Below are 113,087 nucleotides of genomic sequence, written 5' to 3' on the forward strand. Positions count from 1 at the left end.
TAAAGGAGATAATTTGAGCACAATCTGTCTGACTCCAGTATCCATTTACTCACCATTATATTACAGTCTTCTGGTCCTGTACTCCCCAGAGCCTAATTACTTTTGTTTTCACTATAACTCTTAACAAAATTGGTTATCTGTTTTCCCATTTTAACACAAATAAGTGGCAAAATGAAAGGTTAAAGAAGAAACCAAAGTGAAGTACACTGATAGCAAGGGATAGAACTGAACACAAAAATTCAAAAACCATGGATCATATAGTCTTATATACTCATCCTTAACTATGCAACAGCACTTAATGTGCATAATGATGACCCAATTACAAAAAAAGGTTGTGTAGTCACTATAGTCTATGAGATAAGTAACTGATGCTTAAAAGGGCAAATTTCAGGTATATAGAAAATAAATTCCTTTCTGGTAACTCTAGATAAATGAATTTTAATGATTATTGTGAAAGTGTTTGTAAGAAGAAATATCACAAGACAGTAAAGAGTCTTCATTTTATGAACATGATTGTTTTTCTATTGCTTTAAACTAAATTCAAGCCAGAATAGAAAAACTGTCAATCTTGAATTCCATATTTACCTAATTATAAATTTTAAAAACTACTCACACTGTGACTTTAAACAACACATGTGGATTGAGTAATTTGGACTGACAAGTATAGAGGATTACTGAGCATTCTTAATATCTAAAAACAACCTCTCTTTTTTTTAAGAAAAAGAACACTTTTAATAAATCTAATAAAGTAGGATAAATTGATTATGTACAAAACAGGAGGAAAACTATAACATGTTTAACCTGTTGCATTCACAATTTAAATAGGTATGCATGTGAAAATGAAAAGAAACAATTTAAGCAAACACAGAGAAAGTTGGTTGAGTAATTTACCATACAAGTGTTTCTACCATACACTCCATCTGGGCCCAAATTTTAAATCTGAAGATGTCAGCTTTGATAACATAAAGCTTTTATTACTTTGTGTCTTTTTTTAAAAAAAAAAAATAAAGGTTACGTTTAGAGAACAAACCCTGGATTTTCTATTTTGTTTTTAGGAACAAGTGAAAATTGCTCTACCGATTATCTTGAACAAGCTGACGAGGAAACATTTGATATCCTTTACCATTTTGGAGACTTTCAAAGGTGAAAAGGTTCCACACAGAACAGTTTGTAACAATGTGAAAAGCATACTGGCTACACTTTCCAACAACATGTAAAAATGAATATAAGGAAAAGCGAGTCTTTACTTGCAATCAAGTGTAATTTTCATGTGCTTTTTCCAGGAGGAATGCAGTTTCTGCTACAACTCTCTAGAAAGATAATACTTGTTTACTCATATTTGAAAAATTTCTTTTACTGTAGCTCATCTTGTGCAATTTTGGTCCCACATTCAATATTTTACAGCACACTCTAAATTTAAGATATAGAATGAATTCATAATAGGAGTTCATATAACCTATTAGAAGTAAATACAAAGTGAATTTAAGTGCAAGTAAAATTTCACTACACTTTATAAACGATTGTAATAATAATGGTCTTCCTTACCTGGACGCTCTTCAAAATAAATTCACTTTTCTCTCTTACATCTTTAAAGGGACACCTTTTAGAGAGCATCAGCAGATGAGCAAGAAGCTTATTCAACCCATCCAAAGAAACGGCATTGGAAAGCCCGTCCGATGGACGATAAGGTGTCTCTTTCACCGAACGAAGATACTCAGTTTTTCTCAAAATGATTTGCCTAATGTTTTCCAGTGCTGTCTCTCTAGTAGTTGAATCCCTACTGCACAGTCCATCCCATCTCACTTCATTCTCTCCTTCAGCCATGACAACTGGAGAATTTTCTTTGCAGTCTTCAGTTGCCTTTTAGCATGTCCCCAAAAGCACTTTGTATTTTTAATACGAGAAATGTAAGAATAAAATCAGAGAAATCGAATCTTCATGAGAACACACGTCTGGGTGGCACTTGGAACCAGTGTCTTTTATATTGATGTCTTTGAAACGATCTACAAGGTAGAACTCACCCTCTCCCACACGAAGGGGCGGGCTTCTGATCAGACTGAAAAAAAAGTTGGAAAGTTGAAACCTTACAATGTTGGCTTTGCAGGACAGGGAAGTGTTTGCCTCCGTCTTGCAGGATCAGCGGATATCCTCACGTTCTAGAGCTGTCAAATCTGAGCTCTGCCCCAAAACGTTGGTAACAGTTGAATGCCCTGCAGCCATTCGGGTTTTTGGTTGTTTTTTTTTTTTTTTTTTGTCTTGCAGCCACCCAGTTCTCCCTTGCGTTCCCACCCCGCCCCGCCCCTCCCCGGCACCAGTCCCCGCCCTCCGCAGCTCCTCCCTGCGCCTAGGCGGCGGGTTGGACGCTGACTGGGAAAGCTCGCCCAATCCTGGTTCACTGGCCGCCGCAGCCGAAGATCGAGGCGCTCCCGAGGGCGGCAGCTTCTAGCAGTCGATGTCTCCGCAGCTACGTGTAAGGAAAGCGTCACCTGCCCGGTCGGTTCCAGATCCTGGAGCAGATACTATTTCTTTTCCGAGCTCTGCGTCCTTGTCCACCGCCCACTAAACCAGAAGACCGTCGGGCTGCCCCGCAATCCTCGAGTGTGGGGTTGGGCCTCCGCGCAGGGAAAGCCGCTGGGCCCGAGGCGCGTAGAGCCCGCCCCTTCGCCCAGCCCCGACAGTGGGGCTCGTCCCACAGGGCGGGGGCAGGGAGGGGTGATGGGGTCCTCACCCCCAGCCCCTCCCCTTTCCCCGCCCGGCACTACTAGGAGCCGTCGCTGCCCTAGCGCCCTCTTCCCCGCCCAGGCAGACGCGACCCGCTGAGGCAAAGCCATTAGAAAAAACCCCGCCCTCCGCAAGCTACCTCTGGACCCCGTCCGCGCACTACCGCCAACGGTTGCCGGGTACTACGCATGCGTGATGGTGAGCAGGGCGCATGCGCTTTAAAAGACAGCCTGCGCCGTGGGGCGTTTTCTATACCTTGACGTTTGGATTCTGTAGACTGGAGGAGAAAGAAAAGTAAGGATGAGTTGAAGTACTGTAACTTTCCCAGATAAGGCAATCACAGCAAAGAGGGCAAAGACACATTCCCGGAAGAAACTTAACCTAATTTTAAGATTAGCCTAGAAATACTGACAGTCTCTTTATTAACCGAAACCCCTAATTTAAGAAGGTAGGGCGTCATCTCATTGACTTCTGGGAAATGTAGTTTTGAGGCTGCTGGCGCGTTCTGTTTGCGAAAGAAACCACAGGCACCAGGAGCTCCAGCAACGTTTTCAGTGACAGCCTGCTAGTCAACGGTTAACGCACACCGAAATTGAGAGCGTCGGCTGGGTGAGAGAACTGTAGGCTTGGCTGCCACTCTTCCCTTGATAGGATTTTCCCTTCCTCCATTCCCTCTGGGATTTTGGAAACGAAGCCATCTAGGGCTGTCCTCCTTAGTCCAGGAACTTTTTCCAGTAATTTGCGTGGGAAGGACTGGTCCGGGTACCCAAGCCCGAGGGCTTGTAAGGCGCAAATGTAGAAAAGGTGGCTATCTGCAGGTTCAAGGGAAGCAGCAAGGGCCAGGCCAGCGGGATGCTGCCTCCGCTTCTGCACTTTCTGGTGGACTCGTGCCGCGTGAATGAGGGCACCCTAGTGCAATTGCACTTTGACATTGCATGAGGGGTGTTCTGTGTTTGATTTGCTCAGTGAAATGACATCCCAAGAAGGGCTTGGAAAGTGAGTTGTCAAATCCTTTGTGTATAACACCCAGCATTCCCTGGCGTGAATTTTCCCAGGGTTTAAGGTTACTTTGTGAAAAGAAGATCAGTAAAAATCTATTTTATTTAAAGGATTCAACCATTTGTCTACAAAGTAGTTGGTTTTTTCAATCACTCCTTTTAAGAAATTTGTGTTTGTGAAAGATCATCAGTAAACTGATAACCAAATTAGATTTTAATTCTTCATGTTGCAGGACAGATGTGTTTAAAAAAATTAGATTCGTTGGGTACTGAGTATACAACAGTGAAAAAGACACTACCCCACCTATCTGAGAGAAACGAATGGTTAAACATATAATTACAGTACTGCATGATATCATTGGGATGGCTAAAAAGATCGCTTAGCCCAGTATTGGAAAGTCAGGGAAATTCTCATGTCTTAATTCTCAAGCGAGGGCACAAAGAACAGCATATAGTGAGACCCAGAAATGAGAGAGAGGTGGTGTTTTCAGGAAACTATAGCCCAATCATGTATATTTTGGGAGGGGTACCTTTCAGTGTATTGGTGTACTTTGAAGCTGCAAAGAGACAGGCACTATGAATTTTCCAGATGGATGCTGAAAGTGACCTATTGATGCAGACACCAGCCCACAGTGTCCATGTCATTATGGATGAAATGAGACATTCACACGGACTACTGAGTCCGGTGGAGGAAAAGGGACAGCATGGATTCTCTCTCAAGGGGAGCAAAAGCCTCAGCCCTTGTTCCAATGAGCTTTTATTGTCTTACTGGGCACATTACAGGAAGATCCTCATTAACTATGCACAGGTTTGATTTAGGTGGTTACCTTTTACAGAAAACAAAAGAGCCAATCCACTAATCACATCACAGAAAAGAGATATTTGCAAATGAAAAGGCAAAAGTAGTTGAACGCATTACACTCATCCTTGGAAGGTTTAGCATGGATTTTAGGAAGTTACTTTGCAGTAAATGTCCTCAATTCAGGGTGAGGGAGTTTTAGCAAAAAGCAAGACTCATAGTGGCCTAGGTACATTGCAGGCCTGATTCCCCACAGGAGAATCTATCCATGTGTGTGGGTCCTGTGCATCTCTGAGTGGGAGCTGGGCCCACACCATGCAGAACGGTCTACTACAACCTATCCTTTTTTTTTCTTTTTTAAAATTTTATTTGTTTTTAAAGAGATGGGAAGAGAAGGAGAAAGAGACAGAGAGAAACATTAACGTGTGGTTGCTTCTTGCGTGCCCCCCACTGGGGACCTGGCCCACTACCCAGACATGTGCCGTGACTGGGAATCAATTCGTGACTGGTTTGCAGGCCAGCATTCAATTCACTGAGCCACACCAGCCAGGGCCAAAGTGACCTATCCTTGAACAGATTTATAATTTCAAAGAATTGGTCTTATTTGGAAAGCCTTGCTACATTCTAATGGTACTAGTTTAAAATAGAATTTAAAAATGAAAACTTCTTACGATTTCATAAAACAGATAAGCATAAAAGCCATTCCATTCTTGTTGTGGGTTCATCATCTTTTGCCCAACCCACAAAAGGTAGGGTAGCTTTTTGAGCCTAAGTCTGTTTTTCACTGTGTAGTTGAATCTGATCTCATCTATACCCATGCTTTCACCACCATCCATGACAATTAACTGTATAGTTCCATCCAGCTTCCCTTTCTGCCTTCAAATATCTATCTACTTGATATTTCTTCTTAAATATCTCAAAAAGCCTGCAAATGCAAATGCCTAAAACCAAATGCAAGCATCTCCTATGACTCTGATACCTTTTTGTGTTTCAGTTAAGGACACTTCCATCCATTTGTGATCATTTGAAACCTAAGCCTTATTGATTTCTTCCTGTCCTTCATCTATAGCCAAATTAATTTTGTAGTCAAATTATTATTATGCCCTATCAAATCTTACCTCCCAAATACCCCTCAAATTCATCCCTATCCCTCCATCTACGTGAGCTCTGAGAACTGCTGCAGTAGAGCTTTACTTGCCTGAGTTGTTTTTTGCCTAAGTTGTTTTTTTCTCTTTTTTCATTCCTGACAAATCTTTTTGATGAAAATATTCTTTCTTTAAATATGTTAAAACATGTATATTATAGCCTAGTTTGTGGTCTGAGCCATTCTATGTCTATAAGCTAATTTTGCATATATCTGATCTGGGCCATTATATGAGTATACTGCTTTATAGTTTAGTTCTCAGAGGATAATCTTATTTCCAAGTTTTTCTAGGTCCCACATCATATGGAGTACATTGATCTTGAGCTCAGCAATGAAGTCTGAACAAGAGATATATCTTTGGAAACAGCCTATTGGAATATTTTGTTTTGTTTTGCTTTCATGTTACTATGTCTAAGTGCTTACTGTGTTTCAGGTACTTTGTTAAATGCTTTGCATATACTTTTATCCTTACCTAGCTTAAAAAAAAAAGGTAGAATTGATCCAAAGCTAACTCTTAACCTCTGTTGGCTATGGAGAGAATAAGAAAAAACCCAGGGTAGTCTGAAATTAACCAGAGAAGGACAGTAACCAGGAGATGGGCAACCAAAGGATTTGAAAACTTCAAGAAGGAATGGCTAGTAAATACACCGAATGCCACCAGCATGTCTGGAAAGCTGAAGTTTCTAGATGGTTTGATATTAGTAGTCTCTATTGCAGTGTAGTATATATGCATCTGGCATATATTCCCATATAAACATTGAATTGCTATGCTATATTGAGATAAAGATTGATTGGTTTGGGGTGGCCTGTAGGGTAAAACCATGATGATGCCTGAAGATTGGAGAGTCTTTCCTAATGGCCAGGCGTTTCTCTTGTTCAACCTTTACCAAGAAAAGTAGGTTCCAGGTCAGGAAGCTATGACTTGGATAAACAGATTTAAGTGGGGATGGATAGATGTCAGGATCTCTCTGAGCTTCTCTTTCCTAGTCTTAGTCTCTAATGAGGGAATGAGATGGGAGCTTAAGTAGTGCTCAGCAGTTAAAAGTAGATCAGGAGCTGGGATAGAATGGGGTCTAAACACCCCAGAGACAAAATCCTGACTTTTCAGATTCACTGCCTGGTTTCCTTTTGGTGTCTTCTCTTTTCTTATCCTCTAGCCTTGCTAAAGTCTTATTTAAGTATTATAGCTTTATCTTTGCTGTATCAAGACATAAAGGAAAGAGTCATATAATTATAAGGCAAGAGCATTTTAAACTAATGGATTTAACTTGTAAGTTCTGCATGTGGATATTCTTCCATTGTCAACCTCAGAGAATCTGAGTTTTAATAGTGAAAGCAATGCAATTTTCCTATTAGAAATTCATCAAGGACCTTTTTCATGGCACTTGCAGGGGAATGGAGGGATGGGAGCTAGATATTTGCATTCCTTGTATGCAGTATTGGAAAGCTATTATGGACAAGTTCTGTGATTGACACTAAGTATACATACATAAGAAGCTGCCCTTGAGAACTACCCTTAAGGAGAATACAGTGTGGATTATTGGCCATTTTTTAAAAAAATTTAGCTTAACAGTAAGGGATAGAGATAGCATAGTAGCTAAAGGTCTATATGAGAGATAATGAGAGAAGGAGGTAGAATCAACAGGATTCAGTGACTATTTGGATGTGGGAGATAAAAAATGAAAATGCCTGGGGTGAGTACTTATCAGATGAAGAGTAACTCCTTCCATTAATCAGAATAGGAACTATACTGAGTATACCAGGCTGGGGATGGAAAGATACTAAGTCCAGGTTTCAACATGTTCATCATGTTTAATACTGCTGGACAGCTTCTGTACATGAAACCCCAGCTGTTGTGAAATGTTGCTAGAGGTTCAAATTATGAGAAGACTATGGATCTCTGAGTCAGAAACTTGGGTTTGAATTCCAACTGCATCCATACTAGCAGTGTGAATTCGGTCAGTTGTTTCAACTCACTAATTTTGGATGTGGGAGATGAGATAGTCTTAGTTTTCTTACCTGTAAAAGGGGGATAGTACTTGCCTTCCCAGGACTGGTGTGAAGATTTAATCAGATAATATTTGTAAAGATTTTAGATTAGCATTTGGCATAAATTGGCTCTCAGGAAATAGTATTTTTTTAAAATGAGCATCTTTATATAAGGTAGTATGTCCTTCAATTTGATTGAGATTAAAGAAATATTTATAAAATGCTTTATAGTTGAACAGAAAAATGCTATTGTTGTTAGCATTCACTAAGGTTTGATAATAAGATTCTTTTAGTTTTCGCCCTGGCTGGTGTAGCTCAGTGGGTTGAGCGCGGGCTGCAAACCAAAGCATTGCAGGTTCGACTCCCAGTCAGGGCACATGCCTGGGTTGCAGGCCACGGCCCCCAGCAACCACACATTGATGTTTCTCTCTCTCTCTCTTTCTTCCTTCCTTCCCTCTCTAAAAAAATAAATAAATAAAATCTTAAAAAAAAAGATTCTTTTAGTTTTCTCAAGCTTGCACTTAGCTTTAACAATGTTTTGCATTTTAAGGTTTAATTGGGGAAAAGCTACTATAAATAAAAATATGACAATTAGGATTTTTCTCCTAAAACAGCAGCATAAGAGATTATATTTCTGAGCAAGGACTCTGTACTCAGCTTTGTTATAGAAATTATTAAAAACACCATAAATCATCCCTAGCATACCTATATGATATTAAAAGAATGTGTAGTTTAGGGACATTTAATTAACCAATCACATAACATTTTGTTTACTGTAATATAGTGTTACACTTTTGGACTTAGAGTTCTTATTTTTTTTAAGATTTTATTTATTTTATTTTATCTTTTAGAGAGAGGAAGGGAGGGAAAAAGAGAGAGGGAGAGAAACATCAATGTGTGGGTACCTCTTGCATGCCCCCCCATCAGGTACCTGACCTCCAACCCAGGCAAGTGCCTTAGAATTGGAGTTGAACCAGTGACCCTCTGGTTTATAGGCCAGCACTCAATCCACTGAGCCACACCAGCCAGGGCTAGAGTTCTGATTTTAATAATGTCTGCCTTACTTTTGCTGCAACAAATAAAGTAATAGATGTTACAGAATTTTGAAGAACTTCTTTAGGTTGGTAAATTTTCATAAGTACATTTATTTCATTATTTGCAATCTTGAGGAGAAATATATAAGGAAGTAGAACAGTTGTAACTATGATTTTTTAAATTTTTAACTTATTTTTCAATTACAGTTGACATACAATATTATATTAGTTTCAGGTGTACAACATTGCAATTAGACATTTATCATAAGTACATTTGGAAAACAGGATTTTTCCATGGCTGAGAACAGGTTAAGATGTTTTGCTAACTTTGAGGAGAAGCAACATAGCATTTCCATTAGACCATTGACTTCGGAGTTAGACCTTCAAATCTGTGCCTCTGCCATTTACCTTATAGATTGCTAACCTTTCTAAAACCCCATTTTCTTCATTTTATTCCTTTCCTTTTTCTTTTCCTTTTCCTTTTCCTTTTCCTCACCCCAGGGCATGCTTATTGATTTGAGAGAAAGAGAAAGAGGGAGAGAGAGAAACATCAGTGTAAGAGAGCAACATAGATCAGTTGCCTCCGTATGTGCTCCAGCCACAGATCAAATGGGCAACCTTTTGGAGTCTGGAATGATGCTCACAACAGAGCTCTTCAGCTTTAAATTACAGTATATATTATTATCCATTGTTATATCTGTGATCTTTGAGTGTACCAAATTTAAGATCTTTGCATGTGCTGAGCTCTTTTTTTCTACTCAACAGTAGTGTTGCCTAAGATTTTCATGTGATTATCTTCCTCACTGTTTTGGATTCATCTCAAAATCCCTATCCTCAGAGATGTCTTACCTGACCATTCTAGCTAAAATAGAACACCTATTACACTTTATAATCTTTTCAAAGCAATTCAGTTATCCACTTAAGTGTATTTATATGTTCCATGTTTATTATGCGTTCTTCCACATGAGGATATAAGCTGCTTGAGAGCAAGGACTTTGTCTTTTTTTTAACAACTAGATTCCCAAGGCCTCAGTGATTCACACATAGCAGATGTTCCCCAAATACTTAACTCACTGGCTGACTATCTCATAAAATAATGTATTTTTTAAGAAGACTCCATAAAATAATGTATATAATGCACTTAAGTGGTTGGCACCATGTCTTCTGTTTGTGTGTTTGTTCCTTTGTTTTCCTATGTCCTATCTGATTTGAAAGTTTTGGGACCTCTGTTTAACACACACACACAATCTAATAGTTATTATTACTAATGATTAATATGCACAGTGTGTTTACTCTGTGCCTGTATTATGCCATGATCTATGTGGATTTTTTAAAAGCCTCATAATAACCCTATGAAGTAGATATTTTTATCCCCATTTTCACAAGTAAGGAAATTGAGGGCCAGAGAGTTTAAACGACTTTCACCAAAACACATAGCTGCTTAAATGGAAGAACCGGGATGGGAAAACATCCCTCCTGACAAAGGTTGTGTTCATTCCTTATTTGCTCTATCAGTTTTTCAGAAACAGGGTGGGTATGCAGTAAATGGGGGATATTAGTGTAGTAGTTTTTTTCTCATTACAGGTTTTTTTTGTACCAAGTGTAGAGCTGCAATACCAAGTTATAGAGTTCAAATGTTCATTCTTTTGCCTTCCCTGAAGACAGGCTTTCTGCTTCTTGTGGTGCCATTTCATCAGTTCCAGTTGCCTAGCTTCTTCTTTACGTTTGTTTTTAAAATGAAGAATCAACTTAAGCTGAATTCTTTAGTATTATACCTTTATTGTGTTTAATGTGTCCTAGTATCAGAAAATCTCAACAGTCTTAACTTTTAATGGTAGTCCACCTCAAGCATTAACAAGGCTAACGTAACTCCTGACATCCATCACAGCCCTATTTTCAAACTTGATCCATAATAACTCGTTGCTTATACTCTGAGCTCGTCTTCTTCTGTGTAACTTTTGGCAAATCTCTTGATCTTTCTGTGGCTCAGAGTTTTCATCTATGAAATAAGGTGAATTGGACTAGATTTTTTTCTTTTTCCTAACTAAAGTCCATAATTTGTATTAGGGGTCACCCTCGTGTTGTACATTCTATATGTTTTGACAAATGCATGCCATGTATCCACCATTGCATTGCGGTATTATGCAAAGTTGTTTTACCGCCCTCAAGTCCCCTGTGTTTCATGTATTCATGTGCTTCTCCCTTTTCCTGAATCCCTGGGATACACTGATCTTTTTAATGTCTCCATAGTTTTGCCTTTTCCATAATGTCATATGGTTGCAGTCATACAGTATATAGACTTTCAGACTGTCTTCTTTCATTTCACAATACACATTTAAGGTTCATCCATGTTTGTTCATGGCTTGATAGCTTATTTCTTTTTTATCACTGAGTAATATTCCATTGTATGCATGTAGCACAGTTTATTCACTTTTTGCAGCATATCTTGGTTACTTTCAGTTTTGGGGCATTTATAAATAAAGTTGCCATAAACATTTATGTCCCAGTTTTGCATGGACCTAAAATTTCAACTTATTTGGATAAATAAATAGGTGCACAATTGCTAGATCATATGGTGATCATATGTTTAGCCTTCTAAGAAGTTCCCAGCTGTCTTCCAAAGTGGCTGTACTATTTTGAATTCCCACCAGCAATGAATGAGAGTTCCTGTTGCTCCACAACTTCATCAGCATTTGGCGTTGTCAGTGTTTTGGATTTTAGTCATTGTAGTAGGTAAATAATGGTGTTTTATTTTAATTTGCAATTCCCTAATGACATATAATGTTGAACATTTTTTCATATGCCTATTTGGTGAGGTATCTGTTCAGATATTTTGCTCATTTTAAAATTGGTTCATTTTCTTATTGTTGAATTTTAAGAGTTCTTTGTATATTTCAGACACAAGTTCTTTATCAGATATATGTGTTTTGCAAATATTTTTCTTTGAGTGTATGGCTTACTTTGTCATTCTCTTGACCAAGCTTTCACAAAGCAGTTTTTTTATTTTAATGAAGGCAAACTTATCAGTTTTACTTTCATGAATTGTGCTTTTGGTCTTATATCTAAAAAGTCATTACCAAGCCCAAGGTCACCTAGATCTTTTCCTATGTTACTGTCTAGAAGTTTTATGGTTTGCATTATAAGTTTATGATTCCTTTTGAATTATTTTTATGAAAAATATAAGGTTTGTGCCTAGATTTATTTATATTTGATTAAAGTTTCAGCTGAACCTGAAATTATTATTTTGATCAATAATACTGAAAGGTTAAAAAAAAACAGTTTATCGAATCTTTACAACTATTTAAGAATTGTTCTTCAAAACTATTCCTTGGAAAAGAGGCCTGAAATCAGCCAAAGATGGGGCCAAGGTGAGCTTTATCTGGAACACATCAGGCCCCTGTCAGCAGTGCTTTACATATTGTTAACATAGACATGCAAATTGTTAGGGAGACTTCCTACAATTAGGAATATTTTCTGCAATTGAAACACCCTGTTATTTATCCACATTGCCTTTTCTTTGCTACTTTTCTGCCTAGTCATACAGGTTTGCAAAAATCTACCTTTGGCTTCTTTCCAATAGTTTTACCCTTTTACACTATGAAACACTGAAGCCAGTGTTATATAATGCCTGGCTTCAATTTAGTTTTTAAAGGAAAATTTCCTAATTGTCTACCATTTAGTAACATTGACTGATTGCCTCCAAATGCTTACTACTTGGTTTCTCTTATTTTGGCTTGTTTTTCTAACAGCTTGTCAACCAAGTATTGGGTTGGCCAAAAAAGTTTGTATGTTTTTTCCAGAAAATAAAAGATGTTTTTCATTTTCAACAATAACTTTTTTGATTTGGATATTTTTGAGTATGTCAGCTATCTCCCTCATAGTATAATGTTGATTATTCTTAATTAATGTCTCTGTTCGATTGCTCTCAACTTCAGCTGTTCTACCCAACCAAGAAGCATTGTCCAGCAAGAAATCGCAAGCACAAAACTTCAGAAACCACTTTCCATACACTGCACAAATCTTTTGTTGCATATCAGGTGTATTTTTACATTTCTTGAAATAATGAAGGATAATATGCTGAAAATGTGTACTTTCTTCCGTCTTCATTATCAAAATGGTTACACAAAAATTCACCCATTTTGGTCAGTTTTTTTTTTAAACGCAGGCTGCTATGACAGCTATTACAATACAGTGTAACAAAATTGTTTCTAATGAAGTTAAAAACAACTAAGTGCTACTAGAGCCATCTTACAGAAAAAATGAAAAACCCAAACTTTTTGGCCAATCCAATATTGTGTGTGTGCCTTAGTGTGCATGTATGTATTGCCCAGATGAATCATAAAGGCTTTTAAATTTGATTCTTTACATTTTATTTTAAGATGTTCTTAACAAAATTGATTTGAATTCATCCTCTCACAAAATTGATTTCAATTATGTTCTTTTCAGCCTTTAAGAGATCTACTTTCTAAAACACCATCATACATTCTATTCACAGAATACAGTCTTTCTCCTTTTTTCATGTTATTTGCTCTGTCTTTCATGAAAACACCACTTAAATCAAGTTTATTCATAATATTCTCTCCAGTTCTTCCATCTTTGGTGTATCCATATTTACTGGAATGTGCTTAGAATGTCTAAACCAACAGTATTTCTTCATATTTCTCAATATTTTTTAAAACAATAAAATTAGTTAATCTAGTTTCCCCTTATTGATAGATTTGTGAGCCAGCTCTAGCATATGTACACAATTTATGCCATAAATGTTATTAGCCAGTCTCACTGCTATCTTCATTCTTATTTTCCTTTTCTTGTTTTCCTTATCCACATTATTTATATGAATATATATAGAAGATAGTAAAATTTTGTGTAATTTTTTAAAAAATGTTAAATATTTTAAGCAGAAAGAAAAATAGGGATATAAAAAACAGCCTTTTACCTACCCCTGGAATGAACAAATGTTAACATTTTGCCTCATTTGGTATGTTTTTAATGGGATAAAAAAGTACGTGTGTGGAAGTGCCCTTGGTACCATAATATAGTCTTCGTGTTTTAAAAGAATTTTATATAAAAGACATCTATGATACTTATCATTCTATAATTTGTTTTTTTTACTTGACAGTATAATTTCAAAGCTTATCTATGTTGCTAAATGTAAGTTTTCTTTATTTTAGCTGGCATATGGTGTTTCATTTTATGAATATGACACAATTTATGCATTCCCCTGTTAAGTTACCTTTTCTTTATTTTTTTTGGTTGCACAAAGCAAGGCCTACAATGAAGATCACTGTACAAGGGGAGATTATCTTTCAGAGGGCGGGCCCCTTGTAGTACAGGCTTCCCCCACTGGGTGAGTGTTCTAGGAATTCATCTGTACCAGTGTACCAGCTGGCATTGTTGTGAGAGGCTGCATTCTGCTTCAGTGAATTACTTTTGAAGACTATTTACCTGTGTTTGCCCGGTTCTTGATGATTATTTACAAGCACACCTGCCCACCTTGTTGAGTGTTGAGCAGTTTTTGACCAAAAATGGCATGATCCCCATGCTCCACCCATTATATTCACCAGATCTGGCCCTAACAACTTTGTTTTTGTTTCCCTGGATGCAAAAAGTCCTCAAAGGGAAGCATTTTGCTGATGTGGAAGAGGTGAAACAAAAATAGCAGAAGCAATAAAAGTTACCAAAATCGATGAGTTAAAAAACTGTTTTGAGCAGTGGAAAAAATGTCTCAGGTGTATTGCATCAAATGGAGAGTATTTTGAAGGTTATGGAAGTTTAAATATGTAAGAATAAATACATAATTTTCAATAAATTCTGGGTTTGGGGGGTCCCTAAATTAACATGTGCCATGTTCTCTAGGGTTCATTCATAAATACTAAAAAGTGGAATTTCTGAGTTACAGGGTATATACAGCATCACAGTTTTAAAGTTGTCTTCCAAAATTTTTCACAAGTTTACACTCCCACCATCAGTTAATGAAAATTTTTATCTCCCCACATTCTCACAAAATATTGACAGGTTTTTTAAAAAGTTTTTGTCAACTAGTAGGTGTGAGACGGTTTTCCATTGTTGTTTTAACTTGCATTTTCCTGATTACTTTGCATCTCCTGAAGTTGCATATCTTTTCGGTTTTTGGTTATTTATATTTTCTCATCTGTTAGCTACTGTTCATATCTTTTGCTCCTTTACTAATTGAGCTGTTTGTCTTTTTCTTAATGATTTGTAGAATAGGAGTTGTTTCTGTAACTTGCATACTAAGCTTTTGTTACATATGTTGATTTTTAAAATGAACTTTGTCAATGGTGTCTTTTATTGTATATAATTTTAATTTTAAGATAGTTTGTTTTATCACTTTCCCTTTTCCTATTTTTACCATTGTCTTGTTTAGTACAAAACCTTACCCAATACTTTACATTTTCTTCTAGAACAGTTAAATATTTGCTGTTTATATGTAGGTATTCATTTATTTTTGTGTTTGGCATGGGGTAGAGATATATGTTGTTGTTGTTGTTGTTTTTCAGTATAAATTGTGAATAGTTTATCCTTTCCCCATGAAAATGCCCTCCTTTTCATTCACCAAATTCCCATTTATATCAGTGTCAATTTCTAGACTCATCTGGTCCGTTAGTCCCTTTGTCTTATCTTGTGCCAGTACCTCTATTTTAATTACTACATCGGTATAATAAATCTTAGTAGCTGGAAGAGCAGTCCCTCCCCCTTGTTCTTTTCACAAAGATCTTCCAAATTTTTATTTGAGATTATCACCATGGTTCTTTTGGCTTCTGATTATTGTGTGAATATGTTTTAAAATTACATTTTTTAGATAGATTACCAGATTATCTTGGATTTTCTGTGTAGATAATCATACTCCCTACAAATAACAATTTATTTCTTCCTTTTAAATTCTTATCCATTTTTTTTGTTTTATTGCTTTGACAAGATTTCCAGTTCAGTATTGAGTAGTACTGTAACAGGGTGCAGCCAAGAGGGAGGACCCCAAATAGGGATTTGGAATGGAGTCCAGAACTCAAGGTGTTCAGAAAATATTAGGATGTCCTCACGGCCCGCCCCCCCACTCCTGCCCACAGCTGGGTTGGGGGAAGGGACAAATGGAGCAGGGCCTTTGAGAGCTGTTTTGCATAGCAACAGCTTTGCAACTAACTTTGACATGGTCATTTACCATATCTATAACCTTTAACTGGTTACATAGATATGTTAAATAGCTGTGGCCATGCTCTGAGCCAGGGGAGTGGAAAAACTTCCCCACCAAGACATAACTGAGGGGGCAGGTCCCCTGAGTTACAGCGCCTGTGTGGGAGCTTGGAGAAGACTGGCTCCATGACATGGGGCCACACCTGCCCAGACTTACGATGGCAGCCCAGTAAAGCTGAAGGCTTTGAGAGTACTGGCAGGTGTAACTGATTGTAGGAGGAGTTGGAAATGGGGCTGCAGAGGAAGATTGGTGTAGGGATTTAAACCCAGATGTGGGAGCCATTGCCAGGAGAACCACGCTGCTTTGGCAGAGTGGAGACTCCTGCAGCCCTATGAGAGAGAATCACCATGTGGCTTTAGCAGAGCATTGCCACTCAGCTTTGGCAGAGTGGTGACCCCCCTCTTCGCAGCCATTGAGGAGGGAGAACCATGTGGCTTTGGCAGAGTGGAGACTCCTGCAGCCATTGTGCAGAGAGGACCATGCAGCTGGGGCAGTAGAGGGAGAACCTCGCAGCTTTAGAAGGGGGAACCACCACCCAGCTTTAGCAGAGATCCCGGCAACACAGCTGATGGTGCCGGGGAACCGAGGGATGCCTACCAGCCGAGGCAGATTACTGGGAAGAACTGGGGGCTGCCTCAGCCACGGACTTCTATTTCTTTCCCTGAGATACGGTACCCCAGAGTGGGCAAAGGGGGAAGGAAGGACTGTGTTTGTGGGTGTTTTAAGGGACTCTGGAATTTTGATGAAGACATTAGGTCACTACTTTAAGTTGGTATAGCATTAAATAAACATTTCCTTTCCTTTTTACGAATCTCTGGCATTGAGAGATGTCTTTCCTATAGGCAGCGGACATAACGAACCTGGGCGGGGGTTCCTTTTGACTAATAGTATATCGCCCTTAGGCCCCCCTTGGCCCCCCCTTTGTTCTGTAACAGTACTGACAATAAGCATCTTTGTTTCAAATGGTATTTTTGGTATCTCAGGTGGACTTTTTTTTTTGAAAAATAATACTTTGAGTTTGTTTTAATTAATGTTCTATTAAAGCTCTAATTTTGTAAGTTTAGTGTTTCCTAAACCTTTGAGTTTAACTTAAAATTTTTACTAGATTAGTTCCTAGATCTAGTAGTTTTGGCATGGAAATAAGGTCTTTGATTTTTTTCTTTGATTAGTATTAGGTTAATTAGTTAAGTGTAGCAGATTAACTTTTTTAAACATGTAATAGCTTTTATAAATTTTAATTATTTCTGCATTCCAAACTACATTTTTCAATTTAACCTATCATGTTTTCTGAAATACTTTAAACAGCTATGAAGACAGACCTTCAATTCTAATAAGTAACATCTTCCTAAGTGATTATGCAGCTTTTCTAAATCTAATAAATTAGACTTATACATTTAATAAATCTTATTTCTAAAATTAAAAACCCAGCTCCCATTTACCACTGTGGCTTCAGTGTTGTCCTTTTTATTTTTATTTTTTTTGCATCTGGATATTTCCTTTTTTTGCTTGAGCTTGGCTATATATTTTTTTAATGTTGTGTATCAGTCAGTATTTTTGTATTTAGGTTGGAGGGGAAGTTTTCTATTTTACATTAATTAAATATTTTGACCAGAATTTTTATATTTTATTTTACCTTTTATTGTACTATTATTTAATAAGTTACTTAAGTCTTTTTAGTATAAGACTGTTGTGAATAAGTAACTGCTGAAATAATTAAAAACATGTGTTCTTTCAATTTCTAAAATCTTCACTGAGGCTGTCTAAGTAAGATCAAGGTATTCATAAGAGTATGTATTCACTGTAAAGACAGAACTACTGTTATTATCCAAAGTTTATAACTCAAGAGTTATGGCAGAAGCTTCAGTAAAATTTCTTGTTTCCCTTTCTTTTAGTAGAATTTTAGAAATAGATGAAAACTTGAAGATTACTTAAGTCAACCCTTTTACTTTATATAGAGAGAAAGTTATGGAGATGTTAAGGCACCAATTAGAATAACTTTGCAGAACTAATTAGAGCTCACGTATCACCACTACACCAGTGAATTCAAATGTAATGCCCCACCAATAAGCAGTAGTGCTTGGGAGGATTCTCTGACACCAGGCGTTATTTGATGGTCCTCACTTATTTTGGTTCAGCTTAGTTGCATTTTCTTAAATTCCTGTGTTCAGGGAGGGACAGATGATGGCTGTGAGAACTTCTGTTGTGGTATGTTTTATCTTTAGACTTGATTCATTTAAAACACATGAGACAAATTCTATTTCTTGCTCCAAAATAATTTTATGCCAGTTGTTTGAATTCTGTTGCTCAATTTTACTCTTTAATGAACCATCTTTATTTCATATGTTAATGAGAAACTATTACAGTATCTACTGAATAACGTGGCTATATTTTATAGATTCTATTAGGCACTTTTGAAGATATACTATAATTCTTTTGTGCCATTTAGTCAGATTTACCAGAGTGGTTATCTGTAACACTAAATCAAGTGAGTTTATTTTCTGCTTTTCCATGCTGTTTAAGTTTTGTTGCCTGTCCACGTGTTAATAGGAGTTTCTGAATAATGGGATTATTAGGCACTTTTAAAATATTTTAGTTAAGTATTATATAGTACACAAACTGAACTAACAAATTTCATTCCAAGAGTTACTGAGTAGATTGACACTGACATTCAGATTTTTCCACACATCCACACAGAAACCATATTTTTATAACATGGTTAGAATAGCAGTGGCACTATAAAACCATTATTTCCTTGTTTCTATGGGAAAGTGAATATGAAATTATAGGTATGTGGGAAACTTCACTTTCTATAGTCTTAGAAAATCCCTATATTCGCATACATACATACATGCATACATACATGTATACGTTCGCTCCTGGGATGGGAAGAATCTTCCCTGAGTGAAAGAAGTGCTCTGCCAGGGAGTGGCAAGAGTGGGAATCAGGTTGAGTTCTTATATCAATTGCTCTAGATGGGACAATGCTGTGAGAGGGACTTGAAGACACTTACCCACTCCTAGCAGGGAGAAGCTAGCAGCGGTTGGTTGTATAACTGGTTTATTTCTAAATTTGAATTATGGAACTCTCCACAATGATCAGTTGGTGCTTATTTTCACTCTAAAGCCATTTTAGGCCTCTAATGATCTATTTGGATGATGTGATTACTATATAATGATACTGCAGTTTTACATGATCCTAGAACAGCTGTGGTGTGTGATTTGTGCAGTGTTTGTATTATTAATCTTGGAAAAGATGGAAAATGCATGTCTGAACTAGGAATACATTGCCTTACTGGAAAATTATGAAAGTGCTAAAATAATTTTTTCATGGTGGAATTGTTGAAAAAGTGTTAAGTTTACTCACAAAGAAACAATACTCTAAATATCATAAAAACATTAAGTTAGTATGTTTGTGGCCTGTGAGTGAAAGAAGGAGCACCAAGTATTGGTCTGGGATTGTACATCATCATCCTGAAAAGGAGCCAAGTTTGCTCTTCCCCTGATGTGTCTGGATAGTTACCAGGGCCTGTGTTCAATTTTGCAATCTACTTTGCTAAATCCCAGAGAATATTGAAGTATTTACATAAACTCTGGGGTACAAGTGGTCTGATCTCAATTTGGCAGGTTATTTTTGTTTTGTGTTTTTATCAGTGACACTTTTTATATTTAGAAGAATTATTAAACAATAGATGTGATGGGAAGGAAAAGTGTTTTTAATAATCTGCCTTTAATTCATAGTTATTTTAAAAAACAAATCAACATCTATATGAGATTATGTGTGAATACATTTTAGAACCAGAAAATGGCCTCCCCACCCCAAGTTTCTAGGCATTCAGAATTGCTTGGTGTACCTTCAGTTTACTGTATTTCACTGATTCTAAGACTTTTTTTTTCCACATTTAAAAAATTTTTCTAAAGTAGGGATACATTTTGTAATCTTTATTGGCCTGGATTGAAGTCAGATTACCTCAGGATTTGCATTGGCCTCTACCAGTCATTTGCACTACTAGCAACCTGAGACCATTTTCAGTGGGAGGGTTGTTTTTTGTTTTTGTGTTCACTCCACTGGTAGTGTGAATTCAGATTACGAAGCTATGTAAGAACTGTCTTCTAGATAAAATTCACTCTACCCAGTGCCCAGCACTTGAAAGATACTTTCATGTTTTCTCATTTCCTTCTACATGGTGGTTTTATTTTCCATTGATCCTCCAGTGCATGTTGTTCCAGCTTTATGTGAGAGGTCTCCTATTTTTTTTCTTGTGATACATAAAAGAATAATTCAACTTGTAGTAGTGGCTTAGATTTGCTAAAAGACCCACCAGACACTTCCTTAGGCTCTTACCATCCTTCTTCAGAACTTGTTTACTCTTGTTGTAGAAACATTTCCAATAAACTCAAAGTCATTGTTACACATTTTCTCGCTCCTTCCTTATCAGTGATTAGTCTTTAATTTTCATAAGAATCAATTGGGGAGTTAAACTCTGTATTTCTGGGACTTATCTCCAAAGATTCTATTTCTGTGGACCTGGGTAATGCCCAAAAATATACACTTTTAATAAATACACTCAAGGTATTGGTACCTAAGTGATTGAAGAACCATACTTAGAGAATAACTGCACAGTCTGTGTCTAAGTGAATACTCATGGCTTCAGCAGCCAGCTCTGTATACTGGTGACTTCCAAATCCTTGTCTTTATTCTTCTTGGATGCCAAACTCATCTGCACAACTGCCATGCCTCTGTTAAAGGCAGAATACACTCACCATACATATGCTGCCATGAATAAGGAGTACATATATCCTTAAGAATAAACATTTTGAAGTATTTTGGGTAGATACCCAGAAGAGGGTTGCTGAATCATATGGCAACCTTATTCTTTTTTGTTTTTTTCCTGGTCCTGCATGTTCATTTATTTTGTTTTTTAGATTCAGTTGCTGACAAATATGTACTTATTACATTTTGTTGTTCACATTTTTTATCTTTTTTTCTTATTAAAGAAGAACTTTTTAATATTTTATGTAATAGTTTGGTAGTGATGAACTTTTTTAGCTTTTTCTTGTCTGAGAAGTTCTTTATCTGTCTTTGGATTCTAAATAGCTCTGCTGGGAAAGCGGAGCAAGAGGCATCGTTCCCTCTCGGACCTTGGCCCCACGTACAGCGTCACAACCCAGTGACTGGGCTGACCCGCCTTGGTGAACACCTAAAACTCCTCCCCTCATACGTAACAGGTGAGACATGACCAAAAAAAAAAAAAAATGGCCCAAATGGAAGAACAGATCAAAGCCCCAGAGCAAATACTTTTAAGCAACGAAGAGATAGCCAACCTATCAGATGCACAGTTCAAAGCACTGGTGATCAGGATGCTCACAGAATTGGTTGATTTTGGTTGCAAATTAGATGAAAAAATGAAGGCTACGCTAAGTGAAATGAAGGAAAATGCACAGGGAACCAACAGTGATGGGAAGAAAACTGGGACTCAAAGCAATAGAGTGGACCAGAAAGAAGAAAGAAACAACCAAACAGAAAAGAATGAAACAAGAATTCAAAAAGAGGAGAGGCTGAGGAACCTCCAGGACATCTTTAAACGTTCCAACATCCGAATTATAGGGGTACCAGAAGAGGAAGAGCAACAAGTGGAAAAGTTATTTGAACAAATAATAAAGGAGAACTTCCCCAATCTGGCAAAGGAAATAGACTTCCAGGAAGTCCAGCAAGCTCAGAGAGTCCCAAAGAAGTTGGACTCAAGGAGGAACACACCAAGGCACATCAAAATGACATTACCCAAGATAAAAATGAAGGAGAGAATTCTAGAAGCAGCAAGAGATAAAGGGACAGTCACCTACAAAGAAGTTCCCATCAGACTGTCGGCTGATTTCTCAAGAAAGACCTTACAGGCAAGAAGGGGCTGGAAAGAAGTATTCCAAGTCATGAAAGGCAAGGACCTACATCCCAGATTGCTCTATCCAGCAAAGCTTTCATTTAGAATGGAAGGGCAGATAAAGTGCTTCTCAGATAAGGTCAAGTTAAAGGAGTACATCATCACCAATCCTTTATTATATAAAATGTTAAAGGGATTTATCTAAGAAAAAGAAGATAAAAAACATGTATAATAAAATGACAGCAAACTCACAATTATTAACAACCACACCTAAAGCAAAACCAAAAACAAACTAAGCAAACAACTGGAACAGGAGCAAAACCACAGAAATGGAGGGTTAGCAACAGGGAAGTGGGAGGAGGAGAGAGGGGAGAAAAGGTACAGAGAATAAGTAGCATAAATGGTAGGTAGGAAATAGACAGGGGGAGGGCAAGAATAGTATGGGAAACGTAGAAGCTAAAGAGCTTGTAAGTATGACACCTAGACATGAACTAAAGCAGGGGAATGTGGGTTGGAGGGGGTGTGCAGGGTGGAGGGGAATGAAGTGGGAAAAATGGGACAACTGTAACAGCATAATCAATAAAATAAAAAATAATTACAAAATAAAATTAAAAAAGAAAAAAAAAGCTCTTCTGGGTAGAGTAATCTTGGTTGTAGGTCCTTGCTTTTCATCACTTTGAATATTTCTTGCCACTCCCTTCTGGTCTGCAAAGTTCCTATTGAGAAATCATCTGACAGTCTTATGAGAGTTCCCTTGTAGGAACTAAGTGCTTTTCTCTTGCTACTTTTAAGGTTCTCTCTTTGTCTCTAACCTTTGGCAGTTTAATTATGATTTGTCTTGGTTTGGGCCTCTTTGGGGTCATCTTGTTTGGAGCTCTCTATGCTTCCTGGACTTAGATATCTGTCTACTTCCTTCACCAGGTTAGGGAAGTTTGGTCATTTTTTTCAAATAGGTTTTCAATTTTTTGCTCTCTTCTCCTTCTTGCACCTCCCTGATACAAATGTTGTTATGCTTGAAACTGTCCCAGAGGCTTCTTACACTATCCTCATTTTCTTTTTTCTTCTTGTTGTTCAATTGGGTGGGTTTTGCTTCCTTATGTTCTGACTCACTGATTTGATCCTTGGCTTCATCCACTCTACTGTTGATTCCCTGTAAATTTTTCTTTGTTTCAGCTAGTGTGTCCTTCATTTCTGACTGGTTCTTTTTTTGGTTTCCGTGTCCTTTTTTATGCTGTTGAAGTTCACTCTGAGTTCATCTCCTCCTCCCCTGAATTCATCAAGCATCCTTATTACCAGTGTTTTGAACTCTGCATCTAGTAGATTGTTTGCTTCCATTTTGTTTAGTTCCTTTCCTGGAGTTTTGTTTTGTTTAATTTGGAACATGTTTCTTTATCTCATCTTGGTAGCCTCACTGTGTTTGTTTCCATGTATTAGGTAGAGCTGCTTTGACTCCGTGTCTTGGTAGTGTGGTCTAATGTAGTGGGTGTTCTGTAGGGCCCAGTGGCACAGCCTTCCTGGGCACTCACTTGGGCATCACCCAAGCTGGGCATTCCAAATGCACCCTCTACACCAATTCTGTGTGAGCTATGTATACCCTCCTATTGTAGTTGAGCTGTTTTTGCTGTTGGCTCATCAATAGGAGGGATTTACCCCCAGGCTGATCAGCTGCAAGGACTGGCTGTGACTACTGTGGAAGATCAACCCACAAAGCAGGACTTACTTTGGCCAGGCTCTGGCATACTCGGTGGTTGAGTGGTGGACTGGAGCTGTCCACTGGGTGCGCTAGCTCTGGGGCCGTTCAGGAGGTGCAGGCCAAGGTCAGCTGCCTCCTCAGTTCTGCCTGGGGCCACCTGGCATGAGTTACAAAGCTATTTCCAGATGGCTGCTACTTGTGCTGGGCTTGGAGGAGCCTAGGCCAGGCCAAGCTGCAAACCAAGGCCAGCTGCCACTAATGCCAAGTCTGGGGCCACTTAGCGAGAGGTACAGGGCATGCCAGAACCAGATGCTGCTTGTTCGAGAGACTTTGAGAAAGTCTGAAACATGAGCCAAGGCAGGCCATTTGTATGGATAAGCCACTGGAAACAGCCTGCATGGGCCTGCAGGCTGTGTGAGGTAGTATCTCAGGGACTTACCAGAGCAGGGCAAACAGTGATAGCCAAGTTAATGGAGACTCAGATACGGCACCCAACTGCTGGCTCTGTGTGGAGAGGGCTCAGAAAAGGAACAATGGCTTCTGCCAGCACTTTTGTCTGGCAGAATGCTGCCCTTCCAGCTCTCACCCTACTACCAGGCAGTTCAATTCCTTCCCATATGTCCCTGGTTCCTTTCAAGATGCTGCCCCAGCACTGGAACTCAGAAGGAGTGAATCTGAGTAAGTCCATGCACGAGCCCTTTTAGAGGAACTGGCTGAGACTCCAGAATCCCTGTCTCCCTCAGCCACACTCTTCACTGGTCTTTATAGCCAGAAGCTATAGACACTTCTCTTCCTGGCACTAGAACCCTCAGCTAGGGGGGCCTGGTGTGGGGCTGGAACTCCTGTCTTTTAGGGGGGGACCTCCACAGCAGAAATATCCCTCCCAATTTGTATCATCTACAGAGGAATGTGGGGACCTGCCCATTCCATGTCTCCACCAGTCTCAGTGTAACAACTTCTTTATCTCGTTAGTAATAGGGCCTCAGTTCAGATAGATTTCAGGTGGTTTGGAATGATAATTGTCCTATAATTCAGTTGTAATTTTGATGTGGCCGTGGGAGGATTCAAGTACTGCATTTACCTACGTTGCCATCTTGACCAGAAGACTTTATTCCCACTTCTGTTGCTTTGGTTCAGGTCTTTATTGCCTCTCACATAGAGTTCTGGAATAGCCTCCTACCTGGACTTCTAGCCTCTAGTTGTTTTTCTCCTTTCTAATATCACAGACATCTTTATCAAAGGTAATGTGATCCTGCTGCTTTTCAGCTGGATGGCTCTTATTGCCTATGGGATAAAATCCAAACACCTGTGCCTGGCAGACAAGGTTCCTCAGATCTGGTTTCTGCCTCCTCTTCTGCAATACTCATGCACACTTGCAATCTTTCTGCTTTATACATTACTTGTAGTAACTTGCCTAAAACACCAGATCTTCTCTTGCTTTCATAACTTTGTATAAATGAGCAATATAGCATAGTGGTTAAAAGTGTGAGCTTTAGAGCAGGGGTCCTCAACCTCTGGGCCACAGGTCGGCACTGGTCTGGGCCTGTTAGGAACTGGGCCACATGACAGGAGGTGAGCTTGAATGTAATGCACTTGAATCATCCTCAAAGCACCCCCCACTCCCTCCGTGGAAAAATTGTCTTCCACGAAACCAGTCCCTAATGCCAAAAAGGTTGAGGACCACTGCTTTAGAGCATACTGCCTGAGTTCAAATCTAACTTTGCCAGTTAACTAGTGTGTCCTTGGGCAAAATATGAATTCTCTGTGCCTCAGTTTCCTCATTTCTAAAATGGGAATAATTGTGTTTCATAGAGTTGTCATGGGGACTTTAATATGTTAATTCACATAATAAGTGTCCAGTAAATGTGAAGTATCATTATTACCATGCTATTTCTTTTGCTGTACACTTGATCTACTTCTCTACCCATTCTTGCACTTTCTTCGGCCTGTATTTTTCATCTCTGAATGGCTAATGAGTGAAACTTGATTGTTTTTGTTGTTTCTTATTTGCTATAAATTGGGAAACCAATTAGAAAGGGGAGGGATGTTCTACTGTAGACAAGTAAACAGACAGCTCAGTTAGCAGCCTGGAAGGGAAGAGAGCAAGAGGTGAAAAGACAGAAAACAAAGTCTGTAACAGCCTGGAACTTAACAGTGAAGGAGCAAACAATCCAAGTATCAGTGTGGCTCTCTAAGTATCATTCATTGTACCTGATTAAAATACTGTGATGGAATCCTTAAGTCATCCCAAAGGTTAAATTGTGTTGAGTGTATACTGCCTAAAAGGAAGGAGAGTAGGTTAAATATTACAGAAATATTTCTCTTAAAACTAGTTGAAATACATTTTGTCAGTTAAACAGGTAAACGTCAGTTATTTGTCATTGTCCAACAGCCCATTCCCTTTGCGCTGCCTGAATGATCAGTACACTCCCCTCGTGAATTCTAGCTATTAAGTGTACTCAGTCTGTGGGTGAAGAACAGGTAAAGGCCAGGGAAGAGGATTTGTAGCAACTGTTAATTTTAACTGTTAACTGTTAACAGTTAGCTGTTAATCTGAGCACTGTTAACTTTAATTCATTATTTGATAAATTTCTGAATCCTTTCTATATTTAATGTCTGCCATCAGCCATTCTAAAGAGAAATGGTTAGAAGCAGAATGAAAGACTCTGCTCAGAGTCCTGAACTCAGTTAAGTACAACAGGTAAATGTAGTCAACATTAGAAGAATGTTGAAACCCTTTCAAAATCACAGGAAGTTAGATCTTTCTGATGACAGAAAGTTACCAGTACCAGTAGTACCAGTAATATTTAAATATTTTAATAACTAGTATTTACTTAAATAATACATTGAATCACAACACTGTATGCAAAGATATAGACCAAGGTATAATATGTGATATTTTTAAAACTTAGGACAGTATTTATAAAATTGTTGGGTTTAACCATAACAAACATTAGCATAGGGGAGGGAGGAAGAGAAAAGTTGTTCACCTAAGATACTGGTTTCAGGGGATTCATTTTACAATTTTGGTTTTTATTTTTTTGGATTAGGCCCAGAGGATACAATACCTCTTTGCCGAGCATAGCAGCGTGGACTGTAAGCACTTATTGAAGAAATGAACACAGTTGCCCCCCCCTGAGTTTATATCAATATAGGAGGCATAAAGCCCTTAAAAATGAAAAGATATAAGTGCCCCAACAAATATCCATATAAATATTTGATACCATACATCTTTAGCTGTTTTCTACCTCTGCAGAAACCTAGATAAGAGGAAACTAGTTTAGTACATTTTTGTTCCATATTATAAAACTAATATATTTATTATAGAGAATGGTTAAGAAGTAGAAATAAGAAAATGAAAATCTGTTCTTCATCAATTAACATTTTAATACCTTTAGTCTTTTGTCTAGGCTTATCTTTGTCCTTTTCTAAAGTTGGGCTATAATTATGTACCTTTATATTCTTCTGTATTCACTTCGTGTTAAACCAGGAGAATTTTCTCATGAACTGTAGTTTATTCAAGATAAACTATAGTCAAAGATGATGGGGAGTCTAATAATTTAAGTAATATCAGATATTTTGAAGTTTTAAACTTACTGGGTTCAAGTTCAATAAGAAAAATTCAACTTCCTAATTATTAGATATAATGTTTATAAGTCTATTCAGGATGATTTTTCTTTAATTTAGTTGTAATTCCAGTTTGGTCCTGGGAGGAGGTCAGTGTAGCCATCTTGGGTCCAGTGTTTATAAGTCTAGTTACTTTAAATTCAGCATTTGATAAGCTTGCTTGGAAATTAGCTTGGTAGCATGCACTGAGTTGAATTAACTGTACACATAATATGCTATATTATAATTTATACAACATTAGTTAAAAAATGGCTTTACTTTGTATTGTTGAAAAACTAGGTATTGTACTCATGTAATCACATTCTATTCAGACTCATTTAAGATAATGAGTTTGAAGGATGCTCAATAAAAATTTAGTAATTATGAAATAAGATAACCAGTTTTATTGGATATACTGTTGAGTCACCCTCTATGTCCTTTTCTCCCCTCTCATTGCCTCCTTTTAGTCGCTTTTCAGTTGAGATTGCAAACTACATGATAGCAGAAGCCAGACCCTGTGTGTTTCTTATTTCTAAAAGGCATAGCATATAGGTTGTAGATATTAAATAATTACTTCTTGTTCTCACTTTGACTCTTTTGTTACTGCCTTCTGTTTTTTTCCTCCCAGTTCTCTGATCATTCTTTTTGATATCTATTGAGGGTTTTTATTCCTTCATTTGCCTTGTAAATGCTAGTGGTATGGTCTTTAGCATTCTGCGTTCAACCCTCTTTTCTCCTAAATCTGTAATTCTGAACCTTTTAAAACCTTGCCTTAACAGGTCTAAGGGGCATCATGATGACTGGACAAAATGTAGCTAGCTCTCTAATGGTCAAAGGCATTGAATGTCAGCACCCTGAAAATTCTGATCTTTCCAGAGGTGTCCAGCCTTTTGGCATCTCTGGGCCACAGTGGAAGAAGAAAAGTTGTCTTGGGCCACACATTAAATACATTGGGACATGTAATCACAAAAAACATCTCACAATATTTTAAGTAAATTTATGGTTTTGTGTTGGGCTGCATTCATAGCCATCCTGGGCTGAATTTAACATTCATGCTTCCTGCCCACATCAGTCTTTATAATGATAGCTGCAAAGTGATTATTTTTTTGAATCTAGCAAGAACTGTATTTAAAAGCAATTATGAATTATGTTAAATAGGTCAGTTTGAATGTCAAATGACAATATATTAAATGCAAATTTTGCTTCTAGTATTAATACATTATGCATGATCAGTCACTGAAGCATAATGATTAAACTGCTTATGAATTTCTTGAATTTAATTATGGTACTCCTATAAAGTCATTGCATAGTTTTAAAAGTTGACTGTATAGTATGCTATTGCAGTTTCAAGCAATATGGCATATTGAACGTTCAAAGAAATCTTTTCTAGTAAAGAACACAACAGTGCTCTATAAAATGCTTGCAACATCTTTTTTAAAGCATGGCTGAGGTAGCAGCAAAGTAAGGGGCAAATATTGAGACTGTACATGAGAAAGCCCAATTTCATAGGGATAAATGAACCAGAGAATCTCTTTTATCCCAGAGAGCCCTTGCTGTTTCCTCCAGGCCTCCTGACCTGGGCCTTTAAGATGGCATTCCTGATTGCGTGGGGCAAGAGACAAAATCTGTGCCTAGACATGGTGAGTGATAAGCTTAGACACTGCAATGTAAAGTTGGGATCCCCAAAAGGTTCAACCTTGTATGAATGACAAGAAAATAACCTGCCCTTCAGAATGACCCTGCCTGTCTGGATAGCAACATTGGAACCTAGAAGACATAATACCATCATATGCTAAAGGAAAACAATTGGTGATCCAGCACTACACATCCAGCAAAATTATCTTGTAAGAAAAAGAGTGAAAAGAGAGACATTTTAATAAGGCAAACAAAACTAAGAAAACTTACTACAAACATACTCATTGAAAGAGCCTGTAAAATATAATTGCAGAATGAAAGCCTTATGAAAAAAGGTTTGGTAGTAATTATTGCAGGTTCAGCTAATTCTGAGGCAGAGATTAGCATACACATTTATTAGAGAGTATTCTTGGGATCAGTACCTGTGGAAGGGAGAGGAAAGAGAGCAGTGTTAGGCAGAGAGAGAGGCTAAGCTGAAATGAAGACACAACAATGGTTTCACTGGTGCCACAGATGTTTAGGAGGTGGGCAATCCTTTAGAGTTGTCTTGAGTTGGGGGAAGAGGGTCAGGCCTTTAACCCCCATTGGATGTGGGCTGCCCTGTGAAGGAGTCTTGACCTTGGATGAGGTAATGTTCTTTAGGCAAAGCAATCCCAAAGAGAGCTGGTAGCCAAGGGCTTCCTTCTGGCTGCACTCCTAGCAGCTGTCGGAAAAGTCCACATTCCTGAAAGGAAATCCTAGCAGTCCATCATATTGTCCACAATGAGCAAAGAATACTTGTAGGTGGACATAAACATTAACCTTATAAATTAAAACAATATTGTCTAATTTGTGTGGTTAAAATAAAAATAGAGCCAACAATCCTAGACATCCATAGCTTCATGAGTCTGGAAAAGACTGATTGGAATTAATGCATTCTAAGATCTGTGTTATATAGTAGAATAATATACAGCAATGAAAATGAATACCATACAACTTCATGTACCAACATAAATGCCAATTCATACTTTGAATGAAAAATATGATTTTGTTTATATAAAGTTTAAAAACCACCAACAGTAAACAATATTTTGTTAAGGATACATAGATGTAGGGTAAAACTTAACAGGCATTAGAATGAACAGCACAAAGTTTAAAGCAAGAGATAGGAAAAGGCACACAGAAGGTTTGCACAGAACAGGGTAGCACTCTCTTAAGTTAGGTGTGGATACACGGAAATTATTTTATAATTCCTTAAACTATACATGTGTGTACTATATATATGGTAAGTTATTTAAAAAACAAATTCTTAAGGTATTAAGAGGGAAGAAATCTACTGGTATCTGTGATTAGTAAGTAGACACATGCTGAAGCTATCTGCTAATTAGTATTCAGCTGTCCTGATCTGGATCTGCTCAAGTCCACTGAGGTTTAATAAGAAACTAACTATCATTGATTTTATGATTGAGTCATTTCTGTTTGATTTCTCCCTTTTGCCCTTAATCGGGGGATGGGATTTCATAAGTCTTTTACATGCATTTCAGATGCTGTGAATGATGAAATTTGAAGTTTGAAAATGATTCTAAATTTTGCAGCAAGATTTTACTAGATAATCCAATATGTAGAGTAAATATTTAATTCAGCATCTACATCAGTAAGTATAGAAGTTATTTTTATTTCCTTCCAAATCTGTTAAATTCATAAAAATCATAGAAGGAAGCTTTGGATTCAGCCTGAAGACAGTGAGCTCTGTCTTTCTGGAGAGGAGGACCAGCAGAGCTTAGGTGACTGTGCAGGAGCGCGTGAGGGCGAGTCGATGTTGAAAGGAAGGGTGAGAACAGATGGCCTCTAAGAGCCTCCTAGACTTTAGTAAGATTACATGATTCTGGGTTTTAATTCAGTGTATCTTACCTCCCTTTTCTCTGACCATGAGGACAATTGGGTAAAAATTTACCTGCTAAAATGATTAAAAAAGCTCTCTTACAAACAAACAACCAAATAAGATTCCCCCCAAAAGCCCGGAATGACCAAAAAAAAAAAAGCTATTTTAGAGTCTTCAGATTTGAAAACTTCCTAAACTAGATGATTGGAATGCTAATGCATTAAACGGGTTAGATTTACAGATTGATGTATCCAAAATTCTCTCAGAAATCCCTTCGGAAGCCAGTACATTGAAGCTCAATCATAGAGAATTAAATTATGTGGGTGGCTTGTTTTAAAAGCTGTGTTGTATTTTAGAATATATACTTTCTCTTGGAACCCTAGAGTCACTCTTTTTATAGAGAGGTGCTCAGACAATGAGACATATATGGACTAATGATACACTGAGAAACCAGAAAATTCATACCACCCATGCAGTGCTCACTCCAGGGCATATGCTCATTGCAAATCAGGCAGAATTGTTCACACTGAATCATTTTTTTTTGTTAAGCTTATATTATTATAGTTGAATTTGTGACAATTGAGTTCATAAAGATACTTCACAGTATATGATTTTGTATTTATGTTGAAGTTTCACCTGGATATTTGTCTAATGTTTTTATGATCCAAATAAGAATGAATGATGCTATACTATATAATTTCTTTATTCTGTACAGATAATGGATTCCGAATTAATGCACAGTATAGTAGGAAGCTATCTTAAACCTCCAGAAAGAGCGTTTGTCCCACCGTTCACCCAGAATGATGAATTATCTCAGAATTACCACTCTGGGAACTTTGAAGCTGCCTCTTCTAAAATGCTTCGTAGCCCAAATAGCCAAGGTAATAGTAATACAAAAATATTACTTAAAATTAGGGGAATGGTACAGAGTATGTTATATAAATCTTTTCATTTTTATGTGAAAAGAATATAATTGCATTTTTAACTAAATCTTAAACTAATTTTGAATCTGTTATTAAAAGTTTCAGTAAACTTAGACCAGTTATTTAACATTTTTATTCTGGTTTCAGCTGTAAGGTGACATATATTATAAAATATGACATTCATTATAAAAAATGTCATAAGAAAACAGAAAAATTCTATGAAGAATAAAAGGTCAGATTTCGAGTCCTTCTAACTAGATTATTACAATGCTAGTGAATTAAGTAGAGTTGTGTCTTATTCAAGGATTAAATTCAGAAATTGCGTATATCCAAAATTACCTTGAAAACCCTCATGAAGCCAATATGTTAGAGTAACTATAAAATATAAATATTGTCACTTTTAAAGTGTAAATTTAGAAGGATCTTAAAACTGAATTAGGAAAATATTTATGACTTAGTCATACCTTGTACCATACAAATTACTTCCTAAGATGCTGAATATTACTTTGATTTTTAATATTCTCTGATAGTGGTTGCTAATAATAAATAGACTAGCCTTATGGAGTAAAGCAACTGCAAGAAATAATCCAAACCAGTGAGCCAGCCACAGATACTATATAAAGAGAAATAAATATAATTTCTTTATCTCATTTGTTAAAAAAAAGTCTCTAGCTAACGCCTTTCTAATTGAATATATAGAATGTATATATTCTAAAAGACAACAAAGCTTTATGAAATATAACATTTATTTGTATTCTATTCATCTCTAGTTTTATAGTTTGAAGTAACAGCTGAATAGAAAGTATAAGATAATATAAATCTGAACTTATCTGAATTATGAAAATATTAACGTAGCTAAAAAAAATGTTAGTGGTTCAGGTGTACTACTTATAATCTTTCAAGCCTGATAACAGGTAAACCACTAGGTTATAATTTTTTTCCAGTGGGGAAACTGTGTTCTCCCTCCTATGTCCCAATTATTAACACTATATCTTGGACAAAGGAATAATAAATGTTTGTGGTTTGATTGAACCTGAACACATCAATAACTGAGAAAAACCCTTACCTTTAAACCTAAATTTCCACATTAGTGGATACTGTATTTTAATTTTCTTTATTCGGACTCAGATTCTCATGCCTCCTAGACTGTATGTTATCTTTAAGTCTGATCATTAGCTTTCTCAAACCTAGAAAATCACTAAGAACAATCATAAATATATTGTTTTTATAAGATATGTTAGAGAAAATTTGTTCCTTTTTTTAGCTATTTTTTTTCCATTTTTATGAGAAATATATATTACACATTTTTCTGGTTCACTAACAAAAATATACTGCTGTCTTCCATATGATTATAAGTATTCAAAAATTCTCATTTATACTATCAAGCAAATTTTTTTTCGACAGCTCTTATTTTAGCCCTAAAAACTCTTCAGGAAAAGATTCATCGTTTAGAGTTAGAGAGAACACAAGCTGAAGATAACCTCAACATTCTTTCCAGAGAAGCAGCAGAGTATAAAAAGGCCTTGGAAAATGAAACTAATGAGAGAAATCTGGTACACCAGGAACTGATAAAGCAGAAAAAAGGTAAGAGTTTCAATAGTTCTCAGAAACAAAAAGTTACTAAAGTTTACAGTTTGAAAATAAGCCCAGTCTAAGCAGATTTACTCAAATATATTTGTTCTTATATATACATTTAAACTCCTAAGCATTTTTCTCAAACATTTTGATATTTGCAGGAAATGGATGTAACTTTGAACTTATTTTTATTATATCTGTTTTATCCCAGTTCATATGTTTTTGAGATTAAAAGAAAAATTAAGTTTTTAGATAAATTATATTTAGAAATTAGAATATCTTCAGAATTCCAACAAAATCCAGTTTAACCTATATATAATTGGAATACTTCACAGTTTCAGATATCATGGTTTTAAAATTTTTAAATGCAACACTAGTAATTAAATAATATAAACACCATAAAATGAATAAAAAGGAATTTTATTTAACTTGGGAGGTTAATTAGATGAAATTGATACATAGGTGGAAGTTCTGTGGAAATTATGAAAAAGATACCTAGACACAGGTTTTAGAGATTTAGAACATAGGTACTTTATATAATTTCACATCAAAACATATGGCTTTGTTTTGATCCTCACCCTCACCCTTAAAAACAGTTTCAAGTTTGTATTTCAACTTATAAATAGGATGAAGAAATGGGGAGGAATACAATATTTTTTCTGAAGTAATTGGACAAAGGTGGAAGAAAGAGCTTGAGGAAAGTAAGAAATTAAAGGTTTAGAAAAAAGTTGTTTACACATTAGAAGTTGAACTGGGCTGCCATAGACAAGAGCAGAGGAAAATGGAAATGGTAGAATGCATATATCTGAGTTTCTCGAAAGAGAAGAAATGCATTGATGGAGGACTTTGGGTCCTCCGTTTTCCAGTTAGTGCCATTTCCCAGGGACAGCTGGGATTTTTATCATCCCACAAGTCACTGATATCTTCCCCTTTCAGATGTATGCCTTCTGGGTCTCTAGGGGGAGATCATGTTAAGCCAGTTATATATCATTAATGAAATATTCACAAAATGGGTATTTATAACTGGGAGAGTAAATACATTGGAATAAAGAAGGCTTGAACTTTTAATTCTTGATTGAATTCATATAATGTATTTCTTCTGATAACCAAATGTCTGGTCTTGTGATAAATCAACTAATTTACTTTTCATTACTTTTTCTTTTTCATAGATATAAGTATACAATTAAGCTCAGCTCAGTCTCGCTGTATTCTCTTAGAGAAGCAACTAGAATATACAAAGAGAATGGTGCTCAATGTAGAACGAGAGAAGAATATGATCCTAGAACAACAGGTGAATATATTTTTCTGTAATTTAATATGTTTTTGAAGAATATTTAATGTTTGGTGACACGGTACTAGACTTATTGAGGTGATTGTTTCACAGTGTGTATACAAAGATGGAATGACTATATTGTATACCTGGAACTAATAAAACATTGTATGTTAATTATACCTCAGTAAAAAAAAATAAGATGTAAACTAGATGACACAAATTAAATATTACAATAACAGCTGGTAAATTTGCCCCAGGAAAAAAGAATATTTAATGTCATGGGAAGATTGTTATAATCTTAAGGAAAAATTAAGATATAAAGCTGTATATACGTTTTCACTTAGAGTGATGCGGACTAGGTCATTTGGGCCAACCTTTCTGTAGAGGAAAACAAAGGAAACTGTACAGAATATTAAAAAGAGAGACAGAATAAAAGAGGAAAAAGAAAAAATACACAATGGCATTGGAGAATTAACTAGTTGATTAAAAATCACCAGTTCAAAATCTGTGTTGTAGACTTAATTCCAGAGAAGTAGGCCAGATATTTCAGGCTCCTTCTGAGGGCTGATTCCAGAACCGTCCATTGAGAGGCTAAATAATGCTTTTAACAGCCATCCTTTTGGGGCCAAGGAAATTAAAGTTAGAATCCAGGGCCTATCAAGAATAGGAATGCTAGTAAATCCTCTGGGCAGAGTACTTTGAAAGGGTAGGCTGTAGGGGGAAAAAAAACAGATTACAACTCTGCTCTGGGTTATCAAAGTAACTCAGAAAATCTTAGTCCCTGAAATTGAATTAAAGTGATTCTGGACTGCTAATATTCTCAGATACTCCAAATTATTTCTACAAACATTTGTTTGACACAGCGAGAAACTTTCAATCAAAGTAAGTGGGCAGAAGGAGGTAAGACACTAGGAACAAGATACAGCATACTTAATAGACTATATATATAAATATTTTCACAAGTTAGCTCCAGCTATGTACTGGCCCTAACAAACACAGACTGTAAAATTATTATGCTTGCTATAATCAAGGAGGTAAAAGGAAGGATTGAAATTTTCAGCAGAACATTGGAGAGCATAAAAATGTCAACACATCTAAAAAAAGAACCATATAAAAATTATAGAACTGAAAAATATAATAACTGGAATTTAGAACTCAGTGGATGGATCTAATAGCAGATATGAAGAGATAATTAGTGAATTGGAAGGTGAAACCATCTAGATCAATGAAGAAACAAAATAAAAGTAGTTTCAAAAAAGAGTGAGAGAAATAAGTTTAGAGTGAAAATGTCAAAATTTATGTGGAAAAGCAAGGGTCCAAGAATAGCCAAACCATTCTCAAGAAGAATAAGGTGAGACTTTGCTCTCCCATTGGTAATTGGAGGCCCGAAAGGAAAGGAGAGGGAGAATGGGATGGAAGGAATATAAAGAGATAATGGCATAGATTTTTCCAAAACTGATTAGAAAAACATTGCACCACAGATTCAAGAAGCCCCATAAAACCAAAACAGGATAAATAAAGAATCTAGACACCTTGGAATAAAATAAATAATGGAGCATGGAAAAAATCTTAAAAGCTTCCTGGCATGGGGGTGGGGCAGTGGGCTGCTTTCAAAGGGACAATAAAATGATAGCTGCTTTCTCAACTAAAATTACTGAGTCCAGAAGACAATAGATTAATACACTTATGATATAAAAGAAAATAACTGCCAATTGAGAATCATGACTGGGAATAATATCCTTTGGAAATAAAGGTGTAATAATGACATTTAAAAGTAACAAAGACTGGAATAATTTACTAGGAAATTCATCCTGTAGGAAATACTAAAGGATATTATTCAAATAGAAGGAAAATTATTTCAGATGGATGGTCAGAGATTCAGGAAGGAATGAAGAACAAAAAAGGTGGTAAATATATGGGTAAAGAATATTTATTGTATTAGACAACAATAATAATGTTCTGCCTGGTCTAAATGTTACAGAACAGACTGGGGGGGGGCAATTATTGGCCCACCCAGGGACAGCAAAAACTGTTAACCAAACAAAGGGGCCGAGGGGGATGAGGACAATATACTATCACTGAAAGAAACCCCCCAGGTTCGTTATGTCCATTGCCTTATAGGAAAAACAGCTCTCAATGCCAGAGATTTATGAAAAGGAAAGGAAATGTTTATTTAATGCTATACAGACTTAAAGTAGTGACCTAATGTCTTCATTTAAACATCAAAGTTCTTTAGGATACCCACAGATGCCCACAGTCCTTCCTTCTCCCCCTGCCCTAATTCGGGGTACCGTAACTCCAGATTCAGGCCACTGGCACCATCAGCTATGTTGCCATACAGGCAGGATCTCCAATTAATCCAAAGCCATGTGGCACCTTCTCATGGCCTACTGGCAAGAGTTCTTTCACCCTTCTTCCAGGCAAAGTCTCTCCTGCTTCCCAGACCACGTGGCCAAAGGGAGCACCCCAAAGCTGCGCGGTCCTCTTCTACCAAAGCTGCAGGGGTCTGCACTCAGGCAAAACCGCGTGGATCTTTCCACAAAGCTTCGGGGAGTGGGGGTTGCCACTCTGGCCAAAGCCAAGTGGCGATTCTCTGCTAAAGCTGCAAGGTGGTTCCCCCTACTAAAGCTGCAGGGGTCCCCAATCTGGCAAAACCACATGGCTTTCTCTGCACTGCCATAGCCACGTGGTTCTCTCTCCAATGGCTGCCGTGTCTGGGTTTAAATCCTCATGCCAGTCTTCCTCTGCAGCCCCATTTCTGACTCCTCCCACAATCAGCTACACTTGCCAGCACTCCCATATCCTTCCAGCTTTACTTGATTGCCATAGTAGGTCTGGGCAGGCGTGGCCCCATGGTGTGGAGCCAGTCGTCTCCAAGCTCTCACATAGGCGCTGTAACTAGGGGGAGCTGCCTCCCAGTTACATCTTGGGAGCCAGAGTTACTTCCATCCCCCTGGCTCAGAGCATGGCCACAGCTATTTAACATATCTATGCAACCAGTTAAAGGTTAGAGATATGCTAAATGGCCATGCCATGGATTAGCTGCAAAGCTGTTACTATACAAAACAGCTCTCAATGGCCCTGGTCCATGTGTCCCTTCCCCCAACTCACACCTGTGGGGGGAAGAGACTAGGACATACTAGTATTTCCTGGACACTTTGAGTTCTGGGCCCCATTCCAAATCCCTATTTGGGGCCCACTTCTTGGCTGCACACTGTTTCATAAATATAGATAAAGGGTTAAAATTAGTGAAAGTAATAGCTTATAAGTTAGGAAGGGATAAATGTAGTTTAAAGTGTTCTAGGGTCTCTACATTGTCTTGGAAATGGGAAAAAGTACTATAAATATTGGATTTTAATCAGTTAAGTATTTAGTAGATTTCTCAGGGAACTAGAAAGGTTGAGTCTAAAATTTATGTGGAGGACTTACGGCCAAGATGGAGGCATAGGTAGATACACTTTGCCTCTTCACACAACCAAAAGAAGAACAACAACAAATTTAAAAACAAAAAACAGCCAGAACTACTGGAAAGTTAAACTGTATGGAAGTCTGACAACCAAGGAATTAAAGAAGAAACATTCATCCAGATGGGTAGGAGGGGCAGAGACAGGCAGCCAGGGCAGAGAGGACACGTGGCAAGGCAGAGGCTGAAGGACTGGGAGAGCAAGGCAACTGGGTAGTGAAACAGACTACATAACCTAGGGTTCCAGAGCAGGGAAATAAAGCTTTGAAACCTCTGGCTTTAAAAACCTGTGGGGATTGTCACAGCAGGAGAAACTCCCAGCCTCACAGGAGTTTGTTGGAGGGACCCACAGGCCCCTAAAATGTACACAAACCCACCCGCCTGGGAATCAGCACCAGAAGAGCCCAATTTGCTTGTGAGTAGCCAGGGAAGTGACTGAATGCCTGTTGAAAGCGGAGCAAGCAGTTTGTTCCCTCTCAGACCCCTCTCCCTCATACGGTGCTACAGCTCAGCAATGTGGGTTGCCCCACCCTGATGCACCAGGGTAACATCTGGAACAACACAAATGGTACATGGGGAGAAGGGGAGAAAGTAAAATGACTGACAAAAGAGTGAGAACTGGGAGACAGCTTCTTCCTGGGCATCTCCAGAGGCCAGACAGTAGCATTGCCCCCTTCCTGAGCTTTCCCGAACAAAGAACCACAGAGTGGTGAAACAAGTTGTCCCACCCTGGTGATTACCTAAGGCTCCACCCCACACAATTTACAGGTGACTTTTCTACAATAGGCCATGCTGCTAAGACACAGAGTCAAAGCAGCTCTACCTAGTACACAGAAACAAACACAAGGGAGGCTGCCAAATCAAGGAGACAAATATGGCCCAAATGAAAGAACAGTTCAAAGCTCCAGAAAAGATATAACTATGCAACAAAGAGATAGCCAATCTATCAGACGCACAGTTCAAAACACTGGTAATCAGGATAATCACAGAAATGGTTGAGTGTGGTTGCAAAATAGAGGAAGAAGTAAAGGCTATGCAAAGTGAAATAAAGAAAAACATACAGGGAACTAACAGTGACGGGAAAGCAACCGGGACTCAAATCAACAGTTTGAAGCAGAAGGAAAAAATAGACATTTAACCAGAACAGAATGAAGAAACAAGAATTCAGAAAAAAATGAGGCTTAGGAACCTCCAGGACATCTTTAAATGTTCTGACATCTGGATCATAGGGGTGCCAGAAGGAGAAGAGGAAGAGCAAGAAATGGACAACTTATTTAAAAGAATAATGGAGAACTTTCCGAATCTGGCAAAGGAAATAGACTTCCAGGAAGTCCAGGAAGCTCAGAGAGTCCCAAAGAAATTGGACCCAAGGAAGCACACACCGAGGCACATCTTACCCAAGATGAAAGATGAAAGAATCTTAAAAGCAGCAAGAGAAAAGAAGACAGTTACCTACGAAGTTGTTCCCATAAGACCATAAGCTGATTTCTCATAAGAAATCTTACAGGAAAGAAGAGGCTGGGAAGAAGCATTCAAAGTCATGAAAGGCAAGGACCTACATTCAAAATTGCTCTGCAGCAAAGCTATCATTTAGAATCAAAGGGCAGATAAAGTGCTTCCCAAATAAGGTCAAGTTCAAGGAGTTCATCATCACCAAGCCCTTATTATATGCAATGTTAAAGGGACTTATCTAAGAAAAAGAAGAAGATCGAAACTATGAACAGTAAAATGACAACAAACTCACAACTATCAACAACTGAACGTAAAACAAAAATAAACTAAGCAAACAACTAGAACAGGAACAGAATCAGAGAAATGGAGAGCACATGAAGGGTTATCAGTGGGGAGAGGGAGGATGGGGAAAAAGGTACAGGGATTAAGAAGCATAAATGGTAAGTACAAAATAGACAGGGGGAGGTTAAGAATAGTATAGGAAATGGAGAAGCCAGTGAACTCATATATACAACCCATGGACATGAACTAAGTAGGGGGCAGAATGCTGGTGGGGATGGTGCAGGGCAGAGGGGAATAAAGGAGAGGAAAAAATGGGACAACTATAATGGCATAATAAAATATACTTTTTTTAAAATTTTTTTTTAATATGCAACTTTTTTTTTAAGATTTTATTTTTTTTTATTTATTTTTTTTTAGAGAGGGAAGGGAGGGCGATAGAGAGAGAAACATCGATGTGCGGTCGCTGGGGGTCATGGCCTGCAACCCAGGAATGTACCCTGGCTGGGAATCGAACCTGGGACACTTTGGTTCCCAGCCCGCGCTCAATCCACTGAGCTACACCAGCCAGGGCCAATAAAATATACTTTAAAAAAATAAATAAGATTTACATAGAAAAGCAAGGGTCCGAGAATAACCAAACTATTTTGAAGAAGAATAAGGTGAGGCCTTGCTCTACTATATATTGAGAGAAACTATAATGTTATCAAAATTAACATGGTATTTGTATGGATGGACGACAGAATAAAGGAGTAGAATGTAGTCAGAAACAGACCCACTTATATGGAAATTCAATATATGACAAGGTTACCATTGCAGATCATTGGGGAAAAGATAGATTTCAATAAATGTTCTTGGAAAAATTTATTATCCATATGAGGGGAAAAAATGAAATTGGATCCCCACCTCATACCATATACAAAAATCAGTTTCGGAGGGATTAAAGATGGAAACATAAAAGGCAAAACTTTGAAATTTTTAGAAGCAAATGCAGAACAATGTCTATATGATCCTGGGGTAGAGAGGAATAAACACAACAAAGTGACAAAGACAAAAGGACAGAGTTGTAATGAAACATTTTTCAGAAAAAAAGGAATCACAAATGGACACACATCTGTAGAAAAAATAATCAACCTCATTAGTAACCTGGGAAATACAAATTAAAAACACAGTAAGATACTACTTTACATCTACCTGATTGGAAAAAATTTAAAAGTCTGACAGTTCTATGAGTAAAGGAGGACACAACCCGAGGAGAGCAACCACTTTATCTTGCAAAGTTCAGCATGCACATTCCCAATAACCTAGAAATTCCTATGCTAGCTAAATATTGTAGACCAGTGACTTATAACAGTTTTTTAAATGTTTTATTGACATATAATTTATATGTAGTGAAATGTATATACAGTTCAGTGATTACAGATAAATATTTATTCTTGTGTAACCACAGCCCTATCAAATAATGGAACATTTTCATCAGAAATCATTTTATATTTCTTCCAAGTTACTCTCTGGTCTTTCCCCACCTCCAAACAAGACGACTGCTACTCTGACTTATTTTACCTTAGATTAATTTTGCCAATCCTAGGACTTTTATATAAATCGAATCATAGAAAATGTACTCTCTTGTATCTGGTTCTTTTTTTTAGCATAAAGTTTTTGAGATCCATGCTGTTGTGTGTATCAGTAGTTCATTCCTTTTTATTGCTTTGTAGAAGTCATTATATAGAGATGCCACAATTTCATTATCTACCTTCCTGTTGATGGACATTTGCCTTGTTTCCCAAGTTTGTGGGTATTATAAATAAAACTATTATGACCATGCCTATACAAATCTTATTTGTGGACATATGCTTTCATTTGTCTTGGTTAAATAATGTAGCGGTAGAATTGCTGAGCCGCAGGGTAGGTATATGTTTGACTTTAAGAGCAACAACAAAACTGTTTGCTAGAATATTTTCTTTTAGAAGCTTTTTATCTTCATTTTTCTATTTAGGCCTGTGATCCACCTAGAATTAATTTTTGTGTGGTAAGATAAAATGTTCATGATTAAAATTTTTGTCATGTGGATTTCCATTTGTCCCAGCACTATTTTGTTAAAGACTTCCCTTTCACCAATTGAATTGTTTGGTACCTTTGTCAACAATCAATTGACTGTATAGATAAGATCTATTTCTGAGACTCTGTCTTATCTATTGTGATTGTTATAGATCCCTTGCACTTCTACTTAAATTTTATAATCAATGTGGCATTTTCTACCAAAAGTCTTCAGGGATTTTGACTGGCATCTTGTTAAATTTATACAGAGTGGGGGAAAAGTAGGTTTACAGTTGTGAGTACACAAAACATAGAGTTTATTCTTGTATTATTATTCATTCATTATTGTGTTATTTTCCAGGTGAACAGCTGCAAACCTACATCTCAGTCTTCTTTACTTTCTCTTCCCAGTGGTTTGTAATTTTAATGAGAAATCTTGCACATCTCATGTTAAATGTATCTCTTAAGAATTTTATGTTTTCTAGTGAGCGGTATTGGATTTTTCCACTTTTCTGATACTAGTACATAAAATATATTGGTTTTGTGTGACTGTGTCTTTTGGCTTTGATAAGTTTATTACTTCTAGTAGTTTTCATATTTTCTAAGGATTTTTCTGATGTATTTTTGTGACTTTTCATGAGGGATCTTGGTTAGTAATTTTCTTTTAATGTCTTGTTTTGGTGTCATTGTTTTACTGGCCTCATAAAATTAGGTGGAGAAGATTTCCTCCTCCTTCTGTTTTCTGAGAGACCTTGTACAGTACTAGTGTTATTTCCTTCTTACACGTTTGCTAGCTTCTATCAAATTTAAATTCTGAGACTGGGGTTTTCTTTGTGGAATGTTTTTAAATTGTGAATTCAGTTTATTTAACAGATATAAGGCTACTCGGATTTTCAGTTTCTTGTGGCTCTGGTCCCTCTTTTATTCCTGATATTAATAATTTTGCATTTTTACTTTTTAAAATTACTAATTTGCAATATCACTATATCAATTTTATTGATCTTTTTACAAAGAAGTTTTTATTTTTTTAATTTTGTTTCATTAATTTCCACTTTATTATTTCCTTTCTTCTACTTACATAGAATTTAATTTGCTCTTTTTTTCCCTAGCTTTATATGTTGGAAGCTTAGATTATTGATTTCAAAACTTTTTTGTTTCTCTTTATATAATATATTTTCTCGGGAAAGCTACCAGTTTCCCCCTAAACAGTGTTCTACCAGAATCCCAAAACTTTTGATGTTTTGTATTTTTATTGTCATTCAGTTAAAAATATTTTCTAACTTCTCTATAGAGATTTCTTTTAAAATTGTATTGACTTCTATTCCTTTTCCTGGCCTCCCTTCTCCTTCTCCTTCATTTTAGTAGCTGTTCTAGGGTTAAAATATATATTCTTAACCACAGTCTACCATGAATTACTGTTAAAACATTTCACATGTAATGTAAGATCCTTGAGATAGTGTACTTCCACTTATCCCCCTTGGCTTTACAATTTTCGTACATTTATTTCTATATATGTTAGAAACCACATGTTATTATTTCTGCTTTAAATGGTGGTTACATTCGGTTCCCGGACCCAGTTTCCATGTGTGTGGGTGGGAGGGTTAAAAGGGTGTCCAGAATTCAGCTCAGTTTTAACACTACCCAGAGGTAGCATCAGATTCCACAGGTCAAAGGTTCAGCCCTGCAAGACGTGCTGCCCCCATTCGTCAAACTTCATACTCCCATCACAAATTCAGACTGTTACACGAACTTCTGACTGACTCACTGTGAATCAGAGGTTCGCTCGACCCCCCACACAGGTTCAATTAATTTGCCGGAACGAATCTCGGAACTCAGAAAAACATTTTACTTACTAGATTACTAGTTTATTACAAAAGGATATAACTCAGGAACAGCCAGATGGAAGAGATGCATAGGGAGAGGCATAGAGTTTCCATGCCCTGTCCAGGCACCACCCCTCTATCTGGATGTGGATCTGTCCTTCAGCCTGGAAGTTCTTTAAGCCCCACCCTTTTTAGGTTTTGTGGAGGTATCATTACACAGGTATGGCTGATTAAATCTTTTGCCACTGGCATTTGATTCAACTTCCAGCCTCTCTCTCTTGCCTGGAAAGGAGAGGGTTGGGACTGAAAGTTCCCACCCTGTAATCACTTGATTGGATCTTCTGGTGACCAGTCCCCATCCTTAGGTGTTTTCCAAAAGTCCTCCTAGTAACAAAACAAAAGATACCTTTACTGCTCTCAACACTGGAAATTCCAAGAGTTTTGGGAGCTGTGATTTGGGAACTGGATGAAAACCAAATATCTTACAAATCTCATTATCATAACGATCAATTATTCTTTAAAGGAAGTTAAGAAACAAGAAAATATGTATTTACCTATATTTTTACCTTTTGCAGTGCTTTTTATTTATATAGATTTGATTTCTATCTGGTATCATTTTTGTTTAGTCTGAAATACTTCCTTTATAACAAGTATGCTGGAAATTCTTTCAGTATACATTTGTCAGAAAAAAAGTCTTTATTTTTCCATCATTGGTGAAAGATATTTTCACTGGATGTAGAATTCTAGGTGACAGCTTTTTTTGAATCAGTTCGTTAAAGATGCTGTCTGTTGTCTTCTGGCTTTCATGGTCTTTACTGAGAATTATCTTTATTCCTCTATGCATAATTCCTCTATGCACATTCTCAGATTCTTTTAAGATTTTCTGTTTACCAGTGGCTTTCAACAGTTTGATAATGATGTACTCAAATATGGTGTTCTGTTTATTCTGCTTGAGTTTGTTTTGGGATTCTTTAATCTGTCAATATTTTCATCAAATTTGGAATATTTGGGCCATTATTCAAATAATTAACTCTTGTTTGACCTCACTCTCCTGTGACTCCAACTGAATGTTAGACTATAGGTCACCAAGACTGTTGATTGATTGTTTCAGTTTTTTAAAATATTTTATTGTTGATGCTATTACAGTTATCCCAATTTTTCTCCCTTTGCCCCCCTCCATTCAGCCCACCTCCCCATTTCCATAGGCAAACCCTACGACATTGTCCATGTCCACGGGTCCTTCATATATTCCCCAACTAGTCTCTTCACCTCCTTTCAATCAGCCCTGGCCTCTCCTCTCCCCTCTTATAGCTGTCAGTCTGTTCCATGATTTCATGCCTCTGGTTCTATTTTCCTTATTAGTTTATTTTGTTCATTAGATTCCTCTTAAAAGTGAGATCAAATGGTACTTGTCTTTCACAAACCTGCTTATTTCACTTAGCATAATGGTCTCCAGTTCCATCCATGCTGTTGCAAAAGGTAGGAATACCTTCTTTCTTTCTGCTGCGTAGTATTCCATTGTGTAAATGCACCACAGTTTTTTATCCACTCATCTACTGATGGGTACTTAGGTTGTTTCCAACACTTGGTTATTATAAATTGTGCTGCTATGAACATGGGGGTGCATAATTTCTTTTGAATTGGTGTTTCAGGATTCTTTGGGTACATTCCCAGTAGTGGAATTGCTGGGTCAAAAGGCAGTTCCATTTTTAGTTTTTTGAGGAAATTCCATACTGTTTTCCACAGTGGCTGCAGCAGTCTACATTCCCACCAGCAGCACACTAGAGTTCCCTTTCCTCCACAACCTCACCAGCACTTGTTTTTTTACTTATTAATGATACTCATTTTGGTGAGGTAATATCTCATTGTGGTTTTAATTTTCATCTCTCTGATAGCTAGTGAGATTGAGCATTTTTTCATATGTCTATTGGCCATCTGTATGTCCTCTTTGGAGAAATGTCTATTCAGGTCCTTTGCTCATTTTTTTAATTGTATTGTTTGTCTTCCTGGTGTTGAGTTTTATAAGCTCTTTATATATTTTGGAGATTAAACCCTTATCTGATGAAAGAAATTGAGGAAAATACAAATAAGTGGAAACATATACCATGTTTATGAATTGGAAGAATAACATTAAAATGTCCATACTGTCCAAAGCAATCTATAGATTCAATGCAATTCCTATCAAGACACCAATGGCATATTTTACAGAATTAGAACAAATATCCAAAAATTTATATGGAACCTAAAAAGACCCCAACTATCCTCAGCAATCTTGAGAAAAAAAGAACAAAGTTGAAGGGATCACAGTACTTGGTATCAAACTATACTACAGGCCATTGTAATCAAAACAGCCTGGTACTGGCACAGACAGTGGCAATAGACACATAGATCAATGGAACAGAATAGAGAGCCCAGAAATAAACCCACATTTTAATGGTCAATTAATATTTAACAAAGGGGGCAAGAGTGTACAATGGAATAATGACAGTCTCTTCAATAAATGATGTTGGGAGAACTAGACTGGTACATGCAAAAAATGAAACTAGACTACCCACTTACACCATAAACCAGAATAAACTCAAAATGGATAAAAGATTTAAATACAGGTTGTGATACCATAAAAATGCTAGTGGAAAACATAGGAAGTAACATTTCAGATAACTTGCATTGCAGTGTTCTTGCTGATATTATCCCCTAGGACAAGGGAGAAAAGAAAAAAAAATAAACAGATGGGACTACATCAAATTAAAAGCTTCTGCATAGCTAAAGAAACCATCTCAACTGCATGGGAAAACACCTTTGCCAACAATACATTGGACAAGAGTTTTATGTTTTTTAATAGACTTTATTTTTCAGAGCAGTTTTAAGTTTCTAGAAAATTGAGTGGATAGTACAGAGAGTCTTCATATACCCCTTGCCCCTCACAGTTGCCTTTATTATTACCATCTTGCCTTAGTGTGGTAATAAATACCATTATAAAACAGTACCCTGTACCTAGGTTTGCATATGTATGTGTAACTTTCCTTTTCTCTATGTTCTCTGTATGCTATTCCTCTGATAGCTGCTTTTCTTTTTTGTAGAGAGAGGGTAAGTCAATGAGTAGGCTCAGTCACCCTGTGTACAACACTGTATTGAATACAGGTTTCACTGATGGTGGTTTCCTTAGTTGAAATGTTATATAAAGATGCAAAGAAGCATTTGTTCCATTGGTATTGATATAGCAGAACTTTTTGCACATTTTAGTTCTTTAAAAATATTTTATTTTCTTGGCTTTTGCTCATAAGCACCTAAAGTAGGTGCATGTATGTACATGCTTCTTATGACAGATTTATATTGTGCTTTGAATCCTCTGAAATTGTATTATTCTTGAGCCACTGGCAGCACTTACCAAATTCAGGCTTGTTTTTATCCTTTCCAGGCCCAGCTTCAAAGGGAAAAAGAACAAGATCAGATGAAACTTCAAGCAAAACTTGAAAAGCTTGATGTCTTAGAAAAAGAATGTTTTAAACTTACAACAACTCAGAAAACTGCTGAGGTAAGCTCCCATTTATTTTTTGAAGTGGTGATGCCAGGAATGAATCTTTAGTGTTAGGCATAATTGGCTCTGTATGTGAATATACAGCAAATCTTAGATTTATAAAACTACTTTAACAACCTTTAGTAATCCAGACATGAATTTCTGCCTATGGAGGTGAAAAGTTAATATATTCTGTCACAGCATGAATGAGCTCGCCTGTTGATGTGAAATTGTAATTTTGGCTGCTTCTGAGGTGGCAGAACATTTTCATTTCAGATGATTTACCTAAAGGGTATTAAGAATATTGTCTTTCACCACTTGCAGTTCATTTAAGCCTATCCTAGATCCTGTCCTGAAATGCTCTCTCCTTCTTCCAGCCAAATCCTATTCATTCCATACGACTTTCTCCAGATCCTGCTACCTTGATGAAGCTGTCCTTGAGTTCTCTGACACTCAGGAAACTCTTCCTTTGAAATAGCACTGTCCTCCTAGTCTGAACCACACCAAGGATATAAGATGAAATACTTACATGTATAAGTGTATACATGGTCTGGGCCAAATCACGTTCAATTCTCTATCGTTTGTTCCGTGTTTATTACTTTTTATTTCCTAAATGTAAGATAAGCTCTTAAATAACAAGGACCATATCTTAACACTTCTAATGTCTTCCTATCCCTTCCCTGCTCCAACTGTTCACATGATGGACATTTATTGTGATTTGTCTGTGTTTTTAATGAAACATTGATACCCAAAACTATAATTGCTTGACCTTCTAGACCTTTAACACATACCCCGTCCCACAAAGTTTTGTTCCTGAAAGTGAATAATGCCTGTGCATGTACATTCTTTGCTTTCCCTTTGTTCTTATGTGTAATAGCAGGGAAAGGAGCATAGGTAGACAGCCAAGAAAAACCTTAGCGTCTTTTGCCATTCCTTCTCCTTACTTTCTGCTTTAATTTGCTACACCATTAATAACCCAGGCTCCAAAGACTCTGTTTGGAAAAGGAACAAAGGATATTTGGCTCTAGTGGTTTTATTCTTTTGCAGGACAAGATTAAACATTTAGAGGAAAAACTTAAGGAAGAAGAACATCAGCGTAAGCTATTTCAAGACAAAGCTTCTGAGGTAAGTAGAGCACTATGTCATGTATCACAGTAAAACACATATGTTTTATTCTACTTCAGTTTCTTAACTGAAGTTTATATTCTAAACTCTAGTTTCTGCCTCCTAGCTTGTTAGTTTGGTCTTTTTATGCTATAAAAATGGACTTCTCAGTAAGTCATCCAGTACATTCATATACTTGAATGCATTGCCAAGAGGTTTTCTGGTGTTTTGAAAGTTTAACATAATAAGTACACACACACATATATATAAAAACTCCTGCTTATAGATTATTTTCAGTTTGGTTGATATATATATATATATTGAATTATTCATTCTCTTATAAACAGAAAATGACTGTAATTACCAATAGATTTAGTGACTTTCACACACATAAAAATAGTATTTTGGGTTTCCTTTGTTTTTTTCAAAAAGTATTTTTATCTTTATAAACCGAGACTTGATCTTTCATTATAAAAATCAATGTTATAAAGTTTTATCTTAAATATTGTAGCTTCAAACTGGACTTGAAGTCAATAGAATTTTAATGTCTTCAGTATCAAATCCAAAACAATCTAAGGAAAAGAAGAAATCTTCAAAGGTATGCAAACACTTTATTTTTATTTGCTAATATTTACCTATTCACTCTTAACATTTATACCTATCCATTTCCAAAAATAATTTGAAGTGATTTATAGTAAAAGACATGCAATGCTGCTTATGAAATGAAGATAAAAATATGAATCAAGTGATGATGGGTTGAGGTGTAAGGACAGAAAATTTCGTAAATTTTCTCCACAAAACATCCACAGCATTTGAGCGCACAACTTAGTGGAATTTGCCTGACAAGGAAAGCAAATAGAGCATATAATGGGCAGTGTGTGTATCTTTGTGAAATAACAATAAGCATTCTGTTTTTTCTAGAAAGATAAACATTTTCCTAGTACTCAACTCTCAAAGTAATGTATTTTGTGACACTTTATATTATAAAAGAGTAACTTAAGCAACACAATAGATGCAAACAACACAGTAAATCCTGGCAGCAGTTTTATAGAATAGATGCACAATAAAAACAGTAAGCCATATAGTATTAAATTACAGACCTGTGAAGTAATTTCTCTAGAGAATTTATTATTATGTTCTTTTTACGCTTGTATTCTTTGGTGTTGCCTAAAAATAAGAAGTGGGAAGTTAGTTTATAGATTGACCAATATTTTATTTAGATTAGTTGGTGTTTTGGATAAATTGTATTAAACCTTCTTTAATATCTGTAATGGTAAGAAATTATAATCCCTTTTAATCTTACAAGTCTGAAATTATAGTTTTGATGACCATTATTACTGTTTGTTCAATATGCATGTAATGAGTATTTCTGTGTGCCATTTGCTTTGGGAGCAGAGACACTTTCTGAGAATTCTGGCCACCGCCATAGGCTCCCCTATGGATACAGTAATGGAGAGAACTTTATACTTAACTTTGACTGCTCTTCTATCACATAAATAAGAGTTACTGTGCAATAATAGTCTGGTTGTGTTTTTCATAATTTTTTCTTTCAGAGAATTTGCAAACTATAATAATGAAAAACAATTTTCCTAGTGAAACTTTACTTTGATTTTTTTCATTTCACTTTTTCTTTTGCTTATTTTCTTCCTTAAATATTTGATCTGTATCTTGTTTGTAAAATGAGATTAGAAGCTGCAAAGCCAAAATCACTCTAAGTAATTTGCCAGTGGAAAAATAATGAAATATTTTTATATTTGTTTTATGGCATCCTTTGATGAATTAGTGGAAATGTTTAAACATTTTTCTATTCAGTGTAAAAGTAACAAAAGTAGAGGGAGAAAAAAGGTAAAAGAAATGAAGGAAAGAAAAGGTAGCTCCTAGAAAAGAAAAAAAATACTAATTAACAGCAAAATCACTTTATAAAAGTAGTTAGTTCCAATCCCAAATTCATAGGGCCCATGAGAATTAATGCTTCCCTTTAATAGAACAGCAGGAGCAACATTGTTGAAGGTGGGATCGTATCTTAGGAGACCTGTGTGTGAGTCCTGCTTATCTCACTGGCACTTTTTCCATATCCTGCATGGAGTTCATTCAACCCATGCATCTTGATTTGCATAGACTGCTGTCTCTAGGTGGTAAAGATAAATAAGACAGGAATTTATAGAAGCAGATAAATATACAAATATTAGAGTAAAATAAAAACAACAGTGGTGTAAACACAGTGTTGTGATTCTGCACAAGGAATATGTGAAGGGATCATACAAGAAGCAGCATTAAAGGCAGCCTTGGAGAATTAATAGGTATTGATAGAGATGATAAGTGTATTATGGTCTGAGGACATAGTTGGTTTTTCCTCAAACTCATAGATAATTGTCCAATACTGAGGATGAGGTGGTGTCATGGTGAGAATTAAAATGGAAAATATAGCTTGAGATGAAATTATGGCTGACCTTCAGTGCCATATTAATAATTATAACTTTTATTCTGTAAGCAGTTGGGAAACATTAAAGGCTTTTGGGATGAGTAAAAACATGGTCAGAGCTGTACTTCTAGATGGTAACTGCAGCAATGTGAAGGTGAGCATGGAAGCAGTCAGTCTGAATATTATAAGCAATGATGGAAAACTTTCCTATGAAGTTTTCATTCTTCTCTTAAAAGGTTAGCTTGTAATCAACCAGAGATCTCATTCAGTGTGGTGACTAGAAGAATTAACCTAAAATTCTTTTGCTCTTAATTATAAGTGCTTGAAATAGCCTTAGACGAGGCCATTATTTCTCATTACTTGAAATTCCTATTACTAAGATACAGAGCTTGAATGATTGATTGCCCAAGGTCATCAAGCAACTCTTAAGTGAATAAGAACTGACTCAAAACTGTTGTGATTTATCTACCTCTAAGGCATTTTTATTTCTTTAATTCTCTTTTAAAAAAAAACGTGAATGCTTATAATATTTATGATGTCTAAATTTCCACCTAGAATTGGGAATTTTTTTTTTTTCATTATGGAATATGGTCATTTTGTTGATTATAGTCTCTTGCTGAAGTGCTAACTAAAGTTGGCTAATTCACCCCAGTTTTCCTTAGACTTTCCTTGTGTTCTATGAGCTCCCTCATCATGGACAAATCGAGAAGAATGGTCACCCTAGTTCAATCCCTCCAACAAAAATAGTGAAATAATGTAGATTATTCCTAAGAATTTACAAATTAGTTTAGCAGTATGTTTTTTGAATGTTTTATGAAAGAGTATATGTAACAAAAAAATGCTTAAAAGATAACAGTAAAATTAATGCTGGTATACTCATCACCTAGCTTAAGAAATAAAACATTATCAGCACTATTAGAGCTGTAAACCAAAATTAATTTTAGATTGTAATAAAGGATAAAAAGGATTTATTTGAAGCAAGAAGGAGCTGCAGCCTGGGAGACACAGATTCAGGTAGCAACCTAAACTGTGTGCCCACAGAAACAAAGGAGAGGCTGTCTTTTATAGTAGAAATTCCTGCCCATATTCACAATTGGGTTCATTTTATGTAAATAAGGTATCCAAATCATGTAGTTCTGATTGGACAGGGCAAGTATCAGCAGAAAGATGAAACCAGTGTTTCCATGCAGCGACTGAATTATCAGCATTCCCCAAGCTTTCTGTTGCTCACCTCCTGCTGTGGAGGGGGCAACGGGGTGAGGAGGGTGGAGATGGGAGGTGGAGCTCAGGCTAGCTTTGCTCTGCCCCTTAATACAGGCGAAGGTAGCCGAGACCAGAGGGTTGGGATAGATGGCATAAACAAGAAGGTTGTAGTATGGAAAATGAGAGTTCAGGCTACGGTTCTTTTTTTTCTTTCTTTTTTAATTTATTTTTAGAAAGAGGTGAAGGGAGGGGGAAAGAGGAGAGAAACATTGCTATGTGAGAGATACATTGATTAGTTGCCTCTTACACACCCCCAGCTGGGGACCCAGCATGTGCCCTGACTGGGAATGGAACCAGTGACCTTTCAGGTCACAGGCTGGCATTGAGTCCAGTGAGTCACACCAGACAGGGAAGTCTACGGATCTTTCTGGCATACAAAGTATGTGAGAAGCCCATCAGCAAATGGCTGCTAGACTTTTATTATTTATCAAATTTCGGCCCTCAGTTAACTGTATGGAGTCTCTTTCAGCAGATGAATTTCTTCTTAGGGTTCACGTCAGGTGAATCTTTACGGGGTCCACAAAGCCCAGCATATTCCCCTCCTAAATTGTATCCTCTCTCCCCCTTCCCAGGGCTAACCACAGTTCTGATTTTATGTTTATCATTCACTGGCATTTATTAAGATAAATCACTTTGTAAAATAGGTATTTCCAAAAGATATAGTTTTATTTTTTATTTTTAATTATATTTTATTGATTATGCTATTACAGTTGTCCTGACTTTTCCCACTTTGTCCCCCTTTACCCAGCACCCCTCACTCCCTCAGGCAATCCCTCCACCTTTGTTCATGTCCATGAGTCATGTGTATAAGTTCTTGGGCTACTCCATTTCCTATCAGGTACTTCATATCCCATGGCTATTCTGTAACTACCTAGTTGTACTTCTTGATCCTCTCACCTCTTCTCCCATTCTCCCACACCCCGCTCCCATGTCTTTTTCTTTAACCTTTGGCATTTTAATTTTGACATGTCTTGTGTGGGACTCTTTGTGCTTCCTCAGCTTACATGTCTATTTCCTTCACCAAATTAAGGAAGTTTTCTTTCATTATAAAAAATACAATGTTGAGAGTTCGGCCAAGATGGAGGCGTAGGTAGAGACCCTTTGCTTCCTTGCACAACCAAAAGGAGGATAACAACCAATCTGAAATCAATAAATAATCAAAAGTGCCATAAAATCAAACTGCATGAAACTCTGACAACAAAGGAATTAAAGAAAAAGTCAACCAAAACAACCAGACCAGTAACACAGCGAACCACATAGGCCAACTCAGAAAAACTGGAGCTACCTGGGGACCTTGGGGGCAGGCTGGCTGCCAAGCTCCACGGACTGAGTGGGAGGGGCTGACTTAAGGGGACTCAGAGATGGCTGTGGGCTATGCCAGGGGGTGCCATGGTGAGAGAAACTCCCAGTCTCACACGAGAGTCTGAGAGACTGTTGAAAAGTGCACTGGAGATGAGCAGGCTATCCACACTGTTCCCTCTCTGGCCCTTCCCCCCAGGCAGCACCGCAGCCCTAGTGAATACCTAAGGCCCTGCCCCCTTACAACCTATCAGCTGCACCAAGACAAAGAAATATGGCCCAAATGAAAGAACAGAGCATAACCTCAGAAAGACAGCTAAGGGAGGAGGAGATCGCCAACCTATCTGATGTGGAATTTAAAGCCCTAGTAATCAAAATGCTGACCGATCTGACTGAGCTTGGACGAAAAATGAAAAAACAAATGAAGGATACCCAAAGTGAAATAAAACAAAATGTTCAGGGAATAACAGTGACAGGAAGGAAACCAAGAGTCAAAGCAACTATTTGGAACAAAAGGGAAAAATAAACATCCATTCAGATCAAAATGAAGAAACAAGAATTCAAAAGAGTGAAGAGACTCTTGCAAACCTCTGGGACAACCTGAAATGTTCCAATATCCAAATTATAGGCGTGCCAGTAGGAGAAGAGGAAGACCAAGAAATGGAAAACTTATTTAAAGGAATAATGAAGGAGAACTTCCCCAATCTGGCAAGGGAAGTAGACTTCTAGGAAGTCCAGGAAGCCCAGAGAGTCCCAAGAAAGTTTGGACCCAAAGAGGAACTCACCAAGGCACATCATCATTAAGTTACCCAAGATTAAAAATAAGGAGAAAATCTTAAAATCTGCAAGAGAAAAAGAAAGAGTTACCTACAAAGGAATTCCCATTAGACTATCAGCTGATTTCTCAAAAGAAACCTTGCAGGCAAGAAGGAGCTGGAAGAAGTATTTGAAGTCATGAAAGGTAAGGATTTATATCCAAGATTATTCTATCCGGCAAAGCTTTCATTTAGAATGGAAGGTCAGATAAAGTGCTTCCCAGACAAGGTCAAGTTAAAGGAGTTCATCATCACCAAGCCATTATTAGTTGAAATATAAAGGGATTTATCTAAGAAAAAGAAGATCAAAAATATGAACAGTAAAATGACAACAAACCTACAACTATCAACAAATGAACCTAAAAGAAAAGAAAAACAACAAAAACAAAAACTAAGCAAACAACCAGAACAGGAACAGAATCAGAGAAATGGACATCACATGAAAGGATTTCAGGGAGTGGGGAGAGTTACAGGGAAGAAGCATGGTTAGTAAGCATAGGGTAGACAGGGAGAGATAATAAATGATATAGGAAACAGAGGACTCAAAGAACTTATATGTACAACCCATGGACATAGACTAAGGAGGGGTAATGCTGGAGGGTTGGAGGGTCAGGGCAGAGGGGGGTGGAGGGGGGAAAATTGGGAAAACTGTAATAGCATAATCAATAAAAATATTAAAATATATATAATAATAGGTTTACATAACTTCAAACTTTATATAAATAGTCTTAATTTTGTTTCTGTTCTTCAGCAATTTGCTCTTTGCACTCAGCATTAAGTTTATGAGATCCATCCAATTGATTCATATACCTATGATTCATTGCATTTTATGACTCTAAAAGCTTTATTCTTCCTCCTTTCATTGATCATGTGGATTATTTCTCATTTTTTATTATTATAAATAACACTGTCATGAACATTTTGTCCGCCTCCTGGTACATATTTATAGGAGTTTCTCTTAGATGCTGGGCCATAAGAGTCGTGCATCATTAACTTTACAAGATAATATCCAAAGTGATTGGACCAATTTGCATTTTCACCAACGTTTATTATTGTTCTATATCCTTATCATGTACTTTTTCTTTCCTTTGTTTTTACTTTTTACTTTGAAATAGTTATAGAATCACAGGAGATTACAAAAATACATGTAGGGAGCTCCCCTCTATCTTTAACCAGTTTTTCACAATGGTAATATCTGGCATAAATATAGTATAGTATAGTATAGTATAGTACCCAGGGAATTGACATTGGTGCAGTACACAGAACTTATTCAGATTTCACCAGTTTTATATTCACTTATTTGTGTATGCAGATGTATGTGTGTGTGAGTTTGTATAGTTTCATCACATGTGTAGATTCATGTAACCATCACCACAACTGATAACAGAACTATTCCACCACCATAAGGCTCTTTCCACAATCCTTTTACAGCTATACATGCCCCTCCCTAATCCTTGGCAACTTCTGATCTGTTCACCATCTCTATAATTTTATTACAAGGATGTTATATAAAGGGAATCATACAGCATGTAACCTTTTGAGATTAGCTTTTTCACTCAGCCAATTCCCTTGATAGCCATCCAAGTATTAACACAGTCTTTTTATTTCTTTGTGGTAGCCCATGTCATCGATGTAACACAGTTGAATCATTTACCTATTGAAGGAGAATTGGGTTGTTTTCAGTTTGGGGCTATCACAAATAAAGCTGTTATGAACATTTGTGTGCAGTTTTGTATGAAAATAAGTATTTTTCTGGGAGAAATGTTGAGGAGTGCAATTGCTGGGTCATAATGATAAGTATATATTTAGTTTTACAAGAAGCTCCCAAAGTTGCCGTATTATTTTGTATTCCCACCAACTCTGTGTGAGCAATTCAGTTCCTTCACATCCTTGCCAGCATTTGGTGTCGTCAGTAGTTTTTATTTTGGTCACTCTGGTAGGTGTATAGTGCAATTTCCCAATGACTAATGATAATGCATCTGTTTATCTGTTTATTTGCCATCTTTATGTTATCTTCAGAGAAATCTCTGCTTTTTGCCTATTTTCAGATTATTTACTATTTGAGACTTCTATTTGAGGTTTGAGACTACTTCATGTCCTAAATGTCTTTTAAAATATTTTTGTTTACTTTTTCTCTTCTCAATATTTAGAAAACTAAGTGTTTAAAAAGAGAACCACCTCAGCAAATTTATTCGAAGTTTGGATCACTGCCTATTGTGGCTGAGAAGGTGAGGGGGGGTGGGAATGAAGATACTCATTCAAAAAAAATTCCTGCTTTTACGTTGTATTTAAATGCCATCAGTCACTTAAAATTGTTCTCAGCTATTTGTTTTCCCCTAAAGTCTGCTGGTGCCCGCCATTCTGTAAATGCAAGTATGCAAAACCTCCTGCGGATGATGCAACATTACGCGCCACGTATTCTTCAGAAACCTGCTGAAGTCACTGAGCCTAGCTGTCTCTGCAGGCCCACAAGGACAACTTCCCAGTGTAAAGCGGTACCTCTTGACTCAGAAAAATCTGTTTCCATTTGCGACAATTTGTCTGAACTTTTGATGGCAATGCAAGATGAACTGGACCAAATGAGTATGTAAGTATTTTTATTCTTTATCCAAAGAAGCAGCAAAATATTTTGGAACTTTTTTCCTTCTTAGTCTTAAGAACAGTGCCACTTATAAATTCTTAGTGGCCTTACTTAGCCATTTGGACTTATTTCAATCTGCCCATATTTTGTCACTGATTTTTCATTGTATTTATTGATACCACTGGATTTAAATTTTCATGTCTGTGTAATTATACCTGTTTCAGTCTAAGGAGTCTCTGTATTCCCAAGATCTGAATATATACACCAATATTACCGACAGTCAAAAAAATGGGGTCTGGTGATCTTAAATTATAACTCATAAAAGCTTTCATGAGAAAGATTTTGTTTTTTATAATCTTTTAGTTAAGTAAATGATTTCATTTGATAAGTAGGAATGCAATTTCTTCTTTTTAGACTCTGTCTGGTCTGCATTACAAGTTGAAGCATCCGTAGTAAACAAGATTCTGAATGGGATATGTATTCTAAGTCCCAGGTTTAAATGTATATTTAACAAATTTCAGAAAATATGTGATTTGACTAGCCAGCTAATTGAACTAAGAGCAATGTAGAATCTGTAACTAGTTCTGTTGACACTATTTTCCTGAGTAGGCTATCACCTAATTTATAGATTTATCTGGCAAATATTTCCATGGCTGGAATTCTTCCAAAGATCCTACATTAATAATTCCAAAGTTAGAACTAACGAGAGTACTCTAATGCCTCTTGCTAAGGACATCAGAATATTTTACTACATTTAGCTATAAATGTCAAGAATTCAGACTTTTTTTTTTAAGGTTAAGACCCTGAGTCTAAGATATTTCTAAATGTATCTAATCTCACATCCCAGGAACCTGTTTGTATTTACCATAGATTTAATTAGATAGCTCTAATTATAGAAAGAGACCATCTTTGAAGATTAATATTTAACTGACTAAAATTTATCATGGAATTTTATTGTTTAATTATGGCAAAGACATATACCATAAACTATAACAGGACCTAATACTGGTTTTTCTTTCACAGAGAGCACCAAGAACTACTGAATCAAATGAAGGAAACTGAAAGCCAGTCAGTCTGTGAAGACATAGAATGTGAACTGGAGCATTTAATTAAAAAAATGGAAATTAAAGGAGAACAGATTTCCAAACTGATGAAGCATCAAGACAGTGTAAGAAGGCTCTAGTAAAAGATTTTAATAAAACTGTAATATTCCTGGATGCAGTGTTATATCTCTGTATGACCTTCCAAATTTGAGGTCTGTGTGTATGACTGAGCGAAAAGATAGTAAACAGGAGTCATTCAGGCCTATTATAGAATAGATCCATCTGACCTATTAGAATAACATATTCTCCTGAACACAACTCTCCAAGACAAGATAGCAAAAAGGGAGAAAGAAAGTTAGTTATGTATCCAGAATGTCTTCGGGAAAATTGTGAGGTATGCTGGAAATTCTTTGCAGGCGTCCCAGTTACCCTTGTAGCATTTCCCCCTTCTCCTTCCCTCCCCTCCTGCCTTAGTGAAGCCCCTTATGGTGACAGGTCTCCAACTCAGTCCCACACACAAACCTGGCTCCTTAAGCAGTGGCCAATTCTAAAGCCACCATTTTTCCTTTCCCAGAGGAAGCTCTGCTGTGTTGCATTCCCTGAGGACCTGTGCTCAGCTAGCTGTAGTGAGGCGGTGAGGGGGACCCTACCCATCCTTGCATGTGAACTCTTAATAACTAAGAGTGGCATAACAATTTTAACAGAGGAATCATGGAATATTAGAATATTTTATGCCAAGACAATGACTTCATAGGTTGGATTATTAGCACCATTACACTTTTGGAGCAGAAGGCAGACGGAATCTTTCCAGGAGCCCTAAAGGCACATTGTGTAGCCATCTGCCTATGTAATAATCAGCATTCGTACAAGTTGGTGATGTATTAACTCCACAGTTGAGCCTCCTTCACTTTATGGGACAGTAATAAAGGATGCAGAATTTTACTGCTTTTATTCTTTTATAGTCATTAAAGAAAGGAAGAGGGAAATGAATGTTTTTGAAACAAATGTTTTCACTTTAGTAGCTTTTAAGGCTACAGTAAGTAAAAGATTTTGTGTGGTTTGTGCTAGGGTGAAAATTATATTACTTAGAGGAAACTTGAATGGGATAGGAAAGTAGTCAACTTTTAAAATTTAGGCAGTCTGTTCATAAATTATATTTTGAAAATACTATGTTTTCAAGTATTTTATCATGATAAATTTAATGGCTGTAATTAAAATGTTCTATTTGTCTAAGGCAATCAAAATGACCTTAGACAAACAGAACATCAGATACTTCACCTGCGCCTGGATCAGCTCCACAAATTAAGCCTATGTGTAAGTGAAATAGACTGAGTAATAGACTGGACTTGGAAGAAATGGGTTTTGACTGGTTGAAAGGTTTTGTCTTGTATAATTCTGTCGACCCAGCCATTACCAGATACTCCTCAGTGAGATAAGGTTTATTCCCTTGACAGTGTTGTTGTTGTTGTTGCTGGCATTCAGGGCTGCTTTAAATTCAGGAATACTTTTATGTAATATACATATATTTGACTCTATAAACTTGACACTCATTCCTAGCACTGTGCTGCTATATCACTTGAAAGGTCCTCTCTCCTCTGTTTGATATTTTTTACCCACTTCATATCCTCATAAACCTTCCTCTCAGCTTCTCCGCTCCACATTGATTTTGTCCCACTTTGTCCTTCTCAGATACACAGTTTCTGTCCTACTCCAAGTTACCCCAGTGTGAATTATCCTCTAGCTGTCATGTATATGCTTTTCTTTCACTAATAAGAATAGTAAGCTTCTTGAGAGCAAGGATTGTTTTATTTATTACATTTCTACCTGACTAGCACAGTACTTGGTATAAAATAGGTATTCGATAAATAAAAGCTTAATGAGCTTTTTAATTTTATGTAATTTTTAAACCATCAATCCAATCCATCTATTATAGGGTATATTTTTAATGTTTTTGACTAAAATGTTAGATTTTTTTCTCTCCAGGTTTGTAAACTTCAGCAAAAAATTCAAAACTCAAAGATGAATGAATCTTCAAGTATTCAACGAGAAGACAGAAACCCTAAAGGATCAAAGAACATAAAAAATAGCCCCAGAAAATGTTTGCTAAATAACTCTCTTCAGAAGAACAGCAGCTTTCATCCAATACAAGTCCATAATCTTCAAATGAAATTGAGGAGAGATGATATCATGTGGGAACAGTAGCACTAGCAAAACTATCACCTTAAGTGAACTCTGTCAATGAGATCTTAAATTGTCTAAAGTGGTTGTAATTTAATATAACTTTATGAAATTTTGAATTATGTTTCTAGCCTCTATAAAGTGTCAAGTTGTAGTATTTTTTTAATTAATGCCCAATGACCTCCTAAGAATCCCAAATAATAATAAATGATTGGGTTTTTTTTATTGACTGAAATACTAATCTCACCATATTTTAGAACAGTGTTCACTTTTCAGATATCTCAAGCTAAATCTAAGAAATTATACTAGATCGATGCTACTTAGTTAAATTTGAAATACCATGTCAGGTACTATTCCTCCTTTTCACTGGGTGGGCCTGTGACCCTAAGAAGTAATATAAAATGAACAGAGTATGGAAAGGTCTTGTAACTCTCCTAGTGCCTCCTCCCTATCTTGTTTTAGAGCTGTGAAATGTTTTTCTTTTTTTGGAAATAAAAAAGCTTTGTGAAGAGGCCGTTAGCCCAAGTTTCTAGGACAATAACAAATAAGAACCCATAGTTACTTCATTTTTAGATGACAACTCAACTGCAGAAGCTTTCCTCTGCCATTCTCATTCTCTTTTACAAATCTAGTTTTATAACTACAACTTTTGATGACTTTTAGTTTTGCATTATATATAATATTCACCAATATAAATCAAGAATGTGAATTTCCAGGACCCACAAAACTGGCAAATTTTTAATTTTTTTATGGGAAAGTATAGGAAGAAGTTGTACATTTCATTACTTCACTAGCAAAAATTGGGGGAAATATACTACATTCTTATTTTTTATATTTTTAAATCAGTGCTATAAAGAGATTTCTGTGTATACTTTAGCCTATGGAAACTAGTATGACTCTTCTGAATTTTTTTTGGTTTCTTATTGAAATCCTTTGGGACAACAGGAGAATCAAAGACATTAATTGAAATAAGACTGAAGCCTGACAGAAAAGGCATACTGGAAGGGAGGAACTCAGAAAGCTGGCCAACAGCTTAAAGAGTGGGGACTCCAAAGGGACAGAGTTGGAGGTACATCCGTACTGAATCCATAGCTGGGAAATGTTCAAGCCGTGGGTAGAATTTTTGGTCAGGATGTCAGGGAGCTAGGAAAACTGATTTCAAAAGACAGTCTTTACTTCCTCCTAGGAAATTCCCAGAAGTGCGTGTAAGTGAAGGGGATACTTCTAGGCTTCCCGGGGAGAACTAGGATTCATTCTCCGTGAGAGGAGATGTACAATACTATGTTAGAAGGCCTTTCCATACCTAAAGTGGGGAGATGACTGAAAATGGGCAGATACCTGGAATGGTCCTTGAAAATAATTAATGGCAGAGATAAATGTTTCTCTCCCTCTGGTTTAAATAGGCACATGTGTCCCCCGTTTTCATTCCCTCTCCATCAGCTCCTTCAGCCCAAGAGATGTTCCACAGAGCACATCATCTAAACTCAGTTTTGTCACCTTACCTGTTTTTCTACTTTGCCTTTCATCCTCAATAATGTGATTTCTGTAATTTAGACTTAGCAAAAAAAAAAAAAAAAACCACCGCCAGCAACAACAAAAAAACCCTCACCGGGACCACAGTGGAGCCCTCCCTTTCTGTGCCTTTGTTTTCTATGCACTTAGGAAGGTGGCTGGATATATTTCATTTATCAGTAATCATTACTTATAAAAATTTATTTCTAAAACAAAATACCATAAAAAATTTTAAGTCATTTTAAGGAATGCTTGAATATTTAAATTTAGAATTTTCTTACAAAATTAGTGAAGTGTGGTAGAACAAAACAGGATTTCAGAATTAGGAGATGGGTTCAAATTGTGACTCCAACATCTAGTAGCTCGGACATCAAATACATTTTTGGACCCTCATTTCTCATTTGTAAAGTGGGGATCGTATTGTGAAGAGCAGATGAAGAAACATGTTAAAGCACCCAGCAAAAGGGTTGGCACTGAGTACGAACTCAATAAATGTTAAATCTGAGTGGAGGAAAAAATGTCAAGAACCTAAGTGTGTATGGCTTAAATCCTGAAAGCAAGGGCCAAAAGGCATTCTTCATAAAAATGGGAATATTCTAATTTACTGGAGGTTTTTGTTGGGGGGGGGGGCGGTGTGCATAAAGGGAGGTCTTTGTTTTTCGTGTTTGTTTTTTAATTTTTCTATGTGCCTGGGAGGACATTGCTTTGGCTTGTACCCTAGGTCAGGTTTCTAGTAGGAGGGGGTAAAGAATACAGAAATAAAGAATCACACACAGCAATTTGGTCTGGAGTCTGTTCTGGTTGTTGGGGTGACATTTCTTACTGAGAGACAATAAAGAATGGCCTCCTGTTCCTCCATCACACCTGCTGGACTGAAAGTGTGCCTCCACTCACTGCTGCTTGCCAGAGCCTTTGACTCCTCAGGGGGTGGAGCAAAGATTTCCTTCCTGGACGGGGCAAGCTGTGGTCTGTGTACAAGAGTTGCGATAGCAACCCTGCAGCTGTGCTCTCTGCTCAGCAGAAACTTGGTAAGATATCACCAATTGTGTTCACTTAAGTGAAAAACAGGCTTGTTTGTTTTTTACTTATCAGAAATTAAAAAAGTAAAATTGGAACTTTCTAGCCCAGGCAGGTCTCAACTTTGAAACTGCGAAACTAAAAAGTTTGAATGTTTAAAGCAGCAGGTATTGTGACTGTTTTAATCCTGGAAATAGGGATTGGAATCTTGAACTAACTGTTCTTATTTGGGTCATTGGCAACCCCACCATTTTTATTAAGTTGTAGCTAAAGATGCAAGAGTCAAAGGGAAATGCTCGATTTTCAGCAGAAGATTAAAAGGGTAATATAGTGGGGTAGCTGGCTGGGATGATGGACTCCAAAATTATTTTTGAGCTTTTTGTATATCCTTTAAAAATACGATTTTAGCTGTAAAGTGTTATTCTTAGCTTTTGATGAAAGAAAAATTAAAATTTGACTTGTGAGAAATCAAACTAAGGAAAAAGCTATGTGTAGGTCATGCACAATCCGAGGAGCGCACACCGTGCCCCAGCTGCCGTTGTTGGTGTGAACAGTCGAACTCCTGTAGGGGCGTCCTAGAACGCCACTGAGCCATCACAAAAGCTGTACCGACCGAGAACATTTAACTGCATGTGAGGTTTATTTTAGATAAGTTGGAGCTGACTCCCATAGATACAAGAAAAACTCTCCAAGACGTAACAGCACCTGCAAGGTTTTAAAAAAAATCTCTATGGATGCCATGGCACCTTTTAATTAAAGCACAGTGACGGAAACAAAAACAGTATTGACTGTCACTGATCTGAAAATAAATTTCCTTCTTGGTGATTCCGTAGGCCTTGCCCAGGCCTCCGCTGTTATCTTTGTTAACCTACGCACTTGTTTTCATGTACCTTTCCTCCTCTGATTCGTCTTTAGTGTTTTCTTGTGTAAGGAAAATTAGGTATAATCAAATTATAAAATTACAGTTTTCAAATACTGTCTAGGCCAGAATTCGTTTTTATTGTAGCCACAGGTGAATTATTTAAAGGATTAGGTGGACTTGGTTTTCCTGGTGCATGTTTATTATATACATCCATGTTCCACTGTATACCCATGTGTTCAGCAATTGTAGCAGAAAAATAGCAATCAAATTGCTCTCTTGTTACTTCATGCTCTGAAGCAGTTTTGTCCAGTGTAAGGCTTGTTCATGACCAGTTCAACAGTCTGTGATGTTGGGAGGCCAGATCCGGGTTGGTAGTTGGAGGAGGAGTGTTGGGCATTATGAATTAGCAAAGGAAGGTAAAAGTTCTGTGAAGAATATAATGAGCTTTCCAGATTCTTTTAAAATAAGAGTGAAGTTACCCACCGTATTTTCTGCCTAGATTTTCCTGCCTAGATCTTGCTCATCTAGCTTTCCCTCATTGTTCAGATCTCAATGTATTGCTTCCTCTAAGAACCCTTCTTTAAGCCTCCCCCTCACATCCTTGCCTTATCCAAAATCTGGCTTAGCTGCCTCTTCGAGGTAGTCTTCCTGTCTCTGCACTTACCATGCTTTCTTGTTATTGTTTGTCTTCCCTGTAGACTGAAAGCTCCCTGAGAACTCTTGCCCACCACTGTAGCCCAGCACCTAGCACAATCCCGGGCCCATAAGTAGCCTCTCAATAAGTATTTGACAATTGGTATCATGAAGTTACATTAACCTTATTTGGTGGTCTCATCTAAGTGAGCAGACTGGGTCAGGTGGTGCTGTTTCGGGCCCCAGTTCAGCTGTTCAGCTGTTTCCCCTTTCAAGGATAGGTGATTATATTTTACATAACCCCTGGTTAAGATTATTCCAATATTTTATTTGTTTGGGGCCACAAACAGTGGGCACTCAAAATGATGCTTTTTCTTTGATATTACAATGCTAAGAGGAAGAAGTTTGAGAGCCAAGGTAGTTCTTTATTTGTATATTGCTATGTTTGACCTGTTCATTTGACAAGTATTTATCTCTAATCAACTATTAATCTCAAGATACTGTGCTAGATGCTACAGGAGATTCAAAGAAATTGTGCATGGATTCTGTCTTCCAGTGGCTTGTAATTTAATGTGGGAGGTAAGACATACTTAAGTATAACCCAAGGAAGAAAATAATATGTGACATAGAGTAGGTGTACAACAAATATTTGTCTACTAAATCTTTGTTCTCGTTTATTGATAAAGTTAGCTTGATGCTATTTCTTCTCTATTTTAACATAAAAGTTCTTATCTGCTTTTTTATCTGGTGGCAGTATTGATCTAGGATTCTTAATCTTCTATAGGGTTGTTAGTTGAAGATACCAGTTCACCTGGTGAGTTTAATACAGTCCATGTAAGCAGTATCAAATTCAAAGGCATGAGTAGAAAAACTGGGTATGAAATATTAAAGTGAACCGTAAGGATGTGAAGAGAAAGGGGAGCAGAAATCAAGCAAGAATGAGCTAGACCAGGGGTCCTCAACCCCCGGGCCACAGACCAGTAGCGGTCTGTGGGCTGTTAAGGAACCCGGCCACACAGCAGAAGGTGAGCAGTGGGCCAGTGAGTGAAGCTTCATCTGTGTTTACAGTCGTGTTACTGCCTGAGCTCTGCCTCCTGTCAGATCAGTGGCAGCGTTAGATTCTCACAGGAGCATGAACCCTACTGTCAAGTGTGTTTGTGGCGTTTGCAAAGAATGTGGGCTGTGTGCTCCTTTTGAAAATCTAATGCCTGATGATCTGAGGTGGAGCTGAGGCAGTGATACTAGCACTGGGGAGCAGCTGCACATTAACAGGGAGGTTTGACTGCAGAGACCATAATAAATCAATTGCTTACAGACTCATATCAAAACCCTATCAGTGAGTGGCAAGTAATAATTAAGCAGCATCTGGTGGCAGGCTTTAAGTCAGAATCTGACACTTCTTTTAGTCTGCATGTGGCCTGCCCATTTTTTATTTACCACTTCCGTCCGTGCCTCTTTCCCACACTGCTCACTTGTCTCAGTCACAGTTTTGGTAAGCCCACACGCTAACCCTAGTATATGGTGAGTTGTATAATTATTTCATTATATATTACAATGTAATATAATAGAAATAAAGTGCACAATAAATGTAATGCACTTGAATCATCCTATAACCATTTCTCCTGCCTCCCCACCCCTGCTGGTGCCAAAAAGATTGGGGACTGCTAAATTAGACTAATGTAAATAATCTACAGAAAAGTTACATTCTGGAGGCCAATTATTGACTTGCACAGAATATGCAAATGATTACTACTCATTTTTCTTATGAATTTAAGCCCCTCAGTTTCCTCATACTTCCGTCTTTTTCATCTGTTGGACCAAGTCAGTGTCTTTCCAACTTCAGGTCATATCCTATTAAAGGTTGTGAAATCAATTAAGTGGGTCACCACCAACATTTTTAAATGATGTAGAATAGCATTAAAAATATCAGAGTGCATCACACATAGAGAAGGTAGTCAGTGTTTTGTGAAACTCCATGAGTACTGAGTTATAATTTAAAATGTAGTACTAAATGTTATTTGGAAAAAGTCAGCTCTTAATAAATGTTCAAAGGGAATGAATTCAAAAGATGTTGTGGAAGAAAGTGAAGTAGTCAATTTAAAATAGGAATAGTGCCAAATCTCCTACTATGGTTTGTGGCAATCCTTTTAATCCAGAAATACTAGTCCAAATCTGTTTTGTAAGTTTTACAGACAGAAGTCCTATTCTAACAAATACCATTGCATATCCTTGTCTATATAGAATACTCTTTTCAACCACTAGCCAACCTACATTAGAAAAACTTTGCCTTTCGAATGTGAACACAATATGTTCACTGTGAATCCTTTAACAAATGACCTCACTGTTCCTCAGCCATTTTTGCAGTTTGGCCGCTGCCTCTGTGCAGAGTCTAACCAAGTACAGGCCTAAGGGTTAGGCCAATTGTGCAGGTGCTTGAGACAGTTTTAAAATTTGTAAATATTTGAGATTTTGGGGGGAAACTGCATGGCTTGAATCTGAAATGAACAAAGCTGTGTCCCTTTACAAACCCTATATATCTGAGCATCAACAGTCAACAGCACTAAAAAAAAATCAGAAACCTGATAGACCACCAATGTGGCACTCTTTAAAAGCATGTCATTGTACTGAGCAATGATCTGATTGAATATTTTTTAATGAGTGGAAAATGTAAATATCTTACCTAAAAATAAAATAACTACTAGCTTACAGGCTGTGTTTCTGTTACTTCAGATATCTTGTTCTACATACATTTTTGTGCCCGTGTCAGCCCTGACCTACAGTCAGAATACAGGAAGAAATGCCTTAGGGGAGCAAGCATTACAAGGATGATACTAATGGAATTCTTCCCACCTATAAAAGTTTTCACCATTGCAAATAGTTCAAGTTGTTTAAATAGTTAAAGAAATTTTAGTCTTTATAAAAAGAGGATTGTGAAGTGAGCCAGACCTTCTAGTCATATCTAAAATAATATACTTTTGAACAAATTTTGCTAATTGCAAAATTTGCATAATATGCAATATTTGCATAATATGCAAAATTTGCTCATCAAAATTAAGTAAATTTTAGGATAACTTCTGGAAAACCTTGCAAGGTATTTTTGTTAGTTCTCAAAATTAAATGCATATTGACTTTTGTAGGGTATTTCTTAGAAAAATTTATTACTGAACTAGTACAGAATGTGAAACATTTCTTGCCTGAAATATATGATTAATGTTTAGAGGGCAGTCATCCAGAATCTCCTTGCTGAATTGGAAAGTATTTCACTTCTCATCACTGTAGGTTCTTTTAACTTTGCAAATGTGTTATTTAAAACATAAATCACATTGTATACAGGAAACCCATTTAAAATTAAATTTAAAGATTCTCCTGAGCATTCTGTGGAACACTAATGATTTTATAGCTCATACTTTCTAGCAAAAGTACCCTTAGTACCTTAAAAATAATTTTTCAGAGATAGCTAAATCCAAAATATGTAATACATGTGAAAGAATACTATTAATATCTTAAATATTGAATGCTTGAATGCAGCATAAAAGGCATTGTTACCTCCATTTTTCCAAAAATAAGCTATAAATTTAAAGCTCAGAAATTCGGCACCAGAGTTGAAAGAATTCATTTCCAAGTTATGAATTGTGTGCCTTTCATATTTGGGTAGGATATTTGCCTGTAATTTCTAATTCTCAGAGCTACTTCTGAGCATTCCTATGGATATGCTACAAAAGTAGAGTTTGATTCTCTTAACCAGTCTACTAAAATACTATTGATTCAAACTATTCAAACTATCACCTGCTGAACTAAAACTGAATCCACTCAGAGACTAAAGCGTTTGGAAAAGGAAAGGTGTTTATAAGCAAAGGTAATTTACAAGAGAATCCTAGCTTTAGAAGAACAGCCTTATCAAGTTACTTCCAGGTAGAAGACAGCAGTTTTTGCATGTAATTGTCATATCTGAAGAAGTCATTATATATCTTTAGATACCAACATTTCCAATTCAGAGAAACAGTTGTTTTCTTTTTTTAGAAAAGACTCTAAGGTTTCATTTACTTGGCAGGAACAAGAACTAGCTAGACAGGGCAACTTTTCACTGTTACTTTATCTCAGGGTTGTAAAGTGTGTTTTCAGGGGTCCCCTTTGGGTTCAAAGATTCATTAAAGGGACACAAAGAATTCAGAAAAGCTGATATATGCATGGTCATAGTGTTTACTGTGAAAGGATGCAAATTGAAATCAGCACCTGAGAAAGGGACATAGGGCAAAATTCAGTAGACACCAGGCATGAGCTTCCAATTGTCCTCTTCCAGTGAGGTCACACAGACAGCACTAAATTCTCATTGCATTGATTGATATGTGATGACATGCTTGGAGTATTGCCTGCCGTCCAGGGAAGCTCCCTCAAGCCATGGTGTCCAACTGAAGGCTGGTCACACAGGCATGGCCCCTGGCCGACCTTTAGTCTCCAGCCCCTCTACAGTTCAAGCTGGTACCTCATGGCCCAAGAGCTCCCCCCGCAAAGCCTGTCGTTAGCACAGACTGGCAAGGCCTAGGTTCCCCAGGTAAACAAAAACATCCTTATTGGGCAGGATATTCCAGGGGCATAGCAGTTATCTCCAGGAGCTGAGCAAGGGCCAAACCTTTCTTTGGAATAGGAAAGGTTTATACAACCCGAACATGCTGGGTTAACCCTTCACTGCACAGTGTGCTTTTGTGTTCTGACTCTGGAGTGTGATGGGCATTGTTGACCCTTCTGGTTAAGGTGTCAATTTTGCCTCCAAATTTCCTCCTGAGGCATGGCATTGACCACATATATTTGCTTCGTGATTTTTCTGATGCAGTATCACTATTTTGATGTTTTGTTTTATCTGGTCTAGTTTTATTTTATGTAAATGTGATAAAAGGTGTTGCTTAGTGCACAAAGACTTTTTTTTTAAGATTTTATTTATTTATTTTTAGAGAGGAAAGGGAGGGAGAAAGAGAGAGAGAGAAACATCAATGTGCGGTTGCTGAGGGCTGTGGCCTGCAACCTAGGCATGTGCCCTGACTGGGAATCGAACCTGCAATGTTTTGGTTCGCAGCCCGCGCTCAATCCACTGAGCTATGCCAGCCAGGGCTTACAAAGACTTTCTTATAATCTGGTTAATAAAACTAGAGCCATGTGATACTAAAATTAAAGAGTTAACATTGGAAGCTTTGTAAAGTTCATAAGGTTGTCATTACTTTTATATGTAAGATATGGCTCTTATCAGCCCATATACTGAACCATCTAATTCATTTTGACCAAGTTGTTTGGACCTTGTTTAACAATGGGCTTGCCAGGCCTACTTTAATGAGATTTGAGGCAGGTCCATGGTCACATAAGCCATTTTTTAATTACTGCCTGGTAGAAAGGAGAACAGATTTTATTGAACCTATGCAAAATAGCTACATGGCTATGAAAAGTAAAGGAATTTTGTATAATATTTGACCTTTTTTTGTTAGCATTTGTGGGTACTTTTGTATTTTTATCAACTTTTCCAGAATTACTATTTTTATGTTTATCTGACAATGTGTTTCTCTAAGCTATATTAAGAATTTTCAGAATTCATGTGAAGAATGTGATGTGGAAGAGCAATGTTGGGGTGGGGTGTGGGGTCAATATATGGCTTGCCCACCACTCATGTCAGGGCGGTTACAGATGTGATTCATGTTAATGGCCATGATGTTGTCCTGGCAGCCTTTTCCACATCTTATAAAGCATCCCTGGGCTTGCAGTTTGTGTCTGTGACACGCTTGTCATTGCCAGTGTTTCCACTGGGAGACTCTAAGAGCAGAAGTCTCTGGATTCCACTTGGACACCAGTTTCTGATGGATGAGTGCCTAAGCCCAGGCCAGGTTGCTGTGCTGGCTCATCCTCCTTAGAAAAATATGCCACCTCTAGTGAGTTTCCTGAAGATACAGTTCATCAAACTTCATCAAAACACACCTGCTCACAGATGAGGCCGTGCCTTTCATCCACAGGCTGCGGTTCCTGAGGATGATGGTCGGATACCGCCTCACCAAAATTGCCATGGACACTGCTGCTGGGCCGTGTCAGAATCACACTGTAGTTTTTCCTGGAATCAGGGAAGGGAATCATCTGGAAGTTCTTGGCCAGAATAGGAAACAGTAGTTTCCTAAACAACAGCCTTTTCCTGGAGGTGATGAGTGTTTACAACCCTGAAAAGTGCAGCTACGATGGAGTAGGAGACAAGAGGATTATGGGTTGCAACTGGACAAAGCAGGCAACTCTCTGTATGTTGCATTCTGCACCTGTGTGATAAAGGTTCCCCTTAGCCAGTACGAACAGCATGGGAAGTGTTAAAAAAAAAACCTGTATTGCCTTCAGGGACCCATATTGCAGGTGGTAAAGGAAGGTGATTCCTGCGCCCATCTTGTCACCCAGTAGCAGGCTTAACTTTTGAACAGGACACAGAGCATGGCAATACAGAGGGCTTTGGAGACTCACAGTTCCTTCATGGCATTGAATGACATTTCAACTCTACCAGACCATGAAATGTCTTAGAACACAGTTTATGGTCATTTATGGAGATCTATGTTTGAACAAGCCCTTTAAGTGCTTCTGGGGCACACTAAAGTTTAAGGACCACTGTTTTAGGTAACTACCAAAAGAAAAACAGACTTAATTAAAAACCTAATAGAAGAAGCAAAATATTGACTAACCCAAACTAATAAAGGAAAGGGAGAATAAAGGAACAAATAATAGAACAAATAGAAAATCAAAAAATATGAATAAAAGGCACAGTAAGATTGTGCACTTAAATCCAACTATAACAGTAATACCATTAAATGTAAATGAACTAAAAGACTTTCAGACTGGATTCAAGAGACAGGAAGACACAGACAACTTAAAAGGGTTAAAAAGATACACCATGTAAACACTAGCACCAAAAACAAAAACACTGTGTGACTATAATACAAACACGTAAATTTGACTTTAAAGAGTATTATTTTAAATGAAGAGAGACGTGTCATGATGATAAAAAGTTCAATTCAACAAAAATCCACTTAACAATCCTGTTATCCTGTTTGTATATAGCTAATAATATAGCTTCAAATATATAAAACTAAAGTGTCAGAGCTAAATGGAGAAATAAACAGATCCATAATAATTGTCAAAGATTTTAATATACCTATCTCAATATCTCATGAAAATCAGAAAAATCAGTAAAAATGTAAAAGATTTGAACATTACAAACCAACTCCATCTAACTGACCTATATAGAACACTATTTCCAACAACTACAGAATATATGTTCTCATCAAGTATATATGGAATGTTTACCAAATAGACCATATGTTGACCCATAAAGCAACCTTTAAATGTTTTTAAGAAGTAAAAGTATGCAGAGTATGCTCTTATGCCACAGTGGAATCATACTAGAAACTAAGAACAGAAAACTAGAACCACTTGTAATTAGCTTATTGGTTAAATATAAGTCGAAGAAGTAATCACAATGGAGCCTTTTCCCTAAGGCCTCTGCCAGGACTGGAGGGGACTACCTGAGCTCCCATCACTTGCAGGATTACTTGAAAGTAGGGCATCCTTGGCCCTCCTGAAGAGAGGAAATTAGTGACAGGGAGACAATCTATGGGGTTTTCAGATCCTTTCACCTAAGTGAGAAACCTGCCTCCTTTAGGACCTCAGATGTCTGACAGGTAGCCCTGTGTGGCACCAAGATAAGTAATCTCAAGACCCATAAATACTACTCCTGATATTAAAAGTTTATGCCAGGACTTCCAGTTAAGATGGAGACATAAGCAAATATGGCTCACCTCCTCACACAGCCATAGCAAAAATTACAACTAAAATACCAAACAACTATCACCCAGGATTATCAGAAAATCAAGCTGTATGGAAGTCCAACAACCAGGGAATTAAAGAAGTCACATTCATCCAGATGGGTAGGAGGGGTAGAGACGCAGAGACACAAGATACAGAATGTGTGGTCCCACACCCATGTGTGGTGGATAAAAATCAGGAGGATACCTTGGAAGCTAGGGATTCCAGCCCCACAGCAGACCACTGAGCCTAGGGTTCCAGTGCCAGGAAGATAAGTCCCCATAACTTTTGGTTGTAAATACCAGTGGGGGTTGGGGTGGAGGAAGAGACTGCAGGATTCTCAGGAATCTCCTCTTAAAGGACCCAAATGGATTTAGGATTACACAGACTCCCTCTGGGCTCTAGCACCAGGGCAGCAGCTGGAGGGGCACCAGTAGCACACAGGGAGAAACTGCAGTATCTGGCATCAGGGCACATGCCAGGGGACAGCTTCCTCCTGGACAAAACCCTATAGGCCAGGCAGTGACCATGGTCACTTTTCTGAGCCCTCCTCCACACAGAACCATAGAGCAGCAACACCATATCTGAGACTCCATCAACCTGGTTCACACAGGTTTCCCTGCCCAGGTAATTACCTAAGGCTCCACGCCACTCAGCTTACAGGTGTACTTTTTTACATTAGGCCATGCTAATAAGATAGGGAGTCAAAGCAGCTCTACTTAATACATAGAAGCAAACACAGGGAGGCTGCCAAAATGAGGAGATGAAGAAATATGGCCTAAATGTACAAAACTCCAGAAAAAGAAATAAACAAAATGGAGATAAGCAATCTATCAGATGCAGAGTTCAAAACACAGGTTATTAGAATTCTCAAGGAACTCATTGGGCACTTCAACAATATAAAAAATACCCAGGCAGAAATGAAGTTTACATTAAGTGGAATAAAGAAAAATTTGCAGGGAATAAACAATGGAGTAAAGGAAGCCAATAATAAAATCAGTGATTTGGAACACAAGGAAGAAAAAAAGTGAAGTAAAAAAAAAGAGGATAGGCTAAGGATCTTCTGGGACAACTTCAAATGTATCAACATTCAAATCATAAGGTTGCTGGGAGGAGAAGAGAAAGAGCAAGAAATTGAAAACTTGTTTGAAAAAATAATGAAAGAATTATTTTTTGGTGAAGGAAATAGACATACAAATCCAGGAAGCACAGAGAATCCCAAACAAGATGTACCCAAAGAGAACCACACCAAGACTAGTTACAGATAGTTACCTACAAAGGAGTTCCCATAAGATTGTCAGCTGATTTCTCAAAAGAAACCTTATAGGCTAGAAGGGACTGGCAAGAAGGATTCAAACTTATGAAAAGCCAGGACCTACAACCTAGATTACTCTGTCCAGCAAAGTTATCATTTAGAATGGAAAGGCAGATAAAGTGCTTACCAGACAAGGTAAAGCCAAAGGAGTTCGTCACCAAGCCATTATTATATAAAATGTCAGAGGGACTTATTTAAGAAAAAGAAGATCAAAACTATGAACATTAAAATGGCAAGAAATTCACAACTACCAACAATTGAGTCCAAATAACAAACTAAGCAAACAAGCAGAACAGAAACAGAATCATAGATTTAGGGATCATTTGGAGGGTTATTGGTTGGGAGGGGAAAGGGGGATAATGGGGAGAAAGGTTCAGAGATTAAGAAGCATAATTGGTAGATTCAGAGTAGAAAGGGGGATGCTAAGAACAGTATAGGAAATGGAGTAGCCAAAGAACTTCCATACATGACACACTGACATGAACTAAGTGAGGGGCATTGCCAGAGGGAATGGGGGGTATCAGTTGGAGGGGGGCAAAGGGGGATAAAGCAGAAAACTGCAATAACATAATTAATAAAATATATATGTAAAAGAAAAATTGATGCCAGACTCAAAAAAAGAAAGCCCAGAAAGAATCACAATGGAAATTAGAAAATGTTTAAATGAGAAGTAACAAACATACAACACCCAAAATGGCGATGCAGCTAAAACACTGCATAGAAGGAAATTTATAGCTTCACATGCATGCATTAGAAAAGGTTAAAATTATTGATCCAAACTTTCTTCTCAAAAGCTAGAAATATAGAGCAAATTAAATCCAAACTAATAAAAGGAATGGTATAATATATAATAAATATGTAAATAATAAATTATAATAAGTGACTAGTAATTCTATACATTTGGTATAATTGAATTAATTGATATAATAAGTGAATAAGTGAGCAGAAATCAGTAACAGAGAAGACAGACAAATTAGAATAAATACAATAAAACTAAATATGGGCCATTTGAAAAGGTTACCATATTTTGAGGACTATAAGACACACTGTCCCCCCCAGATTTGGGAGGAATAATGGTTGTTAATGCTGCTGTTGAGTTCTATTTACATTTACATTGGTGAAATATTATGTTATCCATCTTATTAAATATTTTACCATATTTTTTTGCTTCAAAAATTTTTTCCCTATTTTTCTCTTCTAAAACCTAGGTGCATCTTATGGTCCAAAAAATACACTAATAAAATTGTTACATTCCTAATAAAACTGAATAAGATAAAATAGCAAGTACAGCCTTGGCTAGTATGGCTCAGTAGATTGAGTGTTGTCCAGTGAACTGAAAAGTCACTGGTTTGATTCCCAGTCAGGGCATATGCCTGGGTTCAGGTCCCCAGTTTGGGGCATGTGAGAGGCAACCAATCCATCTGTCTCTTACACATCGAAGTTTCTCTCCCTCTCTTTTTCCCTCCCTTCCCCTCTCTCTAAAGGTAAATAAATAAAATATTTTTTAAAAATAGCAAGTATACAAATTACCAATATCAGGAATGTAAAAGGAGACAGCACAACACATTCTATAGACATTAAAAAGATAAAAGATTTCAAAGTACAACATGAAGAAAGTGAAAAGACCCACAGAATGGAAGAAAATATTTGCAAATCATATGTCTGATAAAGGACATGTATCCAGATTATATATTAAAAACTCTTACAATTCATCATTTTAAAAAACCAATTAAAAACTGGTCAAATAACCTGAATAAAGGTTTTCCCAATGAATGTATACAAATGACCAATAAGTGCATGAAAAGATGCTCAACATCATTAGCCATTAGGAAAATGCAAGTCAAAACCACAGTGAGATACCACTTTATATCCACTAAGATAGCTAAAATTAAAAAGAATAGATAAGTGCTGACAAAGATGTGGAGAAACCGAAATTCTCATACATTGCTGGTGGGAATGTAAAATGGTACAGCTGTTTGGGAAAACAGGCCGGCAAAACTTTACATGAATGTTCATAGCAGCATTATTCATAATAACCAAAAATGGAAACAACCCAAATTTTCATTAAATGATGAATAAATAAACAAAAGCCATACAATGAAATACTATTTGACCATAAAAATGAATGATATATTGATACATGCTAAAACATGGATGGACCTTGAAAACATGCGAAATGAAGGCAATCACAAAAGACCACATATTATATGATTCCATTTATATAAAATTTCTGGGACGGGCAAATCTACAGAGGTAGAGAGCAGATTAGTGGTTGCCTATTGCTGAGGGCGGGGAGGGGCTTAGAGAAAGGTGAGAAGTGGCTGCTGTAGGAAATGGGATTTTTTTGGTTGTACAGTCTGTGAATACAGTAAAATCACTGAGTTGTACGCTCTAAGTGGGTTAATTGTATCTCAACAAAGCTGTTAAAATATTAAAGGATATTGTGAATAAAACCTTACATCAAAAATATTCTCTACTTAGATGAAATGTTCTTTTACATGATTTTAATTAAGTGAACACAAAAAGAAATAGAAGATATGAATAATGATTACCTGTTAAAGATATTGAGTATGTAATTTAAAACCCCTCTAGAGACAAAATTTCAGGCGGAAATGTCTCACAGGTGAATTAATTTAAACACTTAAGGAAGAAATAATACCAATCTTAAACTGTTTTAGAAAATAGAGGAAGGAGCACTTCACAACTCTTTTTAAAAGAGGGCAGGGTAATCTTGATGTCCAAGCCTGAGCATTATAAGAAAATGCAGACCAATTTTTCTCATGAACATAAATGTAAAACTTTCTAAACAACATAGTAGCAAATTGAGTACACCTTTTCTTTTTAAAAAGATCAATAATGACCAAGTGAGGTTTCTTCCAAGAAAGCAGTTTTGGATTGACAATAGAAGCTCTGTTATATTCACCACATCAACAAATAAATGAGGAAAATCACATTATCTCAATAGATACGGAGAAAGGATTTGATACAATTTAATACCCATTCACGAAAATAACCCAAAACTCTCAGAAAACTAGAGGTAAAACCAGGTTATTGAGTTCAGACCATCAAATCCATGTTCTATATCCCCTCACCCAACCAAAGGTCATGTTCTATAGCCACCGCGAGGAGAAAGCACTAATGCGTTGGTCTGAACACTGCCTAGGCCTAGGGCGTGGAGGAGCTGATTCCGAAGGAAACTGGGTCCTTGGATACCTGAGAGGAGCAAAGCTGCTTTGTCCCCCTGCACCATCCACGTTAGCGTCATTACATTAGCTGCGGTTAAACAATTTTGTTCCTTACGCCACTGATGACTGTGTTGTTTTGTTGAAACAGCTTAGCCTTACTCCTACTGATCCAGAAGATGGTGTGTAATGCAAAGAAGGAGAAACTTTATTTGCACACAGGAAGAACATTTGATGATCAGGGATGACCAAGCACCAAACATGTTTACCCAGGGAGGTTACAGGGCATCTATCAATGCAGATGTTCGTGAGGAAGATTGGCAATGCGGGGCCAGGTTGCCTGTCCATTTAAATCCTGGCATTTGCTGGAATAAAACTTGTTTTATTTTGTACACATCGCAGTACCAATTACCTGTGTGCAAATAAAGTTTCTCCTTCTTTACATGACACCATTTTCTGGATCAGTAGGAGTAAGGCTAAGTTGTTTTAACAATTTTAAAAATGCTTGAAGCTGTGTTGATTCATGTATTTGATAGATGGACTAACTCTACATTTATTGCAATTACTGATATATTTTAATCTACTTCTACCATACTTCTTTTTGTTTGTTTTTTCCTCTTTTTTCCTGCCTTCTATTGGATTTATAATAAAAGACCTAGTCTTACCTCTTAATCCCACCTGTTTTGAAAGGTCTAGGTTGCATTTCTACTCCCTTAGTAGTCACTTTCAAGTTTTTGATGTGCATTATATTTTCTAGCTGAGTCTGAAATTACTCAGTATGTATCTGTCTTCTAAGTATGCCAGCTTCAACCCCATTAAAGCCCATTTTAACCACCCAGAGAACACCCAGTGAACACCCTTCAACCCTGCTCAAGCTTAATCTTACTATCTTTCTCTTTGAGCTTAGATTTTACCACTTTTAAAACACATAAAAGGTTTTTTGTTTGTTTACAACCAATAGTTATTAAATGTACTTATTTATTAAAAACACTATTAAGCAATTCTTGAAAATCTCTTTTCAGAGATATTAAGTGTCTGACCCAGATTACGTGCCCAATAAATAAAACCTCCCCACCCCCATCCCAAAATAAACAGTTGTTTGTCTCTTTAATGCTAGAGGTGAATGCTCAGCAGGCCTGGATTCCTCTGGGTTGGATCCACTTCACCCACGGTTGTCAAAGACTGACTTCTCACTGTGTTAATTTTGTGGATACTGTGCTTGACTGTGAAGTAAGCTAAACGGCGCCGGATTAAATGTTCTCATTTCTGAGCTGTGAAGTGTTGAAACTGATCAGGAAATGAAGGCAGAATGTCCATCCTTTGGGAGAAGAATCAGCCAGTCTGTGTGGCTGCCGCACTTGGCTGCCGGTTGGAATGCAGCTGTTAAGGCAGCTGTTCAACTGTTTGCCCAACTTGAAAGGACACTGCCAAGTGGCAAATATTTTTCATAACAACATTTCGCTTTTGCTGAGAACAACAACAGTGCATTTTATTGAGCCCCAGCAGTGTGCCAAACGTGACAGATTTACTGCTCAGCAGGTTCGCAACCTAGGCTCAACATTCATGCTCATTTCCATTTTTAATCTTTATTAAAAGAACAAATAGGCTCCCAAAGGAAGCTTTTACAAATAAACATCCCTACATCTTAACAATTTGTTGAAATAGCAGCAAATTAACTTGAGAAAATGGGATATCTCTGAAGGGAAAACTAAAAAATCCTAGAAATATCAAAGGAAAAAGGGGAAATTTGAATAAATATTTTAAACCTCTTTAAAGCCTAAGAGTGACTTTGCCCCCACCTGTCCAGGACAGAGTAGGGCAGCAGTGGCATGGAGCACAACCCGTCTACTTAATCCCTGGCAATCCTGTGTCCCATTCTGGGTCATGTAGTTAATCTGTCATTACCAGAATGTTGACACTTAGTAAACAATTGTGTTCAATTGGACAGGTTGTGAACTGGGTGTGGAAGGAGTTCTCAACTGTTCCATTTAATGGTAAAAGCAGTATGACAAATGTAAGCATTCACAATGAAGAAAACACATTCAAATGGGTGAGTGTGATTTTCTTCCAGACCCTAAAATGCACTGATCATGATTTTGTTAGGTAACCCTCCATCCTCGGTCTATTCTCCCTGGTCAGAGAAGCTCATACCTTCAGAAAGGCTTCTGGAGAAAAATTCTAGGCACATAGAGGGCTTTTGTACACAGCGATTGCTCGTCCCAGTGGAAGTGACGTTAGAAATCCGCAGTGACTGCCATTCACAGCATTTAGTATGTAATCCCCGCAACCTCTATGAAGACGACAGGGTCGGACCAAGGGATTTATTTTCACTTAATAAACCTGCACAGTGAAAGCTGGAGCAGATGGGTTTCTGAAGGTAAACTGAGCTGGACAAACCTGTGGTCAATGGAGATTCTAACCTACAGCTTCTCTACTGCTTACTGAATGGTAATTAAATCAAAAAGGACAACAGTCTAGCCCAGCTATTTCTTCAAATCACAAAGGCATACATTTCCACAGACTTGACGTGATTTCTTGAACAAAGTCCCACATGGCCATGGAGGAAGTCAGCCACAAGCTCTGTGCTCTTGTTTCTCAGGGATTCAGACAAACAGTAGGTGCAAACCATGGATGAAATTTATAAGATGACTTCTGCAGAAAGGATCCAAATGTTGGAGAAAGAACTGGCCATGCAATTGTCTCAGGTGTGCACAGGTAACCATGTTCTTAGTGATCGAGGACAAAGAATTGAACCGAACACACAAAGTTTATAGCATAAAGAAAGAGGGAAGATTTATTAAGTGATAGTGCTCTCCACAGGACATGGGAGTGGGCCAGCTCTGAGCAGAGAAAAAGGGGCACGTGGGCTGGGGGATTCTATTCTTATAGGGCAGAAGCCCCCTTGCTAATCTTTGGCGGGCTTTTCCTGCACAGGTACAAGGAGTTGGATTTCAAAGCTACTGCGCATGTGTGGTTTCCCATCATTTTCTTGATTGGCTACTGGAGAAGGGAGTCCCACAATGTTATTTCATTATAATGATATTCTAATGAATCAGGGGTAGCGCACAGGCACAGTCTATGATTCAGAGTTATCCCAGAAAACAGGAACAGCCCATCTTAGGGGGTCTTTGTCATGTATAGATGTTTTCTACCTCAGCCCTGCGGGGCCTCTGGAGCTTCCTTCCTGACTATCTCCTGCCTCACAATGACTGAACTGAAGTCTGAGAAGAACAGAGTACTTACTCTTCTGGGAATAGCTCATCAAGCTCACAGACAAATGGTGGCAGTGAGAAGGCGTGGTCTCTAGCGTCTTTAACCCCCACTATCACCCCATAATCTCCATTATCCTCTTCTTTATTTGGACAACTGGCGTTATCTCAAGCTCAGGCTTGATTGCTGTCCTTAAGGTTTTCCTGTATACTAGAATTGTCAAAGTGTTTAGATTACATTTCACAAATGCCATTGTCTGAAAGTGTCAGAAGCTACTATACAAATCATACTCAATGAGAAGAGATCTCATTTCCTCCAATAATATTTTAATTAAACTTGACCTTGATTTGATGAGAAATTTCAAAACTGAAATAATGTTAGGTATTTGGTAGTGAATTTTGCAAAATGATGTTTTATTAGGAACTATTCTATAGGTAAATGCTGCCAATGATAACAATTTTATTCTTTTAGAGAAGCAAGGTAGCCAGAACAGCCTCTCAGTAGTAAATCTCATGGGCCCAAGACCATCATCTACCTCTGTTTCTGTTCCTGCCACAGTTGAACAAGAGGAACAATCATGAGGACTCTGCTAGGTTGAGGGGCTGAGTAAACACAATGTGGATGAGGAGGGTTGGGGAGGGGAAATCTGGAGAAGAAGCAGTAAGTAGGTACATTAGTATCTGTTTCCAGAGATGATTCTGAACACCCAGTATTTAGTGTGGTTTATTTGGTAGTTAAATGCTTGGTGAATATATGAGTGAATCCCTTTGTGGGCTGACATACAGAGCACTTAATGTTCACCAGTCTCTTTTAGGTCACTCACAGACACTTGGAGATTAACTGAGAGGAAGGAGGTGATCTGAGTAAAAAAGGGTTGGGGCAGCTACACCCAGGACCCCACCCAATTTCCCAGTGTGCCAAAGAATTAGAAGACAAGAGGGCAGGGAGGGATGGGTTCCTTCTCTTTCCTTGACTGCCTGTGTAATAACGGTTCCTGTTCCCTTTGGCTACTGCTTCTCCCTCTCCATGAAGCCGCAGCCAGGACCCAAGTACCCAGTCATCACAGAAGTCACACTTTTGACTTATTAACGCTTTTACTTTCAAGGTCCTTTCAAAACTTGCCTTGTTTTGTTTCTTTTTTTCCATCAAAGCCTAGATATGAGGAGACAGGGGAGGCATGACCTCTAGCTCAGCTGGAAATTTGGGGTAAGTTGCTCAGGAGGCCGCTTAGTCTCTTGTGGCTGAGGGGCCCCCTGGCTGTCAGCCTGGTGCTCTTTTCAAGGGACCGCGGCCTCCGAGGGGGCACTGCTGGCAAGTGCACAAACTAACAGCCCATTTTCATCTGCCTGGAAACTCTTCCATGGGGACCAATAGGGTCACACGAACAACATTAACCTAAACTGTACTACCTACAATCCCCCTCAGATGTTGAGGTGGTTTCTCAAGTGTGCTCTGGAACTACCTGCGGCAATTCCCTTGCTGATGTTCTTAAGGGCCATCCCCATCCTAAGAAAGTGACAGTGTACCAGGGTTGCTCTCTCCTGATGTTCCCACAGCTGCCAAGCCTTGGGGTATGTCTGACACCAGATGGGGAGGGCTCCTTTCCTCTTGACACAGGGTCCCCCCTCTGATTGCCCCCAGGCCCCTCACAGTGCTGTTTGTGCCTCCACTGTCAGAGCCCACGGCACAAACAGCCCTCTCCTGATGTGGCTTGGGCAGCTGTCGGTGAGGCTGCTGAAGCAGGCACTCTTGCTAAGGTTTTTCCTAGGGATAAATAATTTTTCTGAAGCAGGACGTTTGGTTAAGGTAATTTCCAAAGTATTTCATGTTGGATATTTAAGGGGGTCATTTTCACTTTCAGGTAATTGAGCAAGAACTTAAAATCAAGAACATTTTGTATAAATTATCAGATACTGGTTTTATCTGTCAGCTAGGGTGAAATATAGGTCTGGTAAGCACAGTAGTTGTTGGAGATTAAGTTACTGGAAGAAATACAGGCGGAAGACAGAAGAATCCTCACCAGGGTGCCTCTCTCTGTCCTCTGGAGTTAGAGACAGGGAGGGAAAGCAGGGGTAGAAGGAAAGACTGTTTGTGTGAGAAAAGCTGGCCCAGGGAAAGGTTTAGCAAACACGAGGTGTACACAGAGAGATTCTGACTAAGCTGGAAGCACGTGGCATTTACATGGCTCCAAACATCCAGTATTATATGATATATTTATTTTTAAAAGTTGTGAAAAGCTACCGATTAATCAGGGCCTGCGTATGATCTAATCTATTACAGCTTATAAATGTACGGTTTCTAGTGCATCTGCCTTTCTGCAGCTCTGTTCGAATACCAAAGGACATTTCTTACTACAGAAGAGAAAGAGAACTGGCCCTAAAGAAAACTTACAGGTGAGGAGAGCAGGCTATTTCAGTACAACAATAAGTTAGATTTTGTTAACTCATTGGAAACTCTTTCCAGAAAGAGAATTCATTTCTGCATGCCAAGAGCTGACGTTACTGACAGTGGTTACGAGTACAAAGCAGCTCCATACGCAGCTCACTGCTGGGTCAGATCAGGCCCCTTTGGATATATCTGATTTTTGTGATGGTTCCTTGATTTGTGATGTTAAAATCAGTTATTTAGAAACTTAGGTGACAGCATAATGCGTTGTGTAAAAGCGGTCAGAAACTGCATGTCATTTTCTGCCATACACACTGATAGTTTTATTTCCCTATTTCCCTTCGTTTGCCTGCTTTGTTGACCCCTGGGTTCAGGTGGCGGAGTCAAAGGAACTTGTTATTCAAGAAGATGTCCTGCAGAGGGAGCTAGAGAGCTGTCTAAGAAGAGTGTACACTCCAGAAAATCGACCTTTGCTTCTCTTGCAGGTGAGTCATTTTGTGATTTGAAAAACAGATACGGAATTTAGCAGAAATGTGTGAATAAAGTTGGCTTTCTGGTATATCCTCTGGCCAGATAGGCTTTTCTCTACATGTATGGCTTGCAGAAATTGGTCAGTGTAAATGCTCCTCTTTGTTAGAGACTCCTGCCATAGTTAAGTTCAGTCACTAACCAATTGACTAAGTTTCTACTAATTACTCCTTGTGCTGGTATTATGAGGCAATACCACATTGACTAAGATAGTTTCAGTCCTCAACAAGCTGTTTGCTGACCTAGGGAAGATATTTCTGGAACTTTGTTTTAGGAAAATAACTCACGGTGTGGAGAAAAACATTTTCCATGAAGATCACTGTTGCAACATTATACTAATTAAAGTGGGAAAATGTCCAAACGTCCAGTAGTAGGAGAAAGAGTTAAGAAAGGAGCGTGGTACTTCATAGAATATTGATTGTTCTGCCATTAAACATTTTTTTCATAAGGAATATTTATGTTATTATGTAAGATTAGTAAAATGTGTGTGTGATAGTAATGGTCATGTAATATATAGATAAATCACTTAAAGGACATAGACCAAAATTTTAGCAATCACTGCCTTTGGATGGCAGAATAATGAATTTACTCATTTTATTTTCTAAGTTTTCTGTTTTTCTTTTTCATCGACTTTATAGGGGTGACACTGGTCAACCTAAATTTTCTCTAATAAGCATGTATTGTTTTGATTTTTAAAGTTTTTGTTATTGACTTTTGCATTATATGTTAGAGCCTCACTATGCATACGAATTAGTTCATTAACAACTAGTTAGTAATTAATAAATGCCTCACAAAAAAACAAAAAATGGCAAGATTCTATTTGCAAGTCAAACTTTTGTCATTGTCTTCATCAAAGATTTTCTTTACCTGTCCTTTCTGGCACTCTGCTCCACTGTGAATATCAGTGGTTCTCACTGGGGAGAAGGAAAGAGTGAGGATGGGGACATGTGTCAATGGCTGAAGACATTCTTGTCTGTCACAATTTGGGGAGGGGAGTAGGTTGCTACTGACATGTAGTGAGTAAAGGTCAGGAATGCTGCTGAACATCATACACAGAACAACCTCCACCGCAAAGAACCATTCAGACCCAAATGTGGATAGTGCTGAGGCTGAGAAACCTTGGTAGCATCTAAATTTCTATATGGAGTTATTAATCTTCTGCCTAAAGAACTTACTTAAACATTTCTTGTACTGCAGATCTTCCAGAGACAAATTCTCTCCACCTTTATTTTTTTTGTTTTTTGTTTGCCTTCTTTTTAGAAAAGTATTGTAGTTGAGTATTTTAATATAGAATTATATGTCAATAATGGTTCTGTTTTATCACTTACAAGAAGCTGTTCCATTGTCTTCTGCTTACATCACTTTCATTTTCTAACATGTGTGTCCATATGTTCTCTGGTGCTTTCGAGATTTTCTGTTAGTGGTTGAAGCTATTGGGTTATGATAGCCTTCGATGAGGTTTACTTTGTGTTTATCTTCCTTGGAGTGGGCTTGTATCTTGGATTGTATCATTTTCATCAACTTTTTTTAAGTTCAACCATTATTTCTTCAAATATATTTTCTCTCCCCATCCCTCGTTCTGGGGCTCTAACTACACAGATGTTAAATCGCTTTATATTGTTCCCTAAGTCACTGAGGCTCTGTTAGTACATTTTCAGTCTCTTGTTTCATCAGAAGTTCATTTTGTAGTTTTTATTGCCACCTCCAAGTTCCTTTACCTTATCTTCTTCACTAGCCAACCTGCTGTCAATTCCAACAATACCTTTTTCATTTCATATATTGTAGTTTTCCTTTCTAGAAGTTCTATTTGATTTCTTAATATTTTTTATTTTTCTCCTCATGTTCACATTTTCCTTTCAGTCCTTGAACATACTGAGCGTATTAATAACAGCTCTTTTAAAATATTCTTTTTTTTTTTTTTTGCTAATTTCACTGGTGCCATTTCTGGATCCATTTTGCTTCATTAGTTTTTCCTCTGCTCATGGGTCATAGGTCATTTTCCTACTTTTATGCAAGTCTAGTAATTTTTTTGATACTACACATTACAGTTTTACATTATATGATAGAATGCCGATTTTTAAAAATTCCTTTAAAGAGTGTTGTACTTTATTCTGGCAGATCATAAAGTTGTAGATCAGCTTTAAACTTCCAAAGCTTGATTTTAAGCTTTGTTAGAACAGTTTTAGAGTAAGTTTTACTCTAGGGATAATTTATTTTATCATTAAATTGTGAGCCCTCAGCTGTCTCTCCTGAATGCCTCAGGTTTCCTCACTCTGTCTGATTGGCACTTGAACATTTCCTAGCCTAATATGAACTTTGTAAACTGTTCAGTTTACAATTCTTTTTTGTAAAAATTTTATTTATTTATTTTTAGAAAGGAAAGGGAGGGAGAAAGAGAGAGAGACATCAATGTGCGGTTGCTGGGGGTCATGGCCTGCAACCCAGGCATGTACCCTGAATGGGAATCGAACCTGCAACACTTTGGTTCGCAGCCTGCGCTCAATCCACTGAGCTACGCCAGCCAGGACGGAGTTTACAATTCTTTAATCAGTTATTCTCTGTACTGCCTCAGGGAGTTTCACCCTTTGTATTCATGGCTTCATAGCATAAAACCAGAGGATTTCTACGCAGATTTCTGGAGCTCTTTCTCTCCATAATTTCCTCTTCTTCAGTCCTCAGCCCCATGAACTCTGACTGACTCTGCTTCCCACACTTTCACTTCTCTCCTTAACTCAGAGAAACTGTCACCCTGTGCTTAAGATTCCCTTTCCTTCTTCATGGTTCGGAAAATTTCTTCTTCAGGCAGGAAATCAAGGTTATTGTGGAGCTTGTCTCATTTGTTTCTTTCAGAAACCACAGTCCTGCATTGCTTGTTGCCCCATGTCAGAAAGCAGTTGCCCTGCGTATTTCGTCCTATTTTCTAGGTGTTCCTGAGGGAAGTGTAAAGCTGGTCCAAATTATTTCCTCATAGCCACTATCATTTTTATTGTCAGAAATTAAACATTTAAAAAAAAGAGTTGACTTATTTGACTACTTTTAAATGTAAATGAAATTTTTGGTCTAAGGTTAAAAGCTCTAATATTACCTGTAGTATGCTTTGTATTTTAGATTCATAACTTCAGTTTTTAAGAAATATTAAGCTCAGCTTTAGACAAATTTACAAACTTTTATGTGACTGCTAAAATTGTTCACTGACTAATAAATGAAACTATAATCTGTTGGATTGATAACAGACCATGTAGATTTAGAAATGCCTACTTGCTTTATTTAAATTCGAATGATATCTTGAGCCAGGTTTTTAAAAATTCTATTTTGTTGATTATGCTATTATAATTGTCTTGATTTTTCCCCCTTTGCCTCCTCTATCTGCAACCCCCACTCCCTCAAGCAATGCCTCCACTCTTATTCTTGTCCTTGGGTCATACATATAAGTTCTTTAGCTACTCCCTTTCCTATACTGTACTTTACATCCCCATGGCTATTCTGTGACTACCTGTTTCTACTTCTTAACCCTCTCACCCCTCACCCATTCTCCCACACACACCCTCCCATTTCTTTATCTTTAACCTTTGGCATTTTAATTATGATGTGTCTTGGAGTGAGCCTCTTTGCATCTATTTTGTGTGGGACTCTTTGTGCTTCCTGGACTAGCATGTCTATTCCCTTCACCAAATTAGGGAAGTTTTCTTTCGTTATTTTTTCAAATAGATTTCCAATTTCTTCCTCTTTCTGTTCTCCTTCTGTCACCCCTATGATGTGAAGGTTGGATTGCTTAAAGTTGTCCCACATACTGCTTACACTGTCTTTGTTTGTTTGGATTCTCTTTTCTTCTTGTTGTTCTGATTGGTTGTTTTTTGCTTCCTTATGTTCCAATCATTGATCTGATTCTCAGTTTCATCCACTCTACTGTTGTTTCCCTATAAATTGTTCTTTTTTCAATTAGGGTATTTTTTTTTGTTTCTGACTAGATGTTTTTTTGCTATTATGGTTCTCACTAAGTTCCTTGAGCATCCTTATAACCAATCTTTTGAACACTGCATCTGATAGATTGTTTATCTCCATTTCATTTAGCTCTTTTTCTACAGTTTTGATCTGTTCTTTCATTTGGGCCATGTTTCTTTGTCTCCTGATTTTGGCAGCCCCTCTGTGTTTGTTTCTATGTACTAGATAGAGCTGCTTTGACTCTGTGTCTTGGTAGTGTGGCCTAATGTACTAGGTGTCCTGTAGGGTCCAGTGGCACAGCCTCCCCTATTACCCAAGCTGGGTACTTGAGATATGCCCTTCATGTGGGCTGAGTATAACCTCCTCTTGTAGTTGAGCTTTGGTTGCTGTTGGCAGATCAATGGGAGGGATTTACTCAGGCCAGTCAGCTGCAAGGACTGGCTGTGACCACTGACTACAAATCTCCACCCTCCATGGAGGATGGGCTGTGCAAGGGGCAGGGTGGTGTTGCTCTTATGTGGTCTATAGCTGTCCACTGGGTGTGCTGGCCCTGGGGTTTCCCAGGTTGTGCAGGCCAAGATCAGCCCCCATCTGTATTTTGCCTGTGGCCACTTTGTCCGAGTTATAAAGCAATCTGAGATGGCTGCTACTTGTGCTAGGCTTGGAGATTTCCCAGTGAAACCAAGCTGTGAATCTAGGCTGCTAGTTCTGGGCCTGGGGCTTACTGAGGCCAGCTGGTTATTTGAGAGGATTTAGGAAGTTGTGAAGCATGATCCAAGACCATTCATATGAAAAAACAGGTTGGGTGGGCCCACAAGTTGGTTGAAGCAGTCTCTGAGGATCTCCAAAGTGGGTCAAATAGTGTTAGCCAGGTTGATGGAATCTTAGATACCACATAAGTCCACAGGAGGACCCAGAAAAAAGACAATGGCCTCTGCTTTCCTTGATGCCAGATATCTTAGCCTCTGCCTGCACTCCAGTGGTGCACCTCAAGCTGCCACCCTGTTGCTGGAGCCCAGAGGGAGTGAGTCTGAGTAAGTGAGTCTGTGTGTGGATTCTTTAAGAGGAACTGCTTGGGGCTCTAGCATTTTTTTCCCATAGGCTCAATCCCCACTGGTTTTTGCAGCCAGAAGTTGTGGGGACTTATCTTCCTGGCACTGGAACCTTGGGCTGAGGGGCCTGGTGAGAGGCTGGGCCTTCTCCCTCCTGAGATATCCCTCCCGAATTTTTTAAACATTATTTATTTATCTTTAGGCAGAGGGAAAAAGAGGGAGAAAGACTAGGAGAGAAACATCAGTGTGTGGTTGCCTCTCGTGCACCCCCTACTGCAGACCTGGCCCACAACCCAGGCATGTGCCCTGACAGGGAAGTGAACCAGTGACCCTTTGGTTCTCCGGCTGGTGCTCAATCTACTGGGCCACACCAGCCAGGGTTCCCTCCTGAATTTTTATTCACCACGTATGGATGTGGGACCAACACATTCTGTATCTTCACCCCTCCTACCAGTCTGGATGGATGTGGTTTCTTTAACTCTGTAATTGTCAGACTTTCATTCAACTTGATTTCAGTTGGTTCTGAGTGATGGTGGTTCTATATTTTAGTTGTACTTTTGATGTGGTTGTGCTAAGAGGCGAGCCATGTCTGCCTATGCCACCATCATGACAGGAAGTGAGCCAGGTTTATTAATCTTATTATCTTCATGTAGAAAAATCTATATTTCCAAAATAGCCTGAGACTAATTTTTCTACTGCTAGTGTTCTTAAGATTTAATTCAGCCTTCTTATTGTAATTGTATTCTGTTATTTTTTAAATTGAATTTATTGAGGTGACATTGGTTAATAAAATTATGCTGGTTTCAGTAGTACAGTTCTATAATATATCATCTGTATACTGTATTGTGTGTTCACCACCCCCAGTTAAGTTTTTAAGTATTAATTTTGTTGTTGTTGTTAAAGTATTATACAGAGAGAATTACCCAGCTGGCCCTGAATAAATATTTACAAATGCTTAGGTGGAAGAGGTTTTGCTGGTACAGTAAGATCATGAGGCAACTTTTTCCTCTTTACAAGGTAAGAAGCTCATGGATAGAACCTGTGGGCTATTTTTCATATGAAACAAATGGCTTATCAATATATTATTATTAAGTATAGTCATAATGCCTGTACATTAGATCTCTAAACTTATTCATCTTATATAACTGCAAATTTGTACCCTTTGGCTGATATCCCCCCATTTACACAAACACACATACACGCACATATACACACACACACATATATCTATGTATATGTGTGTGTGTGTGTATGCATTTTTAAAATCCATTCACCCATCAAGGGACTTTTCGGTTGTTTCCATATCTTGGCTATTGTGAATAATGAGATGGGAATATAGATATCTATTTAAGATACTGATTTTGTCGCCTTCATATATATTCCCATATATTTTTAATATGTTGAGGAATCTCCATACTGTTTTTCATAATAGCTGTACAAATTTACATTCTCATCAACAGTGTAACTTAATCAATTTTTTCAAAGTCACACTAAAGATGGGAAAGGGACTAATCGATGTCTGTTCTGTGGCAGAAGATATTGGTATCTATTTTTATAAATAAGATTTGAAGGAAGTTGTATATGATAGAAAATAAAATTTTCTCCATCGACTTATCTTCTTCTACCATAGGTAAAAAGCTAAGAAGCCAACTCCAGTTATCAAATGTCCTTATGCATTGACTTTTCACTGGCGTCTCTATCCTTCAGAGTTTGAAGATTGTGACCACTGCCCTTGTCAGGCAAATTCATAGTCTAAAAGAATTCCGATATTCCAAGAGCCCCTTATTTGGCCTCCAAATAGTACTGCCCTATCCTTGGAAGCAAGTGACACAAGAGAATAAGGCTTGCAAATAACCAAGTTCTGTCTTTGCATCTCTCTTAAACAGAATCAAGTTGCCTATATTATGCAGGAGTACAGCACAGAAGCTGATAGATTGTCTGTTGAATGAGAAAGCTTTCTTATGGGAAAAAACAATCCTCCTAACTTAGTGATGCAGGTAGACCTGACTATTTATACAAAGTTGTTAGTGTGTCACCTATACTCACTCAGTACCACTCACCACTACCTGCAGGTACATAAAGCATAGTGGTGTGATGACAGTGCACCCTCCCAGGATGGCCAGCACAATGCTTTCTCACACCTGTCACTGAGCTTTGGACTGTCAGTGTTTGTATTCCACCTGCCCTACAAATGACAGGAAAATAATGGGTCACTACCTCTTTTCTTTGAAACCTTTGAAATCTTTTTCTTTTAGAACCATTAAGTTAGCCCTCTTAAAGATGTCTCTATTGTATTATTTCATATTCACTCTGTTGGTTCTTGTTTTCATCACCTTGTTTAAGATTTATGCTCTTGAATGTAAATCCACTTTTTAATTCAACAATATCTAATGAGGGTCTAATATATGCCAGGTACATGTCCTGGGCCATGTAGGGAAGATATAGTTTTTGCTGGAAAGTAACTGGCTCCCAGGATGGTAGGGAAATGGGCAAGTATATAGCCAAGTGAAATGCAATGTGATAAGAAGGAACAGAGTAAGTGTAAGTACAGGGTAGAAAGAGTCACAGAGAGGCCCTAACCCAGGCTAGAGGCATCAAAAGGAGTGATGTGATCATGCCACCTAAATCTCTATCTACTCCTCTATGCCTTATCTCAGTGATACCACCAACCACAGTTACCCAAACCAGAAACCTGACCATCACCTTGACCTTAACCCTTCCCAGTTGGTCACTGTGGGGTCTACCTCTGAATCATCTCTCCCCAGTCACGTGGTATAATAATGATCTGCTTCTAAGTCTGGGTCTTCCCACTAACCTGTGAACTCTTTGAGGTTCCATGCCTTTTTCTTTATTGTATCCCCACCATCTCACCCAGCACATTGTCCATTATGGTGCTTGATCGATGTAGACCTGCCTAGAGGTTACAGTCACTTAGAGTTGGTGAAAGCACTGGGCCTTCCAGCTCCAGATTTTGCCTCTCATGGTTGGGCAGGTTACTGAGGCCCGCCTCTACTTCTTCCTCCTCTACCAAAGTGAAGGGCTGCTCCTGAACCAAAATCTGGGAGGTTCTATGAGAACTGAGTTGGTGTGCAGTCTCTTGGTCGTGCCCTCTGCAGGCCCGCCAGTATTTGTCCATCTCCAACGTGCTGAGTGTAGCTGTTGACAAAGTGCCTGAGGTTGGTCAGGAAAATGAAAATGTCCATATCAGTGACATCAGTCCTGACATCCAGGGCTCTGCGTCTCCACGCCCTATGGATACCAGCATTCCAGGTAAGAATTAGTCTCCTTTCCCCTAGAGTAGTGTGGAAAAAGGCAGGTTGTGACTTTCCACAGGTGCCGTTCATGTGCTGTTTTGTCTCGTGATCCTGCTTGACATTTTTCTATACACCAGAAGTTATATATTCTTAATAAATACATGTGTTTGATATTTTATGGTAGAAAAAAATAATGAACACTTCTCTTAGACACCATTATCTCCATCTTTATAATTAGCAAATTAAGAGAGGGGGTAGGGAAGCAATGAATTTGAAGTCCAGAGTACTGAGCTCAACACCTGGTTCTCTTGTGGTCTCTCTCCACCTGCTAGTTTAGTTCATTTCCCATCCTTGGCCCTCAATTTACTCATCTCCAAAATAAACCTCTCAGCTCAACCGATCTCTAAGATTTCTTTCATTTTTTCACATTACATGATTTAAAAAGACTTTCCTTATCTGACTCAATAGTCTTCCTGCCCTTACTTTGTGTTACAGATGACTGAAAAACCTGGTCAGGTTTCTACCTGAGTGACATATTTGCTTAAAGTATGGATGTGGTGCATCTGGAGAGGCAGCCAGCCTGGTGGGGAATCAGGATGGTATCTCAAAGGAGCAGAGTCCAAACTGGGTACTTGTAGAGATGAGCAGGAGAGAGCCAGGTGAAAGGAGGTGAAAGCTCTCACCTTCTTCTAATTTGTTAGTTAATTTATAAATCATACTCTTCGTTTACTAGGAAAGACCATAGGTAGTCCTGTTTCCACTAAGTCATTCCCCAAAGGGTCTGTTCTGTTTCTCTTGCAGGCTGTGAGAGGCGGGGCAGAGGGCCCTGGCTGCCTCACTCAGGAAGCCAGAACCAAGAGTTCGCCAGATAGGCCTGGCCCAGGTGGTGCACACTGTAAATCATGGCAGAGAAGGTTAGGCTGGGAGCAGAACAGCCCTCCTTGTCAGCAGGGCAGGCCCTGCCTCCAGTTAGCTCAAAGGACCCTGCCATTTCTCTTCCTGTTGGTGTTCATTGGTCTTAATGCTCTTGATTTTGGATTTTTTTTCAGGGCCAGCGAGAACTGAAGCTGCTTTCGTCCTGCCCCAGCACATGACAGAAAGAGAAGAATTGAAACCTCAGCTGAGGCTCCTCCTTTCCCATTTCAACATCCCATATGACATGGAGGAGCTAAGGAACGCTGCTAAGGAAACAGGACTTTTTCCCTTGGCACTTGATGTCCTTTTCTCAATACAAATATAGGTGTTCACGAAAGAAAACACTAGTATTTGCCACAAGATTGGATATTTATACTACCATGACTGTTTTTAGAGTGATAAAATATAATAGTAGTAGGTTAGATTTAGCTTACAGTTGGACTTGCTCTCTGTAAAAGTAATGGCACCCTTGAATATCCAATCCAGAGAGTTTGTAGAATTTATTTTTCTGCAGGATTCAAAGGGAAAGGTAAGTTATAGTCCATGGTAGATAATATAAATGTAGCCAAGATTTGGCAAATTTACATGGTGGAGTTTTCTAGTATCTAAAAGCCCTTTGATTCTCAGAATGTGTTGCAGTAACTTTCCTATCGGCAAAATGCTTTATATTCAATAGAGTATATATTATGTACTGATTTTTTAAGAAATAGAACATTATATTTCAATACACAATTTCTATATAATCAAAAAAATAAAACACCACAGTAAAGTGATCATGATAAACATGGTATTTCATTTGCAGTACAACAAGAAATAACACCTCTAGTCATAAATGAGCTCTTAGAAACCAGTAACAAAGACACTAATATTCCAAGGGAAATGGAAACAAATGAATAATATGAATGACTATAAAAGCTTAAGGATATTATGAAGATGACTGAGCTGACCAACGACAGAAGAGCGATCCTCTGCGATCTCGCCCTGTCAGAAACACCGACACGCAGGGTCCTCGCAGTTCTGTGCGCGGGGACTGTCAGCCACACAGCCTGCTCTGCCACGCCACAGTCTTGCACATCTGCAAAGAACTCATATTATCCGAGGCCCTGTTAAAATTTGTTTCAAAGGGGAAAATAAGATTATATTAGAGAGCTTCAAATTTAAAGTTTTTAGCCAAAGTTTCAAAAATAAAAATATTTTTCTAGCTCTGGGAGTATAATATTTGAAAACACATATATTTGGCAGATAAAAAAATAATAGACTGATTAATTCAAACAGGCAAAATTAAAATCTGAATGTTTTAGAATGTTCTTCATGTAGAAAGGAGACACCGTCTCCTCTATCACCGTTTGCCTTGGCCTTGAGGTTTTACTTCCATTTGTATTTGTTCCAGCATTATTTTACTGGGACTATTTCTTTTAGTCTGTAATGCAGACTCCAAGCTGCGTGGAACCAGAGGTATCACGTGTCCTCTGTTCCTCTGAAGGTGTTGATGTTTCACTTTTGTCTTTCTTTTCACATCCTCAGCAGCACCATCTTCAGCAGAACACGTCTATAGGAATGTCCTTACCCTCATTCTCGCCGAGTATTACAATAGACAAAAGCTGGGATTGGAATAAGATGTTTAAAAAGAATCAAAATAAATAAAAAAATACATTTTTAGTTTTAGACTATCGTCCATGATAACGAAAGACATGAAGGAGGCTGCTGAGCAGTCTGTTCCCAAAGAACAGCTTGTCTCCTTCATACAATAACAGTTTCCACTTTCGGTTCTCTTATAACATATTCTCTTATAACAGTTTCCACTTTCGATTCTCTTATAACTGTGCTCTCAAAATAATTGATTATATTACAACAATTTCTTTGTGTATGAAGAGTTCCTATATTTGGGTACTGTTATTCTGTCTAACACCCTAGAGCAGGGTCAGCAAACCTTGCAACGCACTATCCATTTTTTAAAATTAAAGTTTTATTGGAATATAGCCATTTTCCATCCATTCCATCCATTTATGTATTCCATATATTCCATCCATTTATGTATTATCTATGGCTGTTTTCCCACTACAAAAGTAAAGCTGACTAGTTGCAACAGAGACTGGTATGGTCTACAATAGCTAAAATATTTACTATTTGGCTCCTTAAGAAAAATTGATAAAGAACTTATAAAATTCATTACCAAAAATGCAAACAATCCAATTAAAAAGTGTGCAAAGGACCTGAATAGACATTTCTCTAAACAGGGTATATAGATGGCCAGTAGATATATAAAAAGGTGCTCAACATCACTAATCATCAGAAAAATGCAATTAAAACCCAAATTACACCTGTCAGAATGACAGGTATAATTATTACCTTACACCCATCAGAATGGTTACCAACAATAAATCAACAAACATCAAGTGCTGGCGAGGATGTGGAAAAAAGAGAACCCTTGTGCACTATTGGTGGGAATGCAGACTGGTGCAGCCACTGTGGAAAGCAGTCTGGAGTTATCTCAAAAAATTAAAGATGGAACTGCCTTATGACCCAGAGATTCCACTGCTGGGAATATATCTGAAGAAACCCAAAACACTGATTCAAAAGAATACATTCACCACTTTGCTCATTGTAGCATTGTTTACAATTGCCAAGCCATGGAAGCAGCTCAAGTGTCCATCAATAGATGTGTGGATAAAAAAAGCTGTGGTATATTTACACAATGGAATACCACAAGGCCATAACAAAGAAGGAAATCTTACATTTTGTGACAGCATGGATGGAACTGGACAGGATTATGCTCAGTGAAATAAGCCAGTCAGAGAAAGACAAGTACCGTATGACTTCACTTATATGTGGGATCTAATGAACAAAACAGAGTCCAGCCAGGTCAGCCAGATGTGGAGTGGAGCTGGGGGTAGGTGCAGAGGCTGGCCCGACCATGGACAGGACCTGTCCCTGCTCCTTGCCATCTCCATCATTGGGGTTATGGTACTTCTCTTGGCCCTGAAGAACATGAACTCAAGGAGGAAACATCTTATCACCTTACAGAGCCCTGAAATGAAGTACCTACTGCCCATGGTTGAGAAAGAGCAAATCAGCCACAACACCAGGAGGTTCCGCTTTGGACTGCCCTCACCAGACCACGTTTTAGGACTTCCTGTAGGTAACTATGTCCTTCTCTTGGCCAACACTGATGGTGCTCTGGTGATCAGGCCATACACACCCATGTCCAGTGATGATGATCAAGGCTTTGTGGACTTAATTATAAAGATCTACTTCAAAAATGTACACCCTAATTATCCAGGTGGAGGGGAGATGACCCAGTACTTGGAGAACATGAAAACTGGGGACACGATTCTTTTCCAAGGGCCAGCTGGGCACCTGTTCTATCATGGGCCACGGAAGTTTTCAGTCAAAGAGTACAAAACAAGTAAGCCTGAAGAAAAACCGGCCAGTCAACCGGGAATGATTGCTCGGGGCACAGGGGTCACGCCCATGCTGCAGCTCATTCGCCACATCACCAAGAACCCCAGAGACAGGACCAGGGTATCCCTCATCTTTGCCAGCCAGACAGAAGAAGACATCTTGATGAGAAAGGAGCTTGAAGAAGTTGCCAGAACTCACCCAAATCAGTTCAACCTGTGGTACACCCTGGACAGGCCTCCTGTTGGCTGGAAGTACAGCTCAGGCTTCTTACCACCGACATGACCCAGGAGCACCTCCCTGCTCCTGGGAAGTCCATGCTCATCCTGGTGTGTTGCCCGCCACCCCTGACCCAGACAGCCACTCACCCCAACTTGAAGAAACTAGGGTATCCCAAGAACATGATTTTCACCTACTAACACCTTCTTTGCTCTTAGCAAACTTCCCTAGTCCCTTACATCTGTTTCAAAGTAAGTTCAGTGTCACCTCATTCAGAAGTGCCTCGTCACATGTTCTTGGCATGCCGGTGCTCCTCTCTTTTGAGTTGGCCCAAGAAGAGTTTACGGGGCTGGAGACAAAGTTGCTTCTGGAATCTTCTTGCTTGGGGAAGCCTGAAGGAGCTTCATTTTAGTATCTTTACCTTGGTCTAATGAAATAAACTTCAGTACAAAACAACAACAACAACAACAACAACAACAACAACAAAATAAACTAACAAACAAAACAGAAACAGACTCACAGATACAGAGAACAGACTGACAGATGTCAGAGGGGAGGGAGGTTGGGGGGCTGGGTAAAAAGGGTGAAGGAATGAAGCAAAAAAGAAAAAACCTCATAGACACAACAGTGTGGTGATTATGAGAGAAAAGGGAGTGGGGGTGTGGGTATAAGAGGGTAAAAGGGGGATAAATGGCGATGAAGGGTGATAAATGGCTTGGAGTGGTGAACACACAATATATAATATTCGATATACAACTGATGTGTTATACAACAGAACTGTACACCTGAGACCTATATAATTTCATTAACCAATGTCACCCAAATAAAGTCAATAAAAAGAAAAACTTTGCCACCCCAGCCCTAGGCTAGCACTGGCTCATGGAACTGCCTGCACCAATGGACATGATCTGCATCCAGCCTGTCAAATGTGTTGGCTGCTAGTCCCGTGCAGTGCCTGAGTGCTTGAACTGTGGGCAGTGCAACTGAGGAGCTAAGTTTTAAACTTTATTCCATTTTAATTTATATTTAAATGTTAAACAGCCACACATGGCTAGGAGCAACAGTGTTGGATAGACCTGCCTGGGATGTACCAGCATTAACTGGAGGCATCTTTAGCTCTGTGGTTCACGGAACTCTCTCTGTTATTCCAGAAACCTTTGTCAAGGCCCTAGGATGTGCCAGCACTGTAGTAGATTCAGTGTGTGTGTGTGTATGATAAAATATACATAACAAAAGATGTTAACCATTTCTAAGTGTGCGGTTCAGCAGTATTAAGTACACTGACACTGTTGTTCAGCCATTACCATGTGGTAAGTTCTTGAGAGTCATAGCCTGTGCCCTGAAGGAGCTTGCTGTGTTGCGAGGAAATGACGATACAGTGTGGCCAGTGTGGTAATGAGGGCTCCACCACAGGCTCCGCCGGCCTGGGCCCACTCTGGAGAAGGGAGGAAGAAGTGTTGTCCATTCTGGCGGTAGGAGGCCATGTCACAGAAAGCACTGGCAGCCTCAGTCTGAAAATGAGAGGTGAAGGGATTGGCTGAGGCACCTGAAAGAATTTTAACAGGTCCTAGTACCTGGGTCCTTTTCTCTGGCAACGTCCTGGTCAGGGTTCTGGAAGCAGGATTTATCTAACCCTTAGATTTTTCTAGTTTACCAGGTGGCCAGGAAAAGTGAATGTATTTCCAAATCCAGACCCCCTTTTAGGGTCTGGCTCAAAATACATACAAAGAAATGAATTACATGATTTCCAGTCTTTGGAGCAGATATTCCGGACAAATAAAACACATGCAGTTCCAGCAACGGGCTACCCGGATGCATGTGACTCACCTGCGCACGCAGCGAAGGGCCTGTTACTGGCAGAGTCCTGCTTTTACAAGTCAGTTTGCCTCCAAAACTGTTACAAAGGCAGTCAGGGGCTGTTTTTGAAATTGCCTACATTCTGACACATTTTTCTGGTTTCTACTCTCTCAATCCTGCTTAGGTTTACCAAAAATTTCAAAACATCTTCCCAAAGCAACAGAGAATGCAAAGGTCTCCAGACTATGATGTTGGGAAAGCTAAAGTAGAGAGATTGGGTTTGGCAGGACCTAGGATGACCTTGAAAAAGAGAGCCAGCTGGGTTTCCTTCATAAAGGTAAGACCCACGGTGATGGAGGCCTGCCTCTCGGTGATGTCAGCAGTGTTACCAAGTACCCTCCAAGTGGGCCAGGTGATGGGCGGCACCAGGCCCATCAGGTCCCTGCTGTCCCCTCTCCTTACTCCCTCAGCAAACTGTCCCCTAGGACAAAGGGTAGGAGCCTCCCTGTCCTCAGGAGAATTCGGCCTTGGCTCCAGGATCTCCCAGCTCCTTCCTGCCTCCTCGAGCCTAGGAGGGCATTAGCCATGCTGATCCACCTTCTCCAGAAGTGGCCCATACAGCACCCCTCCCTGTTGGGTCAGAACTCCCTTTCTGTTGTTAGTGATCTCGCCTACTTGGCAAGGACAAAGGATAACACTTGAAGTATAGTTAACTTGTATAAACCCAGCTTTTTAGTCCAAAACTATTTACCGACTACATACTGTGTATCAGGCATGGCCCTTGGTGCTGGAGATACAGAATTCACAAGGAATAAACAAGTTAGCAGATTAAATTAGATGATTTTCATTATTCAGGGTAATTATATTCTATAAAGTTGCTACAAATACTGAATTAATACTGAACCCCTTGCTCATAGGGAAATACAGGGTTAGGTTCATCAACTGATCGATACATGCCCTCGTTTTATGTGGGTTTCTGTGTACAGACAGTAGTTTAATGGGTTGCTGATTCATTAAGATTGAACTTGCGGCCAACACTATAATTGATGCCTGAATGAAGTTTACTAAAACATGTATTTCTCCAACAAGACACATCTTGTGTACTTAGGGACACTATGTGGAACCTCAGTGCTATGCTTGGGGCCATTCTAAGCAGTGCAGCCACCAACAAAAAGCACAAATGTATAAAAACAGGGCACTAAATAGGGCACGAAAAGGACACTTGTTTATGGTACAAGAGCTGACATAAGAAGGCAGAGTGTTGCCTGGTCTGACCTCAGCTGGAAATGTGGAGTTGAGCAACTGGAATTTTCACCGTCCCGTGCATGTCCATGAGGGACCAGGAAAGGTCTGCCAGTATTGATCTCGGGGTGGCAAATAAATCTTAGTGAGTAGGCAAGTTCACAAATATGAACTCCATGCATCATGAGGGTTATGTATTCATATATTATGTATTATGAAGAAAGAAAAGTCTTATGTGATAAAGAGGGATGGAAGGGAAGGAGAAAAATCATGACTGTTAAGCCTGGGGCTTAAGCAAATAGGTGGTCAGTGTAGGGGAGGCCAGACCCTCTGGTTTAGATCATTACACTTGCCACCTAAGTATAGGTATCAAGGGGATAGTTGGATAGAGCAGGCCGGAGCTTAGAGCTAGATATCAATTTAGAGAGTTATCCATATATTACTGTATTTATTAATCACAGAACTAACTTTTGAAATACAATCTGTTAATGCGAAAGGTGAAGTTTCACATGCGGGGTCACATGTCTTTGTGAGTGAACGTCCCTTGCCCCACACATTGCGTGCAAAGCCCAACACTGATGGCCTCAGGGTCCCTTCTGTTCATGGATGGGGCTGTGACACCTCAGGTGGAGCTACTGCGTCTCGCAGGCCAGGCGCCAATGATCTGCCTCCACAGGTCTGTGAGCCCACAGAGGCCCACGAGCCCACACAGGCCCAAGGCTTCCCATGCCCTAGTAGGCTTTCTGGCGTGGAGGCCAGATCCCTTTTCAGAAGGTCTTTGCATCTCTGTGCTTGCAACTTTAACTTGCAACAGATAACCATTTTGTTGTGTTGTAACTTGGTGTGGATATGTTTATCCACTAGATTAAGCCAAAATGTGATCCTTGGCAAAAGAAGCCTTTGACCAAACTAAAAGAATGGAGAATAGATGTAATAATGCAACTCCAAGCAAAGTTTTTGAAGGTAAGAAAAGAACCATGTTCCCTTATAGATAAAATTCTTACTGAAATTGTTCTTAGAAAATTCAATTTTCTCTTTCTTTTGAAAAATGTTAGCAATAAATTCACTATGAAGGCTTTGTTTGGAACTTTCTAATCTAATTGCAAAACTTTTGTAATCCTGTTAGCTTTCAGGAGAGAGTAGCAATTGTCAAGAGTTGGATATTAGTCCAGCTTTAGCACTAAGTCTCTGCGTGATGTTGGTCTAGTTATATAACCTCCTTGAGTCTTACTTTCTTCATCTATGAAACAAAAACATTAGACTGAATTGTCTTACTTTTATTGTGATAAAAAAACACTTAGCATAAAATTTATCATCTTAGTAATTCTAAGTGCACAACAGTTCAGTAGTGTTCGGCATATTCATATCCCTGTGAAACAGGCCTCCAGAATTGATTTACTTTGTAAACCTGAAACTCTATGCCCCCTATCGAACTAATGCTGGTATATCCGTACCATGGAATAGCAGGCACCTATAACAAGGAACAAAGCAGTGATATCCTCAAGAGCAGGGATGCCTCTCTAAAGAACTACACAAGTAAAGTCAATACTGTAAAGACTATGATTTCATCAATACAACACTCTTGGGATGACAAAACTATAGAAATGGAAAACAGAGTCATGAATTCGAGGGGGTAAGGAGAGGTGGTGGGGAAGGGAAAGGAGTATGACTTCAAAAGGGTAACAGGAAAGATTTTTGTGCTGGTGGGTTTGTTCTATGTGTTGATTGTATCAAAGTCAGTACCCAGGTTGTGACGCTGTAGTTTTGCAAGATGTTAACATTGAAGGAAGCAAAGTGAAGGGTGCATGATCTCGCTTTACATTATTGTTCCTCTTTTCTTAAATTGTGGTAAAATATACATAACATGAAATTTACTATTTTAACCATTTTGAAGCATGCAGTTCAATGGTATCAAGTTCATCCATATTGTTGTGCAACCATCACCACCATCCATCTCCAAAACTTTTTCGTCTGGCAAAACTGAAACTATACACCCATTAAACAGTAACTCCACATGCCTCCCTCCCCCTAGTCTCTACTACCACCATTCTGCCTTTTGCCTCTGTGAGTTTGACTATGCTAGGTGCTACGTATTAGTGGAATCATACAATATTTGTCTTTTTGTTTATTGATTGGTTCATTTTACCCACCATAATGTCCTCAAGGTTCATCCATGTTGTTGAATATGTCAGAATTTCCTTCCTTTTTAACGTTGAAACACATCTGCTTATCTATTCATTTGTTAGTGGACATCTTTGTTGCTTCCACCTGACCATTGTGAATAATGCTGCTATGAACATGGGTACGCGACTATCTCTTTAACAGCCTACTTTCAACATATACCCAGAAATGGAATTGCTGGATCATAAGACAATTCTGTTTTCAATTTTTTGAGAAAGGTTCATACTATTTTCCATAGCACATGCAGAATTTTACAATCTCATCAACAGTTTCCAAGCATTCCAATTTTTCTGCATTCTTTATTATTTCACTCATTATTTCTTCCTTTATTTAATATTAGTCACCCTAACAGGTATGAAGTGGTGTCTTAATGTGGTTTCACTTTGCATTTCCCTGATGATTAGTAATTTTGAACATGTTTTCATGTGTTTGTTGGATGTATTGCATACGTATTTGAAGAAATGTCTATTGAAGTCCTTTGTTCATTTTTAAATTGGGTTATTTGAGTTTTTGTTGTTAAGTTGTAAGAGTTATTTATATGTTCTGGATCTTCCCAGATACATCACTGAGATATATAATTTGCAAATGTTCTCTCATTCTATGGGTTTCTTTTTTACTCTGTTAATTGTATGCTTTGATGCACAGAAGCTTTTAAGTTGAATGTAGTCACATTTGTGTGTTTTTGCTTTTTTTTTTTTTTGGCCTATGCTTTTAGTGTTATTTCCAAGAAATCATTGACAAGTTCAATATCATAAAGATTTTCCCTTGTTTTCTACTAAGAGTTTTATAGTTTTAGGTCTTATGTTTAAATCTTTAATCCATTTTGAGTCAATTTTTGTATATGGTGTAAGATAAGGTTCTAACCTCATTATTTTGCATGTTGCTCCAGTTTTTCCCAGCACCATTTGTTGAAGAGACTGTACCTTCTCCACTGAGTGGTCTTAGCACCCTTATCTTTTGATCATTTGATCATTTGGTCATTTGAGGGTTTATTTCTAGTTTCTCTGTTCTCATCCATTGGTCTGTTGGTCTAACTTACTCCAGTAACACATCATTTTTTATCATTGTAGCTTTGTAATATGCTTTGAAATTAGGAAATATGAGTAATCCAATTTTTTCTCTTTTTTTTCCAAAATGATTTTGGCTATTTGGGGTCCCTTGAGATTCCATATAAATTTTAGGATAAATTTTTCTATTCCATTAAAAAATTCCATTGAGATTTTGATAGAGATTCCACTAAGTAATCTCTGAGGTTTCTTGTGATATTAAAATGATTAAATTGTTATGTATATTGATGAAGTAGAAGTTCAGCTCTGGAACTATTTCAATTTTTTGCCTCCAGAAGAAGAGAAAGGACATTTATTCAGCACATGCTACATGCCAGGCATTTTTGCAGCAATCTTAGGAGAGGTGTCATTAGCGTTCTTGTTAGGGTAGCTTGTCCTGCTCTGCATGGAAAGCCAGGATTCCAGCAAGGATCTAAGCCCAGGTCTATGCCCTTACAATGCACTAGGGGCCCCCTCCTGCATCTCCTGATGGCTTTCTAACTGCAGCTGGAGGTTGTACCAAAAACTGATGGGTGTTTATCTTTTCACTGGTGCCTCAGCACTTGTAGGGGTTCTACCTGCTATTGTACTTAGGAGGTCATAACAGAATATTCAGTTTTCTATGTTTATTTGAATATGTACAGTGTTGAATGGATGAACTACATAAGGAAATCATGATTTAAATTTTATTTTTTAATTGAATAAAGTCCCACCTGGGGCTTCTTTCTTATTCATATGTATATAACCAATTCTTGCTAAGGAGAAGTGAATAACCCTTCTCCCAACCTTTTCTTCTCCTCTGTGTTCTCAAGATTTCCAGCCCTGGGTGAGTAATGCAAGTGCTCCAGGATCACACTGCAAAGACAGACACGCTGGATCCATCTCATCCAGCTTTCGTGGCTTCCCAGGGTTTGCATCCGTGCAACTATGACTGAATCAGGGAGAATATTTATAGCAACATCAACCTCTACCAGGTACCACAGAGAGAAATAGCTAATATGTCTTTCTGTTCAACTCACCACCTGTGTGTAGATCTTAGAAATTTACTTTGGTAGTTTTTCAGAGACCCTCCCCCTCAAAGCTCTATTACCTAACCAGGCTTGCTTTTATTATAAAAAAAAAATTAAAGGCTAATTAAAAAAGAGGACTATAAAGAGGTGCTATATAAGATACTGTTACAGCCAGAACATGTACTCAACTGATAAATAACAGTGCAAAGCTGCAAACTTTGGTGCTAAATACCAGGAGAGGTGGACAGTCGTTAGTGTTCAGACAGAAAGTGATCCCCACAGGGTTGGTTCTACTGAGAAAAACTTTTGAAGGAGAAAGAAATTGAGCTGGACTTGAAGAAAGAATAGGGCTTAAGGAGGTGTTGCAGAGGGAAGGAGGGAGCTCATTCCAGGAGGGAAACATAAACGACAATGCAGAGGAGAGACTATGCGTATAGTGTTCAAGTTTGATTAAGTGGAAGACTCATGGGGAAATGTAGTGAAGAGAAGTTTTTTTAGAGGGGGGAGGAGAGGGCAGGTTGTAGATGTCTGTGAATTCCAGACTAAGGAATTTGTGCTTTATCCTGTACAGCAAGCGCTATATGCAAAGCTGCATTTTTTTTTTTTTTAGGAAGACTAATGTGGCCACGGGGTGTTAGTTGGATTGGAAGAGTGAGAAATTGCAGGCAGGGATGCTAGTTAGGTTGCTACAACATAGGATAGACATGAAATTTGGCAATGAAAGGGAGTTTCTACACAAGGTAGTGGGTATTTGTCTTTACACTGGTACTATAGCATTTTTGAAGCTATGACCTACTATTGTTTGTTGCTCTAAGAGAAGACTTTTGTTTCACCTGCTTATTTAAGAGGAGAAGACTCGAGTTTATTTACAGTCTGGGGGGAAGGAGCAGTAAAGGACAAGAGATGGGAGGGGAATTTGGGAAACAGACAACCCTGGGGAAAGAGGAGGAGACAGGATGAGAAAACCAGGTAGGAGAGTAATTTTGAGAAAGGGAGAATGGCATCACTTCCCTTGAGGTGAATGAGGCACATAGAATTTTCAGGTGCAAAATGACAAGATGCGTGGGCCCGTGGATGGCCTGGCTGTGTCAGAGAGGGAGAGGAAGAGGAAGATGTGTGCGTTAGTGAGGTAGAAGGTGAGCATGGCAGGTGAGCAGGTATCACTATGGGGGAGGCCACCAATGAGAGGAGAATATAAGGATGACCATTAGCTAAGAGGGCCCAGGTGGCACAGGAGGGCATGAATTTGCAGTGAACCCATCTGTATAATAATTCTATTACTTTCACCCCTAAAGGCAACTGTAGAGTGAATAAAAATTACACATAAAGCCAAGGGTATGGGGAAGTTTAGGAGTAGAATCCTAGAAAGAGAAGCACTGTCATGATCCACCATCCCAGAATGGCTATGGAGGAAAAGAGTAACCTGAAATGGGTCTAGCAAGTTACAGATCGTCTGCAAGGAAACACACAGGTGCAAGTACACACGTGCACACACACCACAATTTTTATAACTTTTCTATCTGTTTAGACAAGTATCTAGAAAAATGAGTTGGCCACACGGATGAGGAGCAGATGCCGCATGTCGCAGCACCGAGCTCCCTGGCCCTGGAATGCCCTGACAGTGTACCTGCCAGTGACGCTCTCCTCAGCTAGCATCCTGCGGGAGTTGAGAAAATAGCCAGGTTTTTCTTATCCTATTGTCATTTCACAGTACAGTTTATGTCTCCATTCAGGAAGACCTTTTATGTTCTAACAAGGAGACATTTAAAAATATCTGGCTCTTCTGCTTCTTGAACCAAACTGAGAGGAAAGAGGGTTGGGAGTTGGGAGTAGGGACTGAGGGGGATGGGCCAAAGATGGGCCCAGGCATCTCTGAACAAGACCTCTGCTCCTAGCATCCTGGACAGTCTATTTCCTGATGCCGACGTAATCTTTTATCTGCAAAACTCTGGTATTCACATCTGAGGGCCATCACCACAAATCTGTTTTCCTCCTTGGCTGAGAGAATAGGGAGAATTAAACTCCTGGTGGCTAAACGGGGGTGAAGGGAGGAGCCTATGAGTGAGGGAGAGGTAGGAGGCAAAGGAAGACAGAGTCAGAGATGGAGAGTTTTATGTTGTAAATCATGGCTGTGACTGGACCAGCAGGGCTCAGAGTTGCAGCAGTGCCCAGGAGTACTGAGGGGACAAAGGAGGTTTCCTCTGCGGGACCACTGTGTCGGTGAAAAGCAGGCAGAAGGCGCATAGTGAGAGCAGGAGGTGATAGCTCGGGTAAGCCCTGAGAGGCAAAAAGCACTAAATTAGAGCAAGTGTGAGGAGCCCAGCCTCACAGTAGGGAGAACTTCTGGTTCTCTGCTACTGCTTCCCTCCATTTGCACAGGAGATGGAAAGTCGGGGTACTGATAAAATTCAGTCTGTGCTTTCACTAAAGTCTGTTTCTAATGCAGTTGCCCAAATGTAAAGGGAGAAAGAAAGCAAAGAAAGAAAACCACTTCCTTTGGCTATTTACTGACTTATAAAAGTTGTTCTTGGAATTGAGCAAAGGGAGAAGAATGTGAGCACTGTATTTTCAAGTTGGTCCATGGTGAAGAGATCCTGAGGAGACTTAGGATGCCTATAGATTCTAGAGGGGGGGCATGAGGGAGACATAACATACACACACAAATCCCCCTCCACACTAGTGTCATGCACGTTTGTTCCCGGTTTCTCTCTCTCTCTCATTCATTCATTCATTCATTCACTCAGTGATTATTGCATAATGCTGCATTTGTGCCAGGAATTGTGCTGGGCTCAGGAAATGAAACACATAATAAATGAGTGAACAAAGAAGTGAATCTACATCTCTAACTGTGGGTGCCATGACGAAATCCACAGGAGCAGAGGGCAATGGGGCTGAGAAGAGCACTTACTGACAGAGAGATCGGCCAAGACCTTCCAGAGTCAGGGGCCTCTGAGCTGGAATTTGATGAATGAGAAGGAGTCAGCCAGGCAAACAGGCTGAAGAAGAGTTTTCCAAACAGGGAACAGAAAATAGCACAGGTTTAAGAAAGGAAATTCTAAGACAGTAACCAATAGTTTTTCACTTTCCTTCACATTTTCCTTGGTGACCTCCTGAAGTATTTCTTCCACATTGGTCAAGAGTCATGTTATAGCCTTGGCTGGTGCGGCTCAGTGGATTGAGCACCAGCCTGTGAACCAAAAGTTTGCTTGTTTGATTCCCGGTCAGGGCACATGCCTGGGTTACAGGCCAGGTCCCCAGTTGGGGGTGTGAGAGAGGCAACTGATCAATATTTCTCTCACAGATCCATGTTTATCTTTCTCCCTCCTTTCCCTTCTCTCTAAAAATTCATAAATAAAATCTGTAAAAAAAGAGTCACTTTACACAGTAACAATGGTGGCATGTTGCCATTCTGAATGTTGAATACTAGTCATGTGAGGGTTAAGATTAAGTAAAAGGTGGCAGCTGGGAGAAGTCACAAGAATGTGGGGATGAATTTTAAAGCTCTGTTACTATTTTGCAAGCACGTAGCAGTCAAGTATGAATTTTAATATCTGTGTGCTGGGGAGCAGCCTGATTCTGAAAGTGGCAAGTGACAACCAATCTCGCATGAAAACTAACTTTCTTAAGGGACTTCTGCATGAAGGACAGCAAACCTCATAGGACTGTCTGTTTTGACAGTTCTGTGTTCCACTTGAGAGAAAGTAGGCACTGCTTGTAATGCAGCTTCAGAACACTTTCTGATCAATTCTCAGTGGATACTGTGCACCAATAACCTTTCTTTAGGGGGTTTTTAAAAATAACCAAACGTTTTATTTTGGAATACTTTTAGATTTAAAGAAAAGTTGCGAAGATACTACAAAGAGTTCCCAGGGATTCCTTAACCCACTTTCTCCTATGATTAACACCTTGTATTTCTGTGGCACATTTGTCACACCTAAGGAACCAACATTGGTACATTACTGTTAACTAAACTAGACTTTATTTGCAGTTCACTGGTTTTTCCATTAGCGTCCTGTTTGTGCTCCAGGATCCCTCCCAGGGACCACATTGCGTTCAACTGTCATGTCTCCCCAGGATCCTCAGGTCTGAGCCAGTGTCCAGTCTTTCCTTGTTTATCACGACCTTGGCAATCTTCAGGAGTACTGGCCAGGCCACCTGTACAATGGCCCCTGTTTTGAACTTGTCTGATGGTTTTCCCCTGGTTACACTAAAGTTATAGGTTTAGGGGAAGAACACCCTAGAGGTGAAGTGACCTTCTCGTCACGTCATTTCGGGGCAGATGCTATCAGCGTGAGTTGCCGCTGGGGGTGTTGATCTTGGTCACGTGGTTGCCAGGTTCTCCCCTGCAGAGTTACTATTTTTTTCTTTAAGGAGTTTTTTAAAAAATGATTTTTAAACTACAGAAGTAATAAACAAATGTAAAATAACTTTTCTCTTCATACAAAATGGAACCATCCCTGAAAAGTCAATGCTTTAATGGGGACTCTAATACTGGTCCCCATTCCACTTCCTCAAAGGTCGACACTATTATTACTTAGAGCCTTTTCAATGTACTCGCATCCATACTTATGTCCCCATAAAAATATAAATAGTATAATTTAGTTTTCTAGATTGACAATCTACCATACCCTGTGGCAGCAATTTTCAAACTTTTTCATCTTTTGGCACACCAAAAAATTCTGCAGATCTGACAAAAATAGGCATAATTTTGATTCATTTACACTGGACAGCTATTGTTGTATTGGCTGTTGTCATTTTTTAGCTTGACAACCTAAGGGAAAAGAGGTCAATGCCCGTGTTTTTAGAATTCACCTCTTTAAAATAGTCAGGTATGGTGTGTTTTAAAAATTCTTGCAGTGTTCCAGTGTGCCATAACACACTGTTGAAAATCACTGCCCTAAGGATATTTTTCTACAAGTTGCTTTTTTCACTCAACAGCATGTCTTAGCTGTTTCTACTGTTGTCTTTCAGGGCTGCATTATATGCTGTTGTATACTACAGATCGCATAGCCAGCCCCCTGTGGATACTTGTTGCTATTTCCCGCCCCATTAGAAACTGTGCCTACTAGACTTCCTTGTGCGTGCCTCCTTATGCATGCGTGGGTTTCGTTAGAGCCAATATTTAGAAATGGATTTGCTGATTCACAGAATGTGCACATTCAAGATTTTTCATAGATCCCATTGATGTGGTATACCATTTTACTCCGACTAACGACTTAGGAAAGAACCTGTTTTCCCACATGCATTTTAACACTGTATGTTTTGCTAACCATTAATAATGTTTGCAATGTTTCTATCACTGTTTGAATTGGCCATTACTTACCATTTGCATCAAAGGCTGGCCACTCTTTTCTTTGTTTGCAGTTCTAGTTCAGATTCACTTAAAGATCTGGGTGATAAAAAGAAAACCATTGGATTTTCTTACAATTGTTATTGATGATAATGTATTACTTAAAAGAGAGAATTCTGGTCCAAAAGAACTGTATTTTTTGGATATTCTTTTGAAAAAAAACTTTAAAATAATTTGAGTCCTGAACAGGGAAGAAATGGGCTAGCTAGCCCTGCATGGATCCTTTGGAACTTGTAATTCTGTTACATCGTTATTTGCGTCCAGTGTCATTCCCCAAGAAAAGACCTGTTTGTTAAAATGTTTATTTAATGTACAAACATTAAATACTACTATTGACCATTGTATGTCTAAAGACATGGTTTAAATTGGTCGCTTTGACTTTATGGACCAATGAAGTAGCAGAAAATACTCTATCCTCTGCCTCTTCTTTCCCTTTTTCCCACCGGCCACACCAAGGAGAAGCAGGGGACAGCCGTTTCCCTGTCTGTGTTACACTCCCCTCCGCCTCCAGAGGCAGTGCGGTATAATGAGCGCATGGCACGCCTCCCAGAAGTGCTGCCGTGTGCAGTAGCTCCAGCGTGCAAGACGTTCAGGGAAACACAATACACCATTTTCCTGGTTTCCATCATCACATTTAATAGGACATTTAAAAAAAAACAAACATTTTTTAGGATAATAGAGTCATGCATTTATCATAGAAAATGTGTGAAATATAGAAAAGTTCAAGAAAGAAAATTAAAGTCACCCATTATTCTACCGCCCAAATACAACAACACTATTTTTTTAAAGATTTTATTTATTTATTTTTAGAGAGGGAAGGGGAGAGAGAGAGAGAGAGAGAGACAGAGAGAAACATCAATGTGCGGTTGCTGGGGGTTCTGGCCTGCAACCCAGGAATGTACCCTGGCTGGGAATCGAACCTGGGACACTTTGGTTCCCAGCCCACGCTCAATCCACTGAGCTATGCCAGCCAGGGCTCCAAATACAACAACACTATTGTTAACACTCAGTATATATCCTTCTAGTCTTTTTATTTTGTAGATATACACAAGCTGTAGAGACATTTTGGGGAGGGATAGGGAATATGTAATAGAATAACTTTTCCCCTAGTTATTCCTCCCACTCCATTGCCACTGCTAATTTCCCAGAAGAAAATGAGATTTGCAATCAGTGGCAATCTCAGAACTGTCAAAACATGTGAACTCAGCCATGCTGATGAAGACCCAATCACAAGGTAGAGCATCAGAGGACTTACCTACCCAGGAAGACAGAATGAACACAGGTAGTTTCTGGTCAGCCTTGCTGCCAGTCTGCACTGTGGTCCAGTTGTCTTAGGGGAATAGACTCATGGACTTCGGCATTTCCTGAGCAGTTTCTTTCTGTGGGCTGTGGTTGCTTCTCTTTACCCAGAAGATGTTGGGCTTTGGTCACCCTAGCCTGCTGTGCCTCCTTCCTTTCTTCCTGGAAATCTACCGGCCCAGCAGTACTTTTGTGGTTTGTTCAGTCTTTCCTTCCAGTGACTTTCACTGTAACTGATGTCATTTTCTGTTCTTCCTGTGTAATTCTGGGTAATTTTAGAGACAGCTGAAAAAGTCACCATGCCGTCAGAGAGTCTGTGGCTCTGAGCTGGCCCTGTGGAGTCACATTGGGCAACACTGAGCTGCAACACAAGAGTACCTAGGCCCAGGACACCAAGGGCTTCCTGAGAATGCCTCTCCCCCAGAATTCTGGGTCAAATAGCAAATGTCAAAATTTAATTCCCTTCATGGAGTATGTGCTTTCCTATGCATTGTTTAAAAGTTTTAGAGGTTCTCTTTATTTTGGGATAATGAGCTTGTGTTTCTGTATTAAAGAACAGGAGTGCACCACGTCACCTTCCAAGGTCTTTTCCGGTCCTAGGGTTGTGGGACATTTATGTGGAAATAACCTATGTGTACACTAACCTGAAACAGATAGGACCTTCTGCCCACAGGCAGAATGGGAAGCCACTTAATGATACCCGATTAGACAACTTTGTCTGTCACCTACTCTTGCTAATATCCTTGTCCAAAATTTTCTCCCCACTGCCTGTCATAATGACTGGTAGTCTATCTTTAGAGTCTTGGTAGCTGTATTATTTAAGACTAGGTTTGGCTGTTGGTCATAGTTAGACACAAAATAACAGGACTAAAAAAGATGGAAATTTCTCTGGCTTCCTCAAGTTAACATCCAGAAGTAGGAAGCACAGAGCTGGTATGACAACTCTGCTGCATGGGGTCCTCAGGGACCCATGCTCCCTCTACCCTGGAGCTCCAACAAATGTAACCTCCATACCCGAGATCAAGCCCTGGTCTGAGATGGAGCTCCAGCCGCTACACTCATGTTCTATGCAAGAAGAGGGGAAAATGGGGGTGGGGAAGCTGCCACTTCAGGGAAATGCCCAGAAGATGTCATGTGGCATTTTCACGTGGCATTTTGACATTCATCTCGTTGTTCAGAACTTAGTCACATAACTATACACCTAGCTGCAAGAGAGTCTTGGGCAAGTCATCTTTATCTGGCTGGCCATGTGCCAAGATAGATATTACATTGCTGTGGGAAAAGAGGAAAATGAATATTAGGAAACAACCAGTAGTTTCTGCCATTTTTGGAAAATTCCAATGATGGAATGTAAGTAACCCAAAGAGGGGGCATCCCAACTAGCCATTGCCTCTCAGGGTTCTCATGGGGATTGGTGTCAGTATGAAAGACCATGGCTTATGGGAACAGGGTGTATGCTCGGGGACAGACAGAGAGTGGCTGCCCAAAAGGCCAGGGGCAGGACCATACATCAGTATCTCCTTCTTTTCAGTTTTTCCTAGGGTCCCTGGGGGTATGACCTCATCCTTCTCCACACAGGAAAGATGAGTGTAGAAATAAGTGTAAACCATGATTCCTGTGATAGGTCCCACAGGGGCTGACTGACTACAGTAACCCATGGCCAGGAGAGAACTAGCCTGCCCCGCGCATCTATGAGGTGCCAGTTGCCAAGCTTGTATCCATCCTGTCATTTAATCCTCATAGCAGCTTATTCTCTATTTATCATGCTATTTTACAAATGTGAGATGGATTAAGGACTATAAGTTCTTAAAATAGGATTAAGACTTTAAGTTTTAGATCATATGGCTAAAAAGTAGAAAGAAGAGTTTAATCCCCTGATCTCTTTCTAGCCTGGAGCAACACTAGAGTCAAGGTTCAGGTTTCAGACATTTACTAGAAAAGTGAGTACCGACTCTTCTTGATAATGAAAGTTCGCATGAACCATGGAAAAGCGGGGGGTGCAGTAATGAGGCTGCTCGCATTTGAAAGCTGTGAATTGTTTTGTAAAACAAAAACTAAATAATAGTAAAATGGTGACCTCTAATTTATTTTAGAAATAGATTTTCATGTCAAGTTGAAATGGATGAAGATGTTTTTCTACTATACTTGTTCATCTAAATACGCCTTGGGTCATGAGATTTAATTTTGCAACGACCCAACTGTGAATTTGTTAATAACATTGCAAATGTCTTTGTAATTTAACTAATGCCACTTTTTTGATAGAATGAAAATATGGAGAAAGATGACCTTTCAATGGAACAAAATGAAAATAACCCAGCACAAATAAGCCTTAGTCAACGTGCTGGGGAGCCCGTCAAGTGGAAAGAAGATGCAGGGTAAAATTAAATCATTTTATTGTTGATGCACGGATATGGCTTAAACACAGAGGGGAAAACTGAGTGACTGATTAATATAGAGGTTATATGTTAACTCAAAAAATATTTGAAGCTGAAGTAAAAACAACACTGTTAAAGCAGGTCAGACAACTAAATTAATGTTTCACTGTAGGACTGGATTTTTAATGAGAGTATTTGCTGAGAGAAATTACTTTTTATATTTATACATATAGAGTAATTATTTTATCTTCAGTGAATTTTTTAAAGCGTGGCTTTTCTCAAACTCCCTTATGTTAAATAAAATGACTTCAATTTGGTATGTATGAATTTTCCAGACCACTTTGAGGTGAAAGGCATTTACTCTACATTTCCTGCCTGCTACAAGTACAGCTACATAAGGGCCCTACGACTGCTGGGCCTGGATGACGGGGTGGGGCCTGGTGATAGGTAGGGACCCTGTCCTAATGAGAGGGACCTACTTGTCCTTTCTGTGTCTGTGCCACCTGCGAGCCAGGAGCTGCAGGTAGCGGAGGGCCTGGCGGTCCGGTCTCAGCAATCTGGAATGTTTGGTCATCTAGAAAGGGGGCTTTCCTGCCATTCCAGTAGCAACACATTTTTACACTTTGTTCTCTATTCTGATTTTACCAGGAAATTTGTACAATTGACCTGCCAACCTGCAGGGCCCCAATAAGCTTTTCTCTAAGTGTGGCCAGCGAAGGGCCAGGTCCTGACCCTGTTCTTTCTTTGTTTCAGCGCATCCGCTTAGTAATTCTGAACTATTTCAGATCCATTGAGCGAATGCTGACGATCAGTACTTCAGGCCTTACCTTGGTTGCAGGGAGCCTGGTCTACACCATACAAGAGAGTTCCTGGGTAAATATGGCAACAGGAGGCTTGGGCATGTTGTAAGGCCTGGGAGTTCACCACTGTGTCCATGGGACACCTGCTGAGCACAAGGTAGTCTGCTACAATTTCTTCTTCTTCTTTTACCCTGTCTCCCGAGTCACCTTCTTCCAGGCACCTGGAACCAGTTAACATGATGGAGTAACAAATGGGAGTCCCTTAGGGAAATGGCTTTCTTTAAAAAATGTGGTGAAAACCACAGTAAAATGCTGGGTCCTCTTGAGAGCAGGACACAAGCAGAGAGCGCTCTAACAGCAGCCCTGGGCCCACAATCGGCCGGCAGGCCTTTCGGCGGCTGGTTTGTCAACTTTATGGTGAACGGAGTGTGCGAAGCCCTTGCTGTTATCCTTGCCCGAAACCCTCAGGTCCTCCCAGAGCAGCTCTCGTACGACCCTCCTTGACATGGCTGGGGGTACCTTTTGGCCTCTTTTCTGTTTTCCAAGCCCTAAATTAAAAATAGATTAAAAAAACAAAGTTTGGGGGGAAAATCAAAAGAGCTGAAATAAAAAATCTTTTATCTTTCCAAAAACCTGTTTGCCCCTTGGTGCTTTTAATATCCCTTGAGTACATTTTACATAGTCTACAAAGTTCATATTAAATCCCTTCCTTTGGCAGAAAAGTTGAAAATGCCTACATTTTCTTAAACTATTGTAGACATTCTTGTGCTATTTTCATCTCAATCTCTAGAAAGTTTATTCCTGAAGGCAGGATTCGCTATGAATTAAATCTTTTATCTTCTCAAAAAAAATACTAGGTCGACAAATGTGAAAAATTAAATCTCGCCATCAAACAAACCATGTTCTAAGCTCATGTGGCCTCTGATTTGTGCTTGTCACGCCCGTAAGGGTATAAAATCTTACGATCCCCTGTCATTAATATGCAGAGGCTACAGTAGCACTGCCAGTGGAAATACAACACAAGCCACATAATGTAATTTAATCTTTTCTAGTAGACTCATTTCAAAAAGTATTAAAAAATAAATTTAATTTAAAATATATAATCTATTTAACCCATTGTATCTAAAATATTATT

At 38.5% G+C, this 113,087-nt stretch overlaps 2 protein-coding genes and 2 long non-coding RNA genes across 9 annotated transcripts; all 4 read left to right on the plus strand.

Moving 5' to 3' along the window:
- The first annotated feature begins 2,884 nt into the window (after positions 1 to 2,884).
- Positions 2,885 to 61,903, plus strand: CEP57L1 (centrosomal protein 57 like 1). Of its 6 annotated transcripts, none has more exons than XM_028510373.2 (12): positions 2,885 to 3,015; positions 30,228 to 30,337; positions 31,281 to 31,446; positions 32,893 to 33,072; positions 34,233 to 34,354; positions 46,809 to 46,925; positions 47,955 to 48,032; positions 48,523 to 48,609; positions 55,961 to 56,038; positions 56,153 to 56,397; positions 57,415 to 57,559; positions 59,418 to 59,847. In XM_028510373.2, the coding sequence occupies exons 3-12, from the start codon at positions 31,284 to 31,286 to the stop codon at positions 59,634 to 59,636; spliced, it is 1,434 nt and encodes a 477-aa protein (XP_028366174.1). In that variant the 5' UTR covers positions 2,885 to 3,015; positions 30,228 to 30,337; positions 31,281 to 31,283; the 3' UTR covers positions 59,637 to 59,847. The 6 variants fall into 6 exon arrangements, with proteins under 6 accessions (XP_028366174.1, XP_028366173.1, XP_035880443.1 ...); XM_028510372.2 differs by lacking the exon at positions 2,885 to 3,015 and adding an exon at positions 3,203 to 3,330 and having other exon boundaries at positions 59,418 to 61,903; XM_036024549.1 differs by lacking the exon at positions 2,885 to 3,015 and adding an exon at positions 3,275 to 3,296.
- Positions 61,904 to 80,111: 18,208 nt separating this feature from the next.
- Positions 80,112 to 92,354, plus strand: LOC118500300. Its single transcript, XR_004902862.1, has 3 exons — positions 80,112 to 80,364; positions 81,439 to 81,551; positions 91,369 to 92,354. It is a non-coding gene; the product is annotated as an uncharacterized LOC118500300 (long non-coding RNA).
- A 1,021-nt stretch (positions 92,355 to 93,375) lies between these two features.
- LOC114495196 (NADH-cytochrome b5 reductase 2-like) lies at positions 93,376 to 95,104 on the plus strand. The gene is given in 2 exon segments (XM_036022567.1): positions 93,376 to 94,901; positions 94,904 to 95,104. Coding segments are annotated over 2 exon segments (990 nt in total). The 5' UTR covers positions 93,376 to 94,060; the 3' UTR covers positions 95,053 to 95,104.
- Positions 95,105 to 96,795: 1,691 nt separating this feature from the next.
- Positions 96,796 to 103,057, plus strand: LOC118500301. Its single transcript, XR_004902863.1, has 3 exons — positions 96,796 to 96,986; positions 98,756 to 98,854; positions 101,931 to 103,057. It is a non-coding gene; the product is annotated as an uncharacterized LOC118500301 (long non-coding RNA).
- The last annotated feature ends 10,030 nt before the right edge of the window (positions 103,058 to 113,087 follow it).

The sequence above is a fragment of the Phyllostomus discolor genome, chromosome 4 (genome assembly GCF_004126475.2).
Source record: "Phyllostomus discolor isolate MPI-MPIP mPhyDis1 chromosome 4, mPhyDis1.pri.v3, whole genome shotgun sequence".
Lineage (NCBI taxonomy): Eukaryota > Metazoa > Chordata > Mammalia > Chiroptera > Phyllostomidae > Phyllostomus > Phyllostomus discolor.

What these genes read in the sequence shown, in the direction of transcription:
- CEP57L1 (XM_028510373.2), top strand. Translation starts at nt 31,284, where the DNA reads ATGGATTCCGAATTAATGCACAGTATAGTAGGAAGCTATCTTAAACCT. An exon ending in TCGTAGCCCAAATAGCCAAG is followed by an intron (nt 31,447 to 32,892) that starts GTAATAGTAATA and finishes TTTTTTCGACAG; the next exon opens with CTCTTATTTTAGCCCTAAAA. An exon ending in AAAAGAAGAAATCTTCAAAG is followed by an intron (nt 48,610 to 55,960) that starts GTATGCAAACAC and finishes CTCAATATTTAG; the next exon opens with AAAACTAAGTGTTTAAAAAG.